Consider the following 144,179-nt stretch of genomic DNA (forward strand, 5'->3'; position numbering starts at 1 on the left):
ACCACATATGTATAATGCTAAGAGTAATAATATTCAAACTATCTCTCTAAAAAACACAACATATTGTGCTCAAATGATATATATCATATATTTTCCTATTATGAGAACAGGATTTTTAACTTCATAATATCATAAAAGTTATTTAAAATATACTTTTTTCAATATCTTTCACCAGATTACTTCTTAAATCATACGGTGGTTTTTATTATCAATAAATAAATTAATAATATCTGATGGACTTTATTGTTATGTAAATGTTATGCTTAGGTTAGATTCTGACCTAGATTCTGGTAGGCTGAATCAGTCATGCAAAGTAGAGTGAGTCATAACTACACAAATGCTTGCACGCACACACACACACACACACACACACATACATGCAAAAAGTATGTTCTCTGGATTCAGACAAAGTCTTAATAACCATTTTAACAATTTCCATAACCATTTTAACAGTTTCCACAACCACTTTAACACTTTCCTTTTCCATAGACTCCAGTGATTGCTGTTTTCCCTTCTACTTGGTGTTATGCTTCTAATTGCCACTGAGGTCTGGATAATCTAGTAGCGGCGCTATGTAAATATAAAGCGATTATATATTTTTGACAGAATACCAAGCACATTAATAACTTCACCTAAAGTCTCATAATATAATACATTGATGTTAACTTAAGCATATGATAATTAATTATCTGTAAATCTGGTTTAACTGAGTTAGAGATGCAGCTAACATTCCTGAGTCACTATTTCCAACCAGCACAATACTAAGGTCATTGCGTTGATAATTACAGCAACCCTTTCTGTAACTGGTAAGTGTTATTATTTCTACTTTAAAGATAGAAACTGAAGAATGTTAAGAAATTTACCAAATTCACACTTTCAAAAAAGTGTTTGAAACACTTACTAACACTTTGAATCCAAAGCACATGTTCTTCCCATAACACTATGCTGATCAATATTTGATCAATATTTGATCAAAATCTTCACAGGAAGATAACTTTAGGATACAGCACTTTACATTCTTTAAACTGTTCACATGCTGTAGATAGATACTCTTGCTTTTTGTAGGAGAGAGAAAAAATAGCTCATATTTACTGAACACCAACATGTTTGATATGTAATTACCTATGATGTCTAAACTACCTATGATGTCTAAATTATCTATGGTATACCTATAATATGCATAGAAAGAGATTTTATACTAAAAGTAAATGTTGAATTTATGAATATTCATGCTTCATATAATTGGCAGTAATGATTTTATTTGCATGTCTTCACTTAACACTTATTTATTTAATTCTTGACGTGGACATAGGGAAGAGGGTTAAAAAGAGTAAGAAAATACCCTTAAGGAATCGCCATACTGTCTTCCACAATGGTTGAACTAATTTACATTCCTGCCAACAGTGTAAAAGGGTTCCTATTTCTTCATAGCCTTGTCAGCATCTATTGTTTCTTGACTTTTTAATAATCGCCATTCTGACTGACGTGAGATGGTGTGGTTTTGATTTACATTTCTCTGCTGATCAGTGATTTTGAGCTTTTTTTTCCGTATGTTTTTTAGCCACGTAAATGTCTTCCATCTAGAACCAGAAATACCATTTGACACTCAAATCCCATTACTGAGTATATACCCAAAGGAATATAAATCATTCTACTATAAAGATGCATGCACATGTATGTTTACTGCAGCACTATTTACAATAGTAAAGTCATGGAACCAACCCAAATGCCCATCAAGGATAGACTGGATAAAGAAAATGTGTTACATATACACCATGGAATATTATGCAGACATAAAAAGGAATGAGATCATGGCCTTGGCGGGGACATGGATGAAGCTGGAAGCCATCATCTTCAGCAAACTAAAACAGGACCGGAAAACCAAACACTGCATGTTCTTACTCATAAGTGGGAGTTGAACAATAAAAACACCCGGACACGGGGAAGGGAACATCACACGCCAGGGCCTGTTGGGGGATGAGAGGTGAGGGAAGGGAACTTAGAGGATGGGTCAATAGGTGCTGCAAACCACCATGGCACAAGTGTACCAATGTAACAAACCTGAACGTTCTGCACATGTATCCCGGAACTTAAAGTAAAAAAAAAAAAAGTAAGAAAATATGCTTGATCCTAAGCAGCTATAGTTTAGTAGGGAAATACATTTATAAACAAATAATCACTACAAAATGGTCCCTTTTCTCTTTCTTATGATTTAAATTTTTTTCTTCTCATATGCTCTTTATAATTAAGAAAAGTTGATGAAATTTTAAGAGAATAAATTATTTTCAACTCTCATACAACCTGAGCAGTCTATCTACATAAGAGTCATGGAGAAAATGACCTTTTTAATCATGTATATTATTTGATGTATTGCTTTTCTCAAAAAAGTCTGCTGTCAGTTGAATCCTTGCAATGTTGTCCAGTTTTTTTATTTTTTATTTTTATTTTTATTTTATTTATTTATTTATTTTAACTTAGGAGGTACTCTGAAAACAAATTCTAGTATCGTTTGGTTGGTTTTTTAATAAAAGAAAAATCTATCAATTTGGGTGTGGCCCCTTTTGCCAACGCCACGCTTCATGTAGGGGGCCCGACATGCAGAAAACTCTCCAAGCTATTGATTGGATGAAGAGCCAGAGCGGACTGAATTCCATTCTTCTTAAGCCTCTCATTCTGTATTTCTCGAATTTTTACCAAAACATCTTGACACACGAATATCTGATTCAAGGAAAACGAAAAGCAACTGCTTTTTCTCCAGCTGCTTTTATATAAATTGGCTCTTAAACTTTCTAAGTTTATTATGGATATGAAATATCGATCAAACAAAGGAACAACATTGAATGATGTCACATGGTCGTTTGTGTCTGTCACCCATGTATGTCTCTAGTCCCCGAGTTGAGAGTTGGTATTTGACCTTTTTTTTTTTTTTTTGAGACGCAGTCTCTCTCTGTTGATAAGCTGGAGTGCAGTGGCGCGATCTCGGCTCACTGCAGCCTCTGCCTCCTGGGTTCAAGCGATTCTCCTGCCTCAGCCCCTCGAGTAGCTGGGACTACAGTTGCCCGCCACCACGTCCTGCTAATTTTTGTATTTTTGGTAGAGACGGGATTTTGCCATGTTGGCCAGGATTGTCTTAATCTGCTGACCTCATGATCTGCCCGCCTTGGCCTTCCAAAGTGCTGGGATTACAGGCGTGAGCCACCGTGCCTGGACAGTATTTTACTTCTGGGTTCCTTGGTTGTGGATAGATTTATCTGAGCCTTTGTTGGCATCTACCAGAAAGCAGATGGTTGCAAGAGAGATTTATCCTAACAAGTGGCCACCTCCTTGGCTGTACCACCCAGGATGTTAGAATGGTTGAGGTAAGCTTTATACAGCATAAAAGAAGAGGAAAAGATTTTTAAACAAGAGATTTTGAGGTTACCAAAACCCGATTTAGATTAAGAAGCAATAAGTTGTTAACGTTCCAGAGAAAAGCTAATTTAAGTATTTTCCAGAAGGTAGAAAAAGGAATAAAGTAAAAAATTAAATACAGTTTTTATGTCTTCTTTGGAGACTAACCTACATTTTCTAACAACTCTAGCAAATGCAATCTTTAAAGATGATCTTTAGACAATTTCCTGAAAACCTACCTATACCAACCTGGATGAATTTTTATAGAAAATGAAAGCAGAATGTGATCAAATATTAAATTTATTGTCAATTGTATTGGAACGATGAGCAAAATAGCAATTAATTGATTGCATGATGGTGTAGAGCAGCGGTCCCCAAACTTTTTTGTGCCAGGAACCGGTTTCATAGAAGACAGTTTTTCCACGGATGGGCTGGTGCTGGGGGATAGTTTTGAGATCAAACAGTTCCATCTCAAATCAATTATCAGGTATTAGATTATCATAAGGAGCAAACAACTAGATCCCTCACATGAGCAGTTCACAATAGGGTTCACACGCCTGTAACAATCTATTGCCACCGCTGCTCTGACAGGAGGCGGAGCTCAGGCGGTAATGCAAGTGATGGGGAGCGAATGTAAATACAGATAAAACTTCACTTACTAGCTGCTCACCTCCCTCTGTGTGGCCCAGTTCCTAACAGGCCACAAACCAGTACTGGTCCTCAGCCTGGGGTTGGGGACCCCTGATGTAGAGCATTTCTCCATATTTTTTTCTTTACAAGAGCTTTACTTCAAACAAACAAACAAAAATCCTCAAAAACTTGGCACAGAAAAATTTCTTTCTTCTTCTAGGATACTTTCTGCTCATTTCATTTGCTTGGTTTGGTTGATTGATATTTCTCATCATTGCATAAAGCTGATATCATAAAGGAACAAGTAATTATGAAGTTTATGTGAAATCAACAAATATTTATTTAGCATTAACTACATATGGAGAACTAGATATAGAAAGCATCAATTGGCAGGGTGTGGTGGCTCACACCTGTAATCTCGGCACCTTGAGAGGCTGAGGAGGGTGGATTACCTGAGGTCAGGAGTTTGAGACCAGGCTGGCCAACATGGTAAAACCCTGTCTGTATTAAAAAATACAAAAATTAGCCAGGCGTGGTGGTGGGCACCTGTAATCCCAGTTACTCGGGAGGCTGAGGCAGGAGAATTGCTTGGTGAGGGGTTGCAGTGAGCCAAGATGGCACCACTGTACTCCAGCCTGGGCGACAGAGCAAGATTCTGTCTCAAAAAACAAAAAAAAAAAAAAAAAAAAAAAGAAAAGAAAAAGAAAAAAAAGAAAAGAAAAGGGAAAGTGTCAATCTTTTAGTTCTCTCTGAGAACCTGAGGAAACTGCATATTCCTACGTTTTTATGCTCTTTTTACTGAGGCAAGAAAAATGAAAATCAGGAGGCTATTTTTAAATTAAATAATTTGGCACCTTGTCCCAGCAGTCATGATTAAAGGTGGCTCTTCAGACATTTAGATGTTACATGATAAGTAATTTAGTGTAAAACTTAATTAATTCTTGATTTTAGCCTGGGCATTAATATTTTCCCAGGAAATAATTCCACATGGTCATTCCAAATAGGGAATATTTCCTTCTCCAACAACATAAACAAAACTTTTAGCACCAGTTTACTACTTTATAATACAGATTCTCCGAGTTAATCTATACATTTGAGTTTTAGGTGAATTTTAATTTCACCCTTTAAGCTTTTGTTTCCACTAAAAAAAAAAATGTTTATATTAGATCAATCTGTAGCTCAGGGAAGGAGGCTTATGGCAGTAGCACCAGAAGTACCACACACTAAGGGGAAGTGATTTACCATACTCATGAATGCATTTCCTAGCATGCTGTGTGCGGGTTGACTTTTATCGGGTAATTACGTTGAATCTTCTCCTAAACCTTTTGTTCCCCGGGCAGCACCATCTTTTGCGTAAAACATCATCAGTATGCCTTTCTCATACATCATCCCTGTGACAGCTTCAATGGTGTACTGAAGCAACAGCTCATCAGAGCAGCAGTGCACTGTGATGATTTATTATAGTAACATATCGTCAGAGGGAGGCAGCAGAATAATATATGGCCAGAAGCATTCAGGAGTGTTATACAGGAGCATATTTAGTTGTGCAAGAGGATTCAAGGAAACCTGAAAACCTCACATTAGCAGATCCGTGTCCTTAATATGTGGAGATGTTTGTGGGTGAAGGCTATTCATTCACTCTACAGGTAACTGGACACCTGACGGCAGTTGTTTGCCCAAATACTGTGAGTAAGTTTTTTATAGAACCTCTACAAATTCAATTCAAATTTTGTTTGTACAAGAAAATTTGCAGTTATCAAAAATGGCATTAAATGGCAGACACTGTTTTCTATTAGAGACATTCTGGATATTGTCCTATCCTATTTTCCAGAAGGATATGTAGTTTTTAAAAAATTACTCACTCTAGGCAACCACTTTTTTGTGTTAAATAGGTTTATTCAAAAGCCTAGTTAATAAGTGGAGAAAGTTTCACTCCGCAAATTAATGCAAGGCAAAAACATCCTACATACAAAAATTGAATATTTGTAAAATTCACATGTTAGGGAAAGGATTCACCATCTTAACCTGGTTGACAATGACAGCAACAATGTTGTATAATTTGCAGGGAAAAGGGTTGATGTAATTCTTAGTTCTTAAAGGGTGTCTGATAAAAACTGAGATGTTGAGCAAATCTTTAAGCTTCCATAAAATCCATTTTTTTATTTTTATGGAAGAATTGATTTTTGAAATTATAAAAATAATTTTAAAAGCTTTATTGGGAATGTTAATTTAATTCTGTAGATGATTAAATTTGCTTCATGTTTCTAGTCATTTTTTATGCAGGATGTCTGATAGCCTCAGTCACACCTGAGATAATTAGTGAAACATTAAGATTGGTTCAGTTTTGGAAGCACAACATCACCTCTTTTTATGACTTCTACTTTGGGAAGGACGGAGAGTGTTTTTGCCCTGATTCTGGTGTGCATGTATATCCTGCTTCTTGAAGGTGCTGCTCAGTTAGAAATATCTCCTGGCAAACCTCCAAACACAGCATTTGTCAAGATCTTACCAATCCTCAGTCCCAATTGGATGAAAAATATTTCCTAAGTGAATTATTTCTTCTCCATTCAACAGGAAACTGTTATCACCAACTTTATTGGACAGTAAAGAAGAGGCTTTAAAGAGATGAAATCATACATTTTTCTGCCAGCTTGTATTTTTGATATCCTCAATACGTAGTACCTTATTTTATGAGTTTGGATACAACATTTCCCTAATTCCTTCCTGCCCAGGCTGTGATCCTATCAAATCTTTGGGGGACAACTTCAATAGCACATATCCTTACGAAATACATCATTGCAACGTATCTGTTTATTAGAATGTCTTCTCCCATGAAGCCTTGAGCTTTGTGAGGACATGAATTATGTTTTATCCATCTTTGTATTTTCAAGGGTAACACACAACAAGTGCCAAATCAATGTAAGTTGAAATAATTTTTTTGTTACCTATGGTGGCTTAAATATATAAATTACTATTCACCTGAATGAGTTTCTATTTACATAGATTTTATATTTCTTTTGATTTTATATATTTTATTGACAATACATTAAGTGGGTTTAGTTTAAAAACATTTATTTAAAACCATTTCTCAGGGCTGCTCTTATCACTCAGATAAGAGAAGCGTACAGTTAGTTAAGGATAGACCTGCAATACATATTGTGTTGCCAGAATAACAGCCTCCTCCTCCTCCTTCTTCTTCTTCTCTTTCTTCTTTTATTTTTTTAAGTCATGGTCTCATTTTGTCACCCAGGCTGGAGTGCAGTGGTGCGATCATGGCTCACTGCAAATTCAAGCCATCCTCCTACCTCAGCCTCTCAAGTAGCCAGGACTACTGGTGCATGCCACCATGCCCAGCTACTTTTTAAATTATTTTTTGTAGAAACAGGGTTTCACTATGTTGTCCAGCTGGTGTTGAACTCCTGGCCTCAAATGATCCTCCCTCCTTGGCCTCCCAAAGTGCTGAGACTACAGATGTGAGCCACCACACTTGGCAGAAATTTCTGAGAGAGTAAGAAAGATGTTATGCTTTGCACTTTGAGGATTTGGGGATTTGAGATTCTTGAGAGATAGTTTTCCTTGAGTCTCTTATGTTTCTGCTCTCCTTGTAGCATCTTTTGTTCTGGGTTGCCTTTCAAAGGATATAGGCATACCAAACATAAACAGATAGAACGTCTCCCTCTGGGGCAGAGGGCAGATTTGTTTGTTGTCTAAGGAAATAAAGGCACTGATTCCTTCTGGGACAAAGATTGGGCAGGTTCACTTGCAGTCTCCTTAAAAGACTGGAGTTTCCTAAGGTCATGGTTTCTAAGCAGTGACAAATACCCACTGTGTGTACAGCTTCTACCCAGGTCACTTCACATTACCTGATGAGATCTGGGAGGAGCGGAGGAACTGAAGCAACATGAAGCTCATGCTGCCTACTGTGCCTGTGTGATGAAGTCCTTCGTCTCTGGCTCGGGAGTTTCATGTGTTCCAGCAGCATCCACGGAACTCTGACAGGAAGGCTTGTTAGCTTCTAAGTAATGTAAAAATTTAAACTCTTCACAGTTCCATCAGACCTGGGTGTGAGGGCAGACACACCCAATTAGATATGATCAAGAGGAAGGTACTGAAGTTCTGGTGCTCAGGGGACCAGTCGATCTAAAGACACAATTTTGTTAATTGTCATTATATAGGTGAATAAAATCATGGGATTAGGGAATTTCAACCAAGAAGAGCATGGATTTTAATGGACAGTGAGTCAAAAATGGGAGTGAAGTCCTTTTCTTCTTTAGGTACTTGGTTAGAACTGGATTGTCAAAGTCCTGTGGCCTTAGCTGTGGGTGGGAAAGAGATGTGGGATGTGAAATTTAGAAACCATTTCTTTGGGGCTAAAATCAAAGCAATCGCTTTTAAATTAATCATACTATTCATTTTAAAGCATTTTTATGTAAAAATTTTGACAGGACTTTGGTAGAAGAAAAAAATATGACAAGGACTTTGGTATAAGATAGAAAATAAGAACCATCCAAAATGAAAACAACATTGATATATGCAATTAGCACAGATGTATCTGAGAAGCATGATGTGAAGTGATAGAAAACAGACACAAAAGACCACTTACTGTATCATCTCACCTATATGAAATCCTGCAACAGAAAAAAATATAGTGATAGAAAGTTGATCAGTGGTTATCAAGACCATGGAAAAGGGAGGATACTGCCTGCAAAAAGGTGCAGTCAAACTCTTTTGGGTGATGGGAATGTTCTATGTCTTGATTGTGGTGGTTACACTACATATATTTGTTCAAATTAATCAAGTTGTGCACCTAAAATGTGGGAATTCAATTTTATGCAAATTATACCTCAATGAAACTAATTTAAAAATTAAAATAAGTAATATTTTAGGGCTATATCTACTTTATTCTTTCTAATGTCATAAAAATATCAAATTAAGATTTTAATAGACTATGCTATGTAACACAACTTTCATATCATGCTATTAAAATATTTTTCTTGTTGATCTTCTATTACCCATTGTTGATACTTTTCTTTCATACAACTATTGAATTTATGATCTTGGCATTATTTAAAGGAACTCATCTCATTTCCGTTGTGTCTCTGCCTTGAAATGACACCACTCCAGGGTTTGTACTGCTTGTTAATACGTCCTCTGAGTTATGAGTCTTTCAATGGCCTTGGAATATGTCACCTTAACAAACTGCTCAATTTTTACATGCTCATTGAGCTCTGAGATCTTAAGATGACAGGACCTTGATTATGTCTCAAAAGAGAAGTGAAAAAAAAGTGGCCACTAGCCCTGAATACCAAAGGAATTTCCATGTCAATATTTGAGTCAGGCTATTTTAGAAATATACACCTAGTTGAAAGAGACTTACATCGTTTATTTTATGATCAGAAAATTTGAGTTCTAGTCCTAGCTATAAAATTAACATTTTCCTTGGCTATGACATTTAATAACTCTGCTTTTGTTTATCCTTAAACTGAATATAATTGTATCTATCACCTCAAACTGTGATCAAGAAGTAAGGAAAAATATTTGGGAGAGCAATAATTTTTGAATAAATTTTTTTATTCAAAAATTTCTTATCTGGTTCCTATTAGAGTTATACCAGTTACTGTGATATGACAGTGGCTGGTTACACAATGGTAAGCAAAACAAATCCAGTCTAAGTTCTCACATTGCTTCTGGTCTGGTGGAATGTAGCCATCATTCTGATGAATGCTCAAATACAGGATGAAATAAGTGCTCTAATAGAACGAACAATATTTCAGTGACAGCAAATAATAAAGTGATCTGACCTCTACTGAGGGTGAGTGGAGAGGCTGACCAATGAGGTTTATCTGGGGAAATGATACTTGAATTGAAACAGGAAGGATGTGTAGGATCAATTAGGATGGGGAAATGTAGGGAAGGAGCATGTCAGACTGAGGGTAACAGCAGAGGCAGGGTCCTGTGGCAGGGATGATAAATGAGCCAGTTCAGCCAGAACACTGTGAGTCAAGGGTAGCATGACATAAAATGAAGAGAGATGGAAGGTGGGTACCAGCCAGGTCATGCAGTGTATCTTTCTAAAGACCCTACAGGTGAATCTATCTCCTTGCTTTTTCCTCTTGAGGCCCTCTTCCTCCATCTTCAAACCAGCAACATTTTCTCTGACCGATCATTGTTCTGACTCTCCTCTTCTGCTGCCCTTTATTGCTTTTAAATACTCTTTCCCACATTTGAGCCTCACCTGGATAATTCAGATAATCTCTCCATCTCAAGGTCTGTACTAATCACATCTGCAAAGTCCCTTTTGCCATGTCATGTAACACAGTCACAAATTTGGGTGATTAAGATATGGCATCTTTTAAAGAGAGGTCATTATTCCGCCTATTAAATCAAATCTCCAGAATCTTTCTGTCATGGCTTTCATTAAGGTATGGCCTTGATCCGTTTAATCCTTTCACTAATTCAATCACCATACAGTTGGTAAGAGTTATTATAGTCAAGTTCGATGCTAAAAAATAGACATGTAAATAACAAAATAAAAGAATAGATTATAGTTGGTTCTTGAACAATGCTGGGGTAAAGGAGGCCAAATCCCTGCACAGCCAAAAATGTGTGTATAACTTTTGATTCTCCAAAAACTTAATTGCTAATAGCCTACTGTTGATCATAAGCCTTACCAAAAATAAAAAGTTGATTAACACATGTTTTGTTATATGTAGTATATACTCTTTTATAATAAAGTAAGCTAGACAAAAAAAGATGTTATTTAGAAAATTATAAGAAAAAGAAAATATATTTACTATGTATTAAGTGGAAGTGGATCATTCTCATTCTCATCGTCTTCATGTTGTGTAGGCTGAGGAGGAGAAGGAAGAGAAGGGGTTGGTCTTGCTGCCTCAGGGGTGGTAGAGGTGGAAGAAAATCCACATGTAAATGGACCCACACAATTCAAGCCCATGTTACTTAAGGGTCAACTGTATATTACTCTAATAAAGTAAAGTCTAGGAGTCTAGCAGAAAGCACAGATTAGCAAACCTGCAATGATAGTGCAATGATAATATGTGGACATATAAATCAGACTCGGATGGAGGTGTGAGAGCATTCAGGAGAGATTTTTCCCATGGTGATCCATGCATTTTTGCTAAAGAGCATGTAAAAGTTTATGTGCTAAAGAAGGAAAAGTGCTCTTAAAATATAAGCCATACTTTAAACAATTTAGTTCCTAAAGGTTTATAATAACTATTAGAGTTTTATCTTAACAAGACCCATTGTTATGCACATGACAATTGCTTTTTGGCAAGGAAAATAACTTGGTATTTTTCAAATCAATACAAAATGTGTGGTAATGGAAATTTAATTTTCTACCTATATTCTGACCAGTTTTTAAAGTCACTTGCTTTGGTAGAATGTTATTATCCTTTAAGTAAACTCTGTTCTATTTTAAGACAGATACTCCTGCACTAATCAAAAAACAATGACTAGAAATAATCACTTTCAGAAACAAAGAATATATTCTCGAAAAACCCCCAGGAGGCTCTCCTCATTGCCTCTTCTCTCTTTCCTTCTTCACCTCCACCACTGCTCCCAAAATGCACAATAAGCATAAAGACTGGGCTGTGTGCTCCACTTATAAGCTCCCAATGGACCTTTGATTTGGCCTTTCTGTTGCACTTAACTCTCCCCACATTGGAAGTTCTAATTCCCAACTAAGCTGCAAATTTTTTAAGGAGAGCTGTATATTTTCTTCACTTTTATGATCCCGTAATCTAGAAGACTTTGTTGCAAAGTCTCACAAAATATTTTCAAATTCAACTTTTGCAGAATGTATACATATTGGTAAGAAGATAATTAGCAACAGCATGAGGCAGTTTCTGTATTTACCTGCTTTGTTAGATGAGAAAGCTGAGGCTTACAGGGATCATTCAACTTCTTCAGGTTCTTCTTGTCTAATCCCAATGTGACCTGTCTAGAGAGACTTTCATTGAACTCTTATGTAATTTCTACCAGGCTTGGTTAGATGGACTGAAGGAGAGGGAATGATGGCCCCTTCCAAAATCACGATACTTGAGGAAGCATCCGGCCTCCAAAATATAAATTCATCAACAAAGCATGCTTGCTGGAAAGCTCAATGGAGATGGATCAATTGCGCACTCAGAAATTTAAAGGTGAAAGATCAATCAAAACTGCCTTTGAACAACTAAACTACTCTTAACCTCCTGTAACAACGTTAGGGAATTAGCACATTAGTCCACTTTGTTTTTGTCTTATTTATGCTTACAAGTAACTTAACAAATCCAACATTTAATGTCTTCATAAATAATATGTTTTAGTTTGAGTTAATTTTATACACAAAAAAACCCTTCTATGTATCATTAGTATTGAATTCAAAAATGATGCAACTTAGAAAGAAGTCAGAAAAGACAAATTATTTTCAATTTTGTGAAAGAAAGAGTCAAGAAAACAAACAAATAAACAGCAACCCAAACAAACAAGCCTCAGGTGAGTGTGTGACTGTGGGAATGAGCGCCCAAGTAGAATGTCTGCCATGTTTTGCTGCGTTGCGCTGGGAAGGAAAGAAGTGCAGGATTTGGAGTCAGGAAAAACTGCCTTGGTTTTTTCCAGCCCCATTCTCTGACTGTCTCATAGATTTAGTAAATACCAGGAAACCAGGCTTTAAAACCCTGTGTTCTGGAAGAGAAAAATCCTGTAAAACATTGTCTCTTTAAGCAGCAGAGTTAGGTAGATTGCCCAGGGTGACTCAAAATTCTCGTCAATAACTTTCTAGTTATTTCAGGAATTTAGACCCCCAAGGAGATCATGACTCCCTGCAACCTAGAGAGAGTTGTATTACTAATATAAAGAATATAATTGACCTGAGGATTATATGGTTTGTGATTAAAAGAGGATAATTTTCTTGAGCCTTTAATTTGATCATGAAATTTTAGCCATAGGCGCATAACTGGTGATAAGGCAAAAGGCAGGCCAGTGGTCCTACTCTGTTAAAAGTGACAGTTGCCTGGTCCCCACACTCATTAAAATGGATTCAGTAGGTACAGAGAGGAGCTAAGTTTTATGTATATATTTAACACTAGATTGAATGGGCAATCTCATCCCAATGTTTGAATTCCATGGCTTTATACATTTTAAACGTCAACTGTTAAAACTGAGGGACTAATAATCTGGTTTACAAATTAACCACTGAGTAATTAAAACGTTTAGGCTTTTCAGAAACCTTGTTGTATGAGTTTATTTCCCTCCCCGCCTTTAAATTCCAAAAACGCACTCAGACTCTCTTAGCGTTCATTAGAATCTCAATTAGAAACGTAGCTATTTGTTACAAGTTATGACAAAAGATTATGGCAGATGGGGAGTGGGTAGTAAAATTCTGTCATTTTAACATTCATATTTCCCTTAGGCTTTTTTGAATTTTCTCTCTTATTCAAGAGTTCCCTTAGAGATGTTACTTCAAAACTCCAGTCTCTTCAATCCCTTCTACAATATTTTCAGATAATTTTAAACAGTGTCTCTAGTTAGGAAACAGAGGAACCACGTATTCATTCTGGCATTAATTTCTGAGTTTTACCTCATCCCTTCTATGTTGTGATTTTCTTTTCTTTTGTTAATTTCATGAATGACAGTTAAAAAGAAAACAAAATTCTCAAAAGGTGCTCAAGAATTATGAAAGCATTTAAAACGGACTTTTAGACCTGGTTGATGCTTTATGCCCGTGGCAATCTTGGCTAATGAGACCATTTACATTCATGAAATAAAAAAATGGTCTACAGAAAGCCATGAGACACATCTTTATACATTTAAATACATTAGCTGTATTATCTGGACGTTATTGAATTGCAAGGCCAGGAGCCTCAATTATTTGAGGAGCATATTTAAAAGAGCCAAGCCCTAGTTACAAAGAACAGTTTGAATTTTTAGAAGTTTATATTGCCAGGATACCATTTATTATGTTAATGATTATTCTTATTTAAAAATGGAACTGTAATAGTTCTTGTTGAAGTGGACCATTAAAGCTTATTTTCACAATTATCAGTCAATGTAATGCTATACTAGAGTCTCATAGTGTTTAAAACATTATCTGACCCCAGTGAGTTTAGCCAGCTGAATTAGCTGTTTCAGGATATTAAGGTACCACTTGGATAATTAAAGCAGGAAGTTACTTAATAATACCCCGGGGCATTCTTCAGCATCAAGGGGCAACTTGGAGAAAAGGTAGATTTAGTTATTCCACAATGTATATATACACTTCAAAATATCGTGATGCACATGACATATATACAATTTTATCTGTCAATTTTAAAATGTTGCATAACTTGTCCAAGGTCACACAATTAGTGAGTGTTTGAGGTAGGCCTTGAGTCCAAGCACTCTGCATACACATTTTATGACCCCACGGCTAAAACACGTGTATGTTGTGTTTCCCATGGCTACTTCTACTTCAGAGAAGACAAGTTTTTAGCCAAAATAATAAATTAAGGGTTTATTAATAATTTTTTATTTCGAATATATATATATGGAAAATGAAACACATCATTTTATAAGTGATTTGTCTTTTTAATTTCCTATGCATTGTGAAAATATTAGCAAAAATAAGGTCATTCTAAGTAGAAGTCAAGGTACAAATAACTTCGGTTTTCCAATTATATCCTCTTCCCACTGCACCGTCGCCAATGATCCTCGTAAAATATATGGCCTCTGATCCTCATAAAATATGTAGATGCACCAGTATGTTTTTATTTTTAAATTTTAATAGACTTTATTTTTAAAGCAGATTTAGGTTCACAGAAATATTGAGCAGAAAGTAGAGAGCGTTCTTATATGCTTCCTGCCTCACATATGCACAACCTCCACCACCGTCAATATTCCCCACCAGGATGGTACATTTGGTACAATCTATGAACCTATATTGACACAGAAGTATCACCGAAATAGCAGTTTATGTTAGCTTTCACTCTTGATGTTCTATGGTTTTGAACAAATATATAATGACTAGTATCCAATATTATAGTATCATACAGAGTAGTTTCCCTGTTTTAACAATTCTTCTTAATTACATTTAAATTTAGAAAAATTATTCTGGTTTCAGTGCAGAAAATTGATTGGCACATGGAAGGTTAATGCTCTGTGTGTGGGGAGCTTGATGTAGGGGTCTCTTCTTTTGCCAATGTCACACAATAATAATAATAGTAATAATGAACCAACTATTTACTAAATTCTTAAAGCAAGCTTATATGCTGGGAACTTTTAAAATACTTTATTATTGAAGAAAATGAAACGGAAAAGTTAAGCAACAGGGGAAGTATAATACAATTCCTAAGTGAAGCAACTGAACGTTGAACCCAGTTCTTTTCAGAGTCCCAGCTTTTGTTCGCAAATGCAATATTCTCTTTACCACCATTACACTTTGCAACTAATTCTGATCTTCTGACCCTGAAGCAAGAGGCCTCTCATGGCAGCCTAACTAGGATATTGTTATTCTGGTACAGAAAACATCCAGACATTATACTGGTTGGGTACAGCTACTTTTAACTATTCACCTGTCCCTGGAGCAAGTCGGGTTAGGGATTTTCTATATTTTTCTACTTTTTAGTATCTGGTGGGACTATGAAGTCTAATAATTCAGTCCCTCTGGTAACCACCAGTTATTCTATTTTATCAAAGTCAATGGCAGATTATTAGTCCACATTTTACTTGTTCCTTCTGCAATATTTGAGAGTTGATCTCTCCCTTCTTGAAACACTTTCTTCACTTCATGTTCAGAACATCACATTCTACTTTCTTCATTTTCCACCTTTCTCACACTCCTTAACTCAATCCTCCATCTCTTCTCCAAAGTTAAGGTTTGAGGGGCCTCTAGACTTAGTCCTCAAAGCACCTCTCTATGTACACCAAGGGTTTACTTGAAATCTTCTAGTCTCCTTGATCGTGCAGCATCAACTCACTGAATAGTGCAAAGATACATCTCCATCCCTGCGTTCTTCCTAAACTCTAGAATCTTATATTTGACTTTCTACTCAACATCTTCACATGGAAAACCAATTGGCATCTCAAACTTAATATACACACACTGATTACTTGACTATTTCTCAGACCAAGTCTGTTTATCCTTCAGTAATTTTAGAAGATACATTTTTAAGCCATATTATGAAACTTTTCTTGATCCTTTTTTGGTCACATCACATATACAATCCAGCAGCAAATAAAATTAAATCTGAGATCAAAAGCAACACTGAATCTGACTGCTTCTTTCTCCCTTAATCTCCAGTGTCTGGTCTAGTACTACGTATAGAAATGGTGCAATACTAATACATCCATTTTGACTGACGTCAAAATATCCCCTAACAAGTACCTTCACTGCAAGTCACGATAGTTTACTGTTTTTTCTTCACACAGCTTTCAGAGTGAGTCTCTTAAAATATACATCAAATTATGTAGCTTCTATGTCTCTGTCCTCCAATGGTTAATCACACCATGCAGAACAAAATCCGAAGTCCTTTTCATGGACTCAGGGTCACACATGATCTGACTCCCAATTACCTCTCTGATCTCATTTCTTACTACTCTTTTTCTGGTTTATTCCACTCCTATCACAGTGGCCTCTATTCTTCCAAGCACACTTTTACCTCAGGGCTTTATTACTTGTTCCCCTGCCTAAAACACCTTTTCTCTTGATTTTCTCGATGTTCCCTCCCTCATTTGCTTCATTCATTCCTTTGCTTCAATGTTATCTCCTCAGAGATACCTCTTCTGATCAAGGTCTTTAAGAGAGCACTCAGTCTAAAATCTCACATAGAATTTTTTTATTCATGACTTACTCATTGTATTGTAGTCTATATTTTAATATGTATTTATGTTTTTGTCTAGTACCTGTCTCTCTGGCTAGAATGTTAAGTTCTATGTGGATAAGGACTTTGCCTGTTTTTCTCACTCCTATATCCAGAATCTGGGGCAGTGTCTGCCACATCCTAAGAGCTGGTTTCATGCCACTACCTCTCTGCACATCAGGACCGAATGTTTGGACCTTGGAGTTTTGTAGTCCTAGATTGAGTGTCTAGCTTTCATCTTATTGACTGCACTCATGGGCAAATTTGATATATCTCACTTTCCTCAGCTCTAGATTTGGCATAAGAGTACCTACCACCTCAAGTGGCTGAGATGAGAACTAAATGTAGAGCCCTTCTTAAAGTAATGAGCATAAAGCCTGATACATAGTAAGGGCTCTATAAGCATTATTTATTATTTTTCCTGATTCCTTAAGAGATCTCAAGTTGAGTAAAATCAGTTAGTCTATTCTTTTGTTAAACTTTTAAAACAATCTGTCTTAAGTGCAATTCTAGATTGTAGTAACAAACCAATATGTACTAACTATATCTTAAAACAATCCCATTAGCCCGCTACAGTCTCTTGTGTTGCACTACAGTTTCTATTTTATTTTCTGTATGTTACACCCTCAGTGTTTAAGTTATACTCTACTTATGTGTAGGTAATTCCTTTCTAGCAGAGAAAATGTGGTCATTTATAGGTAACACCTTGTCCTAAATTCTCATATGTTGAATGTTGTTGAGAGTGAGTCTCTTTGTTAAGATAAAGCATTCTTTTGCAGTTTATGAAAAATTTGAATTTTTCCATTTCCGTTTAAATTACTCTAATTCATATGCATATCAATAGCTAAAATGTTTTTTTAAAAAACATAGACTATAAAATTATTTATATAGAGCAGATTCCTAATAGAATGCTTATCTTTACATTTTATTTTAGAGCTATAGCCAATTATATTTAGTTTTCAGCTTAATGGAGTAAATCTCAAACAGAATTAGAGGTCTAAATGAGTCATCCAAATGTGCTGTGCTTCATAATATAACCCTTTAGTTGACAGAGGTTTCACTCATTGAATCATGTAAATGGATTTTCTATTTACTTACGTAATATCTCAGAAAATTATTGCTTGAAAGGTCAATAATATCAACATGGGACTTTTTAATTAGAAATAATGGGTAACTGAGCCATGCTTCTAGGAGTTTAATATCTCTTACATTCATGTATCTTGGCTTTTTATTGGTCAACTAATAATTATTTTCAGCTCATCCTTGTACAGAATTATTATTACACAATAACATCTATCCCTGTGTTTTAACCAGGTAGTTTTGGGAGTAAAGCCAGAAGAAAGGTGTTTGGTTCAAGCCCCTTACCAGGTAGTGCTGTCAAGAGTCAGACTTGTCTCGCTTCTGCCACTAGGAGGCTTCGGAGTGGCATTTATATAATGAGATTCCGTTTTTCTCTTTGAAAAAAGAAAGGGTTTGGACTAAATTATTTCTAATATATTTTCTGTTTTTTTGACATTCTATGATGTTTCAATGTCTATTCACTGAATATATGGAAAGCCTCTGGCACAATGGGTATAACCAAGATTCTATGTGACAAGTTAATTCGGTGGTGGAATATCTATATAAATTTGGGATTTTACTGTATATTAAAACTGTTAGGCAAAAACTCTCAGCCATATTCTAGAAAATTTGTGACATAATATATTCAAGTCAAACATCCAGACTGCTCTCATTACATAAAGACTGGGATTTGTCACATAGTTCCATGTATGTGTAAAGGCTGTCACCTGTTAAAAATTCAGTTATTGAATTGCATTGATTTTGTTCATTCTTCTTTAATAGAGTGCAAAGATTTATTTTTTTGATAAATAATAGTTTTCTTTTCAGATAAATAACCAGTTTCATCAAGAAGGTAAATACCAAGCCTAGAACTTTCAGAGATGTTCTTGGAAGCAAAATTCTATATGATTGCTTATTAGAGAATTAATAAGTAAATATGAGACACGTTATATATAAAAATGCATCTATCTTTTGGTGTTAAGGGAGAGTATGTTTATTAATATTTATAAATAACATTATTCTTTTGGTTGCTGATATATTGAGATGCTAGGAAATGCATTAGTAACTTGAATAGTTTTCTAAATAAGTGTTGAAGTGGTTCTCAGTGAACTTTGGGTTTCACTTACACGAGAAACCTTCACATTTTAAATTCATAAGTATCCATTTAAATATGTTTAGAATAGAAGTTGGTCCCTGAAAATAAATATTACAGATTTTGTCTTGATTTTCAAGTTCAGTGAAGTCTATCTTGATGGTAGTCCTAATTTACTATTAAGCATAAATTATATATGTATTAATCAGTTTACATGCAAACACACTCTGATTAGATGGATTGGCCTTCAGTGTTTATATTTAAACAACCATCTCTTTAGCAATCCCTGATAGTTCTGTTACCGCAGGGAACAATAAAACTGTACAGATGGCTTAGCTTTATACATTGGCTTTAAATAAGCAATGTGTCTTTCTTGTCTTTAAAAAGAAACAACTAGAATTTATTGATTGCTCATTATGTGCCTAGGGGTGAGACTCAATTTTCACATTGAGAACCGTGGAACTAACAACTTTTCTGCTTGAGGAAGAAATTGGGTAGGTTCATCTTATATTCTATAACTGAATTCCATTTCTGATGAGGTAAACTTTGGTTAAAATGTAAAAGTACTCAAAAGACTTCCACTTTGTTTTGGAACAGAATCAAAATAAATGAACAGTTTGAGAAATTGAAAGGTTTGGAATTTGTTGATCTAGCTACGAGATTGTAAATTAAGTGATGCTTAATATCTCTTTGAACCTTCATTTTGAGTTTTTTAATATTGAAATTGCACATGAACAGAGCATCACACTGGAAACTTATTTTTCCTGCAAACTTAGGTACATATTCTTCTGCAGATGAAGTTATTGGGTTATGGAGAAGTATGTACCTGCTGGAAATTCAGATTTACTCCGTGACCTTATACAAACAAGAGATAAGATGCCAACCATACGTTGCTACGGGAAGAGATGTATCGTGTATTCTCTGTTTATACAGGAGACTAGACAATCTGATCACCAGAGTTTCTGGTGATCCATGCTATGCTATGACAAAATATTCAATTAAACTTGCAGTGACATGGATGGCAGTTTAAGAAATTATTGATAAGATTACAAGCCAAAAAGTGAATGGTAATATAAAGAACACTACAAATCAAGACTAAAATATCAGGACAAAATAGAAAATATTAGAATGGCTTTGTAAGATAGAGGCTGAACAAAACTATTCAGTTGAATATAGTAACTCGGGGAAAATATTATAACATAAGTATAATGTTGTAAACAATTAAATTACCCAATTGGATAAAATAACTCAAACAAAGATCAGAATAATAATTTTGGAGTAGCCTGAATTAAGGGAAAGGGGTGGGATAGAGAGAGAAAGGAAATAAAGTCAATAAAGTAAAAAAAAAAAAAAAAAGCATATTTTATACAAATGATTGAAGAAAGCAATTTAGAGTATTATTGGATATTGTTACTGGCACATGTAATAGTCAAATAAATTTAAATAATAAATAATAACTTTGAATAATCAAATAAAATTAAAATGCAATGTAGATTTTCAGAAAGTTATATTATTGCCAAAGAAACCACAAGCCTAGACTTTTTTTAAAGCCTCTGAAACTTTTATTTTACACATCTTTTAGGAATCCATCCTTCTGTTGGGCCAAGAAAGACATATACAGCTTGCTCAAAAGGACATACTTCGAAGTGTTCACTTTACATGTACAAAATCATGAGAGATGAGAAGTAATTTGCAGAAGACAGGAGTAGATTCTGTCGAAAAGAAAAAGACACAGGTAATAATAGGGCAAAATTACCACCAGAGGAACCCTATACTCTTTCAGTGTATTATCTGCAGGATTACAATGATGTCATGCAAAAATGACCACTGTCGTGTTCAGTTTATTTATTTTTATTTTTATTTTTCTGAAGCCTGAACTGAACATTATTTATACATCTTGGACTTTGAGCTGAATTCAGTGACTGGGAATCACATTGTACTGTCTCCCCTCAATAAGTTAATTGTATTTGCTTTGTGCGATGCCAGCAAAAGTGTATTTTTGTCAGGTAGAAAGATGGCTAGGCTTCACCGAATAATGGTCTTCTCCACATTTTTCAGACTCTCTTGTAATTATGTATGGACCATACACTGGGGTTCCAGCCAATGTGAGATAAGATAAAGTGAAGTAAGGTACTTTGGGTCACAGTTCTCTAAATCATCTTGTGGAATCCTTCTGCCCTTTCTTCTCTGTCCACAATCCTGGTGCCATGCATACAAGATGGAGGAGATCCATCCAATCTCACTGAATAGAGATTTGAGCAAGAAGTAAACTTTTACTGCTTTACACTAAGACTGTGTGATTTTGCCATCAATCACAAGCTAACCTTTATTTAGACTTCCACTGTTGCTCTAGAGATTAGTTTCATACTCTCAATTTTTTGAATATCATCTGTTTTGGGGTCTCTATGTAAAACTTTGTTCTTTGCATTTGGCTTTCTGGAGTTTTACAAGTTGTAAGTTTATTTTTATTATCCTTTCTTGAAAATATTTTGGGTTCTTGCATGTGAGGATTGGTGTCTTTAATTTGCAAAAATTTAAGACTTGAATATTGTTTCTGCTTCACTTTTGCTAGTCTTTTCATGTGAATCAATTAAACATATGTCAGTTTTTTTTTATACCATCTCTTCTCTCCCCATGTTTTGTCTCTCTGCCTATCATTTTCTATAGTTTCTTCTGACTTGTCTTCAAATTTATTAACCATCTCTTTAGCTGTTTTTAATCTGCTACTAAACTCATCTATTGGGACCTCTTAATTTTGTTACTGTATTTTTTTATTCTAGGATTTTAATTTTTCTACAAATCAACTAAACTTATTTTAGAGTTTCTGGTTAACTGATGAAGTTTTTAAGCCTGGTTTTATCTCATGATTTTTTTTTATTTTTTTATTTTTTAGTTTGTGGTCATTCGTGATGTATCTCACTGTTTCCCTTTACCTTTGTATATCAGACATTTTATTTAAGAAAAACAGATACAAATAACTTGAGTCTTAGGATAATATTCTCTTCCTCCAGAAAGAAATTTTGTTTACTTTTCCTACAGGTGCTGGTGGTCTGGGGTCCTTGCTGAATTTTAAGGTTAGAGAATTTCTTAGCCATAAAATATCATAAAGGCAGGCTATAGCTCCTGAGGCAGATGTTCTGGCCTCTCCTGACTACCAGAGCAAGGTTTTTTTTAGGAGTTTGGATCCACACATGGGCTAGAAGAACTACTTAGTTCCCTAATCTTAAGGGTTATTGATGGTTACTTGATTTTTATGTTCTGATACAAAAAGTGTTGTAACTTGATCACTTGGAAAACTTCGAGATCATAAAACTAAGCAAAGGATGTGGCTAGAATTAGGAAAGACAAATGCATTTTTTCCTTTCTCTTATTTTTTATAATTAGTTAATTGGGAAAATTTGAATCTACTACTACCATAGCCATGTCATAAATAAATCTGCATCTTAATTAAGTTTTGTATTTTTGTGTATGAAAAACTACCATTTTTAACATGAACATGTAATTTTCAAGTACGCTTTTCTGTCAAATTTAAAGGACAATTTATATAACTGTACCTCTTTTATTCATATACTTGTTCATGTGCTAGATTGCGCTGAACTCATATGTGCAATGAAATACAGTGTATTGATAGAATAGATGATGTAGGATCATACCTTACAATGTGGTGACAAAATATGTCTAATTCTCTTTTGATGATCTATATTATATTCTTAAATTCAGCTCCATTTCTTTTCTCTGATGTCTATTTCTACATTTTCACAACACTGATTTTCTCTGAGTCTTTCAGGTTTCTCTTTCTTACAAATTACTTGCATAAAAAAGAATCAATTTTAATCTAAAACCAAAACAACAAATATTTTGAGTTCCAATGTTATATCTTTTTTTCTTTTTTTTTTTTTTTAAATGGAGTCTTGCTCTGTTGCCCAGTCCGGAATGCAGTGGAACGATCTCAGCTCACTGCAATCTCCACCTCTCGGGTTCAAATGATTCTTGTGCCTCAGCGTCCCTAGTAGCTGGGATGACAGGCACACACCACCATGCCTGGCTAATTTATGTACTTTTAGTATAGATGGGGTTTCACCATGTTGGCTAGGTTGGACTCAAACTCCTGCCCTCAAGTGATCCACCCATCTTGGCCTGCCAAAGTCCTGCGATTATAGGTGTGAGCCACCACACTCAGCTCCAGTGTTATATCTAATTATGAAAAAAACCCAAACACTTGCCATTTCTAAGTCATTTCCAGTGTTAGAAACCAAGTTGTCAGGGTGGTTGGAGTCATGGGAGCAGGTGGTTAAACTTTTGTTGTTGTTTTGACATGGGGTCTCACTCTGCACCAGACTGGAGTGCAGTGGCATGATTTCGGCTCACTGCAACCTCCACCTCTCAGGCTCAAGCGATTCTCCCACCTCAGTCCCTGAGTAGCTGGGATCACAGGTGTGTGCCACCACGCCCGGCTAATTTTTTGTATTTTTGGTAGAGATAGAGTTTCATTCACTATGTTGCCCAGGCTGGTCTTGAGCTACTGAGCTCAAGCAATCCACCTGCCTTAGCCTCCCAAAGTACTGAGATTACAGGCTGGGCCACCACACCCAGCCTAGGTAAAAGTATTACACACTTTTTAACAACATTTAAAATATCCCAGCGAAGCCTGATTCCAGCTGATTTTAAGTCTAAAAGTCATAATTCGGTTACAAAATTTTTATTATCTGAAAAGGTCACCATCATCCAGCAGAGAAACAATTGAAATTACAATAAAATGTGAGACGTTTGGAGAAGGCAGACTATTTTCTATAGCAAGAAATACAGTCTTTATTGATGGTGCTTACTGCCAACTGCTTAAGCCTCTCTTCTTTCCAGAATTTATTTAGAACAGATTTTTAGTCTACTTTGGGATCTTCTTTACTTGCCAAAGAGAAATTTGAAATATTGAAAATAATTGTCATTTTGAAAGGTGAAAATGTTAAATCTGAATGTAGAGGACATTGCAGCTGTTAAAAATGTTGGTATAGCATCTGGCAAAGACAGCAACAGAGGTTTGCATTTTAATTCAAATGCATGGAAAGAAAATCAAAAAAGGAATGTCTGTTCATAAGTCTTGTGAAAGCATAGAAACTGTGTTCTGCCTGACAGAGAGAATAATTTTAAAAGCCCCTAGAAGTGCTAACTAAATGTAATGTCAAACTGTCAACAACTGCTTTCAAAAAATAAATTACCTCTAAGACCATGTGTATTTTTTCACACCTTCTAGTCCCCTGTTACCAATTAGTTAATACTCGCTTTGACAGAGAGATGATGATTCTCAATAATCTGAGACTTCAGCTGTAGTGTGAATAACTTTAATAATGCTCTTACAGGAGAAAATCTCTCATAAAGCCTCACTATATCAAATCCTAATTTAGAGAAATGTGGCAAGCTGCAAAGTGCTCTCAAGTTAATGTGTAAATGTTTATTGGATTCTCATTTCTTGTCAGGTTCATGTTTCACTTATGTATCTATCCTCTCTCAGGGATACATTTCCTAAAGGAATTTATATTGTTTTTATTGATCACCATAGAAAATTAAAGTTATATTCAGCAAGAATAAAATATATCATTCTTGAATTGCTAAACACTTTGGGCTTTGTTACACATGAGAAACAGTTATCAGAAAATGAGGTCACATCTTTGTGTATCTGAAAAAGTATTTATATGAAGATGTTGGGGAAGTGGGCAAGGGGATAATAACAATTATGTATTAGCCAAATAAACAAGCTAAAGAACTTTCAGACTAAATAGGAAGACAACTATGTATCAGGCAGCAAGCAAGAAAAATTTAATGTATAAACGTGCCAAGATGATTCTAAGGTATTGCACTATAATCAGAATAAGATAGCTGTGTCAGAGTCAAATCTTAGCAAACCTCCAAGTTTATTATGTTTTCTCTTTGGAATACTCCTCCTCTACTTTCAGTGACACCTCTTTTATGCCAGCCTCTGATCCCAGCCCCAGGTCACTGAGAACATGGCACAACATCCGTGTCTGCCTCTGTATTTCTTCCCTTTCCTTCATGTTCCTTCAATCAAATATTATTAGTCCTGTAGTTCACTAATTCTACCATCTGTCATAGCATTGATGGTTTTTGATACAAAATGAAACTCTATTTATTTTATGATACATACCTGTCACCATGCCTGGAAAAACATGCATTAAAAAAAATTCTTTCAATAATTTTCTCCCTACTCAGGAACGGCGGTAAAATAATTTTATTAAACATAAGTCAAATTATGTCATTTCTCTGCTCAAAACCCTCCAGTGGATTTCTATCTTACCCAGATTTGATCCTATAGTTCTGGCAATATTAAAATAATCAGCTGGGCATAGTGGTGCATGCCTGTGGTCCCAGCTACTCAGGGGGCTGAGGCTGGAGGATCACTTGAGCCCAGGAGATTAAATCCAGCTTGGGCAACATAGCAAGACCCCTCATCTCTCCATCTCTCTCTCTCTCTCTCTCTCTCTCTATATATATATACATATGTGTATATATACATACATTTATATATACATATATTTATATATATGTATACATATATATAAATATATGTATATATATATTTGTATGTATATATATGTATATATGTATATATATGTATGTATATATATATTTGTATGTGTATATATATATACATATATATTTGTATATATATGTATATATATAAATATATATACATATATTTATATATATGTGTATATATATATATATTTACACAAGACCCTACATAAGCACTTGTAAGATGAGTTTTATCTTTCTACTTGGCTTTTGAAATGGGAAAGATTCCCTGACTCCTTTGTGGGACTTGTGAAGGGGGTGGTTCATTTACTCAACTTGCAGCTCTCAACCCCTCGCAGGGTGGGGAACATGCAGGTGAGCGGGTTCAGGGCTGAGATGAATGCTCTGGGCACTGGCAGAAGCAGAACTCCATGCAATCCTGCGGCAGCATCAAGGGGGGTACCCGTGACCCTCCAGAGCCCGAGAGGACATGTGCTAACAGTGCACTATTTTAGCTTCGCCGTCCATGGATGACTTAAGTGTTTAACAGCTCAGTGTGACAGCCCTCTGTATCCTGAGCCCTTGCTCAGAATCCAGGAAGAATCAGGTCACACGAATGAACTGAAGATGGTAAATGTGGGGGATTTTATTGCCAATGAAAGTGGTTTTCAGCAGGACGGAGAGCTGGAAAGGAAATGGAATGGGAAGGTGGCAGGAGTTTGGCTGCCCCGACCAGACTCTTCTCCGAGGTCCCACCATCAGGCTGTCCGTCTGAAGTCAAGCTTCTTCTCTCCGACGTCAAGCTGCTGCTCCTTTTCTGTCCTTCTTTGTCATTGCTCTGCCAGTGGGGCCTGGGGATTTTATTGATGCAGGATGGGGGACAGGGTGTGCCACGGTGGTTTTGGAAAAGGCAACATTGGAGCAGGAAAACAGGGATGCAAAGTTTTCACTTTGGGCTGTGGGTCTAGGCTTGAGAGTGGGGCCCTCACTGGGGACCACACTCTTCTACCCAGCATTTCCCTGTCGCCTGTCTATATTACTTTTATTCTCTGACTTTACATCCTTTAGGCTCAAATCCAGCAACACTGGCTTCCTAGCTGTTGGTCCTTAAAACTCTGGGACACCTCTAACTCAGAGCTTTCACATTTGCTCTTCCTTTTTCCTGCAATATTCTTCCTCAATTATTATGCATGGTTGAGGCCCTTACCTTCTTCAGGCATTTACTCTAACATTGTCTTTTTAAAGAGCTCTTTTCTGGTCATGTTATCTAAAATTACTTTCCTCAGATTTCCAATCTCTACTTTTTTCCCTCTTAGATCTTACTAGTATCCAGAATACTATGTTTTATGTATTTTTCTCATTTTTCTCTATCTTTACATGAGAATGTAGGTTGCATGAGGGCAGAGATTTTTCTTTCTGTTGTATACTATTTCACCCTAAGTGCTTAAACAGTGCCTAGTGCAGAGCATACAACTAATAAACTTGCCTACTGTAGGCAAGTGAATATAGCCCATAAAACTGGCACTGAAGACTGGACTTTCAAAAATTTTAAAGAAAGGAAGAACAGAGAATTTACCCAGATCCAGGAATGGCTTTCTAGTTTTTATAGCAAACCAGTGTAAGAGTTCTGTAATCACTGGGACTGTTTTAACACTGACTGCCTTGGAGGGAATTTTTTTGTCAAGAGCATTTCATGTAACTGTTGCAGTTTCAGATGCCTTGCCAAATTAAAAAAAAAAAATCATTTTCATTATTTCCCTCAAATCTCACAAATAGGGTGTGCTTTCCACTTCCAATAAAACTGGGGCTCAAATTTGTTTATGTCATTGAGATATTAAGAATTCATCTAAAGATCCAAACTGTAAGAACTGAAGTCTTCACTCATGTCCATAAAATAAGAAAATGACAGAAAAAAACTAATATTCAATAATTTTTCTTTGATATATCTGAAACTGAGGTCATAGGACAATAACCACCCCCTACCCAAATCTGGAGAGACAGGCAAATCCAGAGAATCACAGCCAAGTTGAACTTACCTGGAGCAGAATCCAATGAGCCATAAAGTGCTGGGAACAGTTAAATGGTAATTTTGACAAATTGTTGGAGGCTGAGTATAGAATAGCATGAGTCATAGTCTTGTCTCAAGGGGACTCCCACTTTTTTTAAGGTTTTATTTCAAGGACAGCCACCAGCTTCTCATGGTAAAGAGCCAAAAAGAGTAATCATTGTGAAATATTCCCTCCACCTTCTCCATGACAAAGGCATGCTCTCCAAGATAAAATATTTTGCATGAAATACTTATTACATGTAAGAGAGGGCATTTCCTCTGACTAACACCTTCACATTTGTGAAGGTCACATCCCAAGAACTCTGACGAATTTAACGACTGAGGTTCAATCATAATTTTATAGGATGCTTCACCAATCCTGCACCTTACAAAGAGGACTCCACAAACAGGTCTTACACAAACAGGACTCCAGTATAACAGTGGATGATAGCTGAAAAAGTTGTAAATTGTACATAAGAAGTTTTTAGTAAAAGCCAAAGGCAATAAGGGAGGCAAAAACAACAAACGAAGAAACTGAGGCATCTGGCACCCACAGCTACAACAAATGTTAAACATAGCCACACTCAACAAGATTAACATAAAACTTCACCCTGAAGCCAAATTTATCCCCGTTACTATCATCTGATGCATCATGTCTGCCTTTTAACACAAAAGGTATGCTATAATACAAAAGCTAACAGTTTTAAGAGAAAAAGCAAAAATCAAATCCAAACTCAGAAACAGCACAGATTTTGGAATTATCAGACATGGAATTTAAAATAACTGTAATTAATATATTAAGAACTCTAATAGAAAAAGTAGAAAACATGTAAGAACAGGTAAGTAATATAAACACAAAAAAGGAAACTCTAAGAAATAATCTAAAGGAAATGCCAGAAATCAAACACACTGTAACAAAAAATAAAAAATGCCTTTGATTGGTTTATCAGAAAATGCTCCAGAACCAACTAAAGAATCAGTGAGCTTTAAGAAATGTTTATAGAAACTTCCAAACAGAAATGCAAAGAGAAAAAAAAAGAATGAAAATAATAAAAAAGAACAGAATATCCAAGAACTATGAGATGATTTCAAAAGTCTAACATACATACAGTCGTAATACTGGAATGAGAAGAAAGAGAGGATGGAGCAGATGAAAGTCATTGTAGTTGAAAGTATTCCAAAATTAATGACAGGCACCAAAGCATAGATCCAGGAAGCTTAGAGAGCATGAGGCAGGATAAACACAAAAAAGTCTCTACCTAGAAATATCAGATTCAAACTGCATAAAATCTAAGAGAAATCCTGAAAGAAGCTGGTGGGTGGGAGAGGTGAAGTGGGACACCTTATCTATACTGAAACAATGATCAGAATCACAAGAGATTTCTGGTTAAGAACTATTCAAGCAAGAGGAGAGCAAAGTATTGAAAGAAAAAAACATCAACCTGGAATTCTATATTCAGCAAAAATCATCTCTGAAAAGTTAAAGAGAAATGAAACTCTCAAAAAACAAAAACTGAGTGAATTTATCACCAGCAGACCTGATCTACAAGAAGTGTCAAAAGAAGATATTTATTTGTCAATTATAAGTCAATAAAGCTGAAAAATAAATTTGAGACAGAAGATAAATGCTACATAGATCAGAAACTTGGATCTCCATGAAGAAAGTAGAAGAGATGTTAACAGAAAATAAAGTTTAAAAATGTATTTCTTTTTTTTTTTCTGTTTGTTTTTTTTTTTTTTTCTGTTTGTTTGTTGTTTTTCCTCAAACTCCTGGGCTCAAGTGATCCTCCCACATTAGCCTCCTGTATTAGTCAGAGTTCTATTAGAGGGACAGAACTAAATAATATATATATGTATATATATGCTTCTGTCTTTCACATTTTTCTTCCTGATTTATATTTGCTGGCAGCTGATTAGATAGTGCCCACCAGATTAGGGGTGGAAGGGTAGATCTGTCTTTCCCAGCCCAAGGACTCAAATGTTAATCTCTGCTGGCAACACCCTCACAGACACACTCAAGATTAATACTTTGTATCCTTCAATCCAATCAAGTTGACGCTCAGTATTAACCATCACACCTCCCTAGTAGCTTGCACTACAGGTGCACACCACCACAATCAGCTAATTTTTTTTAATTTTTTTTGTTAAGACGGGGTCTTGCTATGTTGCCTAGTTTGGTCTCAAACTCCTAGCTTCTACTAATTCTTTCCCCTTAACCTCCCAAAGCACTGTGATTACTGGTATGAGCCACTATACCTTGCCTTTCTTTTAATTAATAATTGTTTTGGTAAAAAAATAATAATAAAATCCCTGATGTTTCCGCTTCATAATTTTCCATCCACTGACCGCACCCTACCCCTTGCCTGTAAGTCTCCACCCCACATGTTCTTACAATCTTAACCAGTGTCATAAATGACATCTTTAACAGCCATCCATCTCCAGCTGGGAACCAAGCTCTCACCAGGAACCTGAATTGGCCGACACCTGGATCTGGAACTTCCCAGCTCCAAAACTGTGAGAAATAAATGTCTGTTGTTTAAACTTCCCAGTCTGTGGTATTTTCTTATGGTAGACTGAACAGAATAAGACAGGGCACCAGCTATTTTTAAAATCACCAGGTGGTTCTAATATGTAGCCAGGATGGAGAAAGGCTGCTTTATTTTTTCTCATCGTGAAAATAATACAAAAGCCAAACAAAACAAGAAGTTATCCCTTGCTCCTTGCATCCTTACACTTTTTTTTTCTTTTTTTTTGAGGCGGAGTCTCGCTCTGTCGCCCAGGCTGGAGTACAGTGGCGCCATCTCTGCTCACTGCAAGCTCCGCCTCCGGGTTCACGCCATTCTGCTGCCTCAGCCTCCCGAGTAGCTGGGACTACAGGCGCCCACCACCACGCCCGGCTAATTTTTTGTATTTTTAGTAGAGACGGGGTTTCACCGTGTTAGCCAGGATGGTCTCGATCTCCTGACCTCGTGATCCGCCCGCCTCAGCTTCCCAAAGTGCTGGGATTACAGGCGTGAGCCACCGCGCCTGGCATCCTTACACATTTTTAATTGCCTTTCTCTTTCTGCCTTTTCTTTCCTCAAATATTTCTTGCTGTGTCTCCATTTTCTCACATTCTACTCAACCCTTGATGAATTCCAACCTGACTTCTGTCACTTTTACTTTCACAAATGACTTAAATGTCCTCCATGACACCACAGCAGAAATACTCCAGTTCTTCTATGTAACACTTGCCCCGTTTTCACGCTCTTGAGCTAACCCTTTTCCTTTCCCTTGTTCATCTCTTCTGTTCTATTTTTTTCACTTCCATTTTTCATTTTCACTTATTATTTTGCTTTATCATTTTCATAGTTTCATAAAATCATAAAATACATTAAATGAAAATAATTCTCTTGGGACATATATAGTCTCACTGATCAGGAAAAAACTTTAAGATTTTGTCATAAATACTTCCTGTTTCATTTTTAAATAAATATCAGAGTTAAAGCTGAAGTTTACTTTGATATCTAACGCAAGACACTTTCCATTTTCTCTTTTCCTAGAGGCATTGTCTATCATAAATTTGGCGTCAAATATTCAGCCTTACATTTACAAGTTCACATAAATAAGTGAACTTATTCATGTGTGTGCGTGTATACACTTTGTGGTATTATTTGCCTACTTTAAAAGATTTTCAACGTATGAATAACAAGGGCTGACATAGACCTTTCCCCTTTGCCTGAACTCATTCTGCCTCCAGCCCACTTTTATTCTTTTGTCCAATAATTGTTAGCTAAGTTTAGAAATGTTTGTCCCCTTAAACTAGCGAAACACAGGGAAAACGTTTCCTATCCAGCTAAGTGATGGAGACTTCCCCTACTTACAAAACCATCCCAACTGTAAATCATCCAGTGTGTAACTTATCCTCTGTCCCTATAATTATCTAATATGGAACCACTCAGCTGAGACACTCTGATCTTAGGACGAAGGGTGCTCTCTCCATTGCAGTAGCCTGAATAAAATCAATCTCCTTACTTGTCTGGGTTTTGCGGTTCACAGTATCATATCGAACATGTATTTCTCTGCCTATTATCAGTAAAAACAATTAGTATCATAAACAAATTCATACCATTTAAGCCTGAATGAAGTTATCAGCTATGTATTAATTTTTTAAAAAATTATTAAAAATTATTTCTAAGAATATTTAAGCATGAGACTATAACTCATTTGTATTACTCACCATGCTATTGATGAGTAATTAGATTATACTCACTTGTTTTGCTGGCAGTGCTGCAATGCTCACTTGTAAATGTCTCCATATGCCTGTGTGTTAGTGTCTCCTAGTTTATACTAATTATAATAATAAAAATAATAGTATCAGATTTTGAGCGCTTTGCATTTGGTTAGTCATTTTATTCCTATAACATTTGTATAATACATGCTAGTATTATTTGTTTTGAAATTAGGAAACTAAGATAAAACGTTATGCAATTTTTCCAAAGAGAAACACAGTATTTTCAGTTACCAGTGTATATGTATCTTCAACTATGCTGTATAGCGCCAATTGCTTTCCAAGGTGGCTGTTCCATTGTACTTTCACTATCAGTGTTTGTGAGTGCCCATTTCTCCAAATCTTCATTATATATTATTGTTAGACTTTGGAATTTTAACCAGAGTGATGAGAAAGAAATGAGATTTTATTGTTTCCATTTGATTTACTCTGGTTAACGGGGAATTTTTTCCCCATTCACTTTGTGTGTATGTGAATTGTTTACACTGTTCTTTGCCAAGTTTCTTATTTAGTTGTTTGCATTTTCCTCATTGATTTCTAGGCATTCTTTAAATATTCATAGCCGTTAATGCTTTGTGCAATAAATAGTTTGTTCTTATAATTTTGTTTTTATTTCTTTGTTTACACAGAAAGTTTTTACATTTGGATGTACTCAAATGAAGCATTGTTTTACTTTTTAAATTTTATATTTATGTCTTCCTTAAGAAAGTCATCTTTTCATATGTTGGCTATAGTGAATGATGATGAAATAAACATGGAAGTGCAGATATCTCTTTAACTTACCAATTTTAATTCCTTTGGATATATACACAGAGATGGCATTGCTGGATCATATGGTAATTCTATTTTTAGTTTTTAAAGAGAGAGCTGCACTCCAATGTTTATTTTAGCTTTATTCACAATATCCAAGATATGGAAGCAATCTAAGTGTCCATCAATGGATGAACAGATAAAGAAAATATGGTATAAATGCCCAATGGAATACTATACAGCCTTAGAAAGAGAAAAATTATCTCATTTGTGACAATATGGATGGCACAACACAATAGTAGAGTAAGATATTTTGAGAGAGTAAAAGAGATAATATTTACATAACTTTTATTACAGTATGTAGTTATATTGTTCTATTTTATTATTAGTTGTTAATCTCTTACTGTGTCTAATTTACAAATTGAAATTTATATTAGGTGTATATGTATAGGAAAAAATCACAACACATATAAGGTTCAGTACTATCTGCAGTTTCAGACATTGACTGGGGGACCTTAAACCTATTCCCCAGAGATAAGGTGGACTACTATACAGGCAATCTATTGGAAAAACTCCAAAAAAGATCTTTCTCGATTTCATAGACAGATTCTTTGTTTTCACTTAGGTTGATGATAACTCACATATTTTACACCTACCTCTTAGGTGTGAAAGAAAGACAGGATGTTTGATAAGAAAGACAGGATGTGTGGCAAACTGAGGGTCAACATAGGACTTCATATATAAGATAAACTGTGTGCTTTTGTTCTCACAATTTTCTATCAAATAGCCACCAGATGGAGTGTTTGGGATTGCAGCAAAAGCTACTCATATTAATTAAGCTTTTATTATAATTACAGGGAGAAAAAAGAGCATACTTGGGTGCTAACCCACATAGTTTTGCCAGATAGAGTTGGAAGCAAAGCACAACTGAATTGTCATGTTGTAATTTTATTTCCCACATACATTTTTTATCAGATTGAATATGTTTTATTCCATTCTTAATTTGCTATAATTTTAATTAAAAAATAAATATCTGGATATTGAATTTTTTATCTATTGAAATGCACATTTTTCCTTTATTCTGTTAATATGGCAAATTATAGTAATTTATTTTAAAATGGTAATGTAAACTGGTATTGCTGGAATAAACCTAGAATGACGCTGATGTTCCAATTTATAAATTTGTTTTTTCTATTTAAAAAAGCTTAGATCCATCTTTTCAGCTCCAAGTTTAATTTATTGTTACTCAGATTTAGAATTTCCTTTTGATACTTTTCATAGCATAGAAGCTAATGTATTTCTTTATCATATCATCTGATTTCTGGCATATATCAGCCATATACATTTTAAGATCTTTGCCTGATAATTCTGATATCTGAACCTACTATGGATATGTTATATGGTCTGTTTTTTCTCTGTTTTTAGTCCTGCAGTCTTATTTCCTGGTAAGATACGTAATACTTGAATGCTGGACATTAAATATGAAAAATTGCCTGAGTTTGTTTTATTCCTAAGAGGGATGTAAATAAAGTGCTCTAAAATTCTTGCATTGTCTGAAAAATGCTAATAGAATTACATTATATTACATATATAACATATATAATAACATATATGTAATATATATTATACACATAATATATACATAATATATACTATAGATGTAATACATGTAATATATGTAATATATATATTACATATGTAATATATTTTATATATACGTATATACATATAATATACATATGTATATTATATATGCATATACGTGTATGCATATTATACATATGTATATTATATATGCGTATACGTACATGCATACGGCATACATATGTATATTATATATGTGTATACGTACATGCATACAGCATACAATGTATATTATATATGCGTATATGTACATACATACAATATACATATATATTACATAATAAATCAAGGAGGTATGTTGCACTCTGTAGTGCAACCACTAAAAGAATAACAAAAGATGTAAAACTAACAAGCTAAAATACACAAAATCGAACCTTACAACTATTTAAATTATTCAGTTATTTCTCTCCTTAATATAAGTGACATGCTAAGAAGGAAGCAAGAACTTTTCACCTAGTCTTGATAAAATTTTATGAAGAATACAATATTCTTGTTGTCTATGTTTCTAATATTTTAAATTTCAGTTTGTGAAATAAAATTTAATTTTTTTAAATTTTCCCATGCATTCATAACCAACAACATGAGAATTTTTAATGTTTTGTCAAAATGGCTAAAGGTGTCTGAACAATCAATTGTATATTCACCTTTGCTTTTTAAGATCACTTTGCACAGTTTCAGCTTGCACGGTTGTTTTTACAGTCCTGCTCTATCATGCAGAATGAGGTCCAACCTGTATGAGCAAAACTTCTCTCTGTAAATGGAAGTGTCAGGGTAAATGGAAGGGTTAGGTTCTACATGCATGTGTCTGTCATTCATGTTTCATGAGGTATGAGATATGGGAGCTAAGCATGTACATTGTGTGAGTTCAGTTCAGCAACAAAACTTATGTATCCCTGTTATTAAAGATTTTTCCCAAAATAAGCTAGTGACTTCATGAAATTAGTCAGTGTTATTAACCATGTTTTCAAAATAACAAGGTGGTATTGATAACAAGGTGACAATTTAGAAATATTTTAAGCCTAGGTAGCAAATTCCTGTAGGGATTTCAAATTCTAAACTCCAATTTAAAAATTTGGTGGCAATATAAAAGTGTATTAATATAAAAAGCCACAAAACAATGGCTTACAGTCATATATATAAAATAAACATTTCTAAAAGATTAGACTGGGCTACACTGGGGGAGAACCTCAGTGCTGTCCTGAAAAATGTGTGCTTACTTGTGAAAAGCATACCAAAAATATTTGTGATACTACTTCTTAAAATATTCATAGCTTCTACTTTCTAGAGCTTACTTTGTGTCAGGCACTACTTTAAGGTCTCCTTATGTATTAACTAATTTTATTCTCACATTACCAGGTATTATTTTTACTCCCATATTACAGATGAGGAATCTAAGGCACAGAGAGACTAAGTAATTTGCCCAAATACATAACAATAAGAAAACAGCAACATGGAAATTTAAACCAAGGTTGTCTGGTGTAGTGTATGTTTTCTCTCTTTGTACAATATCATAGCATTACACACCATAAACTATGTTACGACACCATTACTCCTCTCTAGGAGATGATCCCACATCATTTTCAGAAGATGTTTTATAATTGGAGATTGTATGATAACTACAGGAAATTATGATAGTTGAAAAAAATCTAGGTTTTATATGAGTTTAAGGATTATAATTTTTAAATTAAACAAAATCAATTGATCTGGTAAGACAGATTTATTGTAATAATACCACAAGAAGAAAAAAGAAAATTCCTAGTTTTTTAGTTCTAGCTTTTGTTCAGTAATTATATTGAAATAAAAATGTTAGTGCTTTAAATATTTTTCAATACGTGAATGAACACAATTACAACTCTTTTACTATGTTTTTACTTGTCTTACTTTGATTTACATATTTTCTCCATTTTCTACTAGTCATTCTTATTTCCCCTTATTTATCATTATTATTATTATTATTATTATTGAGATGGAAACTCGCTCTGTTACCCAGGCTGGTGTGCAGTGGGATGATCTTGGCTCACTGGTACCTCCACCTGCTAGGTTCAAGCAACTCTCCTGCCTCAGTCTCCTGAGTAGATGGGATTACAGATGCACACCACCATGCCCAGCTAATCTTTATATGTTTAGTAGAGACAGGGTTTCTCCATGTTGGCCAGGCTGGTCTTGAACTCCTGACCTCAAGTGATCCACCCGCCTCCACCTCCAAAAGTGCTGGGATTACAGGCATGAGCCACCATGCCAGGCCAGTCCTTTTATTTTCTTCTAGTTTCTAGCTTGAATGCCCATGATTGAAAATAAAATTCAAAAATAATTAAGGGAATTATTATATTAATTTTGTTAGAGTCTGAGTCTACTTTTTCTCTATAATTTATTTGTTTTGTAGTTTTATCATGGGGATCAATGAGTATTCCCGTTTTTATTCAGGAACCATGAAATATTCACATTTATTTTCTATTTACAATACTTACCAATGGCTCAGTGTAGTATTTCTGCACAGGTGGTAGCAATGTAGTCTACGAACTCTACATGTAGCAACAAAGTTATTTAACAGTAATTGTGAAAACTAGCCTACGTTTTTAAATTGTGAGACTAATAGATATCTTTCCTATATATCTTTTTATACGATGTCCAGTCTCTTCAGTTATATAACTATGGATGGTGTTCTAATGAGAGAATGTAACCTGCATAAATCAAAACAAGATCTTATTTAAGAATAAATGTAACTGATTATAAAATAAAAGAAATTCAAATAATCCAGTCAAACATGATGGTGGTCATTCTAGCATGGAACTTCTAGAGAGGAGTGAGTTCAGAAAAGACTTCAGCCAGTCTACATATATTTTAAATTTTAAAACCTTAAAACACAAAGTATAAATAACAGATGCTAAATATGTTTGCATTGATACGTATTTTTAATGTTATTCCTTGGAAGTCATTTCGCTCACTCTTTTATAGTTTACTCTCTACCCAGGACTCATTAAAAAAACTTCTTAAATTTTATAGTCAGTGGTGGACATCTCTAGCAAGAAAGTTATTCGACTAAGCAGTTGGCTTTTATATTTATATAATTTTGTATTCCATATATCTACTTGTCAAGGATCTGTAATAAAGATATTGACTAGCAATGGATTCATTTAATTGATAAATGACCTGCTGGCTCATCTTGAAGATTTTTTACTTCCCAGCCTACACATACACACACACACACACGCGCACACACACACACACTTCATTCTGTTTCTCTGAAGAACTTCAACTAATAGATGGTTTCACTTAATATTTAACTTTTATATTTTATAATATTGAATGCACTGGGATGTGGGCGTAACTTGCTGTCACAGGATTTCTTCTGGCACATTATTTTTAATGTAGCTGTATAGCCAGGTTGGAGCCTCTAAAATGTATTCTTTCCTGAGCTACAAAGTACCAATTTACAGAGATTACATGATATATGGGAACAATCATAACCATTACTGAAATGCAGATTAACATCAAAGAAGAGAAAGTTATTTACCTTCTATCATCTAGTTTAGCAAAATGAAATTCAATTGTGCTTATTACCTTTAGGCCAAAATCAGATTGGATTAATGACTGATTTAAGATTTAAGCATTGACAAATTAGACAGATATATAAATGTATTTAAGCAAAGTGAACAGTATTCCCCCTTAAAATTCAAATACTTTTATTTTTTAAAAGATGCTGGCTTGCCATCTATTTTCATTTGTTGAGGAAATATTAATGCTTCCTAATCTAAACAAGCATCATAGACATTTAATATGAAGAAATGAGATACACCCACTGCCTTTCAAAATTAGAAAAGATGAGGCTCTAGACTAAGACCGTGCTGCCTAATCACATATTCTCTGATGAATGGGCAGTGTCATTCCTGGATTCTAATGTTAATGAGCCGTTTATAGTTGCTCACTTGAACTAACACTCAAACCAGGTCAAATTCTTCTAGACTATTTAGAAAGTTACCAAATTATGCAGTTATATGTCTGTTTTTTTCATTTTATAACATTTTGATTTTTCAAAATATATTGTATGAAAATAATGTTGTATGTCATATTTATACATATTTAAACAGTAACTAGGAAGATTACATTTCCACTTTTATTTTAAATATCCCTATTTTATTAGAGAGGTAGGGAAGAGAGAGAGAAAACCAGTCTAGTGTAGCAGTCCAATATTGACAAGTTCTAAAATCAAACACACACATGCTGTTTTTTCTCTTCTTTTCATTATCTTATCTATATCACTCCTCTTTTTTCCTCTTATAACGTTATTAGTTTTGTTATGGAACAAATAGCCTTCGTGTCTTTTTTCTTTTTGGCCCAGAATTATGTAATTTCATTTTTTATGTGTGCTTAAGTATTCAGCCCCTCAAGCAATTACTTTACAAGTGCCATGTCAGCACAAAGTAATTACATACTTTTACAGATTACTTGATAATTTTTTCTGACATCACTAAGTACTTTCAAATATAAATGTGCAATGTTGCTAGAATTCAAGATGACAAACCATTTAAATAGGTATCTGAAAGAGAATAAACCCACATTGGAAAGCATTTGTATTCTATTTTCTTAATTTGCACATGAAAAGAGAATAAGTGCATGTGTAGCTAATAGGATTTACTGAACATAAAATGATTGTTCACAGAAAGTAAGTGGTCTTGATTTTTCCAAAGAAGAGCAATATTAACTGTAGATACAACTTTTTGAAATCACAGTATGTTATCTCATTTTCATTGATTGATTCATTTGAAAAATGTTTATTGGATGTTTATCATTTCCCAGAAATAGTGCTAACTTCTGATGATACATTGGGGAACAAAAGAAAACTTGGTTTCTATTCTTTTTTATTTTTTTGTCCGCCTGTTGGCATAAAGATTGGTCAAATACTCACACAAATAGATTATTAAAGTTGCAACTTTGTTAAGAAATACAAATGAGTGATATATAGTGCCAAAATATTACATTGAAATTTAACCTAGTCTATGTTGAGGGAAAAGGCAGAACATTAACTGCTTATTCAATACTCGAAGGATGAATAACATGTAAATTTGCAAGGAAATTCCAGGCAAAGACTTCAATTTTGGAGAAAATGCAAGACATATATATGGCAGGCTCACAGAAAGGAAGGCAGGGTCTGACACAAGATGTGAGAGACACGTTCCCGTTGTGGACCATATCAAATATTACACTTGTGCAAAGAAGATTTGGGGGGCATATTTTTATGGTTTTAAGCATGCTAGAAATATGATCACCAGTTGGAGGTGCAATGGCTCATGCCTGTAATCTCAGCACTGTGGGAGTCTGAGGTGAGTGGATCACTTGAGGTCAGGAGTTCAAGACCAGCCTGGCCAACAGAGTGAAACTCCATCTCCACTAAAAATACAAAAATTAGATGGGTGTGGTGACATGCACCTGTTGTACCAGCTACTCAGGAAGCTGAGGCAGGAGAATTGCTTGAACCTAGGAGCTGGAAATTGCAGTGAGTCAAGATTGTGCTGCTGTACTTCAGCCTGGGCAACAGAGCAAAACTCCATCAAAAAAAAAGAAAGGAAGGAAGGAAGGAAGGAAGAAAGGAAGGGAGGGAAAGAGAGAGGGAGGGAGGGAGGGAGGGACGGAGGAAGGAAGGAAGGAAGGAAGGAAAGATCACCAGACTGGGAAATGTAGAGAGACCTTATCTCTACCAAAACATTTTTATTTTATTTTTTATTTTTTTCTCCTTTCTTTTTTTTATTTTATTTATTTTTTATTTTTTTCTTTTATTATTATTATTATTATTATTATTATTATTATTATTATACTTTAGGTTTTATGGTACATGTGTGCAATGTGCAGGTAAGTTACATATGTATACATGTGCCATGCTGGTGCGCTGCACCCACCAACTCGTCATCTAGCATTAGGTATATCTCCCAATGCTATCCCTCCCCCCTCCCCCCACCCCACAACAGTCCCCGAAGTGTGATGTTCCCCTTCCTGTGTCCGCGTGTTCTCATTGTTCAATTCCCACCTATGAGTGAGAATATGCGGTGTTTGGTTTTTTGTTCTTGCGATAGTTTACTGAGAATGATGATTTCCAGTTTCATCCATGTCCCTACAAAGGACATGAACTCATCATTTTTTATGGCTGCATAGTATTCCATGGTGTATATGTGCCACATCAATTCAAGATGGATTAAAGACTTAAATGTTAGACCTAAAACCATAAAAACCCTAGAAGAAAACCTAGGCATTACCATTCAGGACATAGGCATGGGCAAGGACTTCATGTCTAAAACACCAAAAGCAATGGCAACAAAAGCCAAAATTGACAAATGGGATCTAATTAAACTAAAGAGCTTCTGCACAGCAAAGGAAACTACCATCAGAGTGAACAGGCAACCTACAAAATGGGAGAAAATTTTCGCAACCTACTCATCTGACAAAATATTTTTAAAAATGAGCTGGACCTGATGGCATGCATCTGCAGTTCCAACTACTCCGGAGGCTAAAGCAGGAGTATCACTTGAGCCCAGGAATTGAGGCTCCAGTGAGCTATGATTGAACCACTGCACTACAGCCTGAGAGAGTGAAACCCTTTCCCAAAAATAAAAAAGAAAATAAAAAGGAAATATGATCAGATGTGAAAGCACCTAGGTGGAAAACTAGGAAGCAATTTAAGAAGCTGTTACAATATTTCAGATAAGAGATCGAAAGTTGGGATTTAGATTGTAGTCGTAGAGAAATAAAGAGAAGAATGATTTTGAGAGATAGTTAAGGCAAGACTTGGCGAAATAGAGGGTGAGGGGATAAAGGAAATCAAGAATATCTCTTACATTTCTGACTTGTACAACTGGAAATAAAGAACAACTGGAGAGGATTGGGTTTTCGTGGAGAACCTTAAATTCTATGTTTTTGAGCATTTTCAGTTTGAAAATAAATCTTCTCAAGTAGTTATGCCAAATAAGTATGTGAATATATAAGCTGGATCTCAGATGGAAATTCTTGGGCAGATTTTGATGTTTAATATATGTTTAATGAATGAGGAAAGAAAAGCTTGTGTGGATTACTTAAGTTTAATTGTAGAGTCAAATTTCAACTGTTCGTCTTGTAACCCTATACTCTCTTCACTATGCCATGACGCCACATGTTGATATTTTATTTCAGAGATAGCTCTCAAACAGCTATCACTTAGACTCATTTTTATTTATCTCAATTTTGTGCTCTTGGGGGTAACACACGCTTTTGGTGACTCACCCAGGTCCCCTAGCTGCTGTGAGTATGGGTTACTAATAGCTCACAAAAACCCTCTACAAACTATTTCCCTTTACCAACTAAAGCTACCTCATCAGAGAGATCTTTTATATTTGGTACCCTGCTGCCAATGACTAACCCTTATAGGGGTACAAAGGCTAGCTTCTTTACCTCCATCTGTGAAAACTTTGCAGTGCAATTTATACTTGAGTCATCACACCATTTGGGTCAGCTAACGGGCAGGCAAAGTCCTGAGATTACATTCTTGCTCAACCATTTCCAGTTCTCTCACTTCCTTTCAGCTTCTTGCTTCAATACTGTGTTAAAACCACCCTCAGACTGAGTGGCTTTAAGACAGTGACACTTATTTTACTCACACATTGAAATTTGGGCAGAGGTTGGTGGGCACAGCTTTTATCTGTTCTACTCACTAGAGATTTGTTTGGCTGAAATCATTTGAAGACCAATTCATACTGACACTACAAACTGGAACTGACATATTCCTTGGAGTCTATCACTTTCCATAATCTCTCCACACAATTCCTCCAGAATGGTAACTTCAGGGTAAACAGAGTTCTTACACATTAACTATACACCCTGAGACATTATTCACAAAACAGTGTTTAAGCAGAAGCTCTATCCTTCTCATGGTGTAGCCTCAGAAATCACATAGCATCTCCACTGCTATATTCTCTTGTTTGGAGCAGTAACCAGCCCACCCAGGCTCAAGGGAAAGAAAAGCTGACTTCAACTCTTGAGAGGAGATGTGGGAAGGTTCAAAAAGAACATATGAGACTGGACATACCATTGTGGATATTTTTGAAAAGCACAACTTTTCACACTTGAGTAAATCACATTCATCTGTATCCCTATCTCATGCTTTCTTTCTAGATAATCCAGGGAAAGCCATTGACAAAAGTGAATTGGCCTTTTATGCTCCTAATCTTTTGATAGGAGCAGTTTCCAATTAATATTATGTTTTTCAAATATACATACCAGAATAATAATCTGGCTATTAAAATAATGCTTTTAGTAATACTCTTTATGGCATTTACTGTCATATGCTCCTGAAATTCTGTTTACATAAATTTAGTGTTTTTATTAAGCATGTTGAATCTAAATACAGTTCCAATAGAAATAAGTCAATCAATAATCTATCCTTTTGCATCATTATGTGTTTCATACAGGATTTTCCAGAAATATTTGTGACTTTCTATAACAATCTTCATAGTACATACTTTTTTTTTCAAATAAAGGATTTTATCTAGTTCTTAAGATTTGAAAAAGAAAATTATGTAATACTGATGGAATTTTATAAAATTTAGTAGCTTTTTAAAAAAATAGAATATATAGTTTAGAATAGAAAGTTAAATGCTAAAAAACATTTATTCTTCAAAGAGTAAACTGAAGATAAGACATTGGTTCAGATTGTCCCCTAGGGACCATGTTGTGCTTATCACTAATTTATACCTTTTTAGTATTTCTGAGTCTGTTTAACATTCACCTGCTGACCGTTTGCTGATTAATTCACCCATTCCTCTAGGAACCATTCTATTCCAATATGAAGTAAAAGGAAACGGAAAATAAGAGTTTTTTAAAAGCCACTAGAGAGATTTAAATTTTGGGTCAAAGCATGAGAAGTTGAGCGTTCATGAAATAAAATTAAGGAGAAAGAACAGGGTTGTGCCAGTTGAATAACAAAAGAGGTTAAAAAAAGAAAGGAAAATACAGTGTGCCATAGACCGGCCCCCTTTCTCACAAAGCCAGCCATGGAACTTACTGAGAGTAGGACTGAGCCAGAATTAGAAAGCACTGTAGACCTAGATTACCACGTGTATTTGTCTAAGTACCGAGCTCTGTTGTTGGCTTAGATATTTTGTCATTTAAATTTTAAAGTGGATAGTTTGTGCATTTTCTTCTTCTTTCTTTGATAGCTCATATGTAGCTTTATTTATAAGAGGCAAAATTCGGCTTGGCACGGTGGCTCACTCCTGTAATCCCAGCACTTTGGGAGGCTGAGCTGGGCGGATCACGAGGTCAGGAGTTCGAGACCAGCCTGTCCAAGATGGTGAAACCCCATCTCTACTACAAATACAAAAATCAGCTGGGCGTAGTGGTGTGTGCCTGTAATCCCAGCTATTCAGGAGGCTGAGGCAGGAGAAAAGCTTGAACCCGGGAGGCGGAGGTTGCAGTGAGCCAAGATCACGCCACTGCACTCCATCGTGGGAGACAGAACTAGACTCCATCTCAAGAAAAACAAACAAACTAACAAAAAAACCAAAATATCTTACAATAGATCGATGTTGAACAGACTCGGCAATAAAAAGGAATAAACTAATGATAAGCACAACATGGATGTATCTCAATGGTATTGTGCTGAGTGAAAAAAAATCAGTCCCAAGAGATCATATACTGGATGATTCCATTTATGTAACTTTCTGGAAATGGCAAAGTTAGAGAGAGAGACATGTTATATTTAACTGAATATATTTGAAATATTAATTTATTAACATGAAATTTGTATTATAAATGTAATGAGTTGCTTTGCATTCTTTTTCATACTAATTCTTCAAGGTGCATTGTGTATTTTATATGCATGGTACATTCAAATTTGGATTTACTACATTTTTATTATTTATTTTATTGCATGTATAAAAGGTATATAGAATAATGTTTTGGTATACGTGTACATAGTGAAATAATTAGTCAAGCAAATTAGTCAGCAAATTCCTCACCTTCCATAGTTAACTTTACTTTCTCTTTTGAGGAAATGGGACTCAAGGTCTACACTCAGCAAATTTTCATTATGCTGCACAATATTATTAAGTTGCAGTCCTCATGCAGTACATTAGGTCTCTCAATTTACTCATCTATATAATTGCAAACTTACACATTTTGACCTACTTCTCCTCATTTCCTTCTTCTCCCTGCTTCTGGTTATACCACTGCTCTATCTATTTTATTCTCTATTTCTGTGTATTCAGCTTATTTTTAATATGAATGAGATCATGCAGTATTTCACTCCAAATATGAGTGAGATCATGCAGTATTTTTCTTTCTGTGTCTGACCTATTTCACTTAGCATAATGTCTATCAGTTTCATCTATGTTGTCATAAATGGTAGTATTTTTTTCCTTTGTAAAGCTGAATAATGCTTCGTGATATATATGTACCACAATTTCTTTATTTCCTCATTCATCAATGAACATGCAGGTTAGTTCTGTACCTTGGCTATCGTGAATGATGTTAGAATGAGCATGGGGCTGTAGAGATCTCTACAGAGTGCTGGTTTCATTTCCTTTGGGTATATATCCAGCAGAGGGGTTGCTGGGTCATATGGTAGTTCTATTTTTGATTGTGTGAGGAACTGCCATACAGTTTTTCATAATGACATAATTTACATTTCTATCCACAGCATATAAGGAGTCCCTTTCTCAACACCCTCGCTGACTACATATTATCTCTTGTCTTTTTGATAACAGCCATTCTAATAGATGTGATGTGATATTTCATGGTGGTTATGATTTGTATTTTTCTGATGATTGATAAAGTTGAGCATTTTTTAAACATACCTGTTGGTCATTTGTATGACATCTTTGGAAATATGTCTATTCAGATCTTTGCCCATTTTTGAATGTTTGCTTGCTTGTTTTTCCTTTTTGCTATTGAGTTGTGTGAGTTCCTTATATATTTTTATACTTAGTCCCTTGATTAATGAGATATTTGGTTCAGAAATGTTTTCTATCAGTCCTTATGCTCCTTTTTTTGGATTGTTTTCTTTGTTGTGCAGAGATATTTAGTTTGACTTTATCCTACTTGCTTATTTTTGCTCTTGTTGCCTGAGCTTTTGGTGTGGTGTGTCATCCGAAAAAAATCGTTGCCAACGCCAATACCAAGGAGCTTTCCACCCATGTTTTCTTCTGAGAGTTTTATGGTTTCAGGTCTATATTTAGGTCTTTAATCCATATAATGTTGAATTTTGTGTATAGTGTAAGATAAGAGTCTCATTTAATTATTTTGTATGTGGATATCCAGTTTTCTCAACACCATTTAATACAGAGACTGTCCTTTTCTTCTGAGCCATATTTTGCTTTCCTTTATTTCACTATTGTAAACCAAGTTATTTTCATACCAATGTACATGTAAGTAATCCTTCAGCTTTACAATCTGGAGAAACACAAGTTGTTGATGTTAATTACTCCTCTGCCACCTGTGTTTTCAGCGAAAGGTTCTGCCAGCTCACTTAGGTTTAATTCTTGCTACGTTTAGAACTTCTGAGATTTTTTAAAAATATGTGAATAACTTTGCGAACCATGATAAAATGTTTATTGGTTCAAATGAAAATATTTCTCAGTGTTCACCACAGGTTGAACTTACTGTTGGATACTTCATAAAAATGAATGTAATTGATTTTTACACATGCATAGGAGATTAATATTTGTCCTTTTCATTTTATTTATTCATTCTCATGAATAAATGAGAAACTGAGACTCAGATAAATTAAATTGCACTTATGGGATAAAAGATATGGTAGATTTTAAAAGCTGAGATTTTAATCCATGATTCTCTGACTCTAAAACAAAAATTTATTATATTGCTGTTTGCTTCTGAACTAACCAAAATGATTAAAGAATTCTTGAATAAATGATTGAAAAATTCTCAGCAACATCTTATAAAAATTAATTTCTTTTACCTTGGGTCTTTTAATATTTTGAAGTTATTTTGGTTCTTATTTATCATTGAATATATATATGTATAATATTAGTATGTTTTAGGTTCCTTAGTGTTTATAAACAAAATAATAACTTCAGATTAATTTGCAGGCAAATTTTAAAGTCTTTCGTTTTACTGGGATTGATATTCAATTGATAAATTTTTATATTTTAATTTAAATTTGTTCTGTTATATATTGTGAATTATTATTACTATTATATCAAACATTTATTTATTTATTCCAGACAGGGCCTTCCTCTGTTTTCCGGGCTGGAGTGCAGTGGTATGATCATGGCTCACTGCAGCCTCAACCTCTTGTGCTCAAGCAGTCCTCCTACCTCTGCCTCCTAAAGTGCTGGGATTATAGGTATGAGCTACTGAGTGTGGCAAAGCACTTAAATAAAGTATTATGAGCATAAAATTAACCCTTGTGAAATTTAATTAATCTGTAATTTACATACATAGTCATGTTCTAATTACCGTTTTGAAAATGAAAACAATATGCAGCACTGGTTTTGTTGTTTATTAACCTAAAATTGTACACAAATTTTTAATCCAATATTTTATATAATTGAATTGTGTGAAAAGTTTCTGAATTAGTAAAACGCCTGGGTAATATTAACAAAAAGAACCATGTAATATCACTTGATAATCATTTGTCATATAAAATTCTTTGTCAAATAACTAAGAGTTCGATACAGCACACCAGATAAAAAGTTGATATTGACATAAGTATCTAAATTGCAGGTCAACCTATTTCTTAGCAATTTTTGAAGAATGTTTTCTTTAAGAATATAGTCTTTAAACCATTTATGATAGCATTTATAAGGGGTAACTGTAAAAATTTCCAAAACTTATTAATAGTTTTCCAATCGAATAGTGCCCAGTAATTGTGAAACAGGTTACTTGCTTCTGGTTTGTCAAAAACAGTCTCTTTTTCTAACAGTTTCATTAAAGCTTCTTTAAATTCCATACAATTCCACTAATTCATATTCAACGAGGACACTGTTTTTTGTCTGACCTAGAGTTTTGGATCATATGGACGTGAACCAACCAGTCAGTCAACAGATATTTAGTTGGCCACTAGGAAAATAAATTATGGAAGAGTTTTAGTGAAAATGTGTTAAAAAGAGAAATATCTAATTATCTAATTGGAGAATCAGAAGATAACAAAAAAATTAGGAGGAAAGCCAACATGTGCATAGATAATAGTTGAGATTTTCTCTGAAATAAAAAATAAGTAAAGTCTAAGATTTGGGGAACAGAGGGAATAAATAGACAAATGATAACTGTACTCCACGTCTTCTTGGTTTTAATTACTCATCTGAGTCCTCTGCCCATGACCTGTGCTCTAATTCTGTCCCTGCTAAGGCTCCTTTAGGGATCCTCAAGGAGGAAAGTAGGCCCTGCACCCCATCTTTTTCTCACCTAGGCTTGTCCTTTATACTGCAGATCCTTAAAGTTCCATTGTAACTACAACTCTCCGACACTTAAAAAAAATTTTTAGTTTATCTGATTTTGTTAATTGCTAGAGTGTTTTGTCATCAACTTCTACAATCCAACTGGAGGCAGAAGTCCTATTTGTCGTGCAATGGTTGTATCTTTTTGTATATATGAAATATATCACAGAGTCATGTAGATATTTGCTATGTTATGGTTTGATGTTTAGGTTAATAATTAGAGTCTCAAAATAATGTGAAAAATTTTGGAATTTCACAGAAACAAAAATTTAATTTAAAAAATGTGTCTGAGTGATGAAGATTATTGGTTCCTGTATCTGTAGGAGGGTCTGCCTTCTCCTAGCCATTTTTTAATATACAGTATTTCTCTTAAATGATACAAACATTGTTTATTTGGAGGAATATATTTACCATTGTTACTGAGTGAAGTAAAAACTGTTATACATGCTGTATGGAGTTCAGAATTTTAAAAGATATTCGTTTAGTTCTGCATCCTTTCTGTGAAATTTCCATCAGATTCCATAGGTTTTCTTTCTTTAATTTTTTAAAGTACATTTCTGAACAGGCTCCTTTTTTTTGTTAAAGATCAACTCTTAATTTCTCAACATGGCCTTTAAGGACTTCTGTGATTGAAATCCTTGCTCTCGAGATACATTTTTACCTCTTATATTTCTAACTCACTACATTGAGTAGTGCACTTTGTTTCAGTTTTCCAAATACATCAAGGTCCTTTCTGATTCAAATTCTTACATAGATTGTCTCTGGTTCTTGAGAAGTCCCTGCCTTCCTCTGTGCCTAACTCTTAAGCAGCTTTCAGCATTCAGTGTAAATTTTACTTTCCTAACCTCTCATGTTAAGATCAAACTTTTTCTGTTAAACCTTCATATAACACACTGTACTTATTTTGACTTGTTCTTTATAATAGATATCACCATTGTTATATAATTGTTATGCATTTTTTATTTATTATCTCCATCCCCCATTAGATTGTGGCATGAGACTATGAAGCCTATGTGTACATTTACAATTATCCCAAGTCTTACACAGAACCTGGTACCTAGTATGTACCCAGTAGTTCTCTTATAGGATCTGATATTCAGCAAATATTGGTGTACGGAATGCCTGAATGTATCAGCCTAATTTTTTGTCTTGTATTTGAGCAGCCAAACTGTCTTTGTCAATGTTTATTTTTAAATTTTTTCTTTCCATAGGCTGCTTAAGTATGATATTTTTAATAGAATATTTTTAGTTACCACATTTAACCAATTCAAAATAGAATTATCTTTAAGGGTTTACTGCATAATATATGTCCCTAGAGCTTGTTATAATATTTTCCTATAGTTAACTCATATAAAGTAAATTGAATCTTAAAATTTTTTTATCTTAACGTATATCTATGGGATAAGTTAGGTTGTGGTACTTGGTGTTGCTTTTTTTAAATGCATGTCGATACCATTATAATTTATCTGCTTGCCGCATGACTGCATGAACTTTGTGGTCACTGCCTGATGGGAGAGGTGGAGACAGACAATTTGGTTGAGATAATTGAAATACATACCACACAATTTTTGCCCTGAGGATTATCTGATTTCCAAGCGAACTGGCAAATATTCATTAAAATGAAATTTAGATGCTAATTTTCATATTTTTAAGTGAGAGTGAAAACTGCTATTATGTTTCTTGAAAAATATGTATCAAGAACCTGATACATATTTATTTTATTTATTTATTTATTTATTTATTTATTTATTTATTTATTCATTGAGATGGAGTTTCACTCTTGTTGCCCAGGCTGGAGTGCAATGGTGCGATCTTGGCTCACTACAACCTCTGCCACCCAGGTTCAAGCGATTCTCTTGCCTCAGCCTCCCGAGTAGCTGGGATTGCAGGCCTGCACCACCGTGCCTGGCTAATTTTGTATTTTTAGTAGATTTAGTAGATACGGGGTTTTGGTAGTATTTTAGTAGATATGGGGTTTCTCCATGTTGGTCAGGCTGGTCTCAAACTTCTGACCTCAGGTGATCCTCCCACCTAACCCTCCCAAAGTGCTGGGATTAGAGGTGTGAGCCAGCGCACCCGGCCACATATTCATTTTTATACATTAATTTATAATAATCATTCTATGACTAACTAGATACACCCACAGAAAAGTGAGTACTTATGTTCTTATGGCAACACCTTAAATATTATGCAACTTGGAAATGAAGTAAATGTGCATCAGTTTGAAAATGATTATATAAAATTAGTATATCCATACAAGGTAATGCTAAACATTCGTTCAAAAAATAACATTTAAGATTTGGAAAACGAAGATTTTGAAAATGCTATTGGCATAAAGCTAAGTAAAAGCTGATGCAAAGTGGTAGATGCAATAATATGTAACATGTCAATTAGATACAGGCATTTTATACACATACACACATACAAAAACATAGCACAATACTAATACAAATATTATAAAATACTACATGCAATAGTAAAATGATTAGAAATAAATGTATGTTATACATGAGTGTATATACCACACTTACACATAGAGAAACATACCTGGAAAGAAGATGGAAGACATAGTCAAATATTAGTTGTCATTTTCTCTGCATGGATGTTTAGGTAATGTTTCTACTCTGTAATAGTCTGTATTTTCTAAAAAAAATTATATAAATTAAATATTACTTTCATAAAGATATATTATTTTTAAAGTTGTCTTACTGATAATTTCCAAATTCCACAATTAAGTGGTGTATGATTATTTTATTTTTAGTTCCAGGTTTTGCTTTTTTTTTTCAGTTTTCTTTTTTTTTAGCTACTTCTTGCTTATGTACTTTCAATACATAGATATCTGTGTTTTTTCCATTTCACAGATATATTTAAATAATTATCTGAAATTATTTAATTTCACACTGAAAAATTTAAATAATTATCTTTTTTATTTCATTTTTTCTCTTCTTTCACAATGTATTCAGAAATAGATTTTAAAAGGAATAACATTATCTGTATTGTAATTCTCTAGGAGGAAAAATGAAAAGCAATCCGCATGTGATTCTCACTTATGAGGTTTTCAAAGGCTGCTGTGCCTCACTATCTTTTAAGAGTTATAATTTATTTTGAGTTTTTTATCCTGACAAGAAGATACATGAAGATTGAATTTTTACATTAATGCTATATTTGTGAAATATAAATATCTTGATCTCCAAAGGTTTTGCAGACAACTACCATTATAAAAATCTCCCATCATTAAGAACTTTTGTGAATGATAGAAAATATGTTGGTTAGCAAATAAAGATAATCAGCATGTAGAAATCACTGAGCAGCATTATATGTCGATAATTAAACTAATCAACTTGTGAGCATTCTGCATTTCATGTCAGGAAATAGCTTGCTCTGGAAAACTACAGAATGATAGGTTGGAATTCTGAATTTATTGAAGGGTGGAAAATAGGGAAAACTTTCTATTTTTAAGCCATAAGACATAAAAGATGGCATTAGAATCAATTTGTCCTAATGTACAGACCAAACACTGGACAATTTTTTTTCTCAAAATGTTCTTTCTGAGCTTCTGAAATACTATTTTTTCTTTGTTTTTCTCTCTGGTAGTTTCTTTGTGCACGCTTCTTTGGAAATGAGCCTATGATTGAATAGGAAAAAGAGGGGAAAAGAAGTTATCTCCAGTCACCTCAGCATAAAAATTAACATGAATTTTTTATAATCTTTTTGAGCATAACCCTTGTCATAGATTAAATTGATAATATTAGACTAGACTCCAATATCAGGCTAGAGTCCAACAGTGCAATGGAATTAAACATCTAATAATAGGATATTCCCTTTTTCCACATATCCCTCGCTAGCTATTTGCATGTGATTATGATATGCAATACCTTGTATTCAATGTCTCTGTTTCTGTGATTGTCTCCGTGTAGATACTGCAACTCTTTGAAGCTGGAGACAGTGACGTATTCCTCATCTTATTTGCTTTGCTTAGCTATGTAACTGTACAATGAATGGCAGCTTTAAAATGACATTGTATTCTCATTTACTGCATATCTTGAACTCTTGCTTTTAAAATTTAAGGAAAGACAACTGCCTCCACAAAGAGACTGGGCATGAGGCCTCGCTTACCTGGCAGGGTCAGATGCTTCCAAATACATATTTAAAAATTATCTGACATTTTAAAATAGATTTTTAAAAGGATATGTGTTTACTAGTTAGAGAATAGAGAAACTCTAGGGATAGAAGACATTAGGGAAATGAGTACTCCTTCCGGCTTTTCTCCACATGTTATCACCAGACGCTCACAAAAGTCATTGACAAGAATCCTGAGAAGCTTTTGTTTGTTTGTTTGTTTTTGTTGTTGTTGTTGTTTTTTAATGGTACACAGCTGTGCTAGAAGAACAGAAGCCACGGTAAGAAATGGAAACTCTGCTCCATGCCTCATCCCCTCCACCAGATTCTCCCACTGCACTGCAGTTCTCCTATGGAGCAAAAAATCTGACACTATTGGAGAACAGGCAGCAAACACTGTCACCCTTCAGAAACCAGTAAAAATACCTTTAAATTGTGGAAGAGGAACAAACTGTCTGCATATGGGGGAGGCAAGAATACAAGCTGTGCAAAAACATACAGCCAGGACTCAGTGCAAGCACAGAGAAGACCTCACCCCAAAGATCCAGGATCACAGTGCCTACCTATGAATGGGCTTAATTACAACAATCTAGAACCTGTACCTCATCTCCAGTCTGGAATGTGTCAAGTAAAAGTCGTAGATAGGAAGGGTGAGGAGCATGAAGACAGACTGCTCTGAGGCCTGGGACAAAGTGAAGATGTAAAGCTGAGTGTAGAGTAGACATTGAGAAAAACTCTCTGGCAAAATAGCCCTTAAATTAAACACGATGTAACATTCAATGCAATATGAAGCCTGTTGATATAATTTGACTGTGTCCCCACTCATATCTCATCTTCAATTGTAGCTCCCATCATTCCCACGTGTTGTTGGAGGGAACCGGTGGGAGTTTATTGAATCGTGGGGGCAGTTTCCTGCATACTGTTCTCGTGGTAGTGAACAAGTCTCAGGATATCTGATGGTCTTTTAAGGGGTTACTGCTTTTGCTTGGTTCTCCTATTCTGTCTTGTTTGCCACCATGTAAGATGTACCTTTTTTGCCTTCTGCCATGATTGTGAGGCCTCCCCAGCTATGTGGAACTATGAGTTGATTAAAACTCTTTTTCTTTATAAATTACCCAGTCTCAGGTATGTCTTCGTCAGCTAGCGTGAGAAAGGACTAATACACCTGTGTAGCACTAAGAGTAACCATAGTGAAATCAACTCTCAAACACAGAGAAAACTGTATCTATTTCAACTTAATGACTCACTCTAAAGTTCTGGTAGATGAAAAGGCGTGCCAGTTTCCTGGCATAGAATCTATTAACTTAATCTATACCATTCTACCAAGATGTTCAGTTTTCATAAAAAAATTATGATACATAATTGAGAGAAAAACCCAGTAGCATGTGGTTAAAAGACAAGACAATCAAAAGAACCAGATTCAGATATGAGCTACTTCTTAGAAAAAAATCAGACAGGAAATTTAACATAACTATGGTTAATATGGTAGAGGATCTGGTAGAAAAGACGGACAGCATGCAAGGACTGAGGAGTAATTCTAGAAGAGAGACAAAAATTACAAAAAAGAATGAGATGGAAATTCTTGAAATAAAATAGAAAGATTTGTGTTTAACAACATATTCAATGGACCGGTGAAACATAACTAAATTTGACAATAGAGCAATAAAAAATGTTTTCAGTTTACTCAAGGTAAAATAGAAAGAATAAAAAGAATGGAGAAAAACAAGGAAAAAGTATTTAATATATTTAGGAAAATATCAAGTAGTCTAACAAAATTAAATCCTAAGTGTGAGAGAATGGGAAAAATACTTGAAAATTGCAATAAATTTTTCCAGAAGGCAGAACAAGATGATTCAATAGAAGCCTACGCTATTCATCTCTCCTGCTGAAACACCAAATTTTAACAACTATCTGTACACAGAAAAGCATCATCACAAGAACCCCAAATCAGGTGAGCAATCATAGTACCTAGTTTTAGCTTTATATCACTGAACAGGATAGGAAATATGATCTTGAATGGCCAATGTTACCTGCCCCCCAGCCAAAGAGAATCTATGCTCAGCCAGCAGCCAGTCATGGAGGGAGCATTTGGACAGACCTAGCCAGAAGGGAACTGTATATCCCAGCCATTGGAACTTGAGTTTCTCAGCAAGCTTCGCCACCATAGGCCAAAGTGCTCTGGGATCCTAGGTAAACTTGAAAGGCAGTCTTGGACACAATGGCTATAATAGCCAGGGAATGGCTATTCTCTATAATAGCTAGGGAATGGCTATAATAGCTAGGGAAATTCTAGTGCTAGGCTTGGCTCAGATCCAGAACACATAGGGTGGCACATGAGGTAGGGGAACACTAGCTGGGGTGGCTAAGAGAGTGCTTCCACCATCTCTCCAACCACCCCAGGCAGTGCAGCTCACAGAAACAAAAGTAGCCTAATTTTTCTGCTTGAGAAGAGGAGAGTGAAGAGTAAAGAGCCCTTTGTCTTGCATCTTAGATAGTAGCTCACCCACAGTAGAATAGAGGACCAGGTAGAGTCATGAGGCCCTCATTCTAGGACCTACCTCCTGGATGACATTTCTAGACACACTCTGGGCCAAAAGGAAACCTGATGCCTTAAACAGAAGAACTCAGTTCTGGCAGGATTCATCCCCTGCTGACTAAAGAACCGTTGGGTCCTGAATAACCAGCAGTGATACCAAGGTAGTATACACCATGGACCCTGGGCTCTGAGATTTGCTGGCTTCAGGTGTGATGCAGCACATTCCCAGCTGTGGTAGCTATGGTGAAAGACTTCTGTTTGATAAAACCAGAGGGAAAAGTAAAGGGGATTATTGTCTTGCACCTTAGGTACCAGCTCATCCACAGTGGAGTAGAGCAACAACCAGGCTCGTATGGTCCCCAAATTGAGGTTTAGGCTCTTAAACAGCATTTCTTGATCTGCCCTGGGCCAGTGGGAAGCCCACTGCCCTGAACAGTAAGTTGCAGGCCTGGCAGCATTCACCACAAGCTGACTGAACATCCCTTGGGCTTTAAGTAAACATTGGTGGTGGCCTTGCAGAACCCCTATGGGCTGGAAGTGGTGGTGGTCACAGGCAGAGGCTCCTCTGCTTGTGAAAAGGGGAGAAAAGCGCAGGGAGACATTTGTATTGTGAATTAAGTGCCAGCTTAGCCACAATAGAGCAGAATATCAGGTAATTTCTAAGGTTTTGGACATCAATTGCTGGCTCTCAGACACCATCTCTGGACTTGCCTGGGGCCTGGAAGAACTTAACTGCCCTGAAGGGAAGAACACAAACCTGGCTGTCTTTGTGACCTGCCGATCGTAGAGCAGTAGGACCTTGAGTGAACCTAGGTGGTAGCCAGGTAGTAGTGTGTCCGGAATTGGTGGGTTCTTGGTCTCACTGACTTCAAGAATGAAGCTGTGGACCCTCGCGATGAGTGTTACAGTTCTTAAAGATGTTGTGTCCAGAGTTTCTTCCTTCTGGTGGGTTCGGGGTGTCACTGGCTTCAGGAGTGAAGCTGCAGACCTTCGCAGTGAGTGTTACAGCTCATAAAGGCAGTGTGGACCCAAAGAGTGAGCAGCAGCAAGATTTACTGCAAAGAGTGAAAGAACAAAGCTTCCACAGTGTGGAAGGGGACCCAAGTGGGTTGCCACTGGTGGCTCGGGCACCTGCTTTTAGTCCGTTATCTGGCCCCACCCACATCCTGCTGATTGGTCCATTTTACAAAGAGCTGATTGGTCTGTTTTACAGAAAGCTGATTGGCCCATTTTGACAGGGTGCTGATTGGTGCATTTACAATCCCTGAGTTAGACACAAAAGTTCTCCAAGTCCCCACTAGATTAGCTAGACACAGAGAGCTGATTGGTGCATTTACAAACCTTGAGCTAGACACAGGGTGCCGATTGGTGTGTTTACAAACCCTGAGCTAGACACAGAGTGCTGATTGGTGTATTTACAGTCCCTTAGCTAGACATAAAGGTTCTTCAAGTCCCCACCAGATTAGCTAGATACAGAGTGCTGATTGGTGCATTTACAAACCTTGAGCTAGACACAGAGTGCTGATTGGTGCATTTACAATCCCTTAGCTAGACATAAAGTTCTCCAAGTCCCCACCAGATTAGTTAGATACAGAGTGCTGGTTGGTGCATTCACAAATGCTGAGCTAGACACAGAGTGCTGACTGGTGTATTTACAATCCTCTAGCTAGACATAAAAGTTCTCCAAGTCCCCACTAGACTCAGGAGCCCAGCTGGCTTCACCTAGTGGATCTTGCCCTGGGGCCGCAGGTGGAGCTGCCCGCCAGTCCCGCGCTGTGTGGCTGCACTCAGCCTTTGCGTGGTCGATGGGACCGGGTGCTGTGGAGCAGGGGGCGGCGCTCGTCGGGGAGGCTCGGGCCATGCAGGTGCCCACGGCAGGGGGAGGCATGGTGGGCTGCAGGTCCTGAGCCCTGACCCACAGGGAGGCAGCTGAGGCCCAGCAAGAATTCGAGGACATTGCCGGTGGCCGGCACTGCTGGGGGACTTAGTGCACCCTCGGCAGCTGCTGGCCTAGGTGCTAAGCCCCTCACTGCCTGGGGCCAGTGGTGCTGGGCGACTGCTCCGAGTTTGGGGCCTGCTGAGCCCACGCCCAGCCGGAACTCACACTGGCCCGCAAGTGCCATGAGCAGCCCTGGCTGGCCCGGCCCCTGCGCCTCTCCCTCCATACCTCCCCACAAGCTGAGGGAGCCGGCTCCGGCCTCGGCCAGCCCAGAGAGCGGCTCCCACAGTGCAGAGGTGGGCTGAAGGGCCCCTGAAGTGTGGCCAGAGTGGGCCCTGAGGCCGAGGAGGTGCTGAGAGTGAGCGAGGGCTGAGAGGGCTGCCAGAATGCTGTCACCTCTCAGTAGTAGTTATAGCGGGTCTTGGATGAGAACCAATGCTGTACTGGCTTCAAGTCTGACCCAGCACAGATCCCAGTGGTGGTGGTGGCTATAGGGGTACTTGCATCATCAAACCTTCAGTTCCAGAAAGCTAAGGACTCCAAGATGGAGTCTCTGTGTGTGTGTGTGCTTAGCTTTCTGAAACTGAAGGTTTCATAATGCAAAACTCTATTTTAGAGTCTCTATCTCTTTTTTGTTTGGGAGAAAGTAAGGGAAAAGAACAAGAGTCTCTTCTTGGTAATCCAGGGAATTCTTCTAGATCCCATCCAAGACCACTAAAGTGGTACCTCTAAAAATCTACAAAACAAGAGTGTTATTGGGCTTGGGACTCAAGTTTATTTGATACCTGGAAAGCCTTCCCCAGTAGGATGGGCACAAGAAGCCCAGATTGCAAAGACTACAATAAATACCTAACTCTTCAGTGCCCAAACACTGATGAACATCTATAAGCATCAAGACCATCCACAAAACATAACCTCACCAAATGAACAAAATAAGGCACCAGAAACCAATATTGGAGAAACAGAAATATAGGACCTTTCAGATAGAGAATTCAAAGTAGCTGTTTTGAGAAAAATCAAAGAAATTTAAGATAGCACAGAGAATGAATTCAGAATTCTATCACATAAATGTACAAAAGAAATTGAAATAACTAAAAAGAATTAAGCACAAATTCTAGAGTTGAAAAATGCAACTGATATACTGAAGAATGCATCACAGTTTCTTAATAGCAGAATTAAGCAGAAGAACGAATTAGTGAGCTTGAAGACAGGGTATATGAAAATACACAGTGGAGAAAAAATAAAAAAGAATGAAGCATGCATCCCAGACCTAGAAAAGTCTCAAAAGGGCAAAGCTAAGACTTATTGACCCTAAAGTGGAGGTAGAGAAAGAGATAGGGGTAGAAAGTTTATTAAAAGTGATAATATTGGAGAACTCTCAAACCTAAAGAAACGTGTCAACATTTAAGTAGAAGACGGTTATACAGCATAAAGCACATTTAACCCAAAGAAGGCCATATTAAGGTGTCTAACAATCACACTATCAAAGGTCAAATATATAGAAAGAATTCTAAAAGCAGGAAGAGAAAAAGAAACAAATAACACACAACGAAGCTCCAATACATCTAGCAGAAGACATTCAGTGGAAACATTACAGACCAGAAGAGAGTTGCATGTGATATTTAAAATGCTGAAGAAAAAAAAAACAAAACCCTTTACCCTAGAATATTATATCCTGTTAAAATATCTCTAAAGAATGAAGGAGAAATAAAGATTCTTCCAAACAAACAAAAACTGAAGAATTTCATCAACACCAGACCTGCCCTACAAGAACTGCTAAAAGGAGTTCTTCAATCTGAAAGCAAAGGATGTTAATGAGCAGTAAGAAATTATCTGAGGTACAAAACTCCCATGAAATCGCTTTATCATAATTCTTAAAATTGGGTAATGTCAGTCCCTCAACTTTGTTCTTTTCCTTGAATATTGTCTTGGCTATTCTAGACTTTTGGCCTTACCATATACACTTTTGAGTTAGTTTGTTAATATCTACAAAATAACTTACTGGGAGTTTTACTGGGATTGCATTGAATTTATAAATCTAGCAGAAAGAACTGAGATCTTGACAATATTAAATCTTCCTATTCACGAACACGGAATAACTCTTTATCTAGTTTGGTGTTGATTCTTTCATTAAAGTTTTGTAGTTTTTCTCTTACAAAGCTACAGAATCAAGACTGTGTGTTATTAGCAAAAAGAAAAGATAAACAGATGAATGGAAAAGAGCCTAGAAATAGGCCAACATAAATATAACCAACTGCTCTTTGATAAAAGAGCAAAAGCAATATAATTTTTAAAAGACAGTCTTTTCATCAAATGATTCTGGAACAATTAGACATCCTCATGCAAAAACAAACAAACAAAAATCTAAACAGAATCTTATACCCTTCATGAAAATTAATCCAAAATGGATCACAGACCTAAATGTAAAACACAAAACTATAAAATAGTTAAAAGATAACATAAGACAACACATAGGTAGTCTTTGGTTTGGCAATAACTTTTTACATGTGGCAACAAAGGCATGATCCATAAAAGAAAGAACTGATAAACTAGACTTCCTTAAAATTAAATGTATACATATATGCTGTACAAAATGTACTGTCAGGAGAATGCAAAGACAAGTTAGAGATGGAGAAAATATTTGCAACAGACATATCTAATAAAAGATTTAGCTAAAATATATAAAGAACTCAAAATTTCACAATAAGAAAATAAACAGCCTAGTTAAAAATTGTACCAAAGACCCAAAGAGATAACTCACCAATAAGTTCTACAGATGGCAAGTAGACATATGAAATGATGTTTCACATCATTTGTTATCAGGGAAAATGCAAATTAAAACAGCAGATATTGGCCGGGCATGGTGGCTCATGCTTGTGAACCCAGCACTTTGGGAGGCCGAGGCAGGTGGATCACCTGAGGTCAGGAGTTCGAGACCAGCCTGGCCAACATGGTGAAATGTCGTCTCTACTAAAAATACAAAATTAGCTGGGTGTAGTGGCGTGCACCTGTAATCCCAGCTACTCTGGAGGCTTAAGCAGGAGAATCGCTTAGAACCCAGGATGCGGAGGCTTCAGTGAGCCGAGATCATGCCACTGCCCTCCAGCCTGGGCAACAGAGTGAGACTCGGCAAAAATAACAATAAAATAAAATAAAATAAAAAATATTTTTTTATTGTATTATAATAAAAATATAATAGCTTCACACCTATTAGCATGGCCAAAATCTAGAACACTGACAATACCAGATGTTGGTGAGGATATGGAGAAAAAGAAATTCTCATGCATTGCTGGTCGAAATGCAAAGTAGTACAGCCATTTGGACAGTTTCTTAGGAAACTAAATGTACTGTTACTATACAATTCTGCAATCATGCTCCTTGGTATTTACCCAGGCGTTGAAAATTTATATTTACACAAAAACCTGTACTTGGATGTTTATAGCAGCTTTATTCACAATTTCCAAAACTTGGAAGCAAAATGTTGTTCAGTGGGTGAATGGATAAATGAACTGTGGTTTAATCAGACAATGGAATATGTTTTCAGGCCTAAAAAGAAATAAGCTATCAAGTGGGAAAAGTCATGGAGGAAACTTAAATGCGTATTATTAAGAAATAAGCCAATCTGAAAAGACTACATCCTGTATAATTCCCACATATTACATTCAGGAAAATGGAAAATTATGGAGACATTAAAAAAAAAATCAGAGGTTTGTGAGGAGGGAGACATGAATATCCGGAGCCCAAAGGATCTTGAGGGCAATGAACCTACTTGACATGACAGTATAATGACTGATACATGTCATTATATATGTGTCCAACCCATGGAATCTACAATACTGTCTCAGCCAGTTCAAACTGCTGGGGCAAAACTACCATAGACTGGGTGGCTTAAACAACAGAAATTTATTCCTTACAGTTCTGCAGTCTGGAAGACTGAGATCGTGGTACCAGCATGGTTGGGTGCTTAGTGAGGGCTCTCTTCTTAGTTTGTAAATGGTTTCCTTGCTATGTCCTCACGTGGTGGTGAGAGAGATAGGAGAAGCCGACTCCCTTTTGTCTCTTTTAATAAGGGCACTAATCCCATCATAAGGGCTCTACCCTTGTGATGTAATTATCTCTCAAAAGTTCCATCTCCAAATATCATTCTTATTGGTGTTAGAGTTTAAAGATGGAAATTCTGTGGGGATACCAGTACACAAACATGGAGTCTATAACACTAAGGGTGAATCCTAATGTACACACTATGGTCTTTCAGTGATAATAATATGTCAGTGTAGATTCGTCAATTGTAATAAATCATATTCAGTGATGATTATCCTAGGAATGCAAGTCTATTTTGATGTTTCAGAGTCAGTCACTGTAATTCAGTATATTAATAGAATAAAAATTATACAATCATATGAATTTATACAGAAAAGATACTGACAAAATCTAATATTTACTACTGATTAGAAATTCTCCACACTCAAGAAGAAAAAGGGGACATCCTTGATTAGATAAAAGGCACCTCAGATAAATTCTACGGATTAGATTAAATTCTGAAAACGGTGTCTTACTTAATGTTGAAGACTGAATGCTGTCTCCCTTAAATTCAGAACAAGGCAAGGATGCATCTCTCCCTATTCCTGTTCAACATTATATTGGAAATTATATCCAGTATAAAAATAAAGAAAAAGAAATAAAACATACAGTTTGTAAAGAAAGAAAGAAATTTGTCTTTATTCACAGATGACATTATTGTCTACTTAGAAAATACAAACAATCTACCTAAATGCTCCAAAAATGATTTGGCTTTGACAAGTTCTCAAAACACTGATCCATATACAAAATTAGTTGTGTTACTGTTCACTAGAAATTAATAATTAGAATTTGAAGTTCAAAAAGCACTATCTATGAAGCATCCTTCTACAACATAAGTGCACAAATTACGCCCCTAAAACTATAAGACAAAGATAAAAGAACTTAAAGGATTAGTTTTAAATTTCAATCCAAATCTTTTCTGGGTTTATAATTTTAAAAAAATTGAGGTGCACAAATTTAAATGGAAAAGAAAAGGAAGTAGAATATCTAAGATAAATTGCAAAAGAAGTTGGAGGACACACACCACTGATTTCAAGACTTACTGTAAAGCTAGGGTTATCAAGTCAGTGTGATATTGATGAAAGACTAGATATATAGATCAATGAAACAGAATAGAGATTCCAGACACATATCAATAAATATTTAGACAGCTTCCATCCAAAATATATTGTTAATAAAATTAAAAGGCAAGAAAATGACTTGTAGAGGATATTTGCAATTTACATGTCTAACAAAAAACTGCATTCCAGAGTATATAAAGTTTTTTAAAATCAATAAGAAAACAAGCAATCCAATAAAAAATAGATGAAAGTTTTGAATAAATATTTTACTAAAGAAAATGTATTCAAACAAGCCCACAAAAATCTGCTTAATAACATAAGCCATTAAAGAAATACAAATTGTTGCCAAAATGAGATATCACTATACCTATTAGAGAGCATTCTTTCAACTTTCCTCTAAATTTCCTTCCCTATTCATTTCTGTACTTGTCACCTTAGGTAGATTACCTGTGGGATATAAATAAACTATTTTTGTGTTTCTTCAAGTTGCAGCTTTCTGAATAAATTTTGCTGAAAACTTGGAATCTTGGGCTAGCATCAAAGCCTTGGGGAAGTTAATTTCCAGCTATATGGTCAGTGAAAAAACTTTATAAGAATTTCTAAGAGATTCACCTGACTCTGGAAGTATGAGTTTTCATTTCAAGGCAAAATGAAGCTTCAACTTTAGATATGTGTCTAGGTCGTAAAAGTGAAAGACACTGACATAGAGGCTTGTCTGGTCCTTGGTGACATGCATTTACATTCCAAAGGCTAGAGTGAGAACCTAAGTGCCTTTCTATTCAAGGAGCAAAGGTTTCTATTCCCCCTTTAAGGAGGGGAAGGAAAAGGCAACTCAGTCTCTTTGACGTGCATAAGCAGATAAATCTATTTCCTTATCTAAAATACAGACTATGATTTTCTGAGACGTGGCCTGGCTTTCATCGCATCACTCCAGGAGGAGTAGTAAACCAATAAATATATGGGATTACATTCAGGATGAAATTAATAAAGATGAATAGTAAAAATGAAACAGTATCATCCTAGTCTGATTTCTGGGACATCAGCACTTGGCCCATTTCAAAAGAAATAGTCTGTCTTGAAATAGGTTATGTACATGATATAAAACTCATTACTACTAAATTTGGCTCTTTACCTATTCACTTTGGCCAATACATATTACAGTTTACAAATCCATATGACCTGTACTTGAAACAAAAAAACTTACTGAGAATTATATTTTTTTTATTTTTAAGTATGCTTAATATTAATTTTTAAATTTATGTATGATAAAATTATTTTTTGTTGTACATTTCTATGAAGTTTAACAGTGCATAAAGTCTGGTATCTACAATCATGATCAAGATGTGGACCACTTACCTCACCACAAAAACTTTATTTATATTGCCCCTTTATATAAGTCATCCTCACACCTGATCCCCAGAAACCAATGGAAACCTACTCTCTATTCCTACACATTTGCCTTTCCCAGAAAGCTACATAAATGGAGTGATACAGTATGCAGCATTTGAATCTGGTTTGAAAGAGCCTAGCAAAATGTGGTTGAGATAAAATGATGTCTTTGTATAAATCAATAGTCCTGTTTTATATCTGAATAGTATTTTGTGGACACACTACAGTTTCTTTTTCTATTCACCAGGTGAAGGACATTTGGTCTCTTTCCAGTTTTGGGTGATTGTGTACAAAGGTGCTGTAAATATTTGTACACAGCTGTTTGTAAATATTTATTTTTCTTGGGTGAATAGTTAGGAATGTAATTGCAGTATCACTTAGTAAGTATATATTTAAACATACAAACAATTGCCAAATCATTTTCTAAAAAGAAAAATAAAATTAACTCAAATGGCAAGAGAACAACTGAAATCTTCAGAAGCATCCAAGGCCAAAAGATGATGAATAGAGCTGAAATGAAGAAACCCTAAGAGTTGTTCATAGAAGGTGTAGTATAGTTGCCATTCCCAAAGTTGAAGTGTCCACTGCTTGCTGATATGTGTCTTTAATTACACAATATACAATAAGTTTGTCTCGATTAAAAATAGTTTTTAGTACCAAGCCATATGTGTTTTGTGTTTCTTTTTGCTTGAAGGAAGATTAAAGCTTAAAATGGTGACTATATATACATATATATAATGTCTCTCTCCCTTTTTCAGGTTTAATCTGGGGAAAATTTAATCAGCTGAATTGAATGTGCTTGTATGCTAATAGATTAATCTCTATAATGAAGGGTCATAAGGTTCAACCGAAAAAGATAGAGAAACTCTTTTAATAAGGAAAAATTGAGGGCAAAGACCTCAATTTTTGCGTTTAAACCTTTTTAACTTTCTATTCAACATGGTATTTTAGCCTCCTGTTTTGAAGTTGGAAGATTGAAATTATAATTCTGACCCTATTCAGTTAGGGTAAAAGCTCATGATCTGGCTGAGTGCTACCTTCTAACATGAGTAAATTGGCAGAAAAGGGTGACACTATTAAATGATTCAAATGAGGGTTATTTAAAGTAATCTAATGAAAGATTGCCTTTTCAATAGCAAATAATTCAGCCTATTATAATTTCTATAATTAGAGCAGAATATTACAAAGATTATATTGAATCAGCATTTTAGATTTGAATTTGACTTCTTAATTATGTTCTTACTGTCTGTTGTCATAAATAAAAAGATTATTTACCACCTCATTTTGTTGTATTCAAAACAAGTTGGCCATCAGAATTTTAGTTTATTGTGATATTATTAATCAAAAGAAGAGAAGACCACAAAATACGTTACCAGTGACTCATACAGTGTGAGCTAACATTTTACTTGTTCTCATTAGATGGTGTTATATTTCATAACACATATTTTTCCTTTGAGGCATATTTATCCTGATAGAAATGCGATATTCTAGCCAGCCTCTTGTCGCTCACTTAAGTATCTTAAGCCTGTTATAAACCTAGTCCCCTAGACTTCTAGGTGACATCTGTGAAATAATTGTAAGTGCCCTAGTTATTTTATTTCTGCACTTTTGCATACTCCTTGGTTGATTTCTAAGTAGACATTACATAATAGCCTTATTTAGGGCATATAGAATGAGGAGTAGCATCTTTAGTTAAACAGTAAAAATAAATAAAAGATAAGAAAGAGAAAGCATATAGTAAGAAGACAGGCACTTAGAGAGCCAAATAAAGAATAGGGAAAGAAAGTTATAGTAATGACTATAAAGGGAATAATGCTTCAACTTGGGCCATATTCTTTCTTTGTACTCCAGTAAAACACTCCAGTGGGCATTTATTTATCTTGGTACTCTCTTACGCTGTCCTTGAAATGCCTTAAATAAAGGGATTGGCTTATCTCCTCTCAACTATATATTTATGGTTGCTAGCAGGAGAAGGCATCCTATTTGATGGGGCCAATTATAACTATTCTTACTAAAGTTTTCCTGGGTGTAGAAAGACCAAAGATGGCCCTAACTCATTCCTACAATGGTAACGTCTGCTTACATGCTTGGAAAAGTGAATACTGATGGAAATTTTTCTTTTAGAAAAGCTATTTGGGGGGTTTTGGATAGAAAAACACACGGTACATGTGATATTACAGCCTCTCCCCAATGATAGCAATTGATCATCTTTCATGACATTCTTTACAATCTGAATCTAGAGACAGCTTCTTAAACTATTGCAGTAGAAAAATCAGAGATTCCAATTGATCAGAGTTTACACAATAGTATAGACTTACCAAAAAAGCTTCATGCCTCTTTTTCTAAAATTAGGATGGTATAAATCATATTTTGCTCCTTTGTTTGTTAATTCTAAAGTCTGAAAAATTAATTTTTTTAATTTTTAAAATTATATTTATCTCAATATTCTGACAATGAGAAAAGAATGTTATATTGTACAAAGATGAACTGAAAATTATAGTAAAGTCCAAAGTGTTTGTGTTTCTATTAATTACATGTGGTTTTATCATTTAATATTATTTGAAATCTACTTTGAATAATTATCATTGTTAACTAATGTATTAGTCTGTTCTCATGCTGCTATAAACAACTGCCTGAGACTGGGTAGTTTATGAAAAAAAGAGGTTTAATTGACTCACAGTTCTGTATGACTGGAGAGGCCTCAAGAAACTTACAATCATGGTGGAAGGTACCTCTTCACAGGGTGGCAGGAGAGAGAATGAATGCCCAGTGAAGGGGAAATCCTCTTATAAAACCATCAGATCCCATGAGAACTCACTCACTATCACAAGAACAGCATGGTGGAAACCACCCTCATGATTCAGTTATCTTCACCTAGTCCTGCCCTTGACACATGGGGATTGTTAAAATTCAAGATGAGATTTGGGTGGGGACACAGAGCCAAACCATATCATTTCACCCTTGGCCACTCGCAAGTCTCATGTCCTCACATTTCAAAACAATCATGCACTTCCAACAATCCCCCACATTCTTAACTCATTCCAGCAATAATCCAAAAATCCAAGTCCAACTTGTCATCTGAGACAAGGCAAATTTCTTCTGCCTATGAGCCTGTAAAATCAACAGCAAGTTAGTTACTTCCTAGATACAATGGGGGTATAGGCATTGGGTAATACGCCCATTTCAAATGGTAGAAATTGGCCAAAATGAAAGGGCTACATGCCACATGCAGGTCCAAAATGCAATGGGGCAATCATTAAACCTTAAAGATCCAAATGATCTCCTTTGACTCCGTGTCTCACATCCTTGTCACACTGTTGCAACAGGTGGGACCCCATGGCCTTGGGCAGCTCTGCCCCTGTGGCTTTGCAGGGTACAGCCCCACTGCTAGCTGCTTTCATGGACTGGCATTGACTGTCTGTGGCTTTTCCAGGCACAGAGTGCAAGCTGTCAGTAGATCTACCATTCTGGGATCTGGAAGATGGTGACCCTCTTCTCTCAGCTCCACTAGGCAGTACTCCAATGGGAACTCCGTGTGGGGGCTCCAACCCGGAGGTTCCCAAACCTCAGTTTTTGACTTCTGTGCACCTGCAGGCTCAACACCACGTGGAAGCTGCCAAGGCTTAGGGCTTGCACCCTCTAAAGCCACAGGCTGAACTGTATCTTGTCTCCTTTCAACCATAGTTGGAGCATCTGGGACACAGGGCACCAAATTCCTAGGCTGTGCACGGAAGGAGGGCCCTGGGCCCCAACCACAAAACCATTTTTCCTCCTCAGCCTCTGGGCCTGTGATGGGAAGGGCTGCTGTGAAGCTCTCTGACATGAACTGGAGACATTTTCCCCACTGTCTTGGTGATTAACATTTGGCTCCTGGTTACTCATGCAAATTTCTGCAGGAGGCTTGACTTTCTCCTCGGAAAATGGGGTTTTATTTGCTATTGCATCATCAGGCTGCAAATTTTCCAAACTTTTGTGCTCTGCTACCTCTTGAATGCTTTGCTGCTTAGAAATTTCTTCTGCCAGATACCCTAAATTATCTCTCTCAAGTTCAAAGTTCCACACATCTCTAGGTCAGGGACAGAATGCTGCCAGTCTCTTTGCTAAAGCATAACAAGAGTCACCCTTTGCTCTACTTCCCAACAAGTTCCTCATCTCCATCTGAGACTGTCTCAAACTGGACATTATTATTCATATCATTATCAGCATTTTGATCAAAGTCATTTAACAAGTCTCTAGGAAGTTTCAGACTTTCCCACACTTTCCTACCTTCTTCTGAGCCCTCCAAACTGTTCCAATCTCTGCCTCTTACCCAGTTCCAAAGTCATTTCCACATTTTTTGGTATCTTTTTACCCAGCACCCCACTCTCTGTGGTACTAATTGACTGGATTAGTCCATTCTCATGCTGCTATAAAGAGCTGCCTGAAACTGGCTAGTTTATAAAGGAAAGAGGTTTAATTGGCTCACAGTTCCACATGGCAGGGGAGGCCTCAGGAAACTGCAATCATGGCAGAAGGCACCTCTTCACAGGGTGGGCGGAAGAGAGAATGAGTGCAGAAGCCCCCTATAAAATCATCAGATCTCATGAGAGCGCACTATCATGAGAACAGCAAGGTGGAAATTGCCCCATGGTTTAGTTATCTCTACCTGGTTCTGCCCTTGACATGTGGGGATTGTTACAATACAAGGTGAGATTTGGGTGGGGACACAGAGCCAAACCATATCAACTAACACGTTGGCAATATATTGCTGCATAAAAGTAATCTAAAAATTGTGACTTCAACAATAATGTATTGTGAAGATTCTGAAGTTAACTGGGTTCAGCAGTGCAATTCTTGCCTTGTATTTCTGATGTTGTTGCCATCAGATGGCAGCTAGAACTGGAGTCACGTGAAGGTTGAATCATGCTAGAAGTCCAGCATAGCTACTTCACTCACACACCTTATACCACAAGTGGATGCTTACAAAAGCTCAGAGTTTTCTAAGCAACTCTTTCTCTTCCTCTGGCTTCTATTTGTGCCTGATATGATTGTCACAGGGTAGTCAGATTTCTTACATTATAGCTTGTGTTCTTCAGAGCAGGTGTTTTAGGAGATCCTGGTGGAAGCTACAAGGTGTCTTGTTTCCTAGCCTTGGAAGAAATTTAGTATCACCTCTCTCATATTGGTCAAAATACTGAAAGAGTGGGCATAAATGCAAGAGGGGCTATGCATGAACGTGGATACGAGGATGTATGGTTCACCAGGGATCCATCTGTAGAGATTCACATAATTGCTTAGATTATTGCGCTGGTGTTAAAAATGTTAAATTTTAAAATTTATGTTAAAAAAGGAAGGAAAATTCTACTTTAGAAAGTTAAAAAAGGAAGGTCTCACTTTAGAAAAGGCAGCAAAATGCTTTGGTCACAAACGTAGATTTTGTAAGGAATGTATTAATATCTGATTATTTGTATAGAATAATACACAATAATTAATGAAACCAGACAAGAACTTACATCCTGTGAGTTTCATGTATATATTATCATAAATTACATTTTGCCAATGCACACACAAGTTTAAATGGAAAAGTCTTCTTATTGAAACAAGTGATGTTTTATACTTAATATTCATAGATCATAAACCATACTGTATGTTGCATACCTTATCCTAGATCAGTGCAGAGAATTTAGTAGATATTAAATATTTGCTCAATAAAATTCAAATGACGAATAAATACATGAACATGAATACTCATATATCAACCTTAATTTGTATCTACGTTGTCTAATATGATTCTGAGATACCAATTAATTTAATTATGTGTTATTTTATCAACTAATTCTTTAGTTTGTGAAATACAGTTGCATTTAGTAATGAAAGAAAAGGCAAAATTTTCAGCAGGTGTTTATACAGCAACATTCTTTTTCTGAATCAGCAAATAATGCACAATATCAATGAATGGATTATTCTCCCCAGAGAGTAGTCCTCATTATCCTGCTGTGTGTATAATTGGGGTTGTATTGCATCACATTATTACTTAATGACTATAGAAAACTAATTGTAATCTTAAATCCATAGTGAATATAGAATGTATCTTTTATCATGGCATGTGTATAATCTAATGTATTCTTCTTTTCTGCTTGAGTATTCAGTATTGCGGAGTAAAAGTGAAACCCTGCAAGCACTCAAAATAATCATTTCAAATTATAAAGAACAACTAGTGTTTTTTCACAATGCAATGGCCTATTTGATGACGGTACAAACTCAGAAGCATAGGAATAGGTCTGTAGAACTAGTGGCCAATTGGTAGGTCAAAGTCAAAATTTATTCAGTTTGTGTGAGCATGTGTGTGTGTGTGTGTGTGTGTGTGTGTACGTGAGAGAGAGACAGAGAGAGTCAGAGAGACAGAGAGAAGCACACATTGCTAAGTTTCACTACATAAGTATATACATATAATTATTTCTGTTATTAAATATATGTATTCAATAAAAATAAATATTGATTTCTTAATATAGCTATATGAGCCTTTTAAGTTTTCTGAGTTTATACATGACTAGTAGTATTTTAATATCTTAAAGTTTAATAGAATCCATCAATTAAGCAGCAAAGCCCTGCAGATTTCTTTGAGTTAATGTTTTTTACCATGAAATACATATCTTTATATTTTTTCAAGTAACTTTTCCATTTTCTAAACATACTCTGTCAAATTTCAGTATTTTGACATTCATTGCGTATCATTTCATAGCCCAGCTCACAGATTATCTTTATGAAAGTTTTCTGTGTACTTTAATTAGTGTTTTCTTTAATTATTAAACGTAATATTTGTTAATATCATTTTGATCAAATTGTTTAATATTGTTTTAACTTTCTAAAAAAGTACTTCTGTTTAGTTAAAAAATTTGTCTATTCTTTTAATTTTAGCATGCTCACAATTTTCTAGTCAAAGTAAATCTTTAAATATAAACATGACATATAACTGGACCTTCTTTTTTAATCCGATTTAGTAATTTGTGACATTTATTTGGATCATTTAGTCAATTTACATTCAATGTAATTATGGATAACTTTGGGTTTATTTTCTGTGAATTTTTTTTACTTGTGCCTCCTCTATTTTGTTTCTACTTAGGATTAAATAAGTATTTATTTTTAATATTCCATATTTATCAGTGGGTTAACGAGCTTTAATTTTCTAATGGTTTATCAGTATCCAATAATATTCATTTTTAAATTTTGAAAGTTTCCTAGATTCCTGCTCTTGGTCAATACAGAGTAACAAAGACTGAATTTCTCAGTCTGCCTAACACAACCAAAGGTACTGGGTAAAATATTTGAAGTAATGATTTTCAGGATACTGAACATCAAAAAACATGTGATATTGATCCCTTAAGATGGGAGGAAAAACCCAAAATGATGGAAGTTCTATTATTTTACAGGCTTGATAGAGTTTCCAGGGTGCAGTGCAGAGAAAGGGAGCAAAAGCAAAGACTGGAAGACTGCTGACTTGAAGAGATGAAAGAAATTTATAAAGACCAAGCAATGAGAGTTCGTAGGACAGGGTACAGGTAGGAGGGAGCTGCACAAAATGGGCCTTCTAGACTTCTCCAGAAGGTCCTCCTGGACTATTCAGCAGAGTAATTATAAGTTTGTGTACGTATGAGCAAATAATCCAAGGCCAGAGAAACAACAACCCAAAAGGATTAGAGACAGTACCCAGCACTCACTTTATGCTGACAGTGTCTGTTCTCACCAGTATTCATAATTCATGACATATAGTGCAGAATGAACAGAAGAGTCTTACCCTAATCGTGTAATAATGGTTAGAATCCCAAGTTGAGCCCTCAGAATTACACTTCTTATGTTGAAGCCAGCGTTAACTTGCCTACCTTCTAAAAAACTATGGTGATAATCAAAATTGGGAATCAACAATCAAAACTGGAAATCAACCATTTATTAAAATATTTTTTGTCTCATTCTCACTTTTCATTTTGAAAATCCAGTTATATGTAATTTTTAAACTATTGTATTGTTCCACATGACCTTGAGTATCTGTTACTTTTTTGTCAATACATGTGATGGTTAATACTGTCAACTTGATGGGGTTGAAGGATGCAAAGTATTGATCCTGGGCATGTCTGTGAAGGTGTTGCCAAAGGAGGTTAACATTTGAGTTAGTGGTCTGGGAAAAGCAGACTCACTCTTAATCTGGGTGGGAACCATCTAATCAGCTGCCAGAGCAGCTAGAATATAAAGCAGACAGGAAAACGTGAAAAGGCTAAACTGGCTTAGCCTCCCAGACTACATCTTCCTCCTGTGCTAGGTGTTTCCTGCCCTCAAACATCGAACTCCAAGTTCTTCAGCTTTGGGACTCAGACTGGCTTCCATATTCCTCAACTTGCAGAGAACCTGTTGTGAAACCTTGTGATCGTGGGACTTAATACTACTTTATTTATATGATAATTTATTGATATAATATACATATATCTAAAAGGATATCTATAGATATATAGATATAGATATATTGATATCCTATCAGTTGTATCCCTTTAGAGAACCCTGACTATATCTATACATCTATGTTTATCTATATATAGATATCCCATATATCTATATCTATATATACCTTTGTATCTATATCTGTATATCCTATTACTTGTGTCCCTTTAGAGAAATCTGATTAATACAATACATCTACTTTCTGTCCTTCAGGTTGAATTATTTCTGTTGTTTTATCTTCAAATTCACTTACCCTGTATTCTACTATCTTTTATCTGTTGTTGAAACACTTTTAGGGAAATTTTTATTTATGTTATTCTAGTTTTAGTTCTAAAATTTCTATTTGGTTATATTTCAGTTTTGATTTTAGTTTCTCCAGTTAGTTTATTTATCTCTTCACTCATAAGGACCATATTTTCCTGTAAGTCCTTGAAAATATTTGTATTCCTTTTTAAACATCTTTTTATACTAAATTTAACATCTGTGCCAACTTGCGACTGGATAATATTGACTACGATTTTTCTTTTTGGTTGTAATTTCCTATTTTTTAAATGGCTAGTGATTTTTGAATCCTATTTAAGATGTTTTGGATGATATATGGGCTCTAGGTTCCCTTATTTCTTCCAAAGAGTTTTAATTTCTGTTTTTGGTGGGTAGTTTGATTACTGGCTGTGAACCTAGATTTTGATGAGCTTTCGTTTGATGGTTTATTGTGTTTGATTTGTGGAAAGCTCAGAATTCTTTTAACTTTGCGTTATTAAACTTCTAAAATCTTTATAAATTTGGGTTTTGGTTACCTAGTTTATTAGGTCATTCTTGCATTGCTATAAAGAAACAGCTGAGACTGGGTGATTTTAAAGAAAAGAAGTTTAATTGACTCAGGGTTCTGCAGGCTGTATAAGAAGCATAGAAGCATCTGCATTTGAAGAGGCTTCAGGAAGCTTTCAATCATGGTGGATGGCAAAGGGGGAACAGGCATATAACATGGTGAAAGGAGGAACAAGGTTGGGGGGAGGTGCCACTCACTTTTAAAGAGCCAGATGTAATGAGAACTAACTATCATGAGAACAGCAGCAATGGGATGTTCTTCAACCATTCATGAGAAATCCACTCACATGATCCAATCATCTTTCATCAAGGCCCCACCTCCAACATTGGAGATTACAAGTAACCATGAGATTTAGGTGGGGACACTTATTCATTCAAACTACATTACTTAATTTCTATGACTATTGACCGGACCTTCCTCTAGGGTTTGCTCCTTATTCTCAAGGTATAGCTTTTCTTGCCAATCAGCTTTATGAGTTCGATGTTAATGACATACCTCCAGCCTGGCTGAGCTGGAACATCAATGTCTCTGAGCAGTGATATACCCCTAGCATTACTGTTTTCCTTTTATCACCATAACAGATAATCTCTGATAAACTCTGCATATATACAGTCAAGTCTGGGTACAAAGACACATAGGAGAACTTGGACATAGACTTCTGGATCCCCACAGTGTTCAACTGTCTCTTCTGCCGTGTCTTGACCCTGTGATTCAAGCCACTTCAGTACCTTTATTCTCAGATCCTTAAATATATACATCTGTTTTGGCTCCAGCTGTTGTCCAGACTGCAGTCATAAAATTGTTCCCAGGAAAAAAAATGGAAATGATATAGCGCTTCCTCTCCTTTCATGAGTTTTCTGTCTCTCAGAATTTCCTTAAAGCATTTTCCTCATATATCCAATTTTATACATAGTTCTTTGTGGTAGAAAGTTGAGTCCAGTAGCAGTCACTATGTTATAACTGGAAGTAGAAGTCCTAACTGGATATTTTTACTACATAGTTATGCGTTCCTGAGCAACATTTATTTTAAATTTTACACATTTTGAACTTTAAGATAAAACTATATTGCATCTTTTATTTTATTTTACTCACCATTTTTATGACCTTCATCCAGATAGTATCTGGTAGAATTTTCATTGTCATGATCTCTTCAATTTATGAATATTCCACAAGTTAACTATTTCTTCAATTGTGATGGACATTACTATTACAAAAATGGTTCTGTGAAAGGCTTTGTTTATATTTTTTGGTCTACTTGACTAATCCAGTTGTAGTATGATGTTGACTTGTACACAGAAGAAGGTGATAATGTTAGTGATTATGAGAAGTGGTCAGATTCTGAACACATAGTTTTCTGGATGAAGAGCCAACAAGATTCTCATGTATTTGCTATTATTATATGGGGAGAAAAAGAAAAGAACAATCATAACTTCAAGGTCTTGCATGAAAAACTGAATGGATGTAGTTGTCATTTGCTGAGACCATAAGAAGAGATTTCGCATAAAACCTTACAAAGTATTTGCTATAGTATAATTAAGGTGACTATTAAAACATTGAAGTGGAGAAGCTAAGTAGTTAGTTTTATATGTGATTTTAGATTTTAGAGAGAATGTCTACGTGAAAATTTTTAAGAAATATTTTTATATAAATATAAGTTAAAGACACAACATTGGATGAAATCCACACAGCAATGAGAATGAGTAGGGAAAAGGAGATTGAGGGATTGGTGCCTCATGTACCTTCACATTAAAAATTCAGAAATCTTAGGGAAAATCAGCAGCAAGGACTAAAAGGCAAAAGAAGAAGAAAAAACAATGTATGCTTTCTTGAGACCAAGTGAAAATAGCATTTTAAGTATGACAAAGTGACTGAATGAATCAATTACTGCTAAAGTATGATTACAGTATATATCTAATCAGAAGTCATTAAAGAATGTATTAATCAGAAGTCATTTAAAAGCTTAAATTGTATTTCAATCTTTAATTGACATTCTTTTCCACATTAAGCATACCCAAGTCTACTTTTCTGCTTTATGAGTCTCCCTCCTTAGTATATTGTTTCTTATAGTTACTAGCTTCATTTATCACTGTACAAATAATTGACAATTCACTGCACACTTGCTTTTACACTAAAATTAGCCTTGCAAAACTGTTAAGTTACTGCTGTTGAATCCAAATTAACCTTAACAGGTCTCCTAGTAAGTAGCATTTTCTACAGATAATTTTTTCTTAACCTATTTCCTTTTCTTGTTCTCTGTGTTACTTTGATTCTTTATGTGCTCACCTGGTTTTCCCCTTAACTCTCCTTTTGTTAAACAGAAGAGCTCATAAGCTCTATTTTCACGGATTGTTTCTTTTTTTTTTTCACTGTCTTAACTGTAACATTTGACAGGGCTCTTTCTTATGTTATTCTGTTACTTCAATTAATATCTGATGATGACGGAAAACCTCAATCTTATGCCCAGATATATTTTTTGAGCTTCATATGTTTACATCCAAAATAATATTTAAAAAGTAAGATGTACAAAACTGAATTTGTATCTACCACCCCAAAACTCAACTTGAACATGTTCTTATATTTCTAGTTTCAATGATCTCTAAGCTTCCAACCCAATGTCCAACTGAGGACCTGAGAAGTTATTAATATTTTAGGTTACCTTTCTTTCCCTCTTTTCTTCCACCTCTTAGTTTTATTAATTCTGTTTCTTAAATATCACATGAATTATTGTACTTCTCCTGATACTCATGATACCCTACCTCATACCATCATCATCTTCTATTCTGTTTATAATCTCCCAAGTGGTTTTCCTATCATAATTTCTCCAAATAAAACCAGTAAAACTATGTTTAACAAATAACATTTCAGATCATGTTGAGTCCCCAGGCCTTTAAAGACTCTCCACAGCTCATAAAATGAAGTATTAACCCCTTAACTTAACCTGCCAAGCACTTTAAGCTATAGCTCTGACTATGCCTTCATGATGTAGTCATCATTTTGAAATAGATTTTTCCCATCCTCCTATTTCTAGCTCCTTGTTATTTCATCACTATACATATTTTTATTTCCTTGAATGTATTTTGTATATCTCACTACCTAGCTTTTAGCATTTTCTTAATCCTATCTCCTCTAATACATTAATTTATTTATTCACGCATTCAATAAATATTTATGAATTTCCTATAATGGCCAGGAAACTATGTTTGGTACTGAATATGGTGAGCAAGACTTTGCTTTCGTCTCGGATATGGAAAGACCTTGGAAATCATTATACCTCATACTTATAACAAGAAAGAAGCTGAGCATTTTGAAAATCAACAATTTCTCTTGTACCCATCAGAAAAGTGATGATATATTAATCAGGGTTCTTCAGAGAAACATAACCAATAGGAGATAGATCTATATATCTCCATTTATCTATCTATCTATCTGTCTATCTATCTATCTATCTATCCATCCATCCAAACAGGGAATTATTTTGTGTGATTATGCAGGCTGAGAAGTCCCAAGATCTGCTCCCTGTAAACTAGAGATTCAAGGAACTGATAGTATGGTTCCAGTCCAAGTCAAAAGACCTTAGAACTAGGAAAACTGATACTATAAATATCAGTGTAAGTCTGAAAGCCTGAAAACCAATAGTGCCATTGCAAGGGCAGAAGATTGATGTCCCAGTTCAAGCAGGCAAAGTTAGAGAATCCTCATTTCCTGCAACATTGTTCTATTCAGACCCTTGATGGATTGGATGATGTCCACCCACGTTTGGGAGAATTAGCTGCTTTACTCACTCTATGGATTCAAACACTAATATGTTTTAGAGACAACCTCACACATACATGCAGAAGTAATATTTAATTATCTAAGCACTCAGTGACATAATAAAGTTGACAGACACATCAATTTAACCATCATAAGTGTACACATTGTCAAGTTGGCACTCATGTGCATCTCCCTAAAACATACTTAATCTTTAAATAAATGCAATAACATAACTACAGTTCCAGCAAAGATAATAAAATTGTCCCACATACAACTGAAAATGCACTAGTCCCTTTCCCAGAAGAAGTAAAGCCCTTATGTGACATTTACTCCTCTTGCTATCCTGTAAGTGAAATACTATAATGCTATAGTTTTGATGTTTGACCCTCAAAAATAATGTCTCAATTTGATCCTCAATGTTGGAGGTAGGGCCTGGTGGGAGATATATGGGTTGTGGGGATGGATTTCTCACGAATGTCTTGTGCCATTCTTGTGGGAATGAGTGAGTTGTCACTTTCAGTTCCTGCAATAACTGACTGTTAAAAAGAGTCTGGCATTTCCCTGGCCCTCACTTTCTCTTTTGCCAGCTGATCTCTGAATGCTGGTTCCCCTTTTCCTTCCACCATGAGTAGAAACAGCCTGAAGCCCTCAGCAGAAGCAAATGCTGGTGCCATGCTTCTTATGCAGCCTGCAGAACCATAAGCCAAATAAACTGTTATTTTTTTTCTTAAAAAATTATCCAGCCTCAGGCATTCCTTCATAGCAACACTAATGGACTAAGACATGATGTGAAATTAACAAAACTTATATACCATAATACGAAGTCCATATAGTTCATGTTATGTGATAAGAAAGTGAGAGAGGAAAGAAAAATATACTATATACACACATATACACCCACATACATATTCATAAAAAATGAGGAAATACTTATAAAAATAACAGTCCTCATCTCTGTAATGGGTCATGTGCTCATAACTTATATTTAAGGCTCCTTCTTCCATTGTGTATTCTTAATCTTCAGCAAGCACCTCAGCTGGTCATGGATCTATATCTGATGGCCTCCTAACCTTCATTCCTGAAGGGTCTGGGCCACTAGTAGTCCTACCCGAATTGGCTTCAGTGACCTGCTTAGTAATACTAAGAGACACCCTAATTGATCTCTTGTTGTGTAGACACACTGTTCCTTACTACCACTGTAAAGCACTGGTCCAATTTCCTTTCGATGATCAGGATCAATCACCCCAGCTAGCACAGTAATACCCTTCTCAGCCTGTGGATTCAAAGGCATAAGGGACCCAAAGTTAACATATGGCAGTCTTAATTTCCAGATCAATAAAATCATTGTTGTATCTTCTGGTAGAAACATTTCTCTCTCCGGAAATGACACCTCCAGGCCAGCAGATCATAAAGTATTGAGAACAGGGAACAAACATTTTGTTACTGGGTCATTAGCGGAGATAGTGAGTGCACTACACCTATTTCCACATGTTGATTCCTGGACCCATGAGTCCTGGCTACAAAAAAATAAAAGAACACTATATACCGCATGCTAATTCAGACCATATATTGTCTTCTGTAGAACCCTGTCCTAGGCCTGAAAGGCATTGCCAATTTTAATAAGTAAGCATATGAAAACATATTCAACATCATATGTCATCAAGAAATTGGAAGCTGGAGCAATAATGAGGTGCCACTACAAGCCTATTAGAATGACTCATTCAAAAAACACTGACAATAACAAATGTTAGCAACCATACGGAGCAACAGGAACTCTCATTGATGGAAATAAAAAGTGGTACAGCCACTTTGGAGTCAAAGATAAACATAGTCTTACCAAAAATCAATCAATTGTGCTCCAAAGTAATTTACCAACAGATTTGGAAACTTATATCCACAGAAAACCCTTCAGGTGAATGTTAATAGTAGCTTTATTCATAATGGCTAAAAATGGGAAGAAACCAAAAAGATTCTTTAATAGGATAGGTATTTTATATGTTCTATTATATGTGTTCTATTGTATCAAAAAGATCCTTTAATAGGATATGTATTATATGTGTTCTATTCTATTGTAAAAACTGATTTTTCTATAATACATACATACAATTTAATATTATATTATAGAAAAATAGTTTTTCCGTAATACATACATACAATTAATTATTGTTCCAGGATAAACAGAAATAAGCTATAAAGCCACAAAAAGAATTGGAAGAACCTTAAATTTGTATTCCTATTTGAAAAAAGCCAATCTGAAAAGACTACTTTTTTTTATTCCAATTATTTGACTTTTGAAAAGGCAAAACTATTGGGACAATAAAATAATCATTGGATACAGAGAATTTGAGAGAGAGAGAGAGAAAGAGAGGAAGAGGGTGAATATATGAAGCACAGGGGTGTTTTAGGCAGTAAAGACTGAAGATCTACACATGACAATCTTGTTGAACCTATAGAATTGTACAGCTAAAGATTAAATTCTAATCTGCACAAATTTTAAAAATCACTTAGAAGGTTAGAGGATTCCAGGAAATTATGCAAACGGCAACAGAAAATTTACCATGAAACAACCTTATTGAAGGAGGTGGGAACAACGACACTGACCTAAGTAAATTCAGAACTTAGTCAGTCAGGAAGATGAAATGCAAAAGGAACCTCACATAAGCACTGTACTCTAGGTGATAAAGATGTTTTCTACAAGGTGTGGCTTAAACATTTTGAAACCACTACACATGCACATAACATTAAACAATTATGTAAATGGATGCAAGATCATGGAAAACAACTTTCTTACAGTTGGAGTGGGAATTGAAAGATGGACAAAGGATGAAGTCAAGAATGATTCAGACACAGATTATTATACCTGTATTTATAGATGTGTGTATATACATGGATTAGTATACACATATATATTTCTGTGCTCTGTCAACCGAACAAGCCTAAAAGAAATGGCACTCCAGTAGCAACAAGCACACCTAGGACCCTAGATAGTGATTTCTAACATCAGAGTAAGAAAGTGCTAAACACACTGATGGTGGTATGTCAAAATGTTCAGAGTAACCAACTGGCATATTTTTTTTAGCATTTAAAGCTGGAAAAACTTCAGCAATAAAATAAACCAAGTATAACTGGATTATAACACAAAGTATAAGTTAAATATCCGTAAGTTTATATGATATAAATAAATGTCAGAATAAATTCATTAATAAAGGAAAGAAACATCTCCCATGCAGAATTCCAAATAATTTCTGTAGTGTGTATTCAAGTAGGAAAAGCATAACTTCCAACTTCTTAGATGTGTTCTATGCATAGTGATTTCCTTCCAAAGAATACAGTAATGAAAAGGTGGTGTTAGGAGTCGCTTCAGAGTAGAGAAACATAATAAACACTATCTCAGCCTGGTGATCAAAGCCAACATCAACAGTGACAAGTCATGTTGACGGTATGTACCCTTGACATCATGGAAAGAAAATAGAACTTTACCTCTTTGGTTTTCCTCCTAAACACAGTGTTAATATGAGAAAAACATAATACAAATCTCAATAGTGGGTGTCCTACATAACATCTGCTCAGTACTCTTCAAAATTGTTATCACTAACAAAAACAAAAACCCCAGTAGCAACAAGCACACATTGGACAGAGATCTTGGTTTCAAATACCATTCTCCACTAAAAGGATCCAGGGCTCCTTGGAAAAATTGCTGGTTCTATTACTGGAGCAAGAAATAGAAAAAATGAGCCTAGAATTTTTCATTCCAGAAAAGTCTGAGCAACTTCTATGGCCAACAAGGGCCTATGGAGACATGGTAACTAATGGCAATTTGGATCCTAGATGGAATTCTAGAACAGAAAAAAAAAATAGCAGGTGAAAAGTGAAGAAATAAGAAACAACCACGGATCTCAGTTAATAATAATATATCAATTTTGTTTCATTAATGGTAACATATGTATTATATTTATGTAGGATGTTAATAATGGGAAAACTGTGTGGGGCATATGGAAACTCTCTACTATCTCCTCAATTTTCTGTAAATTTAAAACTGTCTTAAAAAACAAAGTCTTCACATGCTTGCCAGCATTGATTATTGCATGTCTTTTTGACAAAAGCATTTTACCTGGGGTGAGATGATATCTCTCTGCAGTTTTGATTTGCATTTCTCTGATGATTAGTGATGTTGAGCATTTTCTTATATACTCATTGGCTGTTTGTATGTTGTCTTTTGACAAATGTCTATTCAGATCTTTGGCCTGTGTTTTAGTTGGATTATTTGGGGAATCCTCAATTACTGTCGGTGGGGATGTAAATTAGTACAGCCACTATGGAGAACAGTATGAAGACACCTCACAAAAGTAAAAATTGAACTATCATATAATCCAGCAATCCTGTTGCGTGTATATATCCAAAAAAAAAGGAAATTTGTATATTGAGAAGGTATCTTCACTCCCATATTTATTGCAACACTAATCACAATAGCCAAGATGGGTAAAGAAAATGTGGTACCTATACACAATGAAATATTATTCAGCCATTAAAAAAGAATGAAATCTTGTTATTTGCAACAACATAAATGGAGCTGGAGGATATTAGGTGAAATAAGCCAGACACAGAAAGACACATATTGCATGTTCATTTATTTAGAGCAAAAAAAAAAAATTGTTGAACTCATGGAGATAGAGTGTAGAATGATAGATACAAGAGGCTGGGAAAGGTAGTGGGGAGAAGGGGACAAAAAGGGGAAGCTTACTGGGTACAAACGTATGGTTAGATAGAAGGAATAGAATCTAGTGTTCAGCAGCACAATGGGGAATGTCATTATCAATTTTTTTATTGTACATTTCAAAATAACTCAAAGAGTGGAATTGAAATATTGTTATCACAAAGAAATGGTAAATGCTTCAGGTGATGAATATCCCAATTACCTTGATCATTATAGATTTATTCTTGTATCAAAATACCACATGTACCCCATAATAATGTACAACTATTATGTATCCATAATACTTAGAAATAAAAGAATTAACAAAATAAAATTCTTTTTAAAAATTAAATGAGAAAAAATCGAATGGCTTCATTTTTGCAGGCAGCCATTTAAAATAACTTAAAGCCCAGAGGTATGGAAAATCATCTTTCAAATACTTATTTCTATATAAAATATGAACAGAAGTAAGAATTATGATATTGTGGAAAGCAAAGTGTTCTGAAATCTAAAGAGTAGGTTCCTTTGGCTATATCTAAAAGAATGAGGCAACAGAAGCACATGAAATGCCTGGCGTGGCAGACGCAATGGAGACCGTGCAAGTCTTAAGACATTGTAGAGAATTTTCTAAAAAATAGGAAGCTATCAAAAGGGTAAGGCTTGCACTTAGAACTATTCAACATAAGTTGTAGGGAGGGTCAGACTTTCATTTTAAAAATAATACTCTCAGCCAGGCGAGGTCGCTCAAGCCTGTAATCCCAGCATTTTGGGAGGCCGAGGCGGGTGGATCACGAGGTCAGGAGGTCGAGACCATCCTGGCTAACACGGTGAAACTCCGTCTCTACTAAAAATACAAAAAATTAGCCGGGCGTGGTGGCGGGCGCCTGCAGTCCCAGCTACTCGGGAGGCTGAGGCAGGAGAATGGCATGAACCCGGGAGGCGGAGGTTGCAGTGAGCAGAGATTGCGCCACTGAACTCCAGCCTGGGCGACAGAGCGAGACTCTGTCTCAAAAAAAAAAAAAAAAAAAAAAATTATACTCTCGCTACATTTGTAGATAACATTGGAGGGAAGCCAGAATATATGAAGATTTATTAGTGATATTGCATTAGACCGGGCAAAGATAACAGAAAATTGTTCCAAAATTGTGAAAATGTAAAAATGGAGGTGAAGAAATAACACACACACACACACACACACGCAGGCACACACATTAAATATAAAATATTGGCATAATGGGGTAATTGAGACATACATAAGAAAACCAAGGTTTCCACCTTATTTAGCTCATTAATGAAATTCGAATTTACTGACAAGGAAAGTATTGGAAAATTAGTGCATTGATTCTAACTCATTCATTAGATCTCAATGTAAATTCTTCAATTAAAATGGGACACTATCACTATGAGATAAAAGCATGTGGATTTTGCTCAATGTTATCTTTCCCTTTTCTGGTGTGATACTTGACATAGAGTAGGAGCCCAGAAAAAGTTCATGAATAATAAAGATATGTTTTACGTAAAAGATACATTTGGGCATAGTTTTTGAGTAAGCTTCCAATATATGTTGGCTTTTTAAGCAAAGTATTTATTTATTTATTTATTTATTTATTTATTTATTTATTTATTTTTAGACTGTCTCAATCTGTCACTCAGGTTGGAGCGCAGTAGTATGATCATACCTTACTGCAGCCTTGGATTCCTGGGCACAAGCTTCTACAGTAGCTGAGACCACTATGCCCAGCTGTTTATAAATTTTTTGTAGAAATAGGGTCTTCCTAGGTTGCACAGGCTGGTCCTGAACACCTGGCCTCAGGCAATCCTGCTGACTCAGCTTCCCAAATTACTACAGGCATGAGCCACTTCCTGAGAGCCTATGTTGTCTTTTTAAGTTGATCTGTGCTATTTCTCTTCTAATTCACCTTTTTGCCTTTCCTTCCAAACACACAGTTCTAAAAGTTTTTTTTTTTTTTTTTTTTTTGGCTTTATATTGCCATTAGAATTGATGTTCATAGACTTTTGGCAGACAATTTTTAAAAAGTAATTTCGATTCACTGCTGAATTATTAAGCATTTCATATTTACATTTGGAAAGCTCCTTCCACTATCTTCACTTGTTTTTATTATATATCATTGTTATTTGATTCTATTTCTGTTACTGCCACACTCTTTATAACCTGTTAAAATTATTTGTATTTTATTTTGAAACTGATGATGCAAACATATGAATGTTCATTACATAAGTAGACTACAAATTGTAATTTAACATAGTACTGAAAATAAAACACTCACAAAATATATATTTATTTTAAGTTGCAATATTACTCAATATTGATTTTTGAATCCTCAATACTAATTTGATTTCCTGTTATTTGCACAAAATATTTTATTATGTATGAGAAATATTTTGTATCTGGATATTTGTTCTTCTTAGACTCTAATAAATAGAGTAAAAGTCTGCTTTTGTAAACACCCATCTACTTTCATAAAGATTCTTTTTTTTTTTTTTTTTTTTCAGTTTTACATACAATAGGATTTTTTTTTTTTCTTTTATTATTATTATTATTATACTTTAGGTTTTATGGTACATGTGCACAATGTGCAGGTAAGTTACATATGTATACATGTGCCATGCTGGTGTGCTGCACCCACCAACTCGTCATCTAGCATTAGGTATATCTCCTAGTGCTATCCCTCCCCCCTCCCCCCACCCCACAACAGTCCCCAGAGTGTGATGTTCCCCTTCCTGTGTCCATGTGTTCTCATTGTTTAATTCCCACCTATGAGTGAGAATATGCGGTGTTTGGTTTTTTGTTCTTGCGATAGTTTACTGAGAATGATGATTTCCAATTTCATCCATGTCCCTACAAAGGACGTGAACTCATCATTTTTTATGGCTGCATAGTATTCCATGGTGTATATGTGCCACATTTTCTTAATCCAGTCTATCATTGTTGGACATTTGGGTTGGTTCCAAGTCTTTGCTATTGTGAATAATGCCGCAATAAGCATACGTGTGCATGTGTCTTTATAGCAGCATGATTTATAGTCCTTTGGGTATATACCCAGTAATGGGATGGCTGGGTCGAATGGAATTTCTAGTTCTAGATCCCTGAGGAATCGCCACACTGACTTCCACAAGGGTTGAACTAGTTTACAGTCCCACCAACAGTGTAAAAGTGTTCCTATTTCTCCACATCCTCTCCAGCACCTGTTGTTTCCTGACTTTTTAATGATTGCCATTCTAACTGGTGTGAGATGGTATCTCATTTTTTTCGTGTAACTGCTTATGACTCTACTCCACTCTAGGTAATCTTAAAATAGGTGTACTATTTCATCAAAAACCTTATAAACAAAATAGAATTGAACGTGATTTTAATGGAAGTCATATATTATGTTAATAAGTTTTTATTTTATTTCACAAATTCCAAAGCTTTTGCGATCTCATTTCAAGATAATTATGATTACGCTTATAAGGGACAAAATATTTCATAATTCAAGTTATTTTTGCATGGCATGTATGTATGTGCTTATCTAAAATTTGCATTCAAATTTAGGGAAATTTACGTTATAAATTTAGGAAAAACAAATGCTAATAAGACATGACCCATGCCTTTGTGACTGATGCTAACACAGTAGTTCTCAAAGTGTAGTGCTCAGACAGCAAGAGCAACACTTAAGAAACTGCTAGAGATGAAAATTTCATACTATCACCATAGACCTATTTAATCAGAAATTTTTACTGTGGAACCTAATGATATGTTTTATTACAAGCTCTCCAGGTCACTGCGATAGAGGATAAAGTTTGAGAAATACTCTTCTAACAGAATAAATAAAAATAACAATTATAGAAAACTATATTACTAAGACAGTCATAATAGAATTGTGATTTAAAATACCAATTATATTTCTATTAGAAAGAATCCGAAAATACCTGTTGTAAGGAGCACTATTTACATTGCAGAAGTAAAACTGAGAAATCTATAATGCACTTTAGGCAGAAAGAATGACACAGTTGGCTGGCTTACATTCAAGTGCCGGTGGCCAGTTCCCACGTGTTACAGGCTGTAAGTGGGAGAATCATGAATCAGGCAGGTAAGGCAAATCGAAACATTACTGTGATGAGCTCTGAACATTAAAGTGAAGAATAAAGTCTAGATACTGGATAAAGTTGTGATCCATTTCCTCTTTGTGAGCATGGATTTATATAATCAAGGTAGTATTTTAGCAAATGCAAAAAGGTATTAGTGTATAAAATAAATCGGACTGAGGGAAGACATAAATAAATAAATAAATAAATAGCTATTTTATTCAAATACATTTTATTTGGCAATGACATGGATGAAGGTGCTAGGAAAATGAGCAAAATTGTTTGTCTTTTGCTTCAATGTCAATGGAATTACACCATCTGAAATAAGAGAGTCAAGATAGAAAAGATTTTTTGATAATACGGGATGTATTTATTCAATCGTAAGTTCAAAACGTGGTAACAGAGTTGGAAAAGCAGTTAGAATTGGGATTTCATTAATAGCTAAACTTCTGTCCAAAGGGATAAAACAGTCCTTTAATATAATAGATTAATTATGCTTATTTTGAATGCTGTCATACAAATACTATCATATATCATATAAATTCATGTGTCTGCCCTCCTCAAAATTATTATTTTTTATTTCCATAGGTTATTGGGGGAACAGATGGTGTTTGCTTACATGAGTAAGTTCTTTAGTGGTGATTTGTGAGATTTTGGTGTACCTATCACCTAAGCAGTGTACAGTGCATTCAATTTGTTGTCTTTTATCCCTCACCCCCTTCCCATGCTCTCCCTCTGAGTTCCCAAGGTCCACTGTGCCATTCTTATGTGTTTGCCTCCTCATAGCTTACCTCCCATTATGAGTGAGAACATATGATGTTTGGTTTTCCATTCCTGAGTTACTTCACTTAGAATAAAAGTATCCAATCTCCAGGTTGCTGAGAATGTGTCTGGACTCTTTATATTGACATTGTGTTTGTGGAATTCTTACATTTTTGCCAGTAATTCTAGATCGATCATTCTTGTTGACTTTCTTATTTCACTGTATAAACAAAACATAATCTGTTTATTCATTTTGCTGTTCCTGGACACCTGAATTTTACTGTGTTTTAGAAATTGCATATATCGTTGTGCTAAACATTCTTATAGCTTCCTTTGGTAAATATTTCTGTACTGTGAATATATTTTGAATGCATTTAAATATATATGAACTCCTGATCACAAGTTATGCATACTTTCTTCTTTAGAAGATACTGCCTACCAGTTTTCCAAAAAGAATGTACAAATTTACACTCCCATTAGCAGTATATGAGAGTTTCAGTTGCTCTATCTCTTCACCAATATTTCATTTTATCTGTCCTTTCCATTCTTCAGTGGGGTTTCAGTTGCATTTCCCCCAATGGCTAATAAAATTGAGCATATCTTCACATGTGTTTTGGTTCTCTGGTTATCATAAAATGCCTGTTCAAGTATTTTGACCAATTTTATTGAGTTGTCTGTGTTTATCTTACTGATATATGAATTACTTTTATATTCTGAAATAAGCCTTTATCTATATAATGTGAATATATTTTTTCTCTCTATCATTTGTATAATATTTTTACTTTGTTAATCTATCACAGTTTAGCTATATTACAAATCCTAGTCATATAATCACCGAAAGAGTTATAGTCAAATGAATCCAGACAAGCAGATAGTGTCTATTTTAATAAATATAGGGTTAAAATAAGAGGGATCTGAAATCTGGGAAAAATTTTTGAGCTTGAAGAAGAAGTAGGATACATCAAATAAATTAGCAAAGTAATCAGAATAAGCAAAGAAAATATTCTCGGAAAAAGCAATACTCTGAAACTTAAAGGTAAATGGATTTTGAAGATTTTTGGATGGTTATCAATGTCTCATACTCCAGAAGGGCAATGACTGTAAGTATTTAGAGACCAATTAATTTGTCCTGTAATAGGTTGTTAGTAACAAAAAGAGATTCATTTAAATAATTTGAGCAATAAACCAGAGTTCAGTGAGTCAGAAATGAGGAAAGACAAAGAATGCATGCTTCTTTCTGAAGAAGCTTCTAGCAATGGAAAGGAATAGCATGAGAAGAGGCTGATATTGCTATTTTGACTTTCCTTTTAAATAAAGTGTTATTTATATGGGAATATTTTTTCTGCTGTCAAATTGTTGTTGGCATATTTTTTTTTTATTTTTGAAGGTTTGTTCTTCATGGTGTAATACTGTGTAGCAATGATTCCTACGTGCCCCAGGGACACTGGGAAGTAGATTCATTATATATTTCAAAGGTATAAGATTATGTTTATATTTAATGTTATTGAATTTAGTATTATTGAGTTTATTCTTCACCTACGTTATACATGTCTGAATGACATTTCCAAATATTTCTTGGCTTAGAAAAGATATCTGTAATACTTTCAACTTTCTCCCTGTTAAAAACTATTTACAGCTCCCCCTGTTTTAGGAATAAGATAAAACTTCAAATATCCTATAAGCCTTTGTATAGTATAAGGAGATTCCTGCCTTTCTCTCATGCCAGCTATCCTGGTCTCCATCTCTGTCTGTCTCTCTCTCTCTTTTTTTTTTCTCCTTTAGCTCTTAAGCAAACCTTGCTCCTTCCTGTCATAGATGCCTTAAAGTTCCTTAGAGTGTTTCTACTTTCAGACTTGTTTTCTTGGTTAACTCTCAGGGACTGTTTTCACTCATGCTTGTTTAATAGCCTTCTCAGCATCTAGAATCACTCTTGAAATCATTCCTCAAAGTGTAGAATATGTTAGCAGTGAAATTATAAAATAAACATGAATATATAATTTAATATATTAAAAAAGCCAATTTTGATGGGGATCTGAAACTGCTCTAATGTCTGTTATAAAAAAACTAAAGCTCGAAAATAATAAAAATCAACATTGTATATGTCTCTATAATAATTGGAAATTTAAAAAAATCATATGAGCATATGCATATAAGAAAAAAATAATGATCTAAACGTTAACTTGTAAATAAAACTCTAGGTTATATTAAGTAAAAACAGAGATGTGACAGGGTCTTGGAGAAGGTAATTGGGAGATGGTGACAAAATGATTAATATAAACAAAAAATGAAATTGGAAACTTTTTTTCCCCAGCTTGAATTAATTCAGTAGTTTACTGTTCATTTAGGTAGGAATTGAGAGAATTTAACTCTGTATTGATTGTATTATACATCTTATCTACGGTGCTCTCTATTTTAGCCATTATTTTTTGTACCTATTATTTTTGCTTGTGGTCTTGGTGATTCTTTGTTTTGGTTTCATATTGCTATCATCTTTCCTTACCTCTTTTAGTGGGTTTATTACACCTGTTTTAAAATCTAGGTCCTTCTATGCTAACATGTTTGCTACTGGGTGGCATGTATAATCTATTTGTCATTTCATGTTTGTTTAGTTGCTTAAGCTCCTATTCCTTGGGTCTACTGGCTATTCTCGCAGTGCATATTGTGGAGGGGCCAAAGACTAAAGGGTGATCTGCATCACCTTGAAATAATTCAAGGAAACATGACTGAGTGAAATATAGGGTGGAAAGTCACAGCACAGATTTACTGTTATGTGGAATTTATCCTCCTCTTTTGTATCAACTCATTAAGCTACTGTTATGCTTGGCACGTCAGCTTTGGAATTTCAGGAAGAAGCTGCATGGAAGGAAGCATTCTAGACTCTCATTTAGCAGCTATGGGAGTTTGGAGGGAGGGATGAGAAGAAAGCTCAAAGCTGATCAGCTCTTGCTTCCTCTGCAACTCTTTGCCTAAGCATGAGTTTAAACTACCCACATTTTACTTCTATAGACACTATTCAAATGATCCTGGCCTTGCCAAAAGATTTGCAATAAAGGAACAAGTAACAATTTTTCTTTCTCAAAGCAAATAACATGAGGAGCAAGAGATTTTTTTTTATTTATTATTATTATACTTTAGGTTTTAGGGTACATGTGCGCAATGTGCAGGTTAGTTACATATGTATACATGTGCCATGCTGGTGCGCTGCACCCACTAACTCGTCTTCTAGCATTAGGTATATCTCCCAATGCTATCCCTCCCCGCTCCCCCCACCCCACAACAGTCCCCAGAGTGTGATGTTCCCCTTCCTGTGTCCATGTGTTCTAAAGCAATGGCAACAAAAGCCAAAATTGACAAATGGGATCTAATTAAACTAAAGAGCTTCTGCACAGCAAAAAAAAAACTACCATCAGAGTGAACAGGCAACCTACAAAATGGGAGAAAATTTTTGCAACCTACTCATCTGACAAAGGGCTAATATCCAGAATCTACAATGAACTCAAACAAATTTACAAGAAAAAAACAAACAACCCCATCAAAAAGTGGGCAAAGGACATGAACAGACACTTCTCAAAAGAAGACATTTATGCAGCCAAAAACACATGAATAAATGCTATCACTGGCCATCAGAGAAATGCAAATCAAAACCATAATGAGATACCATCTCACACCGGTTAGAATGGCAATCATTTAAAAGTCAGGAAACAACAGGTGCTGGAGAGGATGTGGAGAAATAGGAACACTTTTACACTGTTGGTGGGACTGTAAACTAGTTCAACCCTTGTGGAAGTCAGTGTGGCGATTCCTCAGGGATCTAGAACTAGGAGCAAGAGAATTTAAACCATATTTAAAAAAAAAATATCAGCCGGGCACGGTGTCTCAAGCCTGTAATCCTATCACTTTGGGAAGCTGAGGCAGGCAGATTAGTTGAGGCCAGGATTTTGAGACAAGGCTGGCCAACATGCTGAAACCCCATATCTACTAAAAAATACAAAAATTAGCCAGGCATGGTGGTGCATGCCTGTAATCCCAGCTGTTCAGGTGGCTGAGGCATGAGAGTCTCTTGAACTTGGGAGACAGAGGTTGCAGTGAGCCAAGACCATGCCACTGCACAACAGCCTGGGCAACAGAGCGAGATTCCTCTCAAAGAATAAATGAATGAATAAAAAAAAAGAAAGGAAATCTCTTCAAAGCCTTGCTTGCTACCTTTTTCGATTCTAAGATTTTCTTCAGAGATTTCTCTTCAGTTGGTCTTTGGGGAAGTTACCTGCATCCTGGACAAATTTACTCTCTTGTAAATTTCTTTCCCACCCTTGAATTGTTGTGCCTGTATATTTCTTGGCAACAACTAGGCTCCAACATAAGCAATTATGAGTAATTTTCAAAAATAAAATAGGGCAATCAGATCAATGGCAGGAAGAGTTACACAGAGACTTTTGTTCAAATAGGTTTTTTTGTTTGGTTTTGTCATTTTCGTAGTTGACAGTGGGACTTTCAAATCCTAGCTTACAGTACAAAATCTTATTTTGGATGCAGAAATAAAACTGTCAAGGCCATATTGCAATATTAAATTAAGGAGTCCTTGTGTACATGCTTCCTGTTTAGGCTTCTGAGATGTGGAGTGACTTGTATAAGGGCTATTTCTCAAAATGCTGTTTGTAATTATTTTAACACAAGAGAGAAGAACAATAACAAAATATTGGTCTTAGTTTTGGGGATTTTTGAAAAGAACAATATCATCATCTCTTTGTGAAATAAAATAGAAATCACATTGCATATCTTTAAATGTGTTCTTGAGTCTGTTTCAGTTTAGAAAGAATCAAAATACAGAACTTTCTCCTACACAGTGTACAATAGTTTAATCTGAATCACAGAACACATTAATTCCTATGCAGTGATTATTTATATTTTCCCAAACTTTCTGAAGTATTTTTTGCAAGATAAAGAAATGTAGTTGGTACTATATAAGCTTCTATTTTTTTTACTAAGTCTCAAAAGAAGATAAGCCAATGGAAATAGGTTTCCCTTTTTGATTTAATAACCATCTAACCATTGGGAATACTATTTACTCTATAATAGTGATTCTCAAAATTTAAGGTATATCAGAATCACTTGGAGGACTCATTAAAATACAGACGGCTGTGCTCCACCTCCTAAAGTTTCTGATTTAGTTGTAGATCAAGGTGGTACTGAGGCAGAATTTAGGACTAGACTCCAGACATGGGGCTTGAACACTGACCAAATTGAGGAGCAGCTAAAACAGGTCTGATGTGGAAAAACTTCCCCATAAGACAAAAGACTAGGGTCCGATGTCAGTTTACCATTGCCATGGCAACACCTGGAAGTTACTGCTCCTTTCCATACCAACAACCTGATAACCTGAAAGTTGTCACTATCATCCTATAAATTTCTGCATAAACTGCCCCTTAATTTGCATATAATTAAAAGTGGGTATAAATATGAGTGCAGAACTATCTCTGGGTTGCTACTCTGGGCACATTGCTTATGCAGTAGCCCTGTTCTGCAAGGAGCAGTGCCTCTGCTGCTGCTATGCACTGCCACTTCAAGAAAAGTTGCTATTTAATACCACTGGCTCACACTCCAATTCTTTCCTGAGTGAAGCCAAGAACCCTCTTGGGCTAAGCCCCAACTTTGGAGCTTGCTTGTCCTGCATCAATACCTAAAAATTTGCAATTCTAAAAATCTCCCAGGTGATACTAATCTGCCAGTCTAGAGGCTGCCTTTTGAGAGCTACTGTTCTGTAGAAAAGTACATGTGGAATCATATCTGTGAGGCCTCTGATTCCTGGTCAAAGGGTGGGATGGTTTTACTATCTCTCTTTCTAATTCAGAAGATGAATTATAGCTTGACCACTATTATTATTCTCACAAAAAATAGCAGTCCAGCAACATTCAGGTCTCATTCTAACAAAGACCTTTCACCTCAGAACTATTGCCATGCACATCAATCCTGAGGCAGAAGACCTTGGCTTTGAGAATATTTTGACTTAGTCCAGTGATGAAACAGTAGATAAAGGATGCTCTATTAGGCCATTTCCTTCTTTTCCTTATTCACTGACTTCACATAAATAAATTAAATAAATAAATAAATAATTAGAATGTTTAGAGATTTTGAAATAAAATATATTTCACCATTTTTCATTACTTTTAGACTTATTTACTTTTGCCAAATTAATGAAAACATCAATCATTGAAAATTCTTAATGTGTATTTCTTTCCAAACAAAATTTTTTTTTGTTTTATTTCTTTTCAGATAAAGGAAAGGAAATGCAATTTTTGAATTGAAAAATTATATTCATAAGACTTTTTTTTTTGCCTTGATAGCTCAAGTGATTCTAGCTAAATTGTTAAATAAAAAGACACAATGAACAGGTATCATCAGTTACTATTTTTTTCCCCCAAGTAAAAGCATTGTCTCTTCTTCAGATCTTTCTAGGGTAAAGGTAACTGAGAGACAGTAATGTTACCCCAGACATTATCTACATATGGACCTTACACTTCTAAAATGAATTCAGAGCCCATTTAGGAATTGTAAGATACTCTCAGAATAGCCAAAAACTACAGAATATAAATCACTTTATTCCTTATTCTTCATAATTATAATTTATATAGAAACTGCTTTTACAACTCTCTGTAACTTTGATGAATGAAGAATATTATAAAGATTATCTTGTTTGATTTTTCAAGTAAAATTTACAGCTTTTTTTCCTGCATTTGCTGTGTGTATTCATCTGTTCAGGCTGCACTAGAAAATGTCACTAAAAAAAAAATGCTGTATCTCCAAATGCAGTCACATGAGGAGTTAGAACTCCAGCATATTAAGTTTTTACTGACACAACTCAGCCCATAACAATATTATAACTACATAACATATTTTGGAATAAAAATATTTTAAAAGATTGTTTAATGTATAAAAGTTTCAATAATGCACTTACATTTTGCTTTCTAAGTGAGATGAATGTCTTTTTTTTTTAAAAAAAATCTTTCCTTACCTTGAATGTGTAATTTTTTCCACAGGCTAAATTCTAAACACCGCATCACATTACAAGTTAGGAAAATGCATTTTCACACAGAAAACAATGGATTTTAAGAAAGTTTGGAGCCCACACTAGTTTCAAAATATATCTAACCTCTGCTATATAGGGCTGAAGTAATAGCTCTATGACAATCAAATCATTAAAGATAAAAACATTTCTTGAGTAAAATACATTCATAGATCTGCTTTGGATTACTAAGAACCCAAAGCTATGTCAACCACATATCTATATGCTTTTCTGCAAGTTATTGAATCTTATTGAGTTTCATTAATTCCTTTAATTCATGGTTTAAAAGAACAAAGGAAAGAAGGAAAATAAAAGAAGAGAGAGAGAGAGAAATAATGCAAACTTTAAGCACAGGGTTGTTTTAAAGAATAAAATTATAAATCAAGGACTATCTCTCTCTTTTGTTTTCTATCCTATTCCCAACCTCATAAACAGAGTTAAGCAAGTGGTAGGTGTGCAAAATATATATTTAGAGATTTCATTAATAAAAACATTAATCAAATTAATATACATTTATGGTAAAAAAATTAAACAAAGAAGTGTTTATAATGAAAATCAAGAGTTTCTTGCACCATCCTATTACATTCCTGGTTTGACCCTCAGAAACCATTACATTTATTTTTAGCAGTTCTTTTAGGTAGAGTCCTTCATATGTCTAAATAATATGCTTTTACTGTTTTTTAAAATTATAATTTTGAACTAATTTTACTGGTTTTCTGCTGTAGTGATGAGGTTAGGGCTAACCTCTGCCTCCTAGCCTCAAGCAATATTCACACCTCAGCCTCCTGAGTAGCTGGGACTACAGGTGCCCACAACCACACCATGATAGTTTTTGTATTTTAAGTAGATACTGGATTTTGCTATGTGGTCCAGGCTGGTCTCAAACTCCTGGACTCAAATGACCCTCCTGCCTCGGCCTCCCAAAGTACTGGGATTACAGGCATGAGCCAATGTGCTGGGCCTGAATCTTGCTCTTATAATTGAGTCACTGCTCTTCCTTACTTTGAATAACGTCTTCTAATTTGTTCTTTTCTTCAAAATGAGATGTATATCACCCATCTTCAAGTATCTTGACCTAATATTTCTATCTATTCCCCAATTTATCTTCTGTCATTAATTGCAAATTTTTCAAAAGAGTTATTTGTATTGACACTGTTTTATTCCTTCTGTAGGATTAATTACCTGTCCTCATCTTACCTGACAATCCTACCACACTAATATTTGCTGCCTGAGTCTTGAAACAGATACTCATCTGCTCTTCCTTTCTCTTTTTACTTTAAATTATGTCATTCCCTCTAGACATTTGAATTGCCTCACTACGTACTCTCACTCAAAATATTTAGCTACATTTTTCTCCACTTTCTAATCTAAATATTGGGTATTGAACATTGGAATACCTCAGAGTTCCATGCTTGAATCTCTTTGTCTGGTTAATTTGTGCTACTACAACAAAACAATGAGACTGGGTAATTTACACAGAACAGAAATTTGTTTTCTCACAGCTCTAGAGGCTGCAAAGTTCAAAATGAAGTCACCGGCATCTGGTGATGGCCTTCTTGTGTCATCTTCACATGACAGTAGGTGGAAGGGCAGCTAGGACAAGCTCCTTCTGTCAATCCTTCTTATAAAGGCACCTACTCCCTTCCATAAAAGGGGAACCCTAATGGCCCTATCCCCTCTTAAAGACCCTACCCCTTACTACTATCATATTGACAACACCTGAATTTTGGAGGGGAAGCATTCAGACCATAACACCTTTTTTTTTAATCTCTACCTACACTCACATCCTGTGTGATTTCATTGACTTTTGAAATTACCTATATGTTGTTATCACTTAAATACAACATGTCAAAGTCCGAACTTTCAATATCCATCTAAAACCTGTGGCTTACAGGAGTAAGGTGGTATTTCATGTGCATTTCCCTGATAATTAGAGATGCTGAGCATTTTTTCGTGTGTTGGCCATTTGTGTATCTACTTTTGAGAATTGTTTATTCATATCCTGTGCCCACTTTTTGATGGCATTATTTGTTTTTCTCTTCCTGATTTGTTTTAGTTCCTTGTAGATTCTGGATATTAGTTCTTGGTCAGATGCATAGTTTGTGAATATTTTCTCCCACTATGTGGGTTGTCTGTGTACTCTGCTGATTATTTCTTTTGCTGTGCAGAAGCTTTTTATTTTAATTAGGTTCCATTTATTTATTTATTACATGTGATTTTGGGTCCTTGGTCATGAACTCTGCCCAAACCAATGTCTAGAAGTGTTTTTCCGATGTTATGTTCTACAACTTTTATGGTATAAGGTCTTAGACTTAAGTCTTTGATCCATCTTGAGTTGATTTTTGTATAAGGTGAGAGATGTGGATCCAGTTTCATTCTTCTACACGTGGCTTGCCAATTATCCACTGCAATTTAGCCTCGGTGACAGAGTGAGATCCTGTCTCAAAAAAAAAAAACAAACAAACAAACAAAAAAAACAAAAAACAAGATTCAGTGCACAGGTATAATGCATATTTTGATGATGAAATTAGTTAATTGTTGATAAACACTTAGAACAGTGCTTACCACAAACTAAATGGGCATTAAGTGTGCACTTTTATGGGATTAACTGACAAATCTTCACGCTCATTCTAGATTTTGGTTTCTTTTAAAAGTCTCCATCATTTATCACCATACTTCTGCTTTTCCCCACCAAATATTTGTTGAATCTAATTTTTGGTAGCCCCACTCTTACTCTTTTCATTGTTATGGGTTTATATTTGATCTATTAATTTAATTATTATTTTGCTTGCTTCTACAGTGGGTATGTTAAAATTGATATGTGATCACCATCAGTAACTAGAGTCTTCATTTATAAATGTGACTTTATTTACCTTAAATTTTGTTTTCATTTTTCTATCTTAAAGATATAAAATCTAAATCACAGAGTGCTAAAGTGATTTTTCTCCCTAAAGTCAACAAGTTTAAAGAAGTAAACTGTGTAACTGAAAATTCTAAATGTTTCTGTATGATTCTATACAGAAGCCACTTTATGACTAGTTGTAAAAATAGATAAAAAATAAAACTGGGATTTCTTTCTTCAGTTTTCTAAATGCTTGGAAACTTTTCAAGCACTTAAAAAGACATTTTGTATCAATGCATAAATTGCATAAGTCCAATTAGGAAAAAAAATAGAAACGTTAGATTTGTCCAATCTACTAAATCATAGTCAACAACCAATGGTCAAAAAGGCTCTGAGCATAAATGTTGTGGTTGCTCTTTAAAGTCCAATAACACCAGTCAAAGAGAAAATAATAGCCATTTCTTTTTAATGCCTTCAGCGTTCATAACTTAAGAACCCTTTAGTTTGGAGGTCTCATTCTTTCTGGTATATAATTAAATACCTTAATGGTAAATCTTTCAGGATGTGTCATTAATCCTAGTTCTCTAAAACAAAACTGCTGGCTGCCAGCAAACTTACTGTGGTAAATATACTGAACTCTCTGTCCTTCAAACCAATACTGATTGTTAGTCTCCAAATATAGCATTGTTTTCCTAAGCAGGAAAGTGAGCTGTGGAAGCTGATCCTGTTCTGCATTTGGCCTGCACACAGTTATCATTTTGAGCACATAGAAAAATAGAAAATAAAAAAGCTGCTCAATAATCTGAATTTGGAGAGAACAACCTTTAGTGTTTCTGCCCAGCAGCACAGTATCCAAATTTCTTTCTTCAATATATTCCATATCAGTAGGCTACTGTTCTAATAAAAGGCAACACCAAAATTAAGTCAGTTCAGAATCCATAAAATCAGCTTAATAAATGAGTGGTGTAATGCCTCCAACTATGTTTAAATTAACTTGCCTGTTTCTAATTGGGTTCAACTTATTTTAAACATGAGAGTATTTGGTTTAAACTATTTAAACAGTTATATATGTATGAGATGGAATACAGCCATGCTTCAAAGACTATAAAATCAGATAAAAATTATAGTAAGTTTCATAAGTTTTTCAAAGGTCAAAAATGACTGGAAAGTTACATGTGAATAGGCAAAACTGTAGAGAAAATAACTGGAATTCATAACGACCTTTAAATCAATAAAACGAAAATAATGAGTTGCTTACTTTTTTGCTTTTTCCATATGGAGAGCATTTTGGAAAGTTCCAAACAACAATATACAAAGTAAGAAAGCTCCGTGGGGCTAGATACACAGAGCTGGTATTAGAACATTAACAATTTATGCAGGAAAAGCATTGTCAAAGAATGTGCTACAAGCAATCTGTGTGATTAAAAACAAAACAAAACAAACAAACAAAAAAACAAAAAAGCTCAAAAAACATTGATTCTATGGACAGACAAAATTAGCTTTTAATCCCAGCTCAGCATTACGTGGATATGTTACAACTAGGGAATTCTTTTAAATTCTTGGGACTTTAGTTTCCTCGCTTAGTTATCACTAAGTGACAGAATGCTTGTGAGGATTTAATGAGAGAACATTTGTAAAACCCCCTACCATAGTACCCAGAATAAATAATATTTTCAATGATCCAATAAGAATATTAGATTTTATTTTTAAGTGTATCTACACACATATCCATGGTGGTAATTTTTGTCTTGCTTGACCTTTCTAAACCTTCTAGTGCCTATACCAGTAAATGAGTTTTCAATTTTACTATTTATTATTAGGATTCAAAGGTCACAGACTCCAAGCAACCTTGATCATTGCTTGTTCCATTTAGAATTAGTATGACTAAAATAGAAATTTAAGTCCTACTATCACTAAACTTGATTTCAGTCAAGAAATATTCAACAAATTCAATAAAGAATATTCTTTTGATTTATTTCATGTGTTTAAATTAACTTCCAACCTGTTTAAGCAGAAACAAAAACAAGGCAATGGAGCTTGTTTTGGTATCTTTTCATAAGAAATAAAGGCCATTAACCAAACTTATGTGCATTAAATTACTCAGGTCTCAAGACAATGTTTCTATTACTCATATAATGAGTCAATTTTTGGTACTGTAAGAAATTATATCATCCTCAGCTGATATCTGCTTCATAGAGTGTCATATGTTTGCATTTCTAGTGTCATTTTTGTTTAATACATATGCTGTAAGATTAAAATAGATCTATGTATCTGTCACCTGGAAACTTGGCTGAGTTGGAGTTAATCATTATCCCTTTTAAGCAAAAGCAGGACAGTAGCAAGACCAGGAAGGTTAGGCTATCTAGTGGCCAAGAAGTATAGGCAGATTTGCTGAGCTTCCTGCTTACCTGGAGCATGAACATAATGTAATGTAAAAAGCATTGCTGGAAACACTGACAGACCCACTAGGATGGGAATTGCTTTGACACACAAAACCAAACCTTAAAAACTAAAAACAATGTAAGTAGTCTCTCCTTATTTTAGGTTTCACTTCTCTTGGTTTCAGTTATCTGCAGTCAACTTCTGCTGTAAAACTTGCCTTAGTCTCTCACTCTGCCTCATGCCCCTCAGTTGAGTTCTTTCTTCGGAGGAGGCAAGAACTGAGATTGCTGCAGATCCATACTGATTTGCTGCTGGTAACACTACAGTTAACTCCAGCTCAACTTCCCACCAACGTTTTCAGTCAGATAATGTCCCAACAGAACGTCACAGGACTAAAATGCAAAGCAGATCACTCGTTATGTAGCAAACAAAAATTTACTAAATATATTGTAATTTTTCTTTCTGCTACTTTTAACTTCAGGGACATTGACTTCATTTTTAGGCCACTATTACTAAAATCTGATCTGTCCATAGAAGCCTTATCCTTCCATATATTAAAGTGTTATAAGTGAAAAGGGTAGATTTCCAGTTTTTCTAAATAACCCTTCAGGTTTTGCAATTTGTCTTTTTCTTTATTTGTCATGTGCCCTTCCCCTGGCTCCCTGCCTAGTTGCTGATGTCCACTGCAGTAGTCATCCTCAAAGGCATGGACACTCTATCTCTCTCAATTGACATGTTAGTTTCTAGAGGATGAAGACAAGGACGCCACACACCCAGTACAGTGCCAGAAAAATAAGAGAAACTTATGCATTTTTGATAAAATTATTCATAAATGGGCAAGTGAATAACTGAGTGTGTTAGCATATAAAATGCTATTTTCTTTTCAGCTAAAAATCAAATTCTATAGATCTCTTGATTTCATTCTTTCTTAACCTTGTGATTCCAATCGTTTCCCTAATCACTGGAAGAAACCCAAGATAATGTATTAAAAAACTGAATTATAAGAGCCTTACCTTATTTCTCTTTTCTGTGTATTTCTTTTGCTAGGTTTCATCCAACCTGAAGTGGCCCATTGGCCAGGATTTTATTAAGCCACTTTACCAATCTTTTATGTGACAGCTTAGGAAAAGTTTTTCATCACTACTAGGGTGAGAGAGCAACAAAATAACGGACTCTTCCTCAAGGCAGAGGGTAGTGCACTACGTTGGGTATTGTTTGCACATGTTACACTGACTTTACATTTTAAGCATCCAACATGGTAATTAGAGTAGTTTTATGAAAATTTCCTTTTTACCATTCTTTTTGTGTTGCTACTGATCAATTTGAAATACACTGCTTGCATTTTAAATGGCTCTTCAAGTATGGATTAGACTTTTTTTTAAGTTTTAGATTTTCAAATCTTGTATTTTTGTAAACAATATCCAGCATTGGTACACACAGACCAGACCATCCAAATCAACTAAGTCCATAAGGAAAAGAGAATATTTCTTTTGTGATAGACTGAAAAGAACCATTCTTTGTTTTTCAGTGTTTTCTAATGAAAGACATACAATACAGTATACACAAATTTGTGCCAATATAATGACTTTAGTTCATTAACTTGAGTTCTGGGCTATTCTTATACATTCTTAAAGTGTCAGCTAACCTCCTCAAAAATACTTGACAGCAGAAAACTAGCTGTAAAAATTTAGAGGGAGAATTCATAACTGCATTAAGTATAGTTAAACACATTTAGCAATATATCATCAAGTGTTAAAAATAATAGAAATGAAATGGCACTTGTCAAAATAGGTTTTTAAAAGGATATTTTCTGAATTGCTTGTTTCAGGTGTTTTTTTGTTTTTTTTTTGTCATGTTCATACTAAAATGTAATTCAATAGATTCGGTCACTAAAATTAGTTTTCCACACCATTGATGTGATCTGTTAAACATTTTCTAAGTTTGATGACAAATTTAGAAGCTCTAAAAACCTTTTTAGACATAATACTTTTAAATCATTTAATAAATGGCAAGGAAACTTGAATATTCATTTCTTTCCCGTTCCTTTTGATCAAAATAGCCTGATCATTCCCTTTGGCCTGACTAAATTTTAGACAGGCTTTTTTTTTTTTTTTCCCCCTGACTCTAGGCTCCTACCTCCCTTTTGTCGAGAACATTTACTTTATAAAACTTATTATTACAAATCCTTTCTCTGCTCCTTTAAAATATAAAATAATCTGTTGCCATTTTTACAATACAAGATTTCCTTTCTCATTTACTTGGAATCCATCCCCTTGAAATATAATAATCAAGAAAGAATCCCTGTCTTCCCATCCCTGTGGGAGGGTAGGAGCCTAATGCCATGAGTGACGATTAGTAAACACAGATGGCCTAACCACACTGACCAAGATCCCCATAAACTCCTCCAGCACTTTTCCATTCGTTTAACTCCAGGGCTTAAAAATCCATTTGTTCAACCCCAGGGCTTAAAAATCTTCCCATCTATTATTTCCATGAGAGTTGAGTTTAGTTACTCTTCTCTGTTGCAATAGTCTTGTCTCCTGTGGCAACGCTCTTAAATAAAATGTTTCTTGCCTATTAAACCTGTCCCATGCAATTTCTCTGTGACACTTTAAAATTGTATTATGACAATTTGTACCTGTTTCCTTTTCTACATTTTCTATTTCTTGTCCTTGCTATCCCCTAGGTAATATGGCAAAAGGTAGAAAAATTATAGAATTTGAAAAATAATAATAATGTGTTTTTCTTCTCTTTAATCCTTTTTAATAAGTTAATGTTTCATAATCAGTTAAGGCTCTCTCCTCAAGTCAGTTGAAACTACTTTTTTTTTTTTTTGGTCAGTGACATACATATGTGTATAGACCGTATAAGAGCTTCTTAAGGAATGCATACTTACTCCTGATGTTATAGAAGATTACATTAAGTAATACTTAGATGAGCATATTTTATTTTAATAGTTATATGCTTATTTTAATATCTGACATTTAATATTATATTCAGCTTATTTTTTAACTTTATTGTCACAAAAGCAATTGCATTTAAAATATATACTCCAGTTTTACCAAATATGTGAAGCGGATGCAGGAAGGACTGGTGTTCGGGAAATACTCTCTTATCCATGACGATGAGGCTCTATGATGGCCATGATTCCTGTCCCACAGGTTTGTAAACTCCTCTAAGAAATAATTAACAATTATTAAAAATATTCTTGCAATTCGATTTCTGATATGAAGAATTTTTTACCCATAGATACATTTAACAACTGATATTTATGTGTTACTTAATTAATTTCTGACATCAAATATTTATTAAGACCAACTATAGTCAAAAGTGTTCATGATTTTGGAGAGACAAAAATTGCAATGAAGTGATCCTGCCCTGAAGGTGTTGCAGTTGAAGGGGTCAAAAAATATGCCAGGAGAAAATCAGCAGGCAATTAAAATTACATGTAGTCATGAGATTCCTTGGAAGATGATGTACAATAATGAAGAAATTGTGAGATATTTTGTACATGGAGTACAATGTAAAGAAATGTCTTGGAATTTATCAACCAGGAAAGAAGGAAAGACATTCCTGGCAAAGGATCCAGCTTCCAGCTTTTACCATGGCAGCAAAGATATGGAAAGCTCTGACATGTCTGGATATAAGGAGGTTTATGGAGTTGTTTATTGGTATGAAGAAAGAGATTAGCTATGCAGATTGATATTGACTGCTGAACGGCCTTTTATGCATTGAAAAGTAATTTAGGTTTTAATTTCGTTTAGCTTTTATCTTAATCCTATTTATGTCTTCCCATGCCTTTTCCTTATTTTTAAAAATTTTAAATTGTTTTATGTTTCCTGTAAAGAGTAAGAGATGCTTTTTATTTAATCTTGGGTTTATTTGGTAATTATGTGTGAAAGTATCTATCTTATATTTATTGTATTAATCATAAATTTAAATGTATTTTATACCATCTTTTAAAACAGCTTTATTAAGGTATAGTTAACATAGAATAGATTGCACTGATTATAGTATATACAAAGCCACCAACACAATCATTACAGGTGTTATCTATCAACTCAAAGGTTTCCTTATGCCCTTAGGAATTCCTTCCTTCCACATCCCACACCAATCATTGATCTGATTTTTGTCACTATAGATTATTTTGCATTTTCTTGTTATATAAATGAATCATACACTAAACATTCTTTAGTTGTTCAATTTCTTCCATTCAACATAATTATTTTGAAATTTATCAACGAAGTTAGTGTAGAAAACATCTATTCCTTTTCAGTGCTAGGTAGTATTCCATGACTTATTCATGTTACACCATATGTTTATCCATTCACTTGTTGAAAGAGATGAATAAAACTGCTATGATCATTTGGAGGGTCACATGCTTGCATGTCTTTTGATATATACTAAGAAGTGACATAATTGGGTCATAATTTAGGTATATTTAACTGTTTAAGAAATTAACAAATTGTTTTTCAAAGTGATTAGTTTTTAATTTTAACCCGAAGTGTATGAGAGTTCTAGTTCCTCTTCATCCTCATCAAAAGTATGTTCAATTGTAGCTATTTTCATAGGTAAGTATGGATTTTTTTCTTATTGTTGTGATTTTCTCAATAATATTCTTTATATATTCTGGATAAACATTCTTAATCAGATTTTTTCCCAGTGTGGAGCTTGTGTTTTTATTTTTTGAAATGTATTTTAAAAGGCAGAAAATTTTTAATTTTCATAGATATATATTTATAATTCTTTTCAATATTTTGACCCACCTCCACAGACTCTATTTATACATACATTAGGCTAATTGAAATTGTACTTCCACTTACTGATGCCACGCTCTGTTTATTTATTTATTTTTTTTTCTGTTTTTTTCTCTGTTTTATTTGGGATAGTTGCTCTTGCTATAGCTTCATGTTCTCCCATCTGTTCTGCTAAAAACTTAACCTTCCATTAATTCCATCCAATGTATTTTTCATCTTAGACATTATCAATTTCATCTTTGGAACTACAGTTGGGTCTTTCTTATTTATTTTCATGTTTCTACTTACGAATATATGGAATACTGTTTTAATATACTTCTCTGCCGATGCTAAAATCGGTGTCAATTCTGTAGAGATTTCACCCCATGATTTCTCTCCACATTATGGGTTCTAGTAAATGAAAAATGTACAATTTATTTTGATGGATACTGGTTATGTTTTATTTGTATAATAACTAATCAGCTTTATTCCAAAATGTAATTATGCTACTTGGAACCAATTTGATTCTTTAGGAATTTTTTAATCAAAATTATATATGACTTTTTAATTTTTTTGGACAGAGTTTTTGCTCTTGTCGCCCAGGGTGGAATGCAATGGCGTGGTCTTGACTCTCTGCAATCTCCGCCTCCCAGGTTCAAGCTATTCTCCTCCCTCAGCGTCCCGAGTAGCTGAGATTATAGGCACGTGCCACCACACCTGTCTAATTTTGTATTTTTAGTACAGACAGGGTTTCACCATACTGGCCAGCCTACTCTCGAACTCCTGACCTAAGGTGATCTGCCTGCCTTGGCCTCCCAAAGTGCTAGGATTACAGATGTGAGCCACAGCACCCAGCCCTTAATTAAAATTATTACATAATACCAGAACAGTTTCATTCCAGGGAAAATTATTCCCCACCACTGAGGCAAGACCCTGCTGTGTACACTACCCAATATCCCATGAACTACAGGTCCTTCCAGTCTGGTTGGTGGGAATAGGCACTATTTCCAGTCCTGGATGAATGCTGTTCCCAGTGGTTCCTTCTTAGTCCTGGGTGGTTTTCTCACCTGGCAGAGGAGATGCTGCAGTCTTTGCAGTTTTCTCTCTGTGCATCTCTCAGATACTCTAGGCAATCTCCCCAGTCTCCCAACTCCATCTCTTCATCTCTACAGGTCTGTTATTTTCTGTCTGTTTTCCATATTCATTAATAGAGAAACATGCTCATCAATTACAAAAAGGCAAAGTGAGGAGAAACAGAAAATGAGACACTACATTCAGTAGCCAGAAGGAAGAAAATTATGAAGAAACCAACAGGAAGTGAATTTAAGAGGACAGCTTAACTGTGGGCCATCCTTTGCAAGTGTTGCAATATAGCTAGAGAGAACACACACTTTCTTAAGCATATGGCATTTTAAAAAATATATGAATCCCTTAACTCTATGCTCTGCTTTTCGCATGCCATCTTTTTACCTATTTCCTTTAGTTAGTTCATGAATTTTCCACTCTATTTTATTTTGTTGATTCAGTTTCTGTTTACTCTTAATCCACCTTGTTCTATGTTTTCCTTCCCTCTTATACTATTGTCTTTAACTCAGTGCAAATATTCAAATTTGCTTATCTAAATCACAGCTGACTACAGTTGTAATCTAATCATCTGGAGTAAATATATCTAAATGTAAAATGTCATATATGTAAACCAAATTAAATGTTATAAATAATTCTAGCAAAAATTACCAAAACTGTGACAGAATATTTAAGCACTTACTAATTGATAAAAGCCCTTAAAGTTCAAAATATTTTAACAGTGTATATCAGAAAAGAAATTTCCTAAGGTTTCATTGGTGCTTTTCTCTAAAAAGTAAAACATTTGTTTGCAACTCAATCTATTCTCAGGACTACTTATGTTTTTGTCTTTCTCGTAACTACTTTTTTCTTATGCATTGAAAATATTTGAACTTTGGATCCTCTGATAAAATCCATTGTACAAAATTTTACAAATGTCGTATAAGAAATATTTTATTTTTCTTTACGTGTGCCATATTGATGTGCTGCACCCATTACCTTGTCATTTAGCATTAGGTATATCTCCTAATGCTATCCCTCCCCCCTCCCCCCACACCAAAACAGGCCCCAGTGTGTGATGTTCCCCTTCCTGTGTCCATGTGTTCTCATTGTTCAATTCCCACCTATGAGAGAGAACATGCGGTGTTTTCTTTTTTGTCATTGCGATAGTCTGCTGAGAATGATGGTTTCCAGCTTCATCCATGTCCCTACAAAGGACATGAACTCATCATTTTTTATGGCTGCATAGTATTCCATACTGTATATGTGCCACTATCTTAATCCAGTCTATCATTGTTGGACATTTGGGTTGGTTCCAAGTCTTTGCTATTGTTAATAGTGCCACAATAAACATATGTGTGCATGTGTCTTTATAGCAGCATGATTTATAATCCTTTGGGTATATGCCCAGTAATGGGATGGCTGGGTCAAATGGTATTTCTAGTTCTAGATCCCTGAGGAATCGCCACACTGACTTCCACAATGGTCGAACTAGATTACGGTCCCACCAACAGTGTAAAAGTGTTCCTATTTCTCCACATCCTCTCCAGCACCTGTTGTTTCCTGACCTTTTAATGATCACCATTCTAACTGGTGTGTAACAAACCTGCACGTTGTGCACATGTACCCTAAAATTTAAAGTATAATAATAATAAAATAAAAAAAATACACAACCTGAATATAACTGTGAAGACACATCATAGAAACCCAAATTGAGGAATGTTTACAAAGTAATTCGCCTATATTCTTAGAAAATATCATTGGCATAAAAAGACAAAGAAAGGCCAAAGGATTGTTCCAGATTAAAGAATTCTAAAGGAAGATGACAAATAAATAGGAAGCATGATTCTGAACTGGAATCTGTACCAGGAAAAAAAAAAGGTGCTAGAAAGAACATTATGTGACAATTAACAAAACGAGAATATGAACTACAGATTGAATACAAGCATTGTATCTAGTACATTAAGTTTCCTGAATTTAATTACTATGGATATTTAGATAATATTATTGTTCTTAGGAAATAAACTGAAGTATTATGGGGTAAAGAGTAATAATGCATGTGCAACATACTTCCAAATAGATCTGAAATAAAAATAATTATACAGAAAAAAAGAAACATTTTAGTTTTCTTTAAAAGCTACAAACAAGAAAACAACTTTAAGAGACCATTTGTAGACATAAAAATTTAACAAAAAAATGAATTTTTTAACTTTCTTCAATGACTTTTATTTGTTAATTTATATATGGCTGTCTTTGAGATGAAAGAGCATTAGTTTTTGCATTACAGAAAGTATGCCTTCCAATGACACACACTTTTTAAGCAGAAATTGAGATTACCCAAGAGGAGTAGGGGTAATGTCTATGGAAACCTGAATTGTGGTTTCTATTTATAGAATCCTAGATTAAAAAAAAAAAAAAAAAAAAAAAAAAAAAAAAAAAAAGCATGGGCAACAACTTTTACACAATGATATAGTAGTTCCTGTCGTGTAATACTTTTTCCCACCTTTCTGTTTTACCTTCCTAGTACCGAGTGGACAATTTTTCTTTTATCCCAGCTCATGTCAACACCGATCTTAGTCAAGTACAGCGAATGTTAAGTTAATTTTGTTCCCAGCTTAGCCTTGAAGCTACTAGAATTTTTCCTTGTCCCTGTATCTGTCCCACCTTTCTTAAGGCTTTATGTTTTCAGTGGATTTTTAATCAATCTATGGCTAACAAATCATGGTGGACCAAAAGTGATAATAGTGACATACTTTATCACGGAAATAAATTAATTATATAAACTTCATATGAATGTTCTGAATGTTCTTGATAAAACGCACACACACAAATAATGCTTGCCTTTTGCCGATATTTACGAGGGGTTGGTGGAAGGACCTTAATAAATGAGTGTGACCATGTGCCATGCATTGTGCTTGTACTTTACCTGTATCTCCTTTAAAATTTAGATACATTTTTAAATGCATACTAACAAAAAGCAAAGTAAGTGCAATAGAAATTAAGACTGAAATTCATGGGTAAAAACTTAGATTCTGAATAGAGAGTGACATAAGTTAGTATCCCCTTAGGCAAAGTCAGCCAGCATTTAGGCGACAGATGGATCGTATAGACACTGACATCAATGGAATTCTGGGATTGAGTTTTTGACAAAGACAGACTATTATCAAACAATAAATTCATCAAGGACATCCTCATCATTAGACGTGTGTGTCTTCAATTTTGGGAAAGAAAACATATTACTGCAAGATGAGTGTGCAGTAGCATTAAAATCATTGGATTAGACTTTCAATCCTCCCACTCTTAATTTTGTGGAGATCCAGTTATGCTAGCTTGTGTAAGATGGAAAGCCACACCTATTGCTATGTGATCATATCTGTTGAATGTAAAAGGTGTTTTTATTTTGACTATAACTTTAATTTTCACTCTTGAACAAAAGAGTTCTCATTTCTCTAAACTTATACAAAAATTTTTGCTATTAAGGGAAAATCTTAGTTGTGATGAATCTAAAAATAGAGTGAACACTGAAAAATTGTTTTATATTAAAAATATAACGGTTTTAGTGATTGTTTCTTCCCCAGTTAATGATAATGAGGAAAAAAAGAGAAATAGTTTAAATTTATCTTCTCCCTTAACCTCACCTTTCTTCCCATATTGTCAATTGAGTTCATTAGTCAGTACAACATCCAGAATTTCAGTGTCATATATAACAATCCCCTCAAAATTCTATTCTTCTTAGGTAGAACTGACATCTCAGTGTTTATGCACAAATTCCAATTTTTTTTTTTTTGGTGTGTGTGGTCGTTAACACTTTTTACTAACTTCTAGAACTAATTTATATTAAGACTAATCAATAGGTGAAAATAGAGTATGATCTCTTATTCAAGTGAAATGATTTTATTTAAGTGGTGCCTTCTGAACACATACTATGAATCTAATAGAGATGGTGGATTTATAGAGGAAGCATTGTATAATGTACAAGGTAAAGAAGAAATATAGTTTTGCTACTTCAATAATAATCTTGTTATTTAACCTTGAAAAAAATATTTTCTAATTGTCAGTTTTCTACTTCTGAGAGGTACTTCAAATAAGGTAAGCTTTCAGCATTTCCACCTTAAAATTATTCAATCCAATTTTGCAGTAAGACATGACAAACCACTATAAGTTTCATTTAATTTTTCCTTTCTCTGTCAGATAAAAATCCTTCAAATCTATATGGAGTTGACATGATAAATTAAAATTACTTACATAGAAAGATCTTGAGATTGTTTTGTGGTTATAATCACCCTATTTCTGCTCCTATTTCATGCATTTTGTCTATGTGACTAACTTCTAAACTATTAATCATTTTAATTAATTCAGGCAACATGCTATTGTCAATGTTTAAAACAGGTGCCTCAAATGCCAATATTCTACTCAAGATTTGTTTAAGATTTTAAATTTCCAGTTCACCTTTTCTTCATTAAATCATGACCTATTTTCCCCTGATAGTCTCTTTTTGGACATTGTCTCTGGCTATGAATGAATTTGCTTTTCATTCTCATTCCTCCCTGAGATTCAGAACTTGCTGCCTTTGTGCTATTTTTGGATTCATTTGCCTCTCCGAACCCAACATTTTCAGCTGTCTTACTAACAACTACCACTGCTTGATAAAATTCTGTGAAACCCCATTCTTATCTTACTTCATATGATATATTTCTGGGCCAACACTGGACTTGTGTATACAGAGATTTAAATTCAAATGTTTCTGGGCTTTGAACTTTCATAATTTTCATTAATTATATAACTGATGAAATGTTATGTAGGTATTTCCTTTTAGAGAAGCATGCCCTGAACTCACCCCACATCCTTACACACTTAGTAACTCAAAGTTAAGTTAGATAAGTATGCTCACTTTAGAACAATACTTCCAGTCTCTGTCTCTCCTCTTCGCTGTTCTTTCCTGTTATTTTCTTCCCTATTAGTTTAAGTTATTCATGCTAAGTAAAAAGAAAATGTATGAAAACCAGTTAAACATTCTGATAAAGGTTTCCAAAGGATTAGAGAACGTTTCTGATAAAGGCCAAGATTTACCCGTGTAGGGGCAGAATGCGGTGGCTCACATCTGTATTCCTGGCACTTTGGGAGGCTGAGGTGGGTGGATCACTTGAGGTTAGGAGTTCAAGACCAGCCTGACCAACATGGTGAAACTCCGTCTCCACTAAAAATACAAAAAAATTAGCTGGGCATGGTGGTGCACAGCTGTAATTCCAGCTACTCAGGGGTTGAGGCAGGAGAATCGCTTGAACCTGGGAGGTGTAGGTTGCAGTAAGCCAAGATCACACCACTGTACTCCATACTGGGTGACAGAGTGAGACTCTGTCAAAAAAAAATGTAGGAACATAAAAATTATAGAAAATTGGAAGTAGTTGGAAGTAGGATATGCCAAATTGTTATGCCTACATAAATATAAATTTTTACTTAGATCTGTATCAAATATAATAAAATCATTTTCCCTTATTTTCAGATAGAAATTAGACCTAATATCAGAAATCTTTGTCATCATAAAAAAGTACATATAAAAATATGCTAAGTAAATATATCAAATAGAATGTATTTATAATAATTCAAGTTGATTCATAAGATAATTCACTGTTTTTTGTTTTGTTTTGTTTTGTTTTGTTTTTTAGACAGAGTCTCTGTTGCCCAGGCTGGAGTGCAGTGGCACGATCTTGGCTCACTGCAGCCTCCACTCCCTGGGTTCAAGGAATCCTCCTGTCTCAGACTCTCAAGTAGCTGAGATTGCAGGTGCCCACCACTACGCCCAGCTAGTTTTTGTATTTTTAGTAGAGACAGGGTTTCACCATTTTGGCCACACTGGTCTCAAACTCCTGACCTCAAGTGATCGGCCCACCTTGGCCTGCCAAAGTGCTGGAATTACAGGCGTGAGCCACCATGCCCAGTCAGTTATCTTACATATAGAAAAGAATGCATATCATCCAAACATATGTTTTGACATGAAATTAAAAAGACACCTTTTATTATGTGATCACCAATGACAAGATTCCTGTGATTATATTTTAATCTTTTTATTATTCAAATGTTTCACACTGCTTCTTCCTAGTATCAACTCATCACCTTCTGTTTCATAACAGCTTCACAGAATAAAAGAGACATGCAGGCAGAAATGGGTGAATAAGAGTCTGCTGGAAGAAAGAAATCATGTATTTTTTTAACTTCATTGACGTTTTCTAATTCTAGAATGTATTTCACAATTTAAAGTTCACGTGAAATCAAGCAGAACCAAAACAATTTAAAAATATAGAAGCCTGAATACTCAAAAACAAGATCTATTTGCTTGGCACATGTAAGCATTTATCCACTTATTTCAATATACGAACAGAGCTTATATACAATAACTGACAAATGCTCTTGCTTGTATATAAAACTTTTTTCCCCAAAACATGTTAGATTATTATGCTCTTCATTACATGTAAATAAATTAATAGAAATAAAGAGAAGTCATTGTGTTATAGAAAGAAAAAAGTACCATGTATGCACTAACTTCTACTGACCTTGTCTGTAGAATAACTCACCATCACAGTGTCTTAATGAATAGCCAGCATCATTAATGATAGGTTAGCCTCTTTCCTCAAATTTGTTGTTACTTTCAGTTCTTTAAATGTTATTATTTATGTCATTTATCATGACATAGTCAGCTAAATGCTTCCATTCCACGTTTAATGTAAACTCCTGTTTATCTCTTTGGTGCAGGATAGACCTGGTACTCTAGTGGGTTTGGCACAGGGAGTGGCACTCTCACAAACACTCTCCCTTTTGGGGACTTACTGTGCTATGTTTGTGTTTGGGAGAAGAGACAGGAGAAAGATATTCCCAGTTAACTAACAGGAGTGAGCTCCATGTACTCTCCTATATTAAAAGATTTTAATCTTGCAATCTCCTTCTCAATGTATAGCTTTCATTTGATCCAAGACAACTTAATTCTGAATTAAGCAGAATTTACTTAACACAAGAAAAACTGTGTTACCCTTGCCATATCAAATGGGGCTATTTCTTCCTTCAGCTCTTTCACGCCGCCTTTGCTCCATCTTCACGTTCCAGCAGCATCAGACACTCCACCAGTCCAGTGGCTCACTAATATTTTTCAAAATGTATTTATAATTACTTAATTTCATTAAATGAATTAAGTTTTTGCAGTGTCACCCACATTTTTCTTGGGAGAAAAAAAGAGGAAACTGATGCCATCTACTTACAAGTTCTGTGTTTCTCCAAAAGACTGCTGCACCCACCGTCTCTTCCCCAGCCTTCTTTTTGTTGAAGAAATTAGGAGGGATAGCTAAAATGGCACATTTCATCAAGTCCTTCAAAGTCATGGCTGGAGCCTCAGCATTTAGTTCTGCGAACTTGGATTGGGGAACTACTTAACACACTGCCAGTTCTCAAATTAAAATAGGTGCTAGGAAAACATTACCATCCAGATCAAGTAATCACGGTGGTGAAATTCGTAGTGGTTCAAATGGACTGTGAGATCTTTTGAGACTAACAATCCTGTTTGAATAATCTTTTTACCTGCAGCTCCTTGTGCCATTTGGACAATTCACATATTGAAAAATGTTTAGCAGAAGATAATGGTTTTGAAATAATTTTTAAAGCCATATTTGAGTAGTGAATTTTTGCTCATTGGTATCATGTGTTTCATGTCCTAAGAGCTCTTTATAAAAACATAAAAATATAGAATTCTAAATGGCTTTAAGATTCATAAAAAATTGTGATCAAAGAATGGGAAATTACAGGAAGATAAAATCATAATAAGCAGGGTAGAGTATTTTGGAAGAAAATCACCAAGACCAAAAAAGCAAAGTAATACCATATTATTAATTTGCTTTATTTGACCTGACTTTTACTGAAAAATAAACTTGTACAACTAGCTATTTGTTAAGTAACAACAATTTTAAACACACACATGCATACACACACCATATATGATATGAGGTAAAAATGGTTAGGATTGCAGTGCAAATATAAACTTTTATTTTAGAATACATTTTGTATCTCTTCAATTGTTGAATGTACCATGTAAGGCTATTTGATTGTAAGCAATAAAATCAACCCCATTAAGGAAATACTTGTGTCATACAAAAGAAATGAAACACAGAAGTAAGATAAGAAAAGGCAGGGGTAAAATTAACTATCATTAATTGGAAGATGCGTAGCTTTGTAGGATTGGAATAAACATCTTCGTAGACACAAAAAGCATTTGGCAAAATAAAACACACTTTCATGATAAAACACCCAACAAACTAGGTATAATACAAAGTGCTGGAAGTAATAACTGGTATCTGTGACAAGCCCACAGCTAACATCATACTTAATGGTAAGTAACTTCCAAGCTATCCTTTTATATCAGGAAAAATGTAAAGATGTTTAGTCACCATACATTTGTTCAACATTGTGCTGGAGGTATAATCAAGGACAGTAAGGAAGAAAATAAAATAAAAGTCATTTGAACAGAAAAAGAAGTAAACTACGTGTATTTGTATAGAAAATCCTGAAGAATCCCCTAAAAAGGTATTAGAACCAGTAAATACATTAAGCAAGGTGGCAGTGTCCAAGATCAATACACAAAATTCAATTGTATTGCCATCAACATTAAGCAATCTAAAAATGAAATTTTCAAAGCATTGTATTTACAATAGCATCAAAAATACTTGGCAAACAAATTTAGCAAAATAAGTATAAAACTTATATTTGGTAACTACAAAATGTAGTTGAAAGGAATTAAAGAAGACTTAAATAAATGGAAAGTCCTCTCGAAGACTTACGTTGTTAAGATGGAAACACTCCTCAAACTGATCTACTGATTCACTGCAATACCTAACAAAATACAAGCTGTCTTTTATACCAAAATTGACAAACTAATTCTCAATTTCATGAGGAATTGCAAGGAAACAGACAGGTAGAAACAATTTTTTTTTTTAAAAGATTAAAATGGAAAGACTGAACTTCCAAACTCCAAAACTTACAGCAAAGTTACAATAATCAAGACTGTGGTATTGGCATAAGAAAAAACATAAGGATCAATGGAATAGAATTAAGAGCCCCCAAATAAACCCCTATATTGGTCAACTGATTTTGAACAAGGATGCTCAATCATTTAATAAAGAACAACGTCTTTTCAACAAATGGTTCTGGGACAACTGGATATCTACATAGAAAGAATGAAGTGGAAACCATAGCTCACACCAATCAGAAATTGAGTACAGACCAAAATGTAATTGCTGAAAGTATAAAATTCTCAAAATAAAACATTGAAATAAATATTTGTAACTTTGGGCTGGACAAAAGATTTCTTAGATATAATACCAAAAGCACATGCCACAGAAGAATAGATAAATTGAACTTTTTTAAAAAAGAAAACTTCTATGCTTTGAAAGACAACACGAGAACACTAAAAGGCAATCCACAGAATGGGAAATATTTGCAAATCATGCTCTCAACTCAAAGATAAAAACACAAAGACAAAACGGGTGATTTGCAGTCAAGTGAGAAATGGATCTAAATAGACATTTCTTCAGATAAGATATACAAATGATGATTAAGCACTAAAAGGAATCTCAATACCGTTAACCAATGAGAATCAAAACCATAATGAGATACCATGTCACACACTCTAGAATAGGGATAATGAAAATTATAATAACAAGCGTTTATGAGGATGTGGAGAAACTGGAATTCTCATACAGCATGCACTACTGGTAGGGATCTAGAATGTGCAGTCACTTTGGAAGGCAGTCTGATTGTTCCTCAAAATGTTAACATAGAGTGTTCATGTGACCCAGCAATTCTAAGCATTTACCTAAGAGTTCTGAAAAGGTATGCTTACACCAAAAGCTGTACACAAATATTCACAACAGCATTATTAATAGTGGCCAAAAAAAGAAGCAATCTAAATGTCATCAACTGGTGAATGGATAAATAAATATACTATATCCATACAATAGAACAGTATTTGACTATAAAAAGGAATGGAATACTGATACTTGCAAAAATATGGATTACCCTTGGAAACACAATGGTAAGTTCCAGTCACAATCACTACATACCATAAAGTTCCGTGTATATGAAATGTCTAGAATAAGCAAATCTATAGAGACAGAAAGTAAATTAGTGGTTGCCCGGGTGGGGTGACAGTAGGGGTTGTGGAATGGTGGAGGGAATGATAGTGGTGAGATTTGTTTCTAGAGTGTTAAAATGTTCTTAAGAGTATCATGATGGCTGCACAACTTGGTGAGTATACTAAAAACACCGAATTGTACACTTTACCTGAGCAACTTGCAGGGCATGCATATTATATCTTAATAGAACAGTTAAAAAATAAAATAATGGACATAAAAAATTGCCAACATTTCCACTAAGGAGTTAAGAACCCACTGTCAATAACTGGAGATGAGAACAAATTATCAGCCCTCCTCCAATTACTTAAGGTGCCTTACTACATTTGCTACAATTAGCTTAAATTGCAAACATTCAAATCCAATCATGGTTATCATGATTCAGAGCACAAAATATTTTACAAGGCGATTGAATTACCTGTTCATTGAAGGCCATAAAGTCTCACTTAGTACGTATCATTGAAAGCTTTGAGATCTATGTGCTCGATTCCTTGTGAGGGATGTTGGGCCATATCCATGACCTGGGTGAAGTAGATGAGTTCGTATGCAAAACCTTTTTAGGATTGCCAGATACCTGTGCTCAGTGAGCACTGTGGAATGGCATTGTGAAATTCCCAAAATGTATAGAGAGTATGATGGTGCTGTGATGGAAGGTAAGAACTAAGATGAGGATTAAGTTACGAATAAGAATCTGTGACTAGAGGAAATCCTCTGTGGACTCATTGCATTTACCTGAATGCATAACCGGGAGAGATATTGTGAATGAATAGGCATTTTGCCCTTATCCATTTTGTAGGGAATGCCAACTCACTCCGTTCTTTTCCGATTTTAATTAACCATGATGAACAGGAACACTTGAATTGCCCAAACCCTCCAAAGCAGTCAATTTTTAAGCATTACTTAAGCAATACTGAATTGCTACAGGACAAATGTGAGATCATCTTTTTGATTATAACAATACATGAAGTAGAAGTGTTGATTGCAAAAGCCATCTTTTCATGTATGTTAAGAGTAAACTGTTAACATCAAGGATGAAGCAAGGTATTTCCTCCAATGACCTCCCCATATCTGATACGTGAAAGACTATCCAGGAAGTGCAATGGTCAAGGAGGAGTGGTGTGCCATTATTGTCTTCCTTAATGTCTTCTTTTCAGTGGTAATTTTGAAGTCCAGCAAGAACAATTTGCGTGTTTGTGGCTTGGATTCTAACTGTGTTTACCATACTCTCACAAGGATATTTGAATTTGCTGACTGATTGCCATAATTTAGCAAGGCAGAACTTGGGCTTGACAATCAGTTTGTTAGAGCAGTACATTGATGATATTGTGACCGATGCCTCAGTGAAAAAAAGTGTAGAAGGCATTGAGGACTATAGTTACCCGGATGACAAATAGAAGCCTTCTAATAAATTCAGCTTCAATTCTAGGCTTTATCTCAGTCTGTGAAATTCCTGGAGCAACTGTGGTCATTCTTCAAACTCTGAGCAATATGTTCTCTCTCACTAACCCTGCCACTAAACAAGAATCTCAGAGACTAACAGGTTTGAAAAAAATCACATTCTTTATACAGGAATTCTGTTGATCCCTATACCCAGAAGACCGAAAAGATATCTGAAAGTAAATGGAGGCTGAACTGAAACAGAATTTGAAATTTAACAAAAGACCGTAGCTCAGGAAGTTCTGCTAGATTCTTATAAGCCGACTGTTCAAATGATACTAGCAAAATATTCCAAAAACAAAAACAAAAACCAAATAAACAAACAAACAAAATACCCCAATACACACAGACTGGTGTCGCACACAGAAATCAATCAAGGCTACCAGTGGAGTGTTCTTGCCATTTGCACTCAAAATATGCTTAATGCAGTTTTTCAGTATAGCTCCTGTGAAAGACAATTGCTAGCTTCCTCCTGGGAGGATGGTAGCTAATTTCTTGAGTTAAGAAAATTCTGAGGTCAGAAATACTGATCACCTCTGGGTGACGTCAAAGAGATATTTGATTAGAGAGAGACGTCAGTCCTGTAAAGTTTACTCCCTAAGCAGAGGTAGTATTTTCAAGAGCATATTCCCAAGGGAAGCTCAGGAGCAGTGCAATGCCTATGTAAGAAAGTTGTTTCACTGCTGAAAGGGACAATTATGCAGACTTTTAAAGATCTTTCTTCCCACATTGCTTTGTGTTTTAAAAACAATGTCTGGTTATTGGGTAACAAATTCAGGATTGAGAACACTTTGCTGTTTGCAAATCAGCAGCAATAAGCCACGCAGAAGGTACAACTGATGAAAGAGAGACAGGCCAAGTTGGCAGAGGGAGTAGAGTGCTAGAAGGAGAAGTAGTGTTCTACCTTTTGGGGGAGTGTCTACATATTTTTAGAACTTTAGATGATAGCCAATGTCCTTACTCTAATGCCAGGCAAGTACGCATGAGACAACAGGACAATTAGAAAAAGAAGCTCACCTGGTACACTGAATTATAAAAATTTCTGTGGGAATTTGAAGTATTGAAGGGAGCCATCTTTCTCAAACACCACATTAAAGCCAAGTTTCTAATTCAAAGAGGTACTGAAATTCTAAAGTAGAAGTCTTAGATCCCTAGACATACACATGAAATGCATGGCAGGACTGCTCAGACCATGCACCAGTGGTTCGAGAGACCATACACCCCGTTTGCACCTACTGTAACCACTAACGTAATTTTTAAAAATATCTCTCAATGTCAACAGGTGAAGAAACCGCTTGAAAACTGCTGATGATAAAATTTCCTGGGACATTTACCAGTGCACATCTGACAGGCGGATTTTGTTGCAGCTCTACCAGAAGCTCCAGGGGGCTGGCTGCGATAGGGTGCTGACTGCGATGGAGACTTCTCTACTGTAGGCATTACTTATCCTGTAATAGAAGCAAACATAGAAAATGCAGTTTAAAAATAGAAAAAGTGATTTCTCTATAAATTTGAACCATGTGGATATATTTCTTCTGGTAAAATTGCTGACTTTAAATGCTATCAATTTATGAAAACAAGGAGAAAGCATAATATTATGTTGGAATATGACATTTCTTATTACCATCAAAGCAGTGTCCTCAGTGAAATTTAGAGTGGTCAAATCAAATACTCATTATACTAAAAAGGAGATGGGTCAGAATTGAAAGTCTGGCTTTCGCAGATATGTCCCTAGATTGAATATGAGGAGAATAAAGATGGGAATTCCACTGGAAATTTTTCTGAGAATAGATGAGAATGAGGTAATGGGAAAAGGTTGAAAATATACATTTTAATAATTTGGACAAATCTCAAAATTTTTATTTTATATTTCCCTCTTGTGATGGTCTCAGGCTCATATTTAAACTATGACTGCCCAAGAAGAAAATATCAATTCACGAGAAACAACAGCCATATTATTAAATTTGCCAGCACATACTACTAATGGTACCATAGGGTGGATATTAATTTTATCCCATGTAACCATATTAGGAGTAACAATAATTGTGGCCTTATTATCAAGAAACAGGGACAAGTTTGTGATCCTTTAATGTTTAAATCTTATTACATCGACAGGAGATGAGAATGAGGCAAGTCTTAGCGTGAATGTTGTGATCGTTGTCCCTGTGTGTGAATGATACATCTGAGCCAGATAATTCCAAGTATTGGGGAAGGCTGTGGGTTAAATCAGGTAATAAATGGATATAGGTCCTCATATGTGGGTTGTAATCCCAGGAAGGAAGGCAACAATGCCTTTGAAGACTGTCTTAGAGAGGAAACTCTCAGCTCTCTCTCTCTCAGATGTGATGGTAGCAAAATGCCATTGCTGAGTGAAATCTCTGGACTTGTTTTCTCTAGCTAGTGGGAATTAGTGTCTAAATGATTCGGAAACTTGGCCTAAAATCCCTACCTGGATACCATGGAGAGAGCAGGAACAGAACACCCTCTAATTTTAAAACCACTACATTTACCTTCAGTTACCTTGTGGTTCATGGTTTAAGTGCTAAAACTAATCATTATGTTTAAATTTTTGTAAACGACCTGCGATACATATGACTAATGAATATAGGGCTGAGAATACTGAATATCATAGCTTCCTCATTCTGGGTGCCTAAAATCAAAATCTATTGCTAACATAAACACCAAATGTGATGGGATGTAGATTGCTGGTGCCCTCCCAGGTTATGCCAAGGCCTGATTTGCTACTTTTTACATACCATGTGAGAATGTGCATAGAATGCATTTAGTGTAAACTGAAGTGGAACTCTCCAGGGAGGATAATTTTGATGTGACTTGATGGCTGGATATTTCTAATAACTTGCTTTCAGTGGTATGCCAAAGACATCTACCAAAAGCCTTATGGCACACTCAGATGGACCTCTAATTGAGGGTGGAATTCCCAATTTAGTCCCTTGGGCACACATGATTTTTGCATGTATTAATTTTTTTCTAAGTTACACAAAAACTTACCAATATTCAATAGCAAAAACATAACTAGCGGTTTAATAAACACTGAACCATCTATACCAGATATGCTGTGGAGAGTTTTGGAGCTGGTCTTGGTGTGCGCAGTCAGGATGAAAGAACATTCTTGAAAGCTTCTCATCACTCTTATCCTTGCTAATCATATAGAGGTCCTAGCGGGTGCTTTCTTCCAGGAGACTGGACAGGATATCAGATCAGCTAGGAAAGAGAATAACATGAACAGCAAAAGGTTACATGCTTAACTAGTTGCATAGAACACCATGCCAATCAACAACATGGGGAAATATCTTGCACCCCTATAGAGGAACGACCTTTGGATATTCTAGTAATTGTGAGCTCTGATACCTCTTCAGATGAGTGGCCAGGAGTGCTGGAGGGCCAGGCCCTCATGCTACATGACTTATAGCAAAGTGGCTCCACATTAAAGTGGAGAAAAAAATAATTTATAACAATGATTTTTTAAAATTAATTGGATATCTTTGTAAAAAAAAAAAGTCTTCACCCAAAGCTTCAACCCTTATCTTAGGACAAAAAAAGTGTTGAGATATGAAAGCTAAAAAAAAAAACCCAAAAAACTTCTAAAAAGAATAAAGGAAAATATCTTTATGACTCTAAGTGACAGATATTTTCAACAGGACAAAAATTAACAATCATAAAGTTAAATCGAATTTCATCATAATTAATAACTTCTTTGTCAAAATCCTCAAGGGAGTGAAAATGCAAACCACAAACTGGTATGCATTTCTAAATTAGATAAATATGTCCTACAAACACATAATAAAACAAATTAGATAAAATTCTCCAATAACACCCTCTTTGTTCCTCAAAAGACAATACAAAAGAATAATGGGCAAAAGAACCCAATAGTCACTTCACAAAGGAGGATAGCCAAATGGCCAACTGATACTCTATGAATGATGCTAAAGGTATCATATAATAGTTAGGAAACACAAATGAAAACCTCAAAACCACAGCACAGTTGCCAGAATGTCTAAAATAAAAATAATGTAAATTGGTATGACTATTTTGAAAAACTGGCAATATCTTCTAAACCTGATCACGTTCACACTCGATGACCAAGCATTTTCAATCATAGATAAAGTCATAATAAAAAATGAGAACATGTGTTTGTAAAAAGACACATTTACTAAAAGACAAGGACAAGTAAGTTCAACATTTCAGTAGGAGCCAATAGATGTATGTTATTGTGTGTACATTTGCTGTTTTAAGCTGTTACATTTTGGAGTAGTTTGTAACACAGGGAGGGATCATTAATTCAGCAGATCTTCCAGTCCCCAGAAATGAACAAGATATTTCTCCTGGGTATCAGAACATAAATATGGCTGTGTTTAAAATAAGATAGCTTTAAATTTTGTATTAGTTTGTCAAGTAGACAAGGGAGGAATTTCTGTCTATATTTAACAATTTTGCTGAAGACCAGACATATAATATGGCCCTGCCTACTGAATATAGCCATTTAAATGGAACTTTTGTGGTTTAGACATTTACGCATATAAAGTATACAATATAAAAACCTTGAAAACTACATTTGTGCTACATATTTTGCCCTACTAATACACGTTTGTAGGAAGAAAAGTATTATTTCCTCTTTAATGAATTTTTAATTACATTTTGACCTACTATTGTACATGTACTATTGTTAATGCAGATTAGAAGAAGAATTTAACAAATCCCTCTGTTATAAGAGCAGAGAATAAGAATTTTACAGGTATAAGTTTGCTATAATTCATGTTACTTGCAACTATGTGTTTATTGTGGACATCTAGATTATCATGAGTCAATAAAAATTAAATAAAATATTTAGAAAGGAAGTGAAATATTTTAAATTCTTAATTACTATAAAGAAGCAATATTAAAGGTTTTATATATAAGCTTGTGTGTGTCTTCTATCTTTTAAGGTATAGAGAATACAAGATGAACATGCATAAAAGTATAAAACATCCACATAAGATGCAAGATGTCATTGATACAGGTGAATTTTAGGTGTCATTAATAACATTTAAATGTATTTTGATTATTTTGTTTGATAACACCTTAATTTACATTTGAAAAATTTAATTTAAATTAGAAGAATCACATGAAAAATCAGATTTTGTATTTAAAATGGAAGGGACATTTAAAAAGAAAAATTACAGATATATCCTAATTTAGAATAGTTTAGTTTTTGTTTCTTGCTCATAAGAGAACCAGAGTCTGGATCCTTCAAAAAAAAAAAAAGACAAGTATACAGATAATTTTAATTAAAATAAAGAGAACAACTAAGATTCAGTAGAAGAAAGAGCCAGTGTAGCCCTGGAATTTATTTAGAATATTGTGAACTATCTCTTTTCTTCAATGATGCTTTGGAGAGGCTCACTTCTAACAGCTTTCAGTCCTTCCTTGGTGCAGACTGTACTGTAATTTATACCCCCAACAAGGACAACAAAAAGACAGAGTGCAGTTTCCCATAAGAAAACTGGGGAAATTTCGTGAAAAGAAAAGGAAAGAGAATATAGGCCTCAAAAGTATAAGCTGTTCAAGCTCTCATATACACATATATTCATATACATATGCACTCATGCACGTTCAAAGTAATCATTGGCAACGCATAATTAAAACAGCAAAAACTTTACTTAGTAAGATTAATCATGGGAAACACAGACTTTGCAGTCAGCCTTGGATTCAAATCAACATTTTTATTTACTACACCATTTGTAATTGCTAAGCCTCAATTTATTTTTATTTACTCAATATTTTTATTTACTACCCTGTTTGATGCTTGCTGAGCCTCAATTTACTTGTCTTTAAGTGAAAAAAATCTAGATAATAATACTACCTACATAATAAGAATCTGCATCATTCCTAATGTGCAATTTAAAGAAATAAGAAAGCAAGCAAGCTATAAAGAGAAAGCAAAAATGAGCTTCCAGGTTGCTGACCCAACCCTTGTTCTCCCTCCTCTTGACTTTCCCAGCTCAGGGTGTTTTTGTTACAGACAGACACAAGGAGGTAGCTGTGCTTATTGTTTCTTTTTTAAAATGAAAGTTGCATTTATTAGGGTGACTCATGCTGCCAAGACAAGCAGGTTGCCACTCAGACCAGAGTGAAGTGGTGTGGCTCTCCCTCCTTAAAAATACCCCTCCCCCAAGTAATCTCTCTTCAGTTCCTCCCCACACTATCTGCTCAACCCTGAGTCTACCCCACTACTGAGGAGAGGCCCAGATTCCATAGAAAGGAACAGGGCCTTAGAATTTGAGGTTCCTTTTCACACATCTTGACAAAAGGCCACATCAGCAATTAGGTGCTAAGCTTTATAAAGTGAACAATCTCTGTCCACTTCTGGCAGATACAGATTTGCACATTCTTATCCTTAAGAACCAGTTAGTTACTATTTTGGTCAAAGATTAACGACTTCACCTCAAAGTGTTATGCAGCTGCAGTGCCTTATGGCTCTTAACCTTACATAGATCCAAGAGTTTGACAGAAGAGTTGTTGGCTGCTGTAGACAGGTAATAGCTCATGAAGAAGAGAATGCTAAGGCTGGGCTCAGAGGCATCAGGGAGGTTCATGCCATTGGTGTGCTCCCTGAAAGCTCAGATCTTGACCCAAAAGACTCAGAGAATGGAAGTGTGCACGGGCAAGAGAGCATCAGAAGGTCTCACCCGTCATCTTGATGAGCACACGCCCTGTCGAGACATTGGAGAAGACCCAGGATTGGTCATTGAAGGAGCTCAGGAGATAGTCACCAGTAGCATGGAGGCTGAAGTCTGTCTCAGAGCTCTTCTGGGCCCAAACACCTTGCACACAAGTGACATTTGAGGTCAACTAAATTGTGATATTAGCACTTGGGAAGGCAGAAAACAGCAGGGAAGGCTGAAACCCCACAACGGTGACTTTCTTGGTGTGACTTCGGAGGCTGGCCAGGCTTTGCTCAGAACTCTTGTGGAAGATGGAAAGATTTTTATCTGCCTTCCCAGGGTCTGGTGTTGAAGAGCGGGCAGAGGTTTGGAGTGAGGATACCTGGAAAGCTGATGCTGCACAACTCCATGTGAGATACCACCTGTGATACTTACAGAGCTTTTCTGGCTTTACCAGCTCCTCATCCGGTTGTCCCCTTCTTTCAGTCCATGGTTAGCCAATCCCTCCTTGGTGTGAAGGTTCTGGATGATTTTTGGAGTCATCGTCACCAGCTTACCTAAATACAATAGTGGTTTTTCATCAATCAGGAAGATTTCTGTGGAAATGAAAGTAACAACAACAACTTAATTCACTTAGAGCACTTCCTGGAGGGTAGTAACCAATCTATATTTTAATGAAAATAAAGATGGGGATGATGATTATACTGATGATGATGGTCTGTGCTAGATTTCAGTGAGTGCATACAAAAAATATTATACTTAACGTATGCTTTCATTCATGTGCACAAAACATATACACACACACACACACACACCTTGAAACCAATACCTGCCAGACAATTCTTCCAGAGTGAATAAAGTGGTTGAAACTTTTAATTATATCCTTATTTTGCAGATAATGTAATAGGCTTAGAGTTTAACCAAGGACATGAAGTCAGTGAGGCAGAGGAGGCTCAAATATGTGTTTCTATGAATCAATATCTGCTTTCAGTAACATTTTTCTATTATTCCATCTGGAGATGTATAATATAAATTTATAGCTTTCTTTATATTCCTAGTCTTTTAAGAGAGTTTCTAGCTAAATATGGTGAAATACAATGAAAAATGGAAAGGAATAAATGAGAATTTGGCAGCAAACTTGAAACAATATTTGTATAATAGGTTATTTTATTTAGAAAATAAAACTTCGGCGCAGTTCAGAAAGCTGACGATGGCTCAGCAGAAGAATGTGGTAGCATTGTTTGTCATCAGGTTCTTAACACAAACTGCTGTTAGTACCTATTAAGATGATGACATAACTTACATAAGCAGTAGTCTCCTCTAAACTCTACCATCTTTCAGATCAAATAGAGAGCAAATCAATGTGTTAAAACAACAATGATACTGTTTGGATGTTTTTCTCCTCTACATCTTATGTTGAAATGTGATTCCCAGTGTTGGAGATGGGGCCTGATGAGAGGTGACTGGATCATGGGAGCAGATCTCTCATGAATGATTTGGCACCATCCCCTTGTTGGTAAGTGAGTTCTTGCTCAGTTAGTTCATACAGATCTGTTTGTTTAAAAACGTGTGGTACCTCCTCAACTTGGTCTCTTGCTCCTGCTCTTGACATTTAATGTGCCTGCTCCCACTTCACCTTCCGCTATGATTGTAGCATCCTGAGAACCTCACCAGGAACAGAGTAAATGTTGGTGCCATGCTTGTATAGCCTGTGAACCATGAGCCAATTAAACCTTTTTCTTTATAAATTACCCAGTCTCAGGTATTCCTTTATACTAATGCACAAGAGACCAATACAGAAATTTGGTACCATGGGATGAGGTGTTGCTATAAACATACTTGAAAACATAGAATCAACTTTGGAACTGGGTGATAGGCAGAGGTTGGACAAGATTGGAGGTCTCAGAAGAATACAAGAAGTTGAGAAAAACTTGGAATGTGTTAGAGACTTGTGAAGTGATTGTGATCAAAATGCTGATAGAAATATGGACAGTGAAGACAGGGCGCGGTGGCTCACGCCTGTAATCCCAGCACTTTGGGAGGCCAAGGCAGGTGGATCACAAGGTCAAGAGATCAAGACCATCCTGGCTAACACGGGGAAACCCCATCTCTACTAAAAATACAAAAAATTAGCTGGTCATGGTGGCAGGCGCCCATAGTCACAGCTACTCAGGAGGCTGAGGCAGGAGAAGGGCGTAAACCCTGGAGGCAGAGCTTGCATTGAGCCAAGATCACACCACTGCACTCCAGCCTGGGTGACAAGCAAGACTCCATCTCCAAAAAAAAAAAAAAAAAAAAAATATGGACAGTAAAGAAAAGGTTGATGAGGTCACAGATAGAAATGGGTAAGTTATTGAGTACTGGAGTAAAGTTCACCTGTGTTATGTCCTAGTAAAGAGTTTGGCTTCATTGTGTTCAGGCCCTAGGAATCTGTGGAAGTGGAAGTTTGAACTCAAGAGTGTCTGGCGGAAGAAATTTCCAAGCAGCAAAGCATTTAAGAGGTAGCTCTAGTTGCTTCTAAGAACCTACAATCAGATATGGGAACAAAAAATAACTTAAAGTTGGAACTTATATTTAAAAGGGAAGTAGAACATAAAAGTTTGGAAAACTTGCGGCATAGCCATGTGGCAGAGAAAGAAAAAGCATTTTTCAGAAGAGAAATAAAAGCACAACGACAACTTGCTAGAGAGATTAGCATGACAACAAAGGAGCCAAGTGGTAATATCCAAGACAATGGCAAAAAGGCCCTAAAGACATTTCAGAAATCTTGGAGACATCTCCTCCTAACACAAGTTCAAAGACCTAGGAGGAAAGAATAGTTTTGTGGGCTGGGCCATGGACCTCACTGCCATGCATGATATTGGGGCACTGCTCCCTGCATCCCAGATGCTCCAGCTCCAGCCACAGCTCAAAGGGCCCCAGGTACAGCTGAGACCACCGCTCCAGAGGGCACAAGCCATAATCCTTGGCAGCTTTAATGTGGAATTAAATCTGCAGGTGTACATAATGCAAGAGTGAAGGAGGCTTGGCAGCTTCCCCGTAGATTTCAGAGGATGTATGAGAAAACCTGGGTGCCCAGGTAGAAGACTGCTACAAGATTGGAGCCCTCACAGAGAACTTTATTAGGGCAGTGTGGAGGGCAAATGTGGGATGGAAACCCAACACAGTTCTCACCAGGGCATTGCCTAGTGGAGCTATGGGAAGGGGAGCACTGCCCTCCAGACTCCAGAATGATAGAGCATTGGCAGTTTGCCTAAGCCTGGACAGGAAGCAGGCACTCAACTCTAACCTGTAAGAATAGCTGTGGGTGCTGCACCCTAAAAAGCCACAGTGCAGAGCTGCCCAAGGCCTTGGAGCCCATCCCTTGCACCAGGACATGGGACATGAAGTTAAAAGAGATTATTTTGGAGCTTTAAGATTTAATGACTGCCCTGATGGGTTTCAGACTTGCATGAGGCCAGTAGCCCCATTCTCCCTTTTGGAAAGAGAATATTTATTTAATGGCTGTACTCACACTATATCTCAGAAGTACGTAACTTGTTTTGATTTTACAGGCTTATGGGTGGAGGAGATATGTATCAGGTGAGACTTACGACTTTGTAGTTGGTGTTGAAACAAAGAGTTTGGGGAACTATTGGGAAGGGGTGATTGTTGTATTAGTGCATTCTTATGCTGCTAATAAAGACATACCTGAGACTGGGTAATTTATAAAGGAAAGAGGTTTAATTGACTCACAGTTTGGCATGGCTGTTGAGGCATCAGGAAATTTATAATCATAGCAGAAACTGAAGGAGAAGCAAGTCACCTTCTTCCCAAGGCAACACTTATAAAACCATTAGATCTTGTGAGAACTCACTCACTATCACAAGAAGAGCGTGGTGGAAACCACCTCTATGATTCAATTACCTCCCGCCAGGTCCCTCCTATGACAATAGGGATTATTATGATTCAAGATGAGATTTGGGTGGGGACACAGAGCCAAACCATATCATTCTGCCCCTTGCCCCTCCCAAATCGCTTGTCCTCACATTTCAAAGCAAAATCATGCCCTTCAACAGTCCCCCAAGGTCTTAATTCATTCCAGCAATAACCCAAATGTCTAAGTCCAAAGTCTCATTTGAGACAGGACAAGTCCCTTCCACCTATGAGCCTGCAACATCAAAAGCAAGTTAGTTATTTCCTAGATACAATGGGGGTAGAGGCATTGGGCAAATGCAGGCATTCAAAACTGGAAAAATTGGCCAAACAAAGTGGCTACAGGCCCAATGAAAGTCTGAAATCCAATAGAACAGTCAATAAATCTTAAAGGTCCAAAATGATCTCCTTTGACTCCATGTCCCACATCCAGGTCACACTGATGCAAGAGGTGAGTTCCCATGGCCTTGAACAGCTCCAGACCTGTGGCTTTGCAGGGTACAGCTTCCCCCCAGCTGCTATCATGGGCTGGTCTTGTCTGCGGCTTTTTGAGGTACACTGTGCAAGCGGTCAGTGAATCTTCCATTCAGGGGTCTGGAGGACAGTGGCTCTCTTTTCACAGTTCCACTAGGAAGTGCTCCAGTGGAGACTCTGTGTAGGGGCTCCAAGCCCACTTTTCCCTTCCACACTGCCCTAGCAGAGGTTCTCCATGAAGGAACCACCCCTGCAGTAAACTTCTGCCTGGACATCCAGGTGTTTCCATACATCCTCTGAAATCTAAGTGGAGGTTCCCAAAACTCATTTCTTGAGTTCTATGCACCTTCAGGCCCAACACAGCACATAAGCCACCAAGGCTTGGGGCTTGCATCCTTTGAAGCAACAGCCTGAGCTGTACATTGGCCCCTTTTAGCCATAGCTGGGATACAGGGAAGCAGGTCCCGAGACTGCAGGAAGCAGCAAGGCCCTGGGCCTGACCTACAAAACCATTTTTTCCTCCTAGGCCTCTGGGTCTATAATAGGAGGGGATTCCATGAAGACCTCTGACTTGCCCTGGAGACATTTTCCCCATTGTCTTGACGATTAACATTTGGCTCCTTGGTACTAAGGCAAATTTCTAGAGCCAGCTTGAATTTCTCCTTGGAAAATAGACTTTTCTTTTCCATCACATTGCCAGGCTGCAAATTTTCCAAACTTCTATGCTCTTCTTCCCTTTTAAACATAAGTTCCAATTCCAAACCATGTATTTGCAAATGCATAAAACAGAATGCTTTCAAGAGCACCCAAGTCACATTTGAATGCTTTGCTGCTTAGAAATTCTTTCACCAGATACCCTAAATCATCTACCTCAAGTGCAAAATTCCATAGATCTCTACAGCAGGAGCAAAATGTCACCAGTCTCTTTGCTAAAGCTCAGCAAGAATGACCTTTATTCCAGTTCCCAACAAGTTCGTCATATCTATCTGAGATCACTTCAGCCTGGACTTTATTGTTGATCTCACCATCAGCATATTGATCAAAGCCATTCAACAAGTATCTAGGAAGTTCCAAACTTTCTCACATCTTCCTGTCTTTTTCTGAGCCCTCCAAACTGCTCCAACCTCTGCCTGTTACCAAGTTCCAAAGTTGCTTCCACATTTTTGGGTATCTTTACAGCAGCACCCCACTACCTTGATTAGTCTCTTCTCATGCTGCTAATAAAGACATATCCAATAATTTACAATGGAAAGAGCTTTATTGACTCACAGTTCAGCATGGCTGGGGAGGCCTCAGGAAATTTACAATCTTGGCAGAAGGCAAAGAGGAAGCAAGGCACCCTTTTTATAAGGTGGCAGGAAGGAGATGTGCCAGCAAAGGAAATGCCAGATGATTATAAAACCATCAGATTTCGTGAGAACTCACTCAATATCATGAGAACAGCATGGGGAAACCACCCTCATGATTCAACTACCTCCCACCAGGACCCTCCCACAACACGAGGAGATTATTACAATTCAAGGTGAGATTTGGGTGGGGACACAGAGCCAAATAATATCAATTGTATTTTGCATATGAGAAGAACATGAGATTTGCAGGGCCAGGAGAAGAATGATACAGGTTGCACCCTCCAAATTTCATGTTGATACATGACCTCCAATGTTGGAGGTGGTGCCTAGTCCGAAGTATTGGTCCTTGGGGCTGGATCCCTTGTGAATGGCTTAGAGGAATCTCCTTGGTAATGAGTGAGTTCTCACTCAGTTAGTTCATGTGAGATCTGGTTGTTTAAAAGGGACTGGGACCTTCCCCTTCTCTCTCTTGCTCCTGTTGTCACCACATGATATGCTGTCTATCCCTTTGCCTTCCACCATGATTGGAAGTTTCATGATGCCTTACCAGAAGCTGAGCAGATGCTGGAACCATGTTTCCTTGTGGAACTGTGGAACTGTGGAACCATGTACACCTTGTGGAACTGTGAGCCAATTAAACCTCTTTTCTTTATAAATTACCCAGCCTCAGGTATTTCTGTATAGCAATACAAAAATGGCCTAATGCAAACAACAAAAATTACCATGCTGAATTAAATCTACCACTTGGGAAACATGTATTTCTGGAATCTACATCTTAACAATAATATAATTTGGGGGTTAATTACACTTACAAACAAACTTCCCACAAAATTCTGTCCTACCAGATCCTCTCCTCTCTACAATTGACAAGGGGTTTTGACCACCATTTGGCTACTCCTCCCTCATGCTTTCTTTTTTCACAAAGTCGCTAGTTCATCATTTCTACCATACATCAGTAGTACTCTTCCTTTGCTAGATTAAGATTTTTCACTGAGTTCATTTTTCTACCCACTATAATAAAACCCTCTGTATCTTCAGTTCCTTATCATTCTTCACTTCATCTTAGTATTTCTCACTATCTCAGTGATATTGCTCCATAAGATATTATTTGTTTTGTTTCTTTAAGCCCCTGTGTTGGCTTTTCATCCTCTGCTCATGTATATGATTATTTTTTTGCAAAACACATACACACATATATACAAACACACACACAATCACACACAGTCTTCTCAAAGTGTTCTTAGCCTAGAGTCTACACTGTTTTACTCTTGTCTTTATTTAAAGCCATGTATTAAAATACATTTTACAACATTGTTGGTAGACCAACTAAAGTAGGCTCACCAGAGGATAACTGTAAAAGTGAACACTTCTCATCCCTCAGAATTTTAGGTATAGGGTTGAGAAAATATGCATATTAGCTAGCTTATGCCGCTACATTTGAGAATCACTAACTTAATTGTTTCGTCTCCAATTTTCATAATTCTTGGTAAGTTTTCATATATAAATCTCTGATAAATCTCTTCTTCATCAGAGGAGAGAAAGAATAAGGAAAACAGATTTAGTGTGATTTGACATTATTGAACACATGAAATGTGTAGGGCTCCGTACTCAGCTGTTCTAAATATGTTATATCATATAGAGTCTTTTAATATAATCTCTATTTCTGAATTTCTCATTTGCCTTGCTTTTCAGTAACATTTGATCTATTTGGTCAACATCTCACTACAGAGAGAACACTGTGTAGTATTTAATACCATGGACTATTGACTTCATTTTTGCCAACTATGGGACTTTGGCTAGGTGATCTGAGCTCTTTATGCCTTAGTTTCTTCATTTGCAAAACAGTTATGGTAATATCACCTATTTAATAGGGATGCTATGAGGCTTAAATGAGCATGCTTATAATACTGCCTGGCCCAAAGTCATTGTTCAGGGTACGTTAGTATTTGTTGGCTTTTATTTTCCTTAAAATAAGCTCATGTGGATTCTGAGATTTTGTTTTTTAATCTGACCTCACAGTGTTGGAATTCGTATGTTTATATCACACTTTAGAATATGCAGAACATATTGAAATTATTTTTTGATTTCAGAGAACCGTAGGAGTTTGTGCCACATTATTAGGAATGTTTAAAGGTCTAGAAATATCTGTCTTCTTCATAGAAATAAGTTTTGTTTTTACAATTTGTCTTATGCGTTTGGCTTGTGACTCACTCATTGTTTTCATTGTGATTTAGTCATATTCAATCATGAATATTTAATGGCTTAGGGCAACAAGTTTCAGTTCGTCAGTAATGATGACAATAATTGTGCTAGGAAGAGTTTACATTTGTGTAGGACTTTGTACCTTGTGCCTATCATGCACATCTCAATTGATACTCATAATAACTATAAGTCTACAGGGAACAAACTTTAAAAAAAGCAGATAAAAAATTAAAGTTCAGGGAAGCTGATTCACCAGAAGTCACACAAAAGGAATGAGGAGGAACACATTTTCCTCCGTGGCCCAGGAATACTGTGAACTCTTCAACCTGAGTGCTTTTATCTTGGATTCTTGTTTAATATTCCTTTCAGTGAAGATGATTTGCACAGCCAGGTGCATATGGCATAGAGTGAAAAGTAACCTGAACTAGAATATGTGAGCTCTCTGATAGTACATAACGGTGTAGTTTTTTATAGAATTAACTGGACTTCTACAAATTAATATTATCACCAGGCAGAAATAAGTTGGGGATAATGCTTGATCAGTAGAGGAAACTTCAGCTAGGATTAGACTTACTCCAAAATTCAAGAGGCAGAACTTTGTAAGCAGGATAGTTGCTAAGTAAACCCATGGATATTGATTTGTTCAAACTCCTTTCCATGATTATCCAGCCTTTTTGAACATCTCTATTTCTTCTTACAAAGTTAATCTGAATATGAAAAAAAATGCCCTTCCAAAATCCATCAAAGTAAAAGCCATGTTGATAACACGTTAGTGGCCTCATTTCATTTTATGAAGGAGGATATTTACATATACATAGCTTGGTTTTGGGTAGACTTCTAATTAGAATTTTCAAAATTTAAGGCTGAATTGAAAACACATTTTGATTGCTTATTTGGTAAGGAAGCAAAAAGTATTTGTCAGTTTTAGTGTATTTTTCCCAATGTATTATTTTTTATGTTGTTTTACACGATCTTTGCAGAGTTCTGAAAAGTAGTCTGATTTTTAGATAATTATTTATTTTAATGAATAGATCGATGAGTGATATATGGTCATTTAGCATTATTTGGCCATAATATGTGTGTTTGTGTGTGTGTGTGTATGTGTGCATATGTGTAGTTTTCAACATGTAACACACATATGAAATTTAAAATTATAAGAATTTTTAAAACTAAGAAGAAAGTTTATTTAAAAATAAACATTTTTAGGGTAATGACAGAAAGTCAAAATTTCTTCATAGCATTTCTTTCCATATTTATCCCTAAGAATTACCTCTTACTTAGGAACATTTACTGCTTTTGGCAGAAATCATTTATCTCAAAGCATGTGAGAATAAACAAACATTTCCCTACCTAATTTAATTTTTCTTTCTCCAATTAGTAATTTTATATGCTTGCTGGCAATAATACAATTACACTCTTCCTTGCTACCACACCATGCAGAAGACTTGAGAATAGAAAAATAATATTTATTTTCCATTTTTGAATATCATAGTCTACATATAACATTTTCACTTAAAAACGTGGTTTATTAGACAGTGATTTTAATTATGTCTCCTGCAGCCTGCCTGTCCTAGTTCCTGTCTTTCTTCCTCTCTTTTCTCCTTCCATTTTTTTTCTTACCTATAGAAGTAGTAAAATTGCCAACATTTTTCAAACAAAGTAGCAGTATCTATGATGGAAGTGGACTCCAACTGATTTTTGCAGACATAGCCTCAATTTCATGTTAAAATCTTAAATAAGACTGAATAAATTTTGTTTACTTCACTTTATTCTTCTTATTGAGATTGATTGATTTCCTTAGGTAATGTCTAGCATTTAGTTGGAAAGGAGAGGCATCCTCTTTTTGCGACCATAGTTTGGCCAGTTTACTATACAAAATCACAATTTATGTTACAAATATAAATGCAACAAGTGTACAGAATACTCAAGGCTATATCTCTAATATTTATCTCTGCCCTATTATTTGGAACAGGATGACATTAACAAAAGCTATATGAAATAAACTCACTTACTTTTATTGAATCTTTGACCCTTCTTTCATAGACACAGAGAACTCAACAATTCTGGTAATTTTATTATCAACAATAGCTTTAGCAAAGCAATATCAATCTCTGAAATCACTGGAGCTCCTGATTAGCATGTCAATAGCTGTGTATCCTCCTTATTAAAGGATTACATCATCTGCTGCCAAGATAGCCTAAATACCTTAAGTACAGGTCCAAACCAATTTAAATCTCTGCTGCTCTATCATTTCCCATATTAAGATTTTTTTCTATCTTAAGAAATAGGAACCAGAATGTATATCTCCTAAAATTGGTTGATGAAGTAGAAGGGGGACGTGTCGTGGGGCATCTGATGCAATTTTTTTTTCCTCCACTGGTAGCAATTGTAGCAGATTATAATGTCTAGATGCATTATAATGTGTGTATGTTATCGAATTGTCAAAGTGTTAGTATATTATTTAAGCCATAATATTGCTATTACAAAACAGATTTAAGCTATGAACTTTGTCTAAATTTATTTTTGTTTTCCATTCATTTAAATGGCACTTCTCAAAAATAACAGTCAACACAAAAATAGGACAGATATCCCAGTACGCTGAGGTCTGGCAGTAAATGACAAATGTGATGACAATGCTCACAGTGATCATGAGGGCTCTATCATTTTGACAGTTATGCAGTGACTTCTATAATTAGTCTGAGAATCAAACACTATTTTACTCAACTATGTGACAAAGTGGACTAATTTAATTTATTGAAGATTAATAAAGGCACAGGGAACATTAAAAGGTTGCTGAACTCTTCAATACAGATTATAAATCAGGGTGTTATATTACTTTGTTTGCTTTTTAAATAACAAATTTGAAAAAACTTCTTACTAATAAATTGCTACTATACTGAAATGTTATATGATGCTTTAAAAACTTATACTTTCTTTCTTTTAAAGAATAAGCAATTTTCAGCAGGACCAATTATTTTCAATTCTGCTTAGTATGATAGATACATCTTAAAAATCAAATTAGTACAGCACTATCAGTCTAGAATCACCTGGAGTATTGACTTTTACATGCAATATTATTTTTAAAAGACGCTAAAAAGGAAAATGCAAACTAAAATCACTTAGTTAGACACTTCTGGCTGGGTATGGTGGCTCACGTAGTCCTAGCACTTTGGGAGGCTGAGACAGGAGAATTGCTTGAGCCTAGGAGTTCCAGACCAGCCTTGGCAACATAGCAAGACCCCATCTCTATTTACGAAAATGAATTGTTAATAATCAAAATAAATAAAATAGACACCTTCATAGGTACCTTTTGATGTATGTAAGCTTGAGCGTTTTTGTGTTTTTGTGTGTGTGTTTCAGAGAAGTAGACAACAGAATTGTCGTTGTTAAAGTACACTACAGAATTTGTTAAAGTAGACTACAGATTTGCCTTTGTTAAAATTTTATAGCATGAGATAAGAAGTTTAAAGTGAGAATAAACTAAATTTTACTTGTTAATACTTTCTTTTCTTATTCTTGATGAAAATGTAAGAGAACTGGTTATATGAAAAACCATTCAATTACTGAGCTATGTATTCTAGGTTCAAATTTTCTTTTTCTTTTCAAATATTTTAGTCACTTTAATTTTTCTCCTTGGGACCATTTCCAAATTTTCTGTATCTCTCTATGAAAATCTAAGAAAATTTGCAATAAACAGGATTGTTTCACTCTGCAACTTTATCACTATACTTCTTATTACTGTTCAGTAGTTGGCCCACTCAGATTTTTAAATACTTCCAGATGGATTATGTCTAGTCTATGACTCTCCCATTACTATAATCGCTATTAGTGAAAATACTAATATAGGTAGGCAAATTCTGACAGAACTCAGCACGTGGAAACTGGGACATGTGGATCTGATCATTAACATTATCAAGGCCAGGGTGAGATTGTACAATTAGCTGGCCATGGATTAGAGGCAATTTAAAATTCTTTCCAATGCCAAGATTTTATCATTGTAAATACTGCAGTACAGTAACTGATATTTGCAATTTCAAGGAAGAAAACTGTAATATCAAGACCATGCACTTGGTAGGAGAAGTGGGAGATGTAGTAATGAGGTGCATGTACCAGGACAAGGGACCCTGGTGGTTTTGGTGAAAGTATTCGGGAAAGTGAAAGGAGAGATGATAGGAGCACTGAAAGAGAGCTCATTATTGCTGGATATGATAGCTACAGGCAAATAGGATGGAAGCAGATGGCACTTGTTCTTAACATTTTTCATTTTCTTTAAAGTAAGCTAATTAAATTTTGCTTCTAAAACGCATGAGGTTTTAGTTGTAATATTAATTATAAAGGGAAGGTATTTAAAAGAAGTTATTGACATATTTTTTTAAAGGGCAGCTATGCAATAGAGATAACTTCCTTTTAACTTAGCTTCTGTGGTCTCTTGTGGAAAACAATCTGAGAATGTCATCAGCACTACGTCATCAAGAAGAGTTTATCACCCTAAATCAAATTGCACAAATAATTGTTTTTTAATATAGGGACTTTCTATATATAAAAACTTATATAGGCATATAACGTTATCCTTCCCTGTACTTTTCTTCATTACCTAATCTTATGAGTGAAAGTAATGCAATTGAGGTTGTACCTAGGACCCTACATACTGTGTTATGTTTGGAAATGGCTATGTTGTCATTTGCATAAGCCTCTCGTACAGAATTATCTCACAACACAGATTATGAAGGCAGATTCAAGGACAGCTCCTCAGTACTCTATGGTTAAATCCACTCATGGTGAACCTATCACACTCATTTTCATGGCAAAGAGTCTCTGGAGTAATCTGATTCTATCCTTACACATCGTGATGTTTATTCAAATAATTATGAAATATATTCTAAGTTGCCTATGACATTGAATATCTATAACAAATAAAACTTCTAGTTGCTCACCATTTTGATGAGGCTGGCTTTGCAGCAGCTCTTCCAGACCTTCTCCTTGCTGCAGAATGATAATGGCATGGTTCCATAACGGAGGAAATCCATTAAAAGGAAAGGAGCATCGACAAAAATGTGAGCCTATCACACTGAGCTCATTTTGACCTACTACATCCTCCCTCTGCATGAGCAAGATACTTTTCAACCAAGAAATCCCAAAAACCCATTTAATAATTACCTAGATATATACACATTCCACCATTTACCTCTGCGTGTGACCACTATCTTGAAACCACAGAGAGCTATTTTGGATTGAAAAATATATGGAACCATTCCATCAAGAAGAATATAGCAAATTTTCTCCCTGTAAGAAACTGGAGAAATTACTCAAGGCCTACTTTTAGCAGCAGTGGCTGCAGACATTATCTTTAAATGAGTGCTTGGTTTGAGCTGGATATGTCCAAAGGAAAATGACTTTAAATCAAATAACAACAGGGCATAGAAAATCTTGCCATCTGATAGATCTTGAGGCACTGTAATTTTGGAACATGTTAACATCTACAATGCTCTTGAGAAGAGTCTGTTATAATCAGATGCCAGACATAATTTCACATCCGAGGTTTAAAAATTTAGGAGGTCAACTAAACTTTCTCAGAATAAAAGGGGTACAAAATTTTCCCACCCAAATTGCTGGGAAATCGAATCAATCTAGATTTTTTTTCTCAAATATAACTTATTTTCAAATATTCATTGAACAAATGTTAGAATTATAAACTTTGTTTTTCTTTCACACTGATGTTAGCCGTACTACAAACTTAAAACATAGATAAGATAAAAAGAAAATGGTGAAAAATTATGAGTCTGTTATTTTTCTGCATTAGTAATACCAGTCAATCCTTGATTGATTTTTATGTCGATGAAAATCATGTTGAGCGTTACAATATGTAAAGTCTTTGCAGGCCTATTTAACATCACTATTCTCTTAGGGCGCCAGTTAAACTGAATTTCTACTGGGGTTTATTTATTCCTTGGCGTTTATTCACATGCACTCTAATCTCAAATCCTCCCAATGCTCACCTAATTCATTCGTTAGTCACTTCGCAGATATGTGAAGAGGCAGAGGACCTCTCTTCGTGGTATACTGTAATTACTCTATAGATATTTGTGAATACATTTATTCATAAATGATTTAATTATTCATAAATTAAATCATCTCTATCCTAAGGGCAGCATGACCTGCCGACCTGATCATTGCAGCCTCCTTTGGCCCAGTCGGAGAGAGCATCCTCTAAGGTGCACCGGAAGGGAAGCGTTCACATGTCAGCTTCCTGTGTGTCATTTTGCTCAACACTGTAGAGTAACACTTCCAACAATCATGTCAGACATGCAGGTAACTTGATTGATTGCTCTCTATCATTATGCTTCTGCTGCAGCAACAGTGAAGAGAAGGATGTATCAAGATGAATATGCCCTCAAATGTTCATAATGCCTATTTAATAGACACTTCACTATTTGTCAGGCAATACTCCCAACCTCTTATTCATTCTACATCAGAGTCCTTGGAAGTTGATACCTTATTTTATCATGCAAGGGCAAAATACAGAAGTAGGAGGACTCATATAAAATTTAAGTTATTGGTTTACAGACTTAACTGCAAGTAAAAGTTTTATGAAAAATGTAGAAATATTTAAAGATAAGAGGGTAGATACCATTCGTGTCAATATTTAAATGGAAAAAAAATTTAAATCTTTTAAGTAATCCCATAAACTGAAATTTTTCGATTCTTTACAGTACATTTGGGTGAGAGAGAAGTATAAACAACTGTAATAGCTTCTGTTTTTAGTTGTTTCTACACTCAGTTACTTCCAGTGAGTAAGGAAATGGAGTGATTCATCCGACTATTTAAACTCCAATTGCAGTCAGTTTATGCAGACTGTTGAGCTTGTATGAACCTGATCTGGGATCTGCCTTCTGACCTCTGCCTCCCAGATTCAAGTGATTCTCCTGCCTCAGCCTCCCAAGTAGCTGGGACTACAGGTGCGTGCCACCATGCCCAGCTAATTTCTGTATTTTTAGTAGAGACAAGGTTTCACCATATTGGCTAGGACGGTCTCAGTCTCTTGACCTTGTGATCCGCCCACCTTGGCCTCTCAAAGTGCTGGGATTACAGGCATGAGCCACCGCGCCCAGCTGACTCCGCCTAGTTTTAACTGACTTAGAATGTGATTAGAATTAGTGAGCTGTGTTAACAGATATAATACAAAACATAGGTATTCTATATCCTGAAGAATTTCATGCACTTTTCAAACAAAAATTTATTTTAAAAAACTAAACTTTTCTGTATTATTTCTTAAATAACAACAAGGGTAATAAGATAGAAGAAATACAATTTCCTAATGATGGAAGTTTGACACAAATTTTTCTTTTGTCTCTTTTTTTCATTTATCTTCAAAAAAATTCAGCTATTCCCCAATATTTTCAACTTCTTTATTCTCTTTCTTAAGTTTCTTTCATCCTAACATGTTTGATAATGCATTATGTGTGTGAGAAAAGTAATGGACAGCCTCTCAAAATAGCTCAATCATAAGGAGGCGTTGGTTGCAGATTACAGAAATGGCACCTGGACCTCTACAAAAAGCTGGATTTTTCTGCCAAAGTTCATCCATGGTGGACCAATTGCTTTCCACACCAACATACCCATCTTTGTAGATGATCTTAGAATTGAAGATGTCCTACTCCTATGCCAGGCAGGGTTGTTCATCTAAACACTCATTTCATCTGCCCCACAGGAATCTCTGGCTTAAGCAAAGTCTGAAAAACCATTTTTTTTTCTAGTCTTTTAAGTTTCTTGTATATTATCTCAATAATGGCTTAATATTTGAAAGTATTTTGCTTCAGAATCTTGGAATCTTTTCAAATTCCTTCATTTGTACATTTTTTCAGAGACAAGTGTTTTAGAGATGTTTTATGGCTGATGAGGAAATTTACATTAAACAGTTTCCACAACTCTTGAAAGTCACAGAGAGAAAAAGTCATATTTATTTTATATTCTTTTAAGGAAGGCAGGATATTTACCTCAGATTTAAGTCACAATGTTTGTGAGAGGATAAAGCCATAATATATACTTGGCATATTTACAAACATTATATTATATTATGTCATTATATAGTGTTTTATATTACTTAATATACATATTGTACAACAAATGACATATGCACTATGTATATATATTTAGTGATAAATGATAGAATAAATATATGCATAATATACTAAATATATGCATTATGGCTTTTGCTTGTTCAGGAGCAATATGAGTTAGATCTGAGGTAAAGTTCTATGTATAACACATAATGCATATATTAGCTAAATATTATGTTATATGTGGGTCAAATATATATAATACATAATGTATGAGATATAATGTATATTAACTAAAAATATACTATATATGAGATATAATGTATATTAACTAAAAATATAATACTATATATAGGTCAAAGCTATTTAAAGCATAGAAAGTTTTAAATTCAGAGAATAGTTCACAGAAATACTTACATGTCTCAAATTATGCTGTATCTGTCTTTTAACCACTCAGTGACAAAGGAAAAATTAAAGTCCAGAGATCTGCAAGAAATAAATACACTTTTAGTAAAGCCTGTATGGTTTTAGCAAATAAATTAAGTACATAAAATAAATAAGCTTTTAGTAAAAACCTGTAACATTTTATCATGAAAAAAATAATGAGGAGCAAAACTTTTCTATATCTTCACCTCTATTTAAATAAACTATTATGGGAAAATGAAAGATTAATAATTGTTACATGCATATAAAAAAGTTAAAGAGAAAAGATCATTTTGGTGTTTCTGGTAACACTTTATTACTCTAACCTTGGAAAGTTTGGGTAGAAGCCTATTTTTAGAGGAGAATATGAGTGGCCATTTTGGTTTGAAGCAGAAACAATGAGAAGTCCTGGTTTAGACTTGATGGAAAAGTTGAAGAAAAATGGTGTTAGTTGTTCTACATAAAGAGTAGCAATGGATATAGTTTTGTATTTTTTTGTAGGATTAGGAAGAAAAATAGTTTTCTTCTCTTTTTGTAAAAATATATATCTGGAATAAGAAATAGACTTGTGAAATTGTTTCTAAAAAGCGTCAGACAATAGGCTTCACTAGAGTGGTTGTGCTGATTTAAAATCACAGAAAGGTCCATCAGACACCACAGCCTTGCATTTCTGGTGCTCTGAAGAAGAGGGGGCTATAGCTACAATTTGGATGAAGGTGTAGGGAAAGAAACCAGAGCAATAAAGAGCTTACACTTCAAAATGAGGTTACAGTGGAAAAGTTAATTAATATGCAACACTTCACAAATAGAGAAAAGTCAAACAACAGGGGAATGTAAGAAAGTCCTCCACCATTATGATTCCATGGAAAAACTAAGAACAATCACAAAACCTTCCATAGAAACATGTTTAAATGTAAGAATTAAACTAAAAACCTTGAACTTTTGGAAACATTGGTATTATATCAGAGATATGATAATTTTAATCTTATCCTCTGGGTCACCTTTCATCTTTTTTGTTTCTCTGGAGTTTGTAAAATTATTATACTTATTTCCCTCAGATTTTGATATACTTTAACAAAAAATATAGCTAGACTAATCCAATCAGCCATTTGGTGGCAAGTCAGTTACAATAAACTTCTTGGATCCTGAAGATCCGTCAGTAACTCTCACATGTAGACACTTATTCTGAGCATGAGTGTCTTACATCAGTGCAGACAGAGCCCCAGCCAGCAACATTATCAGGTTTTCTGTGATGTTTGATCTACATTTCATCCATTCAGAGACCCATTTTTCAGCAAAGGATGTATAGGAATGGGACCATGAACATGAAACCTATTCATTGCATTACATACAAAACCATTCTGAGGCAGTTAACATTGTAGAATGCTAGAATAGTCTATGAAAGGCACAGATGAAGTGTGAGCACGGGGGCAATTCTCAAGCTGCATGGGTATCATTTTTTAGAAATCAGTATAAGTATTAAATCAGAGACTATGTCATTGTTTCTCCAATAGGAAGTGTTTATGGGTTCAAAATACAAGGCATGGTAGCAAAAGTGGGCTACTTGCAACTCCCAGTAACTCATCAGGAGACATTTGGCTTTCTGTCTCTGCAACTCTGTACTCTACATGGTTGAGTTTCGTCAGAGAACTTTAGACTCCTTGTGTCTACAGACCAGTAGATGAGAAGAGGTGTCAAGGTCTTCTAGTAAAATTGACACTGATCAGCTGGAAGAGGCATCATCCTTTTACCCAATGGGCTGTGGAACACAGGAGATCCACTTAGATTTGCTATAGTAACTCTGACCGTAGAAGAGTATGATTCCCAAGAGTTCAGGTCCCTCATTAATCAGGGATGGGTCACACCAACATTTAAGCCATCAAGCCTTGCTATTTTAATAGCTGAGACAAACGTGGGTAGTGGTGAAGGGAGGAAAAAGAGTACCAGTTTTGGTCTTGACATACATTACAGCCAGAAGGCTTAGACAGATAGTTCCTCTTACTAACAGTCTTCTTACAAATTCCTTTCATAAAACAGGCACCACAAGAGCCCTGCAGTTCATACTTCCTGAGCATACATGGAGAATGGACTCTGCATTGACACAAAGGATGGACTGTGGGCTTCATAGAACTGAGCCTCTCAGATGTCCTTCAAGAGAAATATCTGCAGGAAGTACAGAGAACTGAAAGTCCCAGGGTGCACACACCAGGGATACCAGGGTACCTCCCAACCCCAGTCACCAGCCAACTACTTAGCACTTCACAGGTACTGGCACTGGCCTATTCCTACTGGAGGCAGGACTCTTCTAGTGAAAATTTTGTCTTAGATATTCTACATCTGCTTAGCAGTAATTTTCTTGGAACAGTCCTTAAGTCTGAGATTTTTCTGCCCAATCATTCTTCCTGCTCCCTCTCATTTCACAAGAGTCAGAACTGCTTTGTTGCCAAAGGCTTTCCTTGCCTGCCTCTGATTTTTCCCCCTTTATCCTTTATAGGCACTTTTCTCAGTGAATCTCTTGGTTGTTTAATCCCATCTTGATGTCTACTTGTAGGAAGACCCAAATTAAAAGACAACATTTTGCCTGGAATCATAATAGGATTTTAAAATTATTATTACTTGAGTTTTAGCTTTTTCCCGATCTCAATCTTGGCATAGATCCCTCTGTGCGTATAGTCTTCAAATCTCTCTGGAGCTTCTATCACAGGGATTCTTGGTCTGAAGTATATAGACCTATATAGTTGGCAGCACTATTTAGGGCCTTTTTTCAGGAACCAAATCTTTACATAAAAGATTTCAGAAACAGTGTTAATCAGAGTAGGCTAAGGAAATCTCCAAATCCCAGTAGCTTAAAAAATTATTTTCTTTTCTTGTCTTAATATCCACAAGCATAGGTAGGGTACAATTTCCACAAAGTCACTCAAGGAGTCAGGAAAAAAAAAACCCAGTTCTCATAAATGACAACATTTGGAAACAGATTCTCAGTTTCCAAGAGAGCAAGAGAGAGCTAGAGCATCATGTAACGTGTGTGTGTGTGTGTGTGTGTGTGTGTGTGTCATGTAGTGTGTGTGGGGGTTTTATGTTTTGATTTCCTTATAACATGTCATTTCATCTAAGAGAGCATTGGATGAAATGAGCTATCTGGCCATGCTTAACTGCAAACATGCTAAGAAAGGTAGTTAGTAGCTAGAATGTTGAGTACTACTGTCTCTTCTAGAGAACTTACTACTGCCAAGATGATGCTTTTAAAACAGAATGCTAGTTGCCTTATTTTCTGCTGTTAAAAACATTTTCATGGTGAAAAATCTGCTTAGCTGCTTGAATCATGGGAAGGAAAAAGGATACAAAAAATGTAATGAGAAAAAGACTTGTTGGTTAAGTCTCAAAATAGTGAACAAATACATACATAGTAGGATGTCATATTGGTATAGCAACAAAGGCACCAAGGTATGATAGATAGCAGATAGCCACCTGTGTGTGAAATGAGTTAGACCACTCCAGAGAACTTGAAAGAAGGTGTTTACTTAAAACTAGTTACATGACTTTATGCCTTTTGTTTATATTAAGAGTAAAGTGTTTGGAAGAAAATGTCTTTAGCGATAGCTATGTTGTGATTCTCAATAGCCCAAGATGAAGAAAAATTTGGGAGAGTGTGTTTCTACTTATATACGGTCAGAGGAGATTGTCTTCAACTTGAAGAAATTAGCATGGGTTCTCTATAGTCAGGAGACTGGGTGGATGGCTCCCTGACTCATGCCCTGGGAAGGCAGAGGGTGGGAATGAAATTTCTCATTGCTTGACAATAGGGTGAAATAAAGCAAGATGCAGTAAGTGGGTAGAAGTTTAGTGTCGGCTCTCCTGAGGTGAGTGCTCTGTGTTCAGGAAGAAAGACAAACATGGATATTTGGGCGAGCAGTGGGATAAACTTCTTATTATTCTCCAATATCATTCTCTCTTTCTTGCACAATGTAAGAAATTTCATCTTGAGAAATCCTCATCCAAAATAAAGATTACATGTCAAGTCCTGCCTGCCTGGGGTTGGATGTCACCACGTATCTAAGTTCTGGCCAATGAAATTGCTGAAAGTGGAAGGGTTTTATGGCATCCTTGGGAAATCTTCCTTAAAAGCTGATGCACACAGTTTGACATCTTCTTGTTCCCTTTCACCATCATGTTGCTAGAATAACTGGAGTTCAATTTTAAATCATTAGTGACTCTCTTTGTTTCTTATGCTACATTGCCATACGAACCAATAATTTAAGTATGCACTTGGTATCCTAAGGACAGAGAAAGCTACAGCAGCCCTAATGTGTCATACATTGCACCATGCATTTTTCAGCATCTTCTGATAGCATACTCTACTTAGGTGAATGAATCCACTGAGGAATGTCATGGTTGTGATAAGGACATGTCTTAGAAAAAAGTGTCATGGTAACAGATGGAATTAAAAATCTTAAGAGAAATCCAGCAATAATACATGCCAATGTCTGAAGAGCAGCTGAATCAATATACATCACAGCACATGACCCAAAGTACCAGAAATAGCTCCTGCTCCAATGCCTTGATATTACAGGCAGTTCAAGGATAAGGTGATTTTTAAAAAGTATTGGCAAAGTGAAATTCCTAAGTGACTAACTGTAATTGGGAACAGAAGACCAAATTAAGTTTCTATAATACACAGCCTTTTAAAATTGTTGTTTGTGTATGTATTTATGTATTTATTTATTATTCTTTGAGATAGGGGCTCACTCTGTCACCCAGGCTGGACTGCAGTGGTGTGATCATGGCTCGTTGCAGCCTTGATCTCCTGGGCTCAAGCGATCCTCCCATCTCAACCTTTAGAGTAGCCGGGAACACAGGCACTTGCCACCATACCATGCCTGAGTATTTGTATTATTATCATTTGTAGAGACTGGTTCTCACCACATGTCCCAGGCTGGTCTTGAACTCCTACAATCAAGCATTCTTTCTGCCTTGACCTCCCAAAATGCTGGGATTACACGTGTGAGCCACCACACCTGGCCTTATTTTGTTTTAAAATTTAAATCTTTGTCCCATGATTTTCATGACTTTCATTGGTCTAGTAAAAATAAAATTTTCTGTTTATAGAGTGATCAAATGAAAGCTCTTGTTCCAAGTGAACTCATATGGAAATCATAAATGGTAGGTATTAACACATGGTCTTGATTGGATTGTGTATCATCTGGTGAGATGGCCAGTTGTCCAGGTCACCTGCACTCACAATTCCAACCAAAAACATGAACCAATGAAAACTGTTAGTGCATTGGCTGTTATGTTCCTATATGTAAGAAAAATGAGGAAGGTGGCGGATTTCTCTGAAAAACAATTAATTGTACACTTACAAAAACAAATCAAAGCATTTCTATTACATTCAACTTTAAATATCCTTTTTTTGAGAGGCTATTCTACAAAGACAAATTAAGGCAGTTAAATATTTTTGTTTTTAATTATCTATGTGTTTTCACTTTATCAAGTAAGTTTATTTTTCCTGAAAAATGATTTAGCTAACATAAATATATTTATGAATATATTAATCTTATCATCATGTTGAATCTTTTGGTCTTGACTTCTGCCTTTGCCACTAGATTCAATAGTACCTTTGGTATTGAAAGACCTTTGTGATTCTATTATCATTGTAGTTTTTCATGTAGATATTTAAATTTTGCCAATGAAAAAGAATATTTGTCTTAAATTCTAGAGAAAACTAAGTTAAATTCCACTGCATTTGTTGTTAAAACAGTACATGTTTATGTTTGATTTTTAAGGTGGAGTATTACAACAGCCTCCTGAAAATATTTACTTACAAAGAATGACACCTAAATGCATATGATTACAAATGCAATTATAATCATTAATATTAGCATAATATTGTCCTGGTTGGATAATTTTAATCAACTATCTGTAATTTTGTGTAAGGTATGAGCCTATCTAATCATTGCTGTTGCATTCTAGAAGCTTATAATTTCTGTAATCAAATGTATTCATGAAAGAAGTAACACAAAGGCGACATATTTCA

General features: G+C 35.4%; 1 long non-coding RNA gene across 2 annotated transcripts; it reads right to left on the reverse strand.

Moving 5' to 3' along the window:
• Positions 1–20,551: 20,551 nt before the first annotated feature.
• LOC129051622 (uncharacterized) lies at positions 20,552–55,463 on the reverse strand. Of its 2 annotated transcripts, XR_010137609.1 has the most exons (5): positions 55,072–55,463; positions 51,171–51,284; positions 50,207–50,302; positions 34,886–34,992; positions 20,552–20,717 (listed from the first exon to the last, which is right to left on the reverse strand). It is a non-coding gene; the product is annotated as an uncharacterized LOC129051622 (long non-coding RNA). The 2 variants fall into 2 exon arrangements; XR_008515998.2 differs by lacking the exon at positions 34,886–34,992.
• Between the last annotated feature and the right edge of the window lie 88,716 nt (positions 55,464–144,179).

This window comes from Pongo abelii, chromosome 17 (genome assembly GCF_028885655.2).
Source record: "Pongo abelii isolate AG06213 chromosome 17, NHGRI_mPonAbe1-v2.0_pri, whole genome shotgun sequence".
In the NCBI taxonomy this organism is placed as follows: Eukaryota; Metazoa; Chordata; class Mammalia; order Primates; family Hominidae; genus Pongo; species Pongo abelii.